The sequence below is a fragment of the Strigops habroptila genome, chromosome 4 (genome assembly GCF_004027225.2).
Source record: "Strigops habroptila isolate Jane chromosome 4, bStrHab1.2.pri, whole genome shotgun sequence".
Classification (NCBI taxonomy): domain Eukaryota; kingdom Metazoa; phylum Chordata; class Aves; order Psittaciformes; family Psittacidae; genus Strigops; species Strigops habroptila.
Window position 1 is genome coordinate 79500542 of NC_046358.1, and position 141333 is coordinate 79641874.

The 141333-nt window shown below is 41.9% G+C and overlaps 1 protein-coding gene across 1 annotated transcript; it reads left to right on the forward strand.

Moving 5' to 3' along the window:
* The first annotated feature begins 52926 nt into the window (after window positions 1-52926).
* FAM20C (FAM20C golgi associated secretory pathway kinase) lies at window positions 52927-113552 on the forward strand. Its single transcript, XM_030484021.1, has 10 exons — window positions 52927-54606; window positions 56453-56625; window positions 65561-65639; window positions 99041-99133; window positions 100919-101034; window positions 108922-109102; window positions 109712-109821; window positions 111360-111441; window positions 111525-111584; window positions 112403-113552. Exons 1-10 carry the CDS (start codon window positions 54089-54091, stop codon window positions 112653-112655), a joined length of 1665 nt encoding a protein of 554 aa, XP_030339881.1. The 5' UTR covers window positions 52927-54088; the 3' UTR covers window positions 112656-113552.
* Window positions 113553-141333: the final 27781 nt, after the last annotated feature.

The window sequence follows — 141333 nt, forward strand, 5'->3', positions numbered from 1 at the left end:
TGGGGTTTTTTTGGTTTGGATTTTTTTTTTCCCTGTGCTGTTTTTGGTATTGTTTTGTTTTTTAACCAACAACCACTTGTTGTGTTTTATAAATTGGAATGGAATTTGCCTTTTCCCACAGATGTGTTAACCTGCTAGCCAGATGTGTAGCTTGGCACACTGACTTAATGCTGGTTCTCTTATGTAAAGACCCACAAGACAGTTTGGGGCCTGATCTGTCTTATCTAGCAGGGCAAAATTCTTACAATATCAACCAGTCTCAGATAAAGGTTCCTTTCCTCCACATTTTTTTCAGAGCATTGAGAAAACCTGATAAACTCTAAACAATTCATGTGCAAGCACTGAAGTGCCTATTAAAGATGCTCAAGTAGGGAAATTTTCACTAGCATGAAGTAGCCAAAAAAAGAATTATCTGTTTCTCACTGATACTCAGAGATCTGCTACTTATTCACAAGACAATGAGATGATATGTCAGTGTTGTACCATTTGCCAGAACGTATGTGTGTGTTTATCAAGGCAACATGAGTCTATAATTCTCAAGGCAGGGTTTTGGTTTTTTTTTTCCAATTGAAAACTGCAAAAAGGCATCAATTCCTCCACTTTCAGAAATAGTATTTTCTTTTGAAAAAGCATTTTGATTGAAAATTCCTACTCAGCTCTTCTTTGCATAAATTCTTATAGGAGCAGAAAGAGTAGTGTAATTCTCTCATGCTTCCCAGTGGGCGATAGCATCCCTTGAGGGCAGAATCTCTTTCCAGCATTTCTTGTACAGAGCAACACTAGCCTCCAAGTACTGTGCACAGACATGTGTCATGGTCCTTGCAGGATCAAGGTCTTACCTGGTATTTTTGAATATTCATTTACATAATCATCTGTGAAGAAACATGCTCTAAGTATTTTGCTCCATTTAGGCCCATAATCTCAACTGAGGAAAGGGAAGAAGAGACAGAATTTACACCGAAACAGAAAGGAGCTATGCTTTATAAAAGCCTCTGTCCATTAACTTAAATTTGTCTTTTTGTTGCCTCCTATACTATCTCTTTGCATGGCAAACTCTTTAGGCAATACCTTCAGACTTTACGCTATTTGGGTGTAGTGAGCACTCTGCATTTTTACAGGGTGCTCCACCCCTTTCCTGGAGTCTCGCCATGGCTTTGGAAGTCGAAAGAGATGAGAATGAACCTGGGAATCAATCCAGCTGTGTATTTCACATCAGATAGTGCTGGAAAGATTTCATCCTGAGATTGTATTCCTCACTTGCTATGCTCAGGGAAGAGAGTATATGCTGCATCCATGGAGAGAAAATGCGTTATAAAGCAAGCTGGAGTGCAGAAAAAGATCCCTAAACCCCACCCATAACCCATCTTAAGAGAAATAGCACTCCACTAAACTACTCAAAGGTACCAAAGATCCTCAGGTTCATTTTCCAGAAGACATTTGCTTTGGTTGCTTTCAAATCCCACGGCTTGTTTTCTTTGCTATGTCTCACTCTCTTATTCTTTTAGTCGCTTAAACTGAGACAGAGTTTGAAGAAGCTTCTTGAATGATACCATCTAGAAAAGTCCATGTGCTGTCTTGATGCAGCTCGTTAGGAATTTATCCATCACTGATAGCAGAAATAGATACTTGGCATTCAATCCAAACATCTGACATTGCAGGAGAGAGCAATGGATGCCGAGTATTTGTATTTATAAGGAAAAGAAAATGGAGAAGAGCTGGGCTTTTGGCTTCTGTCCACTACTTTTCTTCGCTTTAAATGTTTGCCCAGGCTTTGCTGTATCTCTGCATATTGTATTAGCCGTAGACTTACATGGCTCTGTTTTTATTATTAACCTACAGAGGAATTACTGGATGTAATTTTGGTGTGTTATAAATCATATAAATCCTCAAAGGGCTGCTACGGCAATAGGCTGGACATCAGCATTCACTTTTTAATTCTCTAGGGAGTGGACTGATACTTCAGAGAGGCTAAATAAGTTGCCCGAAAGTAAGTTACTAAGAGCTCAATATAATTACATTTTTCCCTGCAGAGGTGGTAACAAGAGACTAAACTGTATTTTGGGCTTCACTTTCAGTAACATCCACTTTTCTGCAAAAAACAAAGTCAACTTCATTGTTTTTCCTCACTTAGGATTATGAGAGATGTTCGGGATCCTGTGCAAAATGATTAATGTCTTCAGCTGCCAGTGAGGCAAATGGGAGTTAAAGATGCTCAGGTTCTTACTTTACTTAAATGGATTTCTGCTTGGACACAGCCGCTGGACTGCAATATCTGCTCCTATGGGAATGCCAGTGGCTATGGTTGCTTTGCAAGTAAGGAAGAGCTCCTGAAAACAGCCAGGCTGCACCAGAACAACATCCCAGGACTACCTGTTTCCAGCAGTGCTCATCAGAAGATGCTCAGGAAAAGTGGCTAAAAATGAGGACCTGTGCAGACCCACCTTTCCCAGGTACACCCAGTTGTCATCGAGAGCTTTATTTCTGCTTTGTGAAAGTGATGCTATTCTTTCAATGTTTCCAGTCTGTTCCCTGTTCATGGGACAATGGCATCACCCTGCAGACAAAGCACAACATTCTCCATTTTGACTTGTCCCTCTAACCTGCACTGCACATTTGAACTTTGTCCCACGCACTCAAAAATCTGTTCCTAGCACCAGCAGCACAGATAAATAATACTTCCAGCCCACCAAGAAGAGAAAGGGAATGAAGGACAAAAATGTCACTTCATTTCTCTTTTGCATCCTGGGTTTTACTGCAGATTTATTAATGTCTGGGCCAAATCATTAGTATTCTTTAAAAAGTCTAACTCTCCAGCCAAAACTAAAATTAATTTGATAGATTCTCCTTGACTCACAGTTATTAGGTGAGTGCAGAAAATGTTCATAAACATGAGGGACCTTGACACTGCGATCTGAAAATTGCCCTCATAATAAATTAAAGATTTTTTAATATAATTTCTCATTGTACGTTTTGCCCTGCTCCTCTTCCAAAGAAGGTTTTTTGTATATATTTCAAGCTCCCCCACTTTTTCACAGTTGCAAGAACTTTTATGTGACTGAGCTGTGTATTTTGAAGTATTACCTTTGCCAAAGAGTTCTAACAGCAAACATGAAATAAAAATGTGAACAGTACTGTTCAGGATCACTTCAAGACTTCATAGAATGTTACAGTGTGGTTCAGATGTTCGCAAAGATATTCTAATTAAAATCCCAGTGGATTTGCTTTCTAAGAAAACTATCATTTACACAATAATGTTTTATGTCTCAGAAAGAAGCTGCAAATAGGCACTGAACTGAGAAACAAAATAAAAATGCTTGTGCTGCAAGGACATTTTTATATGAAAACTGGGTCAGAAATCACTTACCCAGATTACAGCTATCAGAAATATTGTGTTTTCAGCTTGAAATTTGGTTTATCAAACTGCTATTTAATTTTGATGATCTGATTGGAAATCTGACATTGTAACCTGTGTACGATATTCTTCAGCCCTCCCATTTCCATGTAAATGAGAAGAGAATTTAGCCCAATGATTTTGATGGGAGTTTACCTTAATAAGCAATGAAAGTTTGGGTCCAACATGGGACACAGATCTGAAGGGAGAAAAGCAGTATCGTGCTGAGCACAGGTATGAGATGCTGTCGCTAATATAATCCTGAGATATATTTTCCTGAATTTAAAACTCTAGAACCAAGTTGTACTGTGTAGCCACATACATTTTACTAGATTATTCCTAAGTCGCTGTGAGTGAAATTTATTTCTTTTTTCTCTCTCTTTACATTATCCTTGGTGACAGTATTCATGTCTCAAATGTAAGATAATTTTACAGACTCTATTTTGTCTTTTTATAAATATTTACATTTTCTCATAGTGCTGTTTCTTTCATATAAGTCACGCTGTCTCTGTCTTACTGCTGGTCACACACTTCCATTGCTTGTAAAACTGTACAACATTTTCACACATGGTGAAAGTGATAAAATTCCCCTTTTGCTGGTGTCAAGAGCACATCGAATTAATTTATTTCAAGATTCTTCTTGTTTTTTTCAGATTTTAACAGACAATTGCTATTTTGCTTTAGAGAAACTAAACATTTTACTTTCTCTGACAGTGTCAGAGGCTTAGTGCCAACCCTCATCACCACAAACCATTGGACATCTATAGACTTAGATAGAGCTACATCACTCTAACTACTGAAGATCTGGTCGCTAATGCGCTGTGACAATCAAGTTTTCCTGGAAGTGCAGTACAATGAACTTACAAGCTTGTCGTGGTTTGAGCCCAGCCGGTAACTCAGAACCACACAGCCGCTCGCTCGCTCTCCCCCTTCTTCCTCCCCCCGCTCCCGGAGGGATGGGGAGGAGAATCGGAAGAATGTAACTCCCACGGGTTGAGATAAGAGCAGTCCCGCAACTAAGGTATAATACAAAACCACTACTGCTACCACCAATGATAATAATGATTAGTGAAATAACAAGGGGAGAGGATACATTGCTCACCACCCGCCGACCGATACCCAGCCCGACGTGAGCAGTGATCTGGGCCTTCCGGGTAACTCCCCCCAGTTTATATACTGGGCATGACGTGCTGTGGTATGGAATACCCCTTTGGCCAGTTTGGGTCAGGTGTCCTGTCTGCTTCCTCCCGGCTTCCCCTCCTCCCTGGCAAAGCATGAGACTGAGAAAGTCCTTGGTTGGAATAAACATTACTTAGCAACAACTAAAACCATCGGTGTTATCAGCGTAGTTCCCAGGCTGAAAGTTAAAAAACACAGCACTGCACCAGCTACTAAGAAGGAGAAAAATGACTGCTATAGCTGAACCCAGGACAAAGCTGAATAAAGAAAATGTGATCTTTCACTGCCTTTTTTACTGCACTGGCCATTCATAAGGCACCCAGCATTATGGCAATCTACAACCTTTATGTAGCTGGTTTAGAAGAAGAAAAAGACACTCCAAGCAATAGGCTTTAACTTTCAACTTGGTCATACCCCAACCAGTTTCTCTACATTTTCAACAATTTTTTCCACAGTGAGGACTCAGACTACAATGCTTTTGACTTGTGGCGTTTTAGCACAAGCACTCTAAAACAAAATTGAAAAACCTATATAGAGAGAAGTTCAACCCATATATATATATATATATATATATATATGTATGTATGGGAAAGTTATTCTTTCTCCAGTCTCTGCAGTCTTCAAAGTGGCTGAACTAGTTTAGTTCAGGTTGCCAGAAATAGCCTTTTCAGGCACACAGACAACTTGTAAAATGATAGGTGAAGTTTTGAGTGATGGCAGCAGGGGACTGGGACAAAAGCTGTTAAGCCACCTTGGCTGTTTTGTGTGCTTGTGCTCCCACTGTGATTAACCAGTCAGCTGTACTGAGCTGGGATCCCAAACCCCACATCATCTCCTTTGCTCCAATGGTTCTTTAAAATCTGCAGAAGAACTTGGAAACAAAATAGAAAAATTAGTCTGGTGACTTGTTGTAGGTGGATGATTAATTGTTCTGAGATTGCAGTCATGATTACAGAGCTTTCATCTCAGGTGACACTAATTAGGTTTTTCATTCTTCTGCACGCATATGTTGTATCAGAGCAAAGTCACTGCAATGGAACTGGGGAGGACTCATGCAAAGCCCCTCTGTTTACCATCACCAACAAACAGCCTTAAAAAACCTACTAATCAAATAGATGGCTTACTGAAATGAGGCACTGTCTCAGTTTATGCAGTGTCTAAAGCCCAAGGCCTCTGCTCACGACAGTTTGCCACTTGGGTTTAGGAATATATTTTTACCAATCACCTATGGCAAAGCTGCGCCAAGGTATGCCAGTCCACCCTACAGCTACTCCTCCAACTGCAGAGCAGACAGACAGACAGACAGGAGATAAATCTGGTGTGTATTTATCACCAGATTTAGCCCAAAGTAAACACAAGCACTTTTCTCATCAGTATGTGGGTGAAGTTGAGGCAGAGCCAGAAGGCACAGGAGACATCCACTTCTCCCTGCTCCCAGTGAAGTGGAAGAGGATATGGGGATCCAGAAAAGCAGGCAACTAATTTTGAGGCTGAGATCCACCAGCCTCAAAATGCCTGGCAGTGGGTGAGTGTGCAGTCCCTGCTCCGGCTTGCAAATTCAAGTACAGTCAGAGGAAGCTGCAGAGGAGCCACATACCCTAACAGGGACTGGGATGAGTCTGCTCCCTGTCTGCACACCCAGAGGTCTGAAGAGCACAGAGAGTTAAACTGGTTACATCAGTGATGTGGAATCAGGCTGCTAATGCAGGAAAACAAGGAGGAGGGTGGAGGGCAAAGCAAAGCATGGGAAAGCACATGGGAAATTTGAGAGGGAAAAAAAAAAAACAGGCTATAACTGCTTAGTAAACATAATTTTTTCTCACCCCGGGAGAACCCTGCTTTTCTGAATGTATCCTACATCATAATGGCACATGGAACAAATTAACTTGCAGCCATGACCTACATTAGGATCAGAAAAAGACTGTTATAGCTAAAACAAAGTTGTGAGCTGATGTTGTCAAAATACTGAGCTGTTGTTTTCTTATAGCCCTTAGGATGATCCCCTGCAGCAAAAGGCTTCAATGTATTCAACAGCAAAACATGTCTGCTAATAGCTTTCAAGCATTTAAGTCCTCAAATCCCTGGGAAGCATGGCTATCCCTCAGTCATTAGCCTCATTTGATCTAATGGCACAAGCATAAACAAGAGCAAAACCAGGGAACTGAGGGAGTAGAAACAACATTTCCCAGAAACATCCAGTAGGTGTGAAATATCTGGAGTCCCCAGCATAACCACATCAAACTAGTGAGACATACATGTACTTGGCACATCCGTGCTGGTTTTGAAATTGCTTTAGCCCTTTTGGAGCATATCCAAAGTAGGAAAAAGCCAGTACGATGTCCTTTTCTGCAGAAGAGGTAAAGCAATATTTGTTTGTTCAATTGGCCAATGCCCACAAACGAGCAATGCACACACAACTTACTGACAGAATGGCTGGATCCTCTTTTTGAAGCCATATTTTTCACAACCTAAAGATGCAAACCTACGAAGGTAGAGATGGGTATTTAGTTGAGTTCCAAGCCCAGGAGCAAGTACAGAATTCCCTCTGTCTGGTTTTACTTTTGGTGCATTTTCAGCAGCCTGACTCCTGCATTCACTCACATTTCCCATGCTGCAAATTCATCCTATACCCTTTATGTGGAAACCAGCCTCTTGTGAAAGGATTTGCAGCACTCTCCCATAACAAAAAGCTCCACTGTGCTCTCCTTGTCACTCTATTCTCTGAGGCTGTTCAAGTGGATACACTAACCCATGAGCAAACAACCTTTGCCAATGAACTTAAATACCCAGTTGCAATTAGGAGGATGTGGTTGATGATGCATAACACAGAAAAGTATGACAAGACTGAAGGAGTGCCATAAAATGTCATCAGGCATTATCAACTGTCGTTGGGCCCGGAGCTTTCCTGGGGAAGCATGTCAAGGAGGCAAGAGAGTACAATGACTGCAACTCAATGGCAAGTAGTCTCAGACAGTGTAAGAGGCCCAGAGTTGTCATATATAAATCTCCAAAGGCTGGTGAAAACCAGCTAGTGAAAGCAAGTGAAGCAGCAGGGACAGAACTCAGGAGGCAAATGTTAGAGCATAACTGAACCATATGCAACCCTAACAAAGATAATGGCCTGAAATTACCTCTCACTTCCATTGGTTCATTAAGAATTTGATACAGCTGTACTGGTGCCACTGGAAGCCTGTTCAGAGAGCTAAGTGGACTCTGGATCAGGCCCTAGGACTGGAAAATATATTAAATCATGAAGTACACTATTACATATTTTATAAGGGAACAGCTATCAATGTCTGCTCCACCCGGAGAACATACAAAAAACAGCTGGAAATAAGAACAGCTGTGCATATCCCAGCCACTCTTTAGCTGCAGCTTCTTCCAGCTACTCCTGAGCTCATGTTAGACATTTCTATGGCTCCCTATTTGTAGAAGGAATCTTTAAACACTGAGAAAACAATTAGGTTCAGTGACATATGAGTAAAATAATTATAGCATAAATAAGATATACTTGACATTATTGTTAACTATTTGAGCTAACCTCTGGGTATGCAAATGTAGATGATAAGAGATGTGTTTGCAGGCACCTTTAGTAAGTGCTTCTTATGTCACAACTTTTCAGCCAAGATTTTGGTATTTGCTAGCCAGATTTAAAACTAGTATATGCATACAGGCCAAATAAGAGCATCCACTGCCTAAACATAAGGATTTTCTATTAAGATCTTCACAGAACAATGGTCAACAGAGATACATAGTGGCTGGAGGTATTGCTAATGAGACAACTACTTATTCCCAAGGCAGAAACTTTTAGACCTGTACCAAATGACCTGCCTCTTGGGCAAAATACTTCCCTTTTACTCACAGATGTGATTTTGATCACACATTGTGTGCTAGATCCATTTGCAAGTCTAACATAATGTTATCTGCACTTACAAGAGGGAAGAGACGTATTAATCTGCAGATAGATGGATGCCGTGTCTGGAAGTTGGACCCCAATGGTGTTCTTTTACCATGATTTTCCTTCTCCTTCAGCTATATAAACAAGAATATGTGTTGCATTGAACTGGCTGCTTGATCATTGAATCTAAATATCCAACAATTGATAAAGGCATTTTCTGGCATATTACAACCCTGGCTCCCTGGGAATAACAGACATGTATTTAACTGATAGAAGGAGTTGTTTGGTTTTTTTTTCTCCTAATGATAAAAAATACAGACTGCTGTATTTTGCAGAGTGCCCTTGTAAAAGAAAATGTATCTGAGTTGAAAACTTGCCCAGGGTTTTCCATAACACACCAAATTAAATATGAGCTCTGTTTGGAAAAGACTTCAAGTGTGCCTAAGGCTGTTTTTAATACCGCTAACATGGAAACGTCACACATTGCATGTCTCCATTGTAACCCACGCAAAACTGATATTGCTTCCCAGGAATGCAGTCTCACAGCCTGTGCTGGTGGAGTAATGTGTGTCAGTCTGCATGGATAATTGGGAGATTCCTGGGGTTTTAGCTCTCTCGAGTAATGCTAGCCTCAAGTTGCATATAGGACAGATTCCAGTAATTCTGTCTCTTTGACTATAGCAGAACTACAGAAGTCTATTCACAACAGATGACTTTTGGAGTCTGGTGTTGCTAATGCATATATATATACCACATATCTGTCCTGAAGTGTTATGTGAAATCCTTCTACCATCTGATATTATCTATAAGAAATAGAACTAAAACAGTTGTTCAATCATGACAGAAAAGCCCAAAGCTTACAATATCTGCCAATTGAATGTGAAAGTTGCCATGACATAGAGGAATTCGTGGGTGACACAGTGATGGCACACAGAGCTGTGATGGCAGCTCCCTTCCCAACACTTAATAGGAAAGCTATTGCCACTGAAGAGGAAGGGCACAGAGAATACCAGCGATGTCAAGTGCCTGTGCCACGAAGATCTAGCCTGTTGAAATTAGGTTTCAATAAATATGCTAAAACAGAGGAAATTCCTGAACACTGGACAACAGCTAGTGTGGTGCCAAGAGCCAAAAGTGGAGCTGAAGTGTGAGCCAGTTGGCCAGCAGCAATAGGAGGTAAGACAATGAAACACCAATAAAAAGTTCAATTAACAAAGATAATTAATTAAAATAATAAAGTATAAACATTTATTTTAAACTAGTAATCCTGGTTTTATGGAAAACAGGCCTCATCATATATACTGATGTTATTCCTTGATGAGATTACAAGTTTGGTTGGTAAAGATAACTGCATAGATGCAACAGAGAGTTTGATGAGTCACAGAACTCAGCAGAATACAACATGCTGGTTATAAAAACATTACAAAACATCTGTAGAAGAGAGGTTGTTTGTAGCATGTTATGGTTGCAGGCCAACCACAGTCAATGGTTGCAAAGCTTCAGCAATCTGACATGCAGGAATTAACATCAGAAAATAAGAGATTAATTATGGAGCTCAATGTGCATTATTTAGCAATTCTTGGCACTTAAAATCATTTTAATCTAGCCAAATGCAAAGTTTCACAGCTATCAATGAAGAATGTAGGCCGCACTTGCAGCAAGGAGCAAGGAAGACTACATGGAAATCGGTGAGTAGGGAAAGAGTTAAGCAGCTGAATACAAGGCCTTGTTCTAGGAAAAGAAAAAACCAAAACAAAACACAAAAGCAAATTTGACCTTTGGTTACACTAAAAGAAGAGAACTGGGGAGTGGATTTTTACCTCTGCACACAGCACCAGCAAAACTATCCTGGTTTAGCACTTGATTTTTAAGGCTGCTAAATTTTGGAGTAAAGAAGTCTAAAATACTTTAGCAAAATGTTTTACATATTATGTATGGAATTCAATCAGTTTAATTAACTAGCAAGACAATGGAAAGGTGACTTGATTGCAATGTGTTTGTACATACAAAAGAAGAAAATAGTGGGTATCAAAGGATCCTTTCACCTAAAGGAGCATAGCATAACAAGAAGCAAGATCTGAGATGTGAAGCCATACTATTTTAAGTAAGCAATTAAGAAGACATTTTAACAGGGAAAGTAGAAAATCATAGAAATTACTGACGAAATGGCAGTTTACAAATAAAAACTGGATGCTAGTTGCTTTTCTGGAAAAAAAATTAACCAAGTATAAGTTTTCAGGATAAATACAGGGGTAAATGGCCTTTATTAAATAAAATGTCAAAGTAAATGATCTAATAGCCCTTTCTGGTCTTAAACAAAATGAATCTCTGAAGAAACAGATACTGCTTTTTTCTCTAAAAAATTGCATGATGACTTTTAGTTTTCAGCCAGTTGAAAACATGCTTTAAATTTTCCAGAGTTTTGACTGTTTTTTCCATTCTGCCTTGAGTATTTGAAGCAGATCAGTATAAATATTGATAAAACATATTTCCCACCAAAAAGGAGATTGTTCAGTCAATAATTTCTATTGCCATTCATATATTTTTATATGTTGATGACTGGCTTTACAAAGAGCTGGATTCTTCTCAGCATTTCCTGGTGAAAACCAGAACACTTTGTCATTGAAATGCCCATACAATTTTGTTTTGTACTTTTTCTCACCTGAATTTAATATTTTGTGAGTAATCAATGAAGTGAATGAACCTGATATACGAAGTCATCGTTTATTCCTATCTGTGCAGCCAAAAAGAGTTACATCAGTGCCATCTGCTAAAGTTTTTCATTTCTGTAGCACATGATGGGATCATATTAATGTGGAGCAGTTTCTCAGTGCAGCACCATATGTGGTGTCACATTTTTTGCATACGTCCATTGCTACATGATACATCAGCTTAAAAAACAACTACGCAGATTTGTGCAAATTTTAGACCCAAAGCATATATAGAAAAAAAATACGGAGAAATTTAATTCACTTAATGGGACGGGACCTCCAGGACCAGTTTTTCCCAGCATTGCTTATGGCACATCTTAATCCTTCCCATCATTTTCCCAATACGATGGGAAGGCGCTGTGGTGCTGGACCATGTGGCGCTGATTCACGTGGTCTGCACTGCTTGACACAGCTCACACCCACGTAGCAAAAACGGAAAGAAACAACATCCTTTTGTTTCACCAGCAAGGTCAATGCTGTTTTTTCCTCTTTTAGTGATACAGCTAAATACGGGTTGGTTTATCTCACTGGGGAATTCCACTTTGGGAAAACAAAAGGATGAAGTGGTGTTTCCTAATGAAAAGCATACACTCTGCTGCAACCTACAGGCCATAGCTGGTATGCGTCTGCTAAGAAATGCCTTTTTTTTTCTCCTTGTGTTAAGAGTTTTTTCACTCGGTTTCTTCTCAGTGCTCTACTGATTGTAATGGAATTATTTCTGAATTGTTCAATATCAATGAAAGGAGAATTAGCTGCACTCTGTTTCCAAACTCTTCCCTAACAATTACCGACATGTTGTCCTCCATCCATCTTCCTCCCGCTTTGGGCATTTACAGATACTGTCTTTATTTTTCTAGCAGTATATTCACAAAGAAAAAATAAAAGAAAAATTCTGCTCCATACATTTGCTTAAGGTATATTTAAACAAATACAAGGCAGAGCCACAGTCAGAGCTGCATGCTTCATAGCAACCTTACTCCAAATGAAGTGAAGGACTCAGGGGAGGCAAATTACAGAGAGGTATCAGTTTGGAGTAACCTTAGACACCTTCACTAGATTTTCCCCCACCTACCAACTTTGAGAATACAATTTGTCAAATAGCCTAGTTTGTATTTCAACTCTTTTACTACAGACATCTGCTTATAATGCTTGGAAACACATCCGTCTCCACCCACAGGCAGCTCACATCCCCTTGGTTTTGCTGGTGACAGTCAAAACTCTTTCCACATTTCTGCTCAAAGCATCAGCTGTAATTATGGGAAAAATCAACCTGGGACCCCACGGAACAAGCCATAGGCTTTGCCCAGCAGGCAGTGGTCTGACTCACCATCTGTTCTTCCCTTTGCATTATTTTCCTGTTGGGGGATGGTCGCAACCATCAAATTACGAAGTAAAAAATAACGTGCCTGATTACACTCCACAAATAATAAACAACCAAATCACCTAGAAGACAGTACACACAAGATGTGGAAGCTGCACTTTTCCGGTTTTTCAATGCTCTTTTACCATTCACATATCCTTTGTGCTTTGGAGTATCTCCCTTTGTACATGAACACTTCATGTGCTGTCAATGATTTGCTTGAATCATACACATTTCCAAATAACTACATGGTCCAGCACCTAACAGTAAACTCTGAAACCAGAAGCAGTTTGTAAATCATTCACAGATCAAACAGAGAACAGAGCCTAGGAAAGTACTACTTGAACAGCTATAATATACTCAAAATATTGCAATAAAACATTGATTCCTGGAAATCAGTAGGGTCTGGCAGACTAAGTATAACTCTGCAGTCACAAACATGAGTTTAACTAACTTCAGAAATATTACCTAGGCTGGATGAAGATGAAAATTGGCCTTTTCCTTTATTGAGGGAAACAAAGGATTACCTGCACTGTGGTCATGTAGAGGTTTCACCTCCACGCTGCTGAGCCACTCTCCTGATAAGAAACTGTTTAATCTCCTTGACCCAGGGAACACTGATTCTGCTGATTCTCCAAAGGAAGTCATGACATGCAACACGCCTTCATCTCAAACATGTCCAGAGCCCTGAACAAAGCAGCATGAGAGAACACGCACCAGAGCTGCAGCGAGGCATGAGTCAGCCTCCTCTGGCCATAAATCTAAGTCATTGCAAAACTCCCATTTATTCCATCTGATCCTCTCCCCTGATTAATTTTGCAATGGTGTAATTTTAACAGCACAGTTATGCTCTCTGAAGGAGGTACAGGATCTCTCGGGGAGTCTTGGAACAGTGTTGCCAACTCACATGATTTTTATCTCGAGTCTTATGATTTTTCAGCGTTCTTCTGCTTTGGCTGCCAGAAGCGTGCAATGACATGAGAAACCCAGCTAGCTCTTCTCTTAATTTTTATTAATAGCAATTTTCTAGACTTTATGGCTGTACCCTAAAGACCCAGAAATCAGAATGCAAAAGAAAAAGGAGCCAATTTAGTCATTTCAACTGCAATTTTTAAGATTACTTGGTAATTCCTGAAACCCTGACTCAAGATATTTTTCTATTGAAGTTGGCAGCACTGTTTGCTTTTCATCCTCACTAAACTGCCCCTTAATATTATTCTGTCTAGATTATTAAAGAAATGGGCAGTACAAACTCTCTGTAACTGGAGGTAGAACAGTAACCCGAGTAATTTTTTTGAGGTGCTTGCAAAGGGCTTGTCTGTACTGGATGAGGAACAGGGCCATCGGCATAGTGGGAAGGAGAAGGGAAGGAGCTAGGTCCTAACTGGAAAGACAGAGAAGAGAAAAAGAAGATGAATTTGCTCTCCTTAAGGAAATGCCCCTCCATAGAGCTTCCTGGAGGAAGGATAGCATCTTTGAGTGGTTTTCTCCAGGAATGAGACAAGATGGGCTGGCAAAAACCAAAGGCTGTTTTCTTCAGGACTGCAACTAGAGCCAGCTAGTTGGCTAGATTCAAGGAAATACTGTTCTTGGGGCAAAGAGGAGTCTGTATTTAGCCTGCTTTGAACTCAGAGGGGCAAATTACACATATTCTTGCAGTTACCCAGCTTCCAAGCTGGGTTTCAACTTTGCCTTTCCAGGTGCCAGAGGCTGTGCACACACTGGGTGCATCCACAGTGTCACTACTCTTGAAAACATAAAGGTTTGCAAATAAACAGCAGGGGTTTAATTCTCTTCTCAGGCATTCAGAAAGGGTTTTGCTGAAGCGTATTGTGGCCAAACCATGCTACTGGCAGGGCCAAAATCTCTATGTTGTTAATATAGCAACCAAGCTCTCATAAAGGGAAGCTTTGTTACAGACAACCAGTTTTGACCCTGAAGAGACATATAACCATCAAAGCTGCTGTGTTTCTCAGACGTTGGCAGGAGGTTGTGCACAAGATGCCTTTTCCTCTTTAAGAGCTGCTTTAACATCAGTTAGGCAATGGGAACTGTTGCTCATAAAGGAAGTGCTTCTGCCCAAAAACTTTGTGGCAAAATATTCTGTGGGTGTATGTGCCCTCGCTGAGCTGTAGCATGGTCATGAGCTGGTGGCCACAACATGAGTCCTGTCATACTTGGCATCTTTCTGAAAGTGTTACCTACTGAAAGCATTTAATTAACTGATAATTTTAACCTTCAGAATGAAGAAAACAAAACACAACTATTTAGCTCTGATGACTTCGGAGAAAACCTCAAAAACATAACCTGGGCATCCCCTGTAGGCAACAAAGGCAAAGGTTTTGCCAGGTTTTGTATTTTGCTTTCAGATACTGTGGTTATAAAGTCATCTACTTTTAGAGGACCTGACATGATTTTTGCATGGGAGGAGCCATTAACATGGCCATTAACATGGGTGGTATATTTGAGAGAAAAATAATTTAGTAGATATTAACTATCTCTGGATAGTAATGGGCCAGTGAAGAAAAACCTGTTTTGCTGAAGTGTGCATTACCATTGCAAGTTTCACTTGCTTTAAAACATCTTGCATATTAAGTAGCAATAATGTAAGTCTCATTAGGGGCTGCCCATATGTCTGGCAGTGAAAGGATATACAGTTCTGGTACTGTGGAAAAAAATAGACTTGCACCAGTAAGCTCTTCCCAGCCTTTTCTACTGGCAATCTCATCCTGCCAAGTTCCTCATCCAGGTTAAGGCTCCCACTTCTGCTACTGACCTGCAGTCACTCCTTTTCTCCTTTATGAATAGCTACTCGCATATCTTTCCATCTGTCAAGTGGTATTTTACTCTGTAAGTGCACAATGGGTTACTGGTATGTCCATTACTAGATTGGAGTCACAGTGAAACAAAGTGATATTCAAGGAGGATGAGTAAATGCATCAAAATGCAGCACTGAGGAAGGATTCAGCCCACTACAAATGGAGAATTATGCTCAGCTGTATTGAGCTTTGCCCCAAAGAGGAGGAGAGAGACCTGGAGAGCTAAGCCTTATAGCTTAATATTATATACAATATTATTGGAAGAGAGGTTTTGACAAATTGAACAGGTTAAGTATGCAGATTTGCATTTGCAAATTTGCAAAGGTAAACTTGCATACAGAGATAGAGATGTCTAAGTGTGCTGAATATTCTGGGCATGTGGAATGTGCCTCTGAGTGGGAAAAAAAATATAATCAAAATTTGGTGTATTAATAGCCAGACCCAACCAATAATGAAAGTATTTCACCCAAAACTGTAAGATATGTTGTATTTTTCATGCCTCTAAGCAACGAATAATGGTATTTCCTGCAATCTATAATAAAAAATAACTTTAATTTCTTCCAAGTATGAAGTTTTTATGAAGTTAAAGGAATAAAAATTCTGACCTTGAAACACAGTCATACCAATAGTAATAAACTATAAAATATGGACAATCCGGTTTATCATTATGCCTCAGTTAGATGAGATTAGCTAATCATGCAGTTTATTTTCCAAACATCTATATGCTTCTATTGTTTGTTTGTTTGTAGTTCTCACAGACAAGCCTCAAAAGCATGAAAAACATGATTAAGGATTTATTTACATTTTCTTTAAACATCAGCAGCATTATAGTATGAACAACATTTTTAATCACCTACCCAATTCTGTGTTTATAATGCTGCCCATAAATTCTGAGCACTGATTTATTTTTTGAGAAAGCATTGCTGGTTTTATGTGCAAACCTACATAGCCTGATCTAACCCTCATTAGAGTCAAGAATCAATGGCTTTGACAGACATCTGGGCATTCAACCAGGTCCCATTGGTATCTTCTCAAATCACTGGCAATCACACAAGAGCAACAGAGAACTTGCAGCTTCATCTCAAAACCTCAAGTCATATTAAATCTACTGTTTTAAAGCCAGACCTTAAGAGGCAGAGGTGAATGCACCCTCTTACAAAGAGCAGACCTTCTCCTGTGGGTGGCTTTTAGCAGTAGCTCTAAAATAGGTGCACAGAGGAAGCACCTTTATCTCTAAATTTCAGATAGGCAAACTAAGCACGAAGTTACATGACAGACCTGAGTAGACCTATCAGATTAACATTACTAAATGCAGGAATCCCACTCCCTTTGCCATCACTGCTCCTTCCTTCCCTCACTCCTTGCTCCTGATGACACAGCTCCAGCCCCCTCTTTGCCCAGCCTGTCTCTCGTGAGACACTGAGACAGCTTATTCCACTAATCTGGCAGAAAACTATCCACTTTTTCCACTTGGTTAGCCAGTTTGCAGCGGTACCCTTCAACCCACACGTTTGCACCTGTAAAGCCAACTTATCACAGAGGACTGCCATGATACTATCACAACATTATGTAAAAGTATCAGCATCAAAAGCCTTGACCCTGGTTTTACCACCCCTCACACAAATCAAGAGGAACCACGCTACCACACAGAAGAGCCATAAGTGAGGGGAAACTCAAGGCTTCAATATCCCTGGGTATCCCAAATTGCTCCTGCCTTTGTGGGCTGCACACTGGCTGTCCACTCAGTACCTTGGATGCTGCCTCTGAGAGGGTGGAGAAAAATCTAAGGCCAAGAACAAAGAAGGTCATTGAGCTGCTGTTTCAATCTTATTTTTATTTTAACCATAGCCTCCAAGAGCTGGCAAGGCTTGTTAGGTCATCCTAGTCAACTGCCTGCCAAAGCGGGAATGCGCTCTGTAGTATTTTCTTGAGGGCTTTTATCCAGTTTATATTTAAATGATTCAAGTAATGGGGCTTCCATGATCAACCAAACTTTGCTGTTTGGAAAGACACACCAACAGCCAGCTTACATTTCCTTCTTTTCATTTTCATGCCATTCCTACTCACCGTGCCTCTTTCTAGCAACCCAATTTTTCCCACGCTTCTGAAGCAGCTTCCCTGCCATGGGGGGATGTTCCATCAGGACAGGATGGAGTGAGAGGAAATGTTGACTCATGTGAAGTGCAGCTTTAAGCACAAATTCATCTCCAAGATCTTGGGAATATTTGCACCTTGACTGCTGGCATAAAACACAGCAATCTTGGCAATGTCCTGAGAGGTTTATAGTGCAGGCTGGTGATCCTGACAAACTAGGCCCTGCCCTGCCGGGTGTCTCCAATGTCACTATGACAGCTGAATTATTCCCCTTCCTTCAGCTTTTATTTAAGCCATTCAGGCTACTTTTAAGCATCCCTCCATTTACAGCCCTCCCGCCCTAACTGACATCTTTCCAATCTGTCCAAGGGAGCCTTTGTTTCCCTGACCCACTCCAGAGAAACAAGGCCCTTTGCAAATTGCAGACCACCCTTTCAATTATATTTCTATAGTAATGCTGGCACATTAGTTCCACTTATCCTTGGTTAATAGTTCAGCTTATATTCAAACAGCCATTAACATAAAATCAACACAGCAATTTTGTATGAGTTCTCATATCATTAATCCATTTAAAGTGGATACACAATTCACACTCCAAATTCACTTAATTATTGACTTAATAACATTTAAAGAGGCCACGGTCTTTGGATCCATTGGAATGTTTTGGGGGTTGTTTTATTATTATTATTTTTTTCCTTCTCCCTACTTCTATAGGTTTTCTGAAGAAGTTAATTTTGCAAGGTTTGGGTAATACTCGGAGGTGTGTCACCTCTGTGAGAAACCCCCACCTAATCACAGGTTCAACCTCATGAGGAATAACTTTACAGAGCCCATTGTCTGGTTGGTTGGCTCAGTTGAGGGAAAGAGGGAAAGGTCCATGATGAGCTGCATAAAATGAACTCCATTTTTCCAAGCCCCTCTGCAGGAGGCAGCCCTGAGCATCCCAGCCTAGAGCATCCCCTTGCAGGCTCCGTTTGGCCTCCTCCATTGCCATGAGCTTCAGGAAGACCTCACGTTGTCCTGCTCTGGTGGCGGCCACAAGCCTTGCTGAGGAAGGGGAGATAATTACATCTTCCTCTGTATCTGATATAATTAGCTCTCTAGCTCTGGCACAGACAGTGGATATATCATGATTATTTCTAAGCACTACACACAAAATTAATAGATTCATCAAAAGTGTCTATGGAGAAGCTTGTTTGCCTCCATAATTTGATTCAACACTTCATTTTTCTCACTCCTTCCCCATCCCTCTCTTTTCTCTCCTTATCATCATCCATGGCAAACGATGTGTGCACTTCAGCTGCTGTTACAGGGCAAAAGCAATCAGCAAGCAGTGGGTCTTGCATTTCACTTTGAAAAATGGCAGGTTAGGACTCGTCTGAATCCTCACATAATTTGTGCCACAGTTGAAGGCCTTTCCCAGATACTCATCTTCCTCCAGTGGCTCCAGTGGGGTTTGGGAGCATGAATGAAGATCTGGGAAGGATCAGATAAACATCCAAGTGCCATGGGGAAATGTGTGCATGGCTATTAACCATTGTCCTTCCAGCCACCCCAAGTGGTCTGGGCACTTCCCTGAGGGTCCCAGTGGCAGCAGAGGAGGGTGCCCAGCACCACACAGTGCCCCGGGCTGGATTCTACCCTGTTGTCATGCAAGACAGGGCTATCAGACTCAAGCAATAGGTAAGTCCATGCTGGACATGCTGTTTGCCAGAAGTCCCTGAAAACTACTTTGTGCCATTCCTGTGATTATGGTGGCTCATTTCATTACCTTAAAGCCACTTCTGCTTGCCCTAACTACATAAGCAAGCCGCATCTCGCAGTACAGACATATCCTGAACACCCTTTCTCCTCTCCAAGATATTAGGGCAAGCTCAGCATCCCTGCTGCCTATGGTACATTCATAGAATGATATTGGCAGGAAACTTCACTATGATAGACACAAGTAGATACTAATTACATTAGGCTTTCTGCTAGAGAAGGTTCATTTTAGCATATGAGGTTACTTTGCTTTTCCCTGCCTTTCAGAAAGAAGTGAATGCTTGGAGGATCATATCAATAGAGAGGAGACAAATGTTATTAATGCATTCCTGCCACAGACATCAGCAAAAGCACAACCATATATGCACAGTGCTGCAGGTTATAAGCAAAGGTTTTAATTTGGATACTGTAGTAAAGAAAAGAGCAGAACATCCCAGGACAGACGATAACTGTAGCATATGGTTTCTTCTTCTCAGTTGGGCCTTAGGCTGTTTCCCACATCTTCACCACACTTAACACTGTTCCCTCTTAATTCAGGCACATGGGAATTCCCAGGTAGTGTTTGCTTCAGACTGCTTTTAAAAGAATAGATAGGTACTTGATAAAACCAGGTGCAACTTTGTGCCTATATTACTGCTTGCTTAGTTATTGCTCTGAGAATAAATGTTTTTTCCTATTTGAGTGTTATCCACACCTTTTACTGGTCCTTTTCTGCTTGTTGTATACTCATGCATCTACCTATTTTATAAGGTAATAGTGCTTTTACTATACAACACAACAAAAACATTGAAAGGAGTTGTAAAACTGCCCTAGAACATTGTGACATTTCACAAATACTGGCAAACATCTCCATGCTTTTCCTAAATTTGCCAGAGATTTTCTAAATATTGCATTTAGAAAACACGGTCCTCATGAAGAACAGCTTCTCTAAACAAGATCCAGAGGCTGGTTTCAAGCATCATGCAGATGAGCGCTCTCACTGCAGGCATTTGTGTTCCTTAGGACCATGGTTCCTCTTGCTGGGGAGATGAAGCAATTGAGCACTTGCCTGTCCCTACCTGAGCCTGTAGCAGTGATCATGGCTCTTGGCAATTTGAAGGGTATCGCAGGACAGGAGAAAGTCTACTGAAAAACACAGACTGCTCCTAAACAGCCAGATTCACATCAGGAGATTCATTATATCAGCCAGGTAGTGCACAGCATGCAGCACCCAGGACAGTGTGACTGTAGCAAGGGCTGGACCTTGCGGTGGCCTTACAGTACAGCCCTGCAGCTGAGCTTACTGCCCTATGACACAGCCACCACATGGGAGGCTTTAGAGCACGAGAGGCTTTGTAACTGGGACAGCTATATTTCTACTTTGCATTTTTAAGAGGAAAACACACTAAAACCAAACTCAAACTGTTGAGGTACAGCACATGAATAGATCAAGGTGCAGAGCACACACCCACAGTCTGCCGAAAGAAACTGCATTAGACAAATCCCCATGCAGTGACTCAGACAGCGCATCCCCTGAGCCACGAGTCGGTGCATGCACTCCTGCCACAGGCAAGCTTTCCAGGCAGGCAGCCCTGCCAGCACTAATGGTCTCACTGTGCTGCTGCTCATCCTCAAACGCCCAACCGGGGACATGTCCAGACAAACAGTGCTACTGAGTTCTAGCCTCGAGCCAGAACGGACTCAGCAGCAGGAGTGGAAAAATACCTCTTTCGCATGTGCATCCATTCACTCCTACGGGCTGCTGCTCCTACCTCCCCATTCCTCTCCATACTACACATGAGTTAATATAAACTAACTTGGAGGACTGCCCCGCTCTGGGGATTCAATTCATGCTTCCTTTGGGCCCCTTGCCATTCTTATAAGTATGTACTAAAATTATGGTCTATGTTCCCAGAATAGATCATGTCGTAATCAAATCTGGAATAATGTGGTTAAATATTTTCTCCATCTTACTGGGTCCAGCTATTTGTTGTGAAGAAACACCACTGGAGGAAACAATTTAAGGTTAAATGATCCCAAATTTACACACCCCTTTTGATGAAGATACTTAAGAAAAAGAAAGGAATTAAGACCATGATGGGCTCTTCTGCAGCATCTGCCAGTGATACTCAGCTGGAGGGGGGGGGGGCGGTGTGTGGATATAATGGATGCCCCAGATATAGCTAACTCCTGTACATAGCTTCCCCCTTCCAAGTTGCTGCCTGAGAGGAGCACAGAGATGCTCGGAAATACAATCTCTGAGATAATTTCCAGCAAGCCAGCAGTCTACATTCTCATTGACTTCAGTGGGATAAAGATTCGGAGTGTAGTTGTAGGCCTGGAGACCACAAGAAGGTCCAGTAATGTGCAGTTGTAAATCAGAACAAACTCTGAGGTCTGTCTATCACTGGAAGGTGGAAATTTCACAGATCCATTCATACACACCCTGTGGCGCTGGCACATAGCGGGTATTACAAAAAGGACGCTATAGCACAGTCTGCTTTGTCCTTCTTGCAGAAACAGAACAAAGAAGAGAAACATTTTAATTCCCATGTTTGTATGAAAACATAATCCTGGTTATTGTATATGCTTCTTGAATCGTAGAAGGACACATCTATGCTTACATCTTTTTATTAACAGAAATGAAAGAGGAAAATGAGAAAACATGTTCATACCAATCAACAAGACAGGATTTTCTGATGTATGTTTTAGACAGATGGGCCTTTCTTAATGCCTTGAATTTTCCCTCTCTCCATTTTTTGCAGTGAAGATGCCCAGCCAACTATTGAGCTTTTTTTCCTATCTGCACTGAACCATGCCTACTCCCAGAAAAAATCCCACCCAAACCTCTGTGTCCAGCCTTGTTTCACAGAACTGAGAATACTTTTTATAGAAGGGTGTCTCTGGTAATTTAGCTCTACCCGAAATCCTTAGATCCTCTCATGATTTTCATTTAGAGCTCTATGATCTTACATAGGCCTGATCATTCCCGCATAGATAAATGAGGAGCAGAAAGACTGAACCACTTGAATATAACATAAGAAAGTCTGTGTTAAGGAAAGGACTTAAAGCCATATCCACCAAAGCCTTGCTGGTGCTCAGACCACTGGAGCTTTATCTGTAAGAGCATTTTATTGGAGCCCTGGGTCACAACTGGACATCTGGCTTCATGGGGAATATATTCAGATGAAGTTCTCTTCCACATCAGAAAACACCAACATTTCAAAATTCCTTGCAATAGAAATTTTGAAGTAAATAGTTGCTTTAGATTTAAAGACATTTGGTTTCTGCATGAATTAGTTTCATTTTTGACAGTTTCTGACAGTTGTAAAAATATAATTTGAAATTCCCCAAGGGGGAAGTGAAGTTTTTTGTTTTACTACTGCAGACACAGACCATCCCAACACTGTAATTTTCTGGTCTTTTTCTCTTTTCCCTCTACTACACCACCACCACCACCACCACAAAAGACTAAACAACATGATTTTACAGTTTCGATTCTTGTGGAATTCAGTCCCCAATAGAAAGATACTCAATGAACATCCCTATAAACAGTTGTCTTGCTGTCAGAGGTATGATCAACTGAACGTCTGCAGCTGAACAAGCAGATTTTGCTCTGCCTTTTTTGTTTGCAGATGTGCATGTATTGCCCAAGCACAGGGCTGCTATAGTACCACTGCCTCTCCCCAACTTTATTTTCCTCCTTCCTTTCCTTCCTCAACACAACTTTTCTGCAGCAGACTGGGATGCAAGGCTTGAGTCAGTCAAGCTGTAGTTCACAGCAGGATCCTAGAAGTGCCAGGGTTCTCATTGTGAACAAGGATATCAAGCAGTATTTGCTGTAACACGAAGCAGACATTGGCTGTTGGAGATGAGTAGGAATTTCAGCTGCTCTTTAGGAAGAAAGGCCCATTACATTTTTACATCAGTTCTGCAGTGGTGTTTCACACTACGCCTGAACTACCTTGGGGGTTTGGGGAGATATTATTTACTGTGCATCAAGTATGCATGGCTGTCCATGTGGGATTTTGCTGTAGGCTGCCACATGTTTTGCTATTGTCTGTTCCTTCCCCCAAAGCCATTGAAAATTCCTCAGACTTATGTTTTATTCACAAGTTTTTGTGGGATTGTGTTTTATCAGTGTGACTGGGTGGGGGAAACTCAGTTTTATGGATTTTTTGCAGAAAAGTGAAGAATAGCTTCTCTCAATCTCAGTCATGATTTGCAATTTGTCAGGGACTATGCTGCTCTATGTAAGATAGAATATAGATTTCTCTGGTTTGGGTCCTGAACTGAAACAAGCTTTCCTCTGAGCAGGCTGCAATACCAAGTGCTCAAGTTTGAACACCAGACCAAAACAAAAAAAGCCAGTGTTGCAGTTCTGGTCACACAGTAATCTGTGGCTGTCAGCTTGTTTTCCACAGTTCTTTTTACTGTACTCACTGGATCAGGATAAAGCTCCTCCTGTGTTACTCAGGAGTCAAAGATGGGAAGCAGATTTCTACCCTCAGAGTATCAGGATCCAAGGAAAAAGCAAATGGAAAAAGACAACATGCAAGTAAAAAAATTGTATGTAAAGAGCTTAGAAAATATGTTTGTGTGCAGCACTGTTTCCTTCTGGGGTAAAGATTATACAATTATTTCCTTTGCTGTCCAATCTATTCAGCAGAGCCTATGGCTGCACCTTGGCATGTGGCGCATCGGGCGGCAAGTTGTACCAACACATCTGAGCGATTCTTCCAGGAATCCATGCACTGAACAGTCCTCTCCAGCCAACACACAGGAAAAACCAGATGTTTGACCCTTTGGGAGCTTGGAACAAACAGGACTGAGGACCAGAAACATTTGCCTCTTGGAGCTAGCAAGGGGAAGAGATCTGCGTGAAATGTTCTGTTTGTGCAGATGAAGAAAAGCCTCACTCTGAGAAGCCACCCATATTTTTTCAGCTGCATTCAGTACAATTTTATATTTGCATTTAAATCAGTACCCTTGGAACAGGGTGGAGTCCAGGTTTGAAAGCCAAGAGACATTTGAAAACATCTTTCTGTGCGAGCCAAACTTTTCTTCTTTGATACAGTTAGAAAGATGGGAAATGCTTTAATGAGACCTTAGAGAGATGCTCACTGTGAGGCATCCTTTGAGCCTGCATTCACACAACAGCTACACATTGCTCACAACACGCACTGCCTGGTATGGATGCCCTTAAACTAGCAGAAGAATGTCTGTCCCAGTGTAGCTCATTCCTCCAAGCCTAGGACTGGCTTGCATTAGGAAGGATGTGCTGGTACAACTTGACCCCACACACCCCTAAGGGAAATACAGCTCACAGCCATAAAAATTCATTCGTCAGGATAGCTTCAGCTATCTGAGCAACCAAGCTATTACAGCAAAAGGATGTTGTTGCTGTGTAAGTCTATTTCCATTAAGACTTTTCTCAAAGTATGAACAAAAAACATGTAGAAAACTATACTTCTGAGAAGTATTAAAGTGAGGATCAGCATTTGAGAAAAGATGATTTTTTAAGAAGGAAATATTTATAATCCTGATCATTTTCCACTTCACTGAAAGAAATCATGGGTGGATACTGTGATGAAACAGTTTTGAAGAGAGTTCACAAAATGGTGGTGGAAATTGGCTATTTAGAATTAGAGAGAAAAGGTCCTGTCTAAGTATGGTACAATTTTACTCAAGCAACTAAGATGGGTGATAAATAACTCATCATACTATTATTGTATTATTTATAATGCTTACTACAAACACAGGACAGATTTGAAATAGGAAGTCAAGCCAGGTTTTTAATTGCTAATGATAAAATGCTTTAAACTCGGCATTAGCTGCAACCAATATAGTGCCTTTGACTCCACTAATCGACCTTAATTGATTAAATGAATACACTTCATCTTTGGATTTTACTGCCAGCGTATTCTGCCACTTTCTATTACAATCCATTTTGGAAGATACCTGATGATCATAGCTGAATACTCTTCTATTTCCTTCTCACTTTCATCCTCTGATTAATTACCTGGTTTCAGCAAACCCAGAGCATGTGTGTGCCATTTCTCATAAAGAGATGGCCCCATTGGCTGCTAGCCAGCTGCTGACAACCCAGCTTTTTTACAGCAAGGGACTTCAGCAGACACATCTAAAGCATGGCACATCCAACCTGACCAAGAGCAAAAACCTTTTCTGCTCAAGCCTCCACCTCAGTCAAACGTTGCACTGCATAGAAGACCCCTTTGGTTCCTTTCCATTAAAGAATCTTCAGGCATTTTTTAATGACATCTCAATATGTGTTTCAATATTCAGCTCAAACCTAGTTAATATTAAGATTTGACATTTACTCTGGGTTTCAGGGTGCAATTCTTGTTCTCCAGAGAACCTGCAGAGTGCCTATATAAAGGGGAGGGTAGTGGAGAAAACACTAAGTTTGGATAATGTAAAAACTGCAACTGCATTATTCAAGCTAGAGACAAAAGAATTTATTCACCTAGAAAAGAAATATTCCCAGAGACAGCAACCAGTAGAACATCTAAATTATATTTTGCATAACATTAAAGTGTAGGTACTCAAGTACTCACATAACAAGCAGTGTATTAGAGTTACTAGAGGAATACAGGCCTGTATTTGGGTTATTTGTCCCTAGGCACTTCAGTCAGAGCTCATCATACAAACTCAGAATACAGTCTGACCCACATTGCATAGAGTATTGCATAGAACACTGACTGGATTTCTGAATGCAAGGGGAAAAAATGTGTTGGCACAATCCCTACAATCTATATTCATGAGAGCAAGTAACAGCTATTTGGAAAGACAAACACCATCACTCCAAACATCCCCATCTTCCTTCTTCCTCCAGCTTTATATGCTGAGCATGACATCATAGGGTACGGAATATTCCTAGGATCAGTTGGGATCAGCTGTCCTGGCTGTTTTCCCTCCCAGCTTCTTGTGCATCCCCAGCCTCCTCGCTGGTGGGGTGAGGAGCAGAAAAGGCCTTGACTCTGTGTAAGCACTGCTCAAGAATGACAAAAACATCTGTGTTAACAGTGTTTCAGCACAAATCCAAAACGTAGCCCCATCCCAGCTACTGTGAAGAAAGTATCCCAGCCAAAACCAGCACATACAAAGATAAGAAACAGAAAAAAAGTTCTGCAAGGGAGAAAAATGGACAATTTCTCTTGCTCTGTCACTGTTTGGAAAAGTTAGTGTTCCAAGAAAAGAGAACCCTCCTGCTTGGTTTTGAGATATCCTAACAACTGGGGATGCTGTCCTTACAGTGATTAGGTAAGGCTGATGAATCATAAACTTGTAAAAGGTGTTTGTCCTCACCACAAAACAGAAATTCAAGAAATACTCATACACCTAAGACACAAGCCTTGAAGCCTGCTAAGGTCAGCAATTTCTACAAATGATTGCCATGCATGTTAACATGGCATGAAGGATATCTCAGAGCAAACAACTAAACTTCCTCAGCCTCTAAAAGCTCCAGAGGGGAGAATTACAACCTGCAGATGATGCCTTTGTTACAATCCAGCCTCCAACAGGAAGTACATCTGGAGCCAGCAACTGGGATTTGCTTTTACTACCAGAACCATAATTTCTCTATAACACAGTATAAATCAATGTCTATTTTCTTTTACAAACTGATGCCTGCTAAGTTTTGTCTCCTAGAAAATGCCTCTTCCAAGTTCCTGCTGCACTTTAGTTTTATCTTATGCGTAGATCTTTATCTTATCTACTGCATGAGTCAAGTAGGGGAAGAGGCTTTATCTTTCTTAGCCAACAGGGAAGAGCCTAATGGAAAAAAAAAAACCTGTTGTTCTTCTGTAACAACCTGCTTGCAGCTCCCAGTGAGGCTCTGATACCCGATGGAGATACACTGATACCCATCACACCGCTACAAACCATTTCTGTAGATCCAAATCACACATCTGAGTTATTTCACAAGAGCCCAGGCAGCACTTTATTTAACTCCATCTTCCGGACTTCTGAGCACACAGGTATTACTGTACTGTAATCCTTAATATTAATGAAGAAACTTCCCAGCTAAAGATCATTAAGTGTGATAAAGTTAATTATGTTTACACACAAAAGGTGTTTCAGAGTAAGACAGCAGGCTTTATCCTGTCATGGCTGTTTCTCAATAACTCCTTGTGCAGACAGCTGTAATTCCATAACATCCTCTCCAGAGCAGACCTTTATTCAGGGCATTCATTGAACTCAGAAGTTAATACCTTCGCTGCCACAGTTTCAGGAGAACTGGAAGACAATTTAATCTTTCTAAAGAAATGCATTAACAAGTTTAACACCTAAAGGAGAGGCACCAAAAGACTATTCCTGATGAAGTGCTAGAAAGTATTTTGACTTTGCTAATTTATTCCTGCAAGGGAAGGCAAATAAGCTATCCAGCATATGTTAGCTTTTATGTTTTTAAAAGTTTCATACGGGATTTCATGCAGATGTAGTTTTTTCTTACTCTTTCTGAACTAGGGACACTAGAGACTCAATTCATCAGGTGTACCAATGGCCACAGCCCTGACTGACTTTGTTTTCCTTTATCAAAATGCAATTAAAATACAAATTCCATCTTCTTCTTGCATCAAAATCGTGAAAAGGAGCCATTTTCTTGCAATAAATTCATAAAGATTTCATGACATGAGCAGCAGAGCATAGTAGAAGTGCATAATAAATCAGTCCAAATTCTAGCTGTGTCTAAAGGGTTTATAGAAAGCTCTCTATCCGTTTTTTCACACTCCAAAATCTGAATTATAATTAATTTCAGGAATCAGCCAACCTACCCTTACTTTAAAAATGTCAAGCTGAGGAGCACATTATGTGAGATTACAATTAATCGGAAGTGCAGGCACACACACACATCTTCCCACTTAAATTCTTTGGCCCAAAAAAATATTACAGCAGCCTTGACAGGTACTAAATAATCTTTTCAAATAATATTCACTGGTAATAGATGTTACACTTTTGCAACCTCATGCTAATACAGAGCTTTTCAGCAGCAAACAGGCAACACTTGACAACTCCTGTGTTAACTCTAATGACATGCTGATGGCCACAACGCCTTTCTTTCTCCCTCTCCCATCTGGAAAGGGCTCCAAGAATAGAAGAACCCAGCATGCTAAATTATATAGAAAGAATTATCAACATTCACAAAACATTAATGAAACATTAAAGATAACTCTTTCTTAGGACAATGTTGTTGTTTATTCATTTTCTTGCACAGATTATAAGTTGCCATCTTGGGCCCCAGTGGTGCTTTGTAATCTATATTGCTCTGATGAAAGGGAATGGGGCTTTCTCTGCCTCTCTAAAATATGTGACTGCAACCCAGGCTACCCAAATGTCCTCACAAAAAGCAATTTCACTTTTAGAGCAGAGCATGATATGCTTTTACATATATGGCAGGAGTGAACACAAGACTCGGGACTCTGTGGGCACCCAGCTGGCACTGCCATCTCTGGGCAATGTCCTTTCCATGCCCTGTCTGCTCTCCATCTCTGCCTGCTCTTCAGTGGCTCACCAGCCCTACATATGGGGAGGGAGGAGATCCAGGTCACAGACACCTCGCATGGTTAAAGCAAACCAAAATATGAGTGATCATGAGCTTTCCCTCCCCTCCTCTGCAGCAATACCAGATCTTCCCCCCCCTCCCACCCAGGCACCTCCCCAAATCTTCCTGCCTGGTAATCATACTGAGGACAGGAGTTTACCCAGCCTCAGTCCCTGAGGTGCTAATAAAAAAACCTGGACAGTCTGTACAAAGCAATAGTCCTAGAAATATTTTGCTTCACTGTCACCTGCAAGGAGTGAGCAACAAAAATAACTGCTCCCTAATTTAATACGGACTTCAAATACAAGCACTTCCTCTTCCATTTATCTACCTGCAGAGATATTTTTGTCCAGTTCACTGGGAGAATTGCTACATTCCCTTGTGCCTAAAATATTCTGCTTCTTTAATCACTGCGCAGGGCTCCTACCTGGAGTAAATGAACTGAGCCGACAAGAGAAATTTATTACAGCCACCAACCAGAGACCAAATTCTTCTCTCATCAATTATTTGGGCCACTATTGTTTCTAGCAGCTTTTCCTCTTAATAAAACTGATCACAGCTGAGTGTTTGGCTGCTTCTGCAGGAAGTGCCAAGACTTGTTATTTCATTATACATGTATTCTCCTTCCTTATATATTCTCTGGAAGGGTTTTACATATAAGTGATGAGCATTGTCTGGTTGACAAAGTATGACTAAAGTACAAGTCGAAGAGCTGGAAGATAAATTCATCCTCTCAGTGATGCCACTGATTTTCTATGCAACAGTCAATAAAAAGCGCTTTTCTTTTACCCCTCTATCAGAGGCAGAGCTGGAAGTTTCATTTTTGGGGGAGAGGAAAAAGAATAAAGGAGGAAGTCTGGGAAAAGCCCATCCAGCTAATCCAGCATTAAAAAGAGGACAGAGCTGCTGTACAGCCATCCATGGAAGGTTTAATAGAGCACAGGATGGTCTTTTCCATAAGAGAGCTCTTCCATACGCTGGGAAACAAATGCAGAGATCAAGTGATATCGACTTAGAACATACATTACTTTTCCTTGTCTTGCAGGGCACAGTCGGAATGCCCTCTGCCAGAAAACAAAATCCCTTTGCAATTCCCACGCCACCTCTAGAGCAGCTCCAAAGGCCTGTGGATGGGAAAGCAGCCAGCCATAGCAGGGGCTAGGAGCAAAACAAGGGGAGAGCTGGGGGTGATACTGGTCTGGCAGAGAAAAATGCAACAGCACTGATTTGGGAAGGACTGAAAAGGAAACATGGGGGGGAGCTTCTCTCAACTCAGGAGGAGCAGAAAACCACATGAGGAGTCACAGCTCTGCAGTGACATGACCCATGTGAGCTGGGGATCAGGAAGCTGGAAGCAAATGCATCCCAGGCCCCTGCATAGGGGGCTCTGGCACAGGACATGAAGCAGAGAGGGACTTTGTCACCTCAAGAACTAGCCATCTTGTTTCCAAGACCTGCCACTTGCTGGAAAGTGAATCTGGATCTCAGGATTTATCACTGGAAACACAGATGATTTGCTGGAGGAGCCATACTGACAGCTTCACAGAAACAAGAGATCACAGTGGCATGCAGGGAGACAAGCAAGGTTTGCCTGCCACTGTGAACTTGGCACTGGTGGAAAGGCAGTAGCAAGGGAGCTGCTGGGATCAGGCCTATTTCCATATGTTTGTTTTTGAGCATGGCATTGCCTCAGGAGGGATTAGTGTGAGTAGTCAGGGCTCTTCTATAGGCTAACAGGAACTCAACATGCCGTAAAAGATAAACTGGCAGCTTCGGGGACCCTATGCATGCAGGTCTGAAGCAACATACTACACGAAAGACACTTCCTTATTCTTGAATGAAGGGCTTTAGCATATTGCATATTGCTGTGTACACAGGCAGGGTGCTCCTGTTGGAGGACTAAGAACCACGCTCTCGCCTCCACAGAATGAAAAGAGAAACCAAAGAGAAGGAACTAAGAGCCCATAAAAGCACTGAAATACAGAGCATATTCCTAAGGGTTATAAGCCTTCACTTTGGCAGAGGTACCATGAGTAATTCTTGCCAGGCATGGGCACAAAGCAAGCTAAAGCAGCATAGAAGTAGAGAGGCCTGATTGTATCTCAAGGACTTTCCTCATTCAGCCTAAAAGCAGCTATTACAGCAGCTTTCCTAATGGCATTAAGGCAAACATCTTACAGCTACTCTAGTTCAAACTTGCTTCACGTATTTTCCCTGAACTCTAGTTCAGCAGCTTTAACCAAAGATCACCTCAAAAGTCTCTAAAAGAACAAGTTTCCATAATTCATATTTTTCCAGCTCTTTCTACTGTCTCTACAACACTTACTCACAGGCAATTGAGAAATCACAGTAAAAAAAGCAGGTGCTATAAAACTTTACCCTGTGCTTGCAAGCCACATCACCCAAGCAGCCAGGTGTAAAGACTTCTGCTGTGAGAGACAAAGCAGACAAGGTGCTGAAGGCAATTACTCCAGCACCAGCAGGAAGATCCAGGGCTAACCCATTAGGGCACCTCTGTGCTACATTGCTCTGCCAGGGCATGTAAGCTCTCAGAAACACAGGATTCAAAAGCTAGGAGGTTTAACATCCCTCCCACTTAGTGAACTGAAATTTTATTCCCATAAGATGACTTTTGGGTCCCATTCATGTTTCTGAAGATATTTCCTGGCTGGAAGTGAAGCTCCTTTAACAGTATAGATGCAACCATGATAGTAAATGCCATTAAGTGACTTAACCTGGTAGCAAATTCACCCACTACCTAGTGTTACAGCACAAAATAGTCTTAGTTTTGGCTTCATGGATTGTAGGGCTCCACACCATGGAGAAAATATCTTATTTTAGACTTCTTGTAGAACTGGATTTCACATTTGCTTAGTGAAAAATTAAGCTAGAGAGACGGGTTTGTATGTATCCTCCATTGCTCTGAAGATATATGCACTGAGTCTCATTTGCCCCAATTCAGAAGACTAGCACCAAAACCACTGCAATGAATGGGGTCTTGCCATTCATGATGAGGACTTCTGGATTACTTCCTTGATCCTGCACAAGTTATTTCACCTCCATTTTGTTCACTTTATCACTTTGGAAAGTGAGAATAAAAGTATTCCTCTGCTTAACTGAATTACCTTTGAAATCTCCCGGTTTACCTTTGAGGTATCCCAGTGGAAATTGCCAGTCTGCATTATTACATTTAGATCAGTTTAAGACCAGCACTAGCAAAGCACATCAGTAAATCTCAACCTTGGAGGTCTAATCAGACCTCCAGGTTCTAGTGGGAACAGAGTGCTTAATCTAGAATATGAAGAAATTGTCTTGAATCTACTCTACAAATTGATTTAAGAGATAGATGAAAAATTAAATGGTATAATTACAAAGGTTAACAAACTCAAGGGAGTCATTAGACAAACTGTGAAAAGATCATCAGCTTAAAAAAAAAAAAGGAGCAGAATTAAAGATAATGGAATTCAACCGTTTAAACTCAGCCTTCCTCATTTTCCTCAGTTGAGAAAACATTGTAAGCCCACGTCAAACAAAAGTGTTAAATGGTAATTTCTACAACCTTTATCTTTGAGTATTAGGTTTAAGAGAGGCTTTATATGGTAAATGCAGGTGACTATTTAACCTGCTTCAGTGGAAAAGTATTTAAGATATTAAACATGATCTATAGCCCATCATTTCCTAATCCCTCAACTCTTTGGAAGGATTTAAATTATATAAACTTTAGCAAACAAATAAATATACCATATTGGAAACTAAAACCAAAACAGACTACCTGAGGAGGAAACATGCATATTGCAAGTAAGATTTAAGGGAGAGTTTTATGAAGTACCTCAATGAATTAAGAACCTAATTCTCATTTATGGGAACACTTAAGAGCTATTATAAAGGAAAGATTTTCTCCAGGAAAATTTTTAACTAAAATTATGTGACAGAAGTACTTATTTTATGATTTTTATGACAACAAAAATACACAGTGCAAAAAGGCTCCTGATCACTTTCATTTCATTTCTCACCACAAAAGTGAAACAAGAGAATGAAAGGAAGATTATATTGCCAGGTTTCTCATTATTAATGGTGAAGGAAATAGGTGCCTTAATGCATTTGATTATATCTTAATAATCACAGCCACTCAGTTCCTTTTTAAACATGCCAAATTCTGTAACAGAAAAATGTCTTTACACCGACCACAAACTGTTTAGTCCTGACCACTGACAAGTTGTGACAACTGCACCAAGCCTTCTGGGAGAGTGTAAATATAACTGGCTTTGCACCCACGTGAGTATCATCTGTCAAGATGAGAGCATTATCAAAGCTGCAAGGAAGGCAGGGCTGTGCATTGCAGAAGTTTCCTGAGGTGCTTCGGGAATAATAGAGAGCAGTGAACATGTATATATACGAAAAGGTTGCTCAGTAAAAGTGTGCAATGTAAGAGCTGTTCTCTGAATTCCCGATGTTCCCAGGCTTTCCTCAGGGGTATTCCTGTGAAAAAATAGAGGGTTTTAATACTGTAGAGTCAGTTGAGGAAAATTCTGCATCTAAAGTACGCCCAAATGCTGAGATAGGGCTATCAAGTGTGCCAAGCTGTCAAAAAAACCCTGATCTTTAATAGAAAGATCAATCGCTGGAATGTAACTGAAATATCCCAACCTAGAAATGGGCTTTCTTGGATTTTCGCTAAAGCAGTGCAGAGGACTTTTAGGAGCTGCTTCCCTTCTCTTTTTTGGTTTTATACCTCTCTCAAGCTTTTGGGTATCACTGAAGGGCTGACCAGCCAAGGCTTGTAGGAATTGCAGCGCAGCTTGTAAACTGCACCAGACTTAGCCTTTTGTTTGCTGCCCAACAGAACCAAATTTCAGCACCAGAACTGAGACTCCTTTGTGAGGAGGGAGTCAACAGTCACACAAAAAGAGCAAGCATGCCAATCTACCACCCAGCTTCCTGGGAAAACACAGACCTTTCAGCAGCAGCTGTGTCTGACCACTGCTTTGCCTCCTCTATCACTTACTGCTAAGAAATTAGAAGCTTGAGAATTAAATGTTAAAAAAAAGCCACTACCAAGTCAAACACATAGGCTTGCATACTGGCACTTGGCATTCTGATATTCTCTGACGTGATAAAGCAAGGCAGAGATGAAGAATTTCTTCTACATACCAGACTATCTTGTTGCCTAAATACCTAGGAACACAGTCTCAGCTCCCTTCTTAGTCCCTTACAGGTGGTTGTCCCGAGCAAGATCCTAGGTGGATGGAAATGAGAGAAGTGTGAAAATTTGCAGTAAGAGAGACACACATGGAGGAACAGTAGCTCAGCACTGCCCTGAGACTGCTGTAAAGGATGCTGCAGATGGGAAGGGAATAATCTATTCTTCATGTGCGTGGTAGGTTAGGTGAGAAATAGAGTGATAAAATTACAGCTAGGGAAATTCAGTTCAGACATCAGGAAATACTTTCTAATAGTAAAGACTGTTATGCCCTGGAACAGATAGCTTAGGGAGCCTAGGGAATATATGGTGCTGCTGGTTTAAAGAGACAGATGAACTAAATGATCTCCTGAGGCCCCTTCTAAGCCCACTTTCTTTAATTTAGAGTAAATAATTTCAAATTTCTCCATAGGCCCTTGCACCTGTATGACCTCTAACTTTCCAGACTTGGTGGATGTGCTTACTTCTGAATTAACAGTGCCTTTGGGATTTTTAAGAACAGTATAGAAACCAATCATAATTATAGTATTTTATGATACAGTTTTACCACAATTATACACAGACTGTAGCTCCACTTAATACAAGAATGGCTTTAGGCATCTGGCTATGCAGCCTTCATTAGGTCAAGAACATCAGCCATTTCAAGTCATATTCTTCAACTGCTCCCAAACAACATTCACAGGTTACACGGCATAAGACTCTGTATTTAACTGCCTCAGACACTTCACTGTTGTTAACTGGCATGGCTCAGTTTGGCATTACAGAACAGTTTGATAGTGTGCATTGTAAAAAGTCTGTGAGAGAAGCACTTTTGGGGGTGATTTATTTAGTATTGCCACTTCTTTTTCTCAAAATCACAACTTTGAGAGCAGACCTTAAGAGTCAGTAAGTGAAACCATACAGATCTCCTGCATGCAAAAACCAAAGCAAGACTCTGGTGATCACGACAAATCCAATCTTGCCACCCATTGCACACACTGGCATCAACCCAGCAAAGCACTTCAGTGCATGCTTAGTTTTAAGCATACAGGTAGTGCCATTTAAGCTAATGGAATCACTTAAGTGCTTTGTTGGATCAGGGCCAGTCTCCTCGGCATCTTTCAGTGTCAAGTACCTGGAGCAAGGGCTTCATCTAATTGCATCAGACTTTAATTGACAAAAATCAAAGTAATGCAGCATTCAGACTGAACCCATCTCTCTAAGGCAGCTATTATAATCACAGCGAGTAGGACAGGGTTTGTTTGTGCTGTCCCAGTGCCTGAAGTGTCCTGTTGGACTTGATCGATCATGCCTCATCTCTGTTATAAGTCTTCTCTCAGCAACTCTTGTCTAAGTTTTCCATCCAGCATGCTCTCATCAAAACAATTGACTTGTTCACCCACCCCAGATGATTACACTAACTTCTCAGATAATGTCTTTCATACCAAGTGTGTTCTACCATTTGCTGTTATCTGCTCTTGATGTATGCTCACACTGAAAGAATTTTTACTTGTGCTTTGAGACTTTTCATGCATCTGCGGAACTACAAAAACAAATCAGGAGAAATGCTATTGATGCTACAGCAACTGAAGACAGCAGATCACATAATGCACACGCCTAACATCTCCATAACTTTAAGAACAAAACTCCTTAGATATCTAACTTATTATTCAACTTCCAAGCAAAGGAATAATATGCATATAACCCATTAGCTTAGATAGGTTCACCTCTATATAAGCTCCTACAACAGCAACATTGCAGTTCTGGAACAGTCCATTTCAGTAAAGAAAACCCCAAACCCAAGGCAACTAATGCAGCACAGATGTAGAATTAACTTCTCACCACAGTGTATTCCTGTAAACAATTATGAAAAAGAAATAACATGTCTGGGAATTTGTCAGACTATTAAATTTAGTTAATGCAATTACTGAAAAAGGAGGGTTGAGACCTTTGTTAGTAGTGTGGGTAGAGCACAGTGACAGCAAAGTGCAAGTGTTCCTGCATCTGAACAACCCTACTCACATGAGCAAACCGCTTACTTTAATTGCTTTTACCCAAGCACGCATGAAGCAAGTGCAGGGCTAAGCCACAAGACAGATTCAAGGTACAGCAACCAAAACAGTAATTGGGAATGGAGGGTTTCCAGAAATACAAGGGGTATTTGTAGCATCTTTTGTCACTGCATTTTTCCATGGTCATAGTTAGAAAATAATCATCTTTCATCTACAGCTGCTGAATAAACCTATGACTGAAAGGCACATTTCCCTATCAAATAGGGAAATACCAAGAAGGAGGTGGGGAAGGTCATGTAGTTGGACTTTGCATTAGTAATATTTCTGTAGTAGCTCTCTGAAATGTAACTATGGCTTCAGAAACACAACCACATTTTCCTGTGCCTTCTGCAGGAAGTGGATTTATGCAGTTACAAGCTCAGGAAGCAGTTTTTCACAACACCTAGAAACAATATGCCACTGAACATTGACCATCCTTACAGCAGCTGAGGGAAGTGAAGTCCCTTAGGTCTGCAGCATCTCAACTCTCTGTGCTCTAGTAGAACCTGTGCTGCAAACATCCCGTGACACAGGAAGGGAGGCAGGAATAATTCAAACATAGATGTAACATTTAATATAAATGCATTTAAGTTAGCATGTTTGCAAACAGGATTTACCCTTCTGTGCAGTGTGAAGAAACTTAAGTCTCTCCTCTGTATTGAAGAAGTTGTGCTGAATTTCTAAGTTCTTTGCTACTCCAGACTCCTGTTGAAAGTCAGTCATGTGCAGCAATAGGGAATATAGGAAATTTCAAAGACAACTTGAAACAGCTTTTTCTGAAAGAAGACCTCACCTGTTAGCAACCTCATAAAGAATGTCTTTTGTAATAATCTTTTAGAGTTTGAGCACTTGTATGCACTTATGAAACAGATAAAATTGTGATCCTCAATGAACACAGTTAAATACATGTGAATTTGGATACAGTGGCAATTTTGAAACTCCAAGTGTACCTTCACATCTCACTGAAAATACAGAAAGTCATCACGACCCTTCTGAGATTGAGTTATTCATGGGGCCAGACCCTGAATGAATGCATGAACTCTCCAATTACCCTTTGCAACTACCTCATGTGTAAGAATCACTTTCTAAAACACACGGGCGAGACAAATATACAGTATAAAAATCAATTCAAGGAAAAACTATTTTTAAGATGTCAACAAGGTTCTCTCAGCATTTACTCAGATCTCATATCAAGTCTTACAACTCTAAAGTGGCTGCTTCTAGAGAGCTTTTTCCCCTAGAAACCACATGCTAGCTGCAAAAATAATCTGAACACATTTTTCTCTTTTGTGCCTGTCCCACAGAAAATGACTTCTAGTTATTAACTCAAAATTTAGCTTTTAATCATATCTGCTCAGAACAGAGTTGAAGCTGTGATGCAATTGCACAGTCTTCCTGCAAAGCATATGGTACTTGAAAAGCGACTAGAAGGGAAAAACAGCAGACAGGAAAAGGTTCAGACTCCTATAGCCTGGGTTTTGCACTGCAGGGTAATTACACTGAAGAATTCATGACTCACTTTGGTGCACTACTGTGCACCGCTAAATTAGAAGTCTGGCAAGGACACCAGACAAATGATGAAATATATAATATTGGTTTCCCTAGCGTAACTCATGGCTATAGTCTCATGGAGTTTCAAAGGTCTTTTTTTAGCGCTCTAAGAAAAGAAGATTTTTTTAAACAAGAGCAACATATTGAATCAAAAATGTACTATACAAAAGTTGACAGAAATAGGTAAAAATCCTCTTAAAAAAACAGCCTTGCAGGTAGTTTGGTTAACTGCTCCCTAAAACTTATTTCCGAGTCTACATGGAGTATCTTACATGGAGACTATTTAACACTGTTGTGCATTAAAACATAAGTGTGACGTGGAGATGAAGCTTTTCCACTATATAACATTCATAAAGGAAGAAAATGTTTTCTTTACAGCAGCTTACAAATGTGTATTGTCAAAATGATTTACATAAAAGCTCCCTAGTCATTTGACAGCTGCAATGAGGCCAAGCACACCAACAGATGTACACATTGGGACAGCACTTAAATTGACTGTTAAAGACAAATCCTTTTTCTCACAAGGATTGCAGTAAGTCTGGAGTTATGCAGCACATTGAATTAATACAGTTTTCCCAGATGCAACCAATCCTCTATGTAATGCTGAACTAGTTGTTCTGATTTGTAATGAGAAAGAATTGATACCAGTCATAAGAGGCACCAGCGTTAAAAGAAGTTTGCTGTGTGACCCAAAATTAACTTCTCAGTTTACCCAGATAAAAACCAAAACACCCAGCTCTCCAGTAGGGCAGGGATGAGAATTAACTTCTATTAAGCATTAGCACATCTTTTCACAAAAGTTACTGTAACATGCAAGTGGTCATAAAGATTTTCGCAGCTCTTAGCAGTCAGAGGGTTTGAACACAGAGTGTGCTTAAAATGTTAGCAGAAATCCTGTCTATGAAATTTGTCATTAACTTCAAGGCCCCGCTAAATAAGCCTGGCAAACTCTCAGAAATGGAGGCAATTAATGTTAAAGCCTCCATATGCTAAACCACCACTGCTCTGCATATTATGTATTTTGTTTAAAGCATAGAGATTGCAAACAGTTATTTTTAACTCTTTTCAGTATACATTACATCTGTTGTGGTTTTGGTTTCCATTAAAAATCAGAGTCATTTACTGATCTGGCTGTCATCCAGATTTCTACACAAAACACATGAACTAAGCCCCAAATAATGTTGTTTTATGTGCATGGATGCATGTATTGTATTTATTATCTGCTTCAACAATTAGAAACACAGTTAAAAATGATGATGGGGGGGGGGCTTTGAAGAAACAGACTATCATACTTAAATTCTCATTTCCTCGAAGTCCCTGGGCTTAAAACATTAAGAACAAGGCCATGAAAGCTTTCTTTATGTTTACATGCCGCTGCTGCGACACACAACCCCATTGACTCCACTTACTTGAGAAGGGGATCCTCAGGCTGGCTGTAAAAGGCACACAGATCAGGGTGTGCCAGATACCTTGAACATAGCTTTAAAGAACAGACATCAAGAAAAGCCTCCAACAGTAATGAGATACCAAAATACCTGCCAACATGGACCTCAGCCAGTAAGTCAAGCAAATTAAAAGCTGCAATCACTTCTCTGACAATTCTCCAGCAAAACTTGCCCTGAGTTTTGCTTGCCCTGAGTTTTGCTTCCCTGGTGAAAAACAGAAAATAATCAGCATGCACCAGAGGTCAGTAGGTTCAGACTATCCAAGACCAGCAAAGGGAGGTTCTGCAAGGGCACTGCAGAGTGCCTTGCCATCAGCTTTTTACAAGCTTGCTCCAAAGCCTGTTGAAGTCAACTTGATTCTTTCTGTAGCTGCCACCAGCTTCAGGTCACATCCTGGCTTGTTGCAGGGCTCCAGCATCCTCCTCTCTGCTGATTCCAGAGGTGGCAACGCAGTATTAGAGAAAAGGACTCTTTCAAATAAGAGCTGAATTAGGGCTAGAGAGGTCAACACATTAGAACACTGCTCTTACAGCAACTTTGAGTTGAGTAGAGAAAATATATTCACTTGAACTTGAAAACTAATTCCAAGGTCATTGTCTTGGCAACCTTTCAGCATTTGCCTCCTATGCTCGCATGCAGAGACCTATTTCTAAGCACAACCCTTATGAAATCAGCAGGCCTAAAACGTGAACAGCCAGATGTTCAGAAAAAGGTGAAATCCAAATTGTGTATTTGATTTCTGATGTGATTGCATAACTGTCCAGGAGAAGATGAGCCCATACCCTGTGGCTTATGCAAATCCAGATGGAGCTTTGCTCATAAGGCAATTCTGTTATTATTAGCAAAGGCACATCTGGCTGGCCAGGCCAACCCCAGCCACAGCCAGCCCCTAGTACATGTAGGTCACAGCCCACTACCATTACAAGACAGTCTTCAGCAGGGTGAGTTACAAAGCTTGTCTACCTTCTGTGGTAGATCATAATGCAGAGATGCTATTGGGTTCCCTCACCCCAAGCAGGGCAAGCGCTCACCATGTGCCCACTCAGCTACTGGACAAGTACAGTTGTTTCAGATGTGCACAGTCTCAAATTTTTCCCCTCTTTAAAGGACAATGTGATCTTCTCTCCTTATGATTTATCTCCTTGGCCTTTATATGCCTGCTGCATATGGTACTAATTTCACACCCTTTTTCAGATGATGCAATGAAATTAAATGACACGGCCATAGTCACACAGGGATGGCAGCACTAATGCTGACTCTGGGAAGAGCCCCTTGTTCTTTTGCTCTAAATATGGGTGTACCATTTCTTTCATATTGTGTTACCACTCTACAGCTGTCAGACTGACAATACCATCTTATGTTACAAAACCTGCAGTTCAGTTTAACTTTCCTTCAGAGGTTAAACTTCCATGGGAAATCATTGTTGGAGAAAGATGGCTTGCATATGTTTGTGCCAGAAAGCCATTTCTTCTGTTTTTCTCCACAACTGTGATTCCTGCATTTTTATTTTTTTTAATCATGACTCAGAAAGACTAAATAAAAGTTCAGCTTGGGTTTCAAGAATGAAAATGTGCATATTCAGCACCCAGGGCAAGCTTTCCCACTACTGGCATTAGCCTGCCCAATGAAAAGAATAGCACTTCTGGAGGATTGGGCTGGCAGTGATTGGAGTCTCTGCCTGCCTTTTGGACACTGGGGTCTGGAGAGCAAAGAAAAGGAGAAAATTCTCTACAGACCTTCTGCTAAAAGGCTTCAGAAGCAATTGCCACTGCTGTCTCTCTCACCTCTTTGAGCCTCAATCCTTTTTCTCCTCACACTCCTTGTGTGCCATCTGTCTCTCAGCCGTTCGGCTGTCAGGTACTAGTAAGCAAAGAACTAAGTTACTTTAGATGGCACTTACTGTGGGGTACAAACAAGAATGCGTTTGCAGTCTTTGCCCATTTCTTGCTGCCACTGCAATGGAGAAGCAGGTGAATTGCTGCATGAGAACACAGCTTCTATAAATTTAATGGCAGGAAGAGGCTACAGGGGCATATAAACTGCCAATATTTCCCTCTGCAGTAAGGCTGTGTGTTGGGTTTGCAAGGCAAGTTTGGTAGCAAAGAGCTACAGGGGTGGCTTCTGCAAGAAGCTGCTAGAAGCTTCCCCCATGTCCAACAAAGCCAATGCCAGCTGGCTCCAACACAGACACACTGCTGGCCAAAGCCGAGGCCATCAGCAATAGTGACAGCACCTCTGGGATAATGTATTTAAGAAGTAGGGGCAGGAAACTGCACAATCATAGCCAGAGAAAGGACTGAAAATAGGTGAGAATCAGCTCTGCAGACAGCAAGGAGAGTGAAGGAGGATGGAGGAGGTGATCCGGGTGCTGGCACAGAGATGCACCTGCAGCCCAAGGTGCAGACCATGGTAAGGCCAGCTGTGCCCCACAGCCGATGAAGGCCCACAGTGAAGCAGATATTTAGCTGCAGCCCAGGAAGGACCCCACACCACAGCAGAGGGATGCCCAAAGGAAGCTGTGACCCCATGGAAAGCTCATGCTGGAGCAGGCTCCTGCCAGGACCTCTGGCCCCATGGAGAGAGAAGCCCATGCTGGAGCAGGTTTGCTGCAAGACTTGAACTACAGCCCATGGGAAGGACTCACTTTAGAGAAGTTCATGGAGGACTGTCTCCTGTGGGATGGACCCCATGTTAGAGTAGGGAACAGCGTGAGAAGTCCTCCCGTGAGGAGGAAGGAGGAGCAGAGACAACATGTGATGAACTGACCGCAATCCCCATTCCCCATAACCCGTGCCACTGGGAAGGGAGGAGGTAGAAAAAATTGGGAGTGAAGTTGAGCCTGGGAAGAGGAGAGGGGGAGGGGAAGGTGTTTCTAAGATTTGGGTTTATTTCTCATTATCGTACTCAGATTTGGCAATAAGTTAAACTAATTTCCCCAAATCAAGCCTGTTTCGCCCACGATGGTAACTGGTGAGTGATCTCCCTGTCCTTACCTCAACCCATGAGCCTTTTGTTCTATTTTCTCTCCCCTGTCCAGCTGAGGAAAGAAGTGATAGAGCAGCTTTGGTGGGCACCCAGCATCCAGCCACAGTCAACTCATCAGAGGCTATTTGTACTTTGTGCCTTTCAGCATCTTTACCTCTCCTGACCTGTTTTGCAGCAATGCTGATACCTCCCTTCCGAGAATAAACCAAAACGCCAAACAAAGTATGGAGGGGGAGGTTCAACTAGTTTCTGTACGGTCCTTTACAAGGAAAACAGTTTGGGTCTGGCTGGAGTCATGAGATCCATTGGCCATTTCAGTCCCATTTTGCCATAGGTTTATAACACCAAAACAGGTGGAAAATATAGTGACTAAGCTCTGCGACTTCTGTGCGGCCTCTGTAACAGGTCCACCCTGGAGTGTGCTTGGGCATCTGTCACACTCTGTACATCCACAGCAAGCCTTACCCTTTAACCCAGTGCTGCTGTCAGTGTGTTCTAAGCATCAGAGCAGGGGGAGCACATTTGGAGCAGCTGCACAGCAGAACCTTTTGGCCCCAATTTATATGCTGGTCTCCATGAGTTTTCAAGTAACAGCTACATGCTAAGAGTCTAGGAAATTGCATCTTCCTTAGTGCATAAAGTAGCCCTATGGACTTTATTGGCAGTGGTACTTCCTATGTTCTTCTGCACCTCCATGCATCTGGCGGATGGGACAAGTCACACATTGTCAGACCTCCATCAAAGACTCCCTAGGGAAAGCAACCTCCTTCCTTTTCCCAGACAACCTTCACCCTGCCATTAAGCACACTCCTAAGTCCTACCCAAACTTAAGTACATTAGTGCTCTGCCCTTTGCCATCTGTAAGCTCCCTGACCACTTCTGCCACTATTAGTGGTACAAAACAAAGCACCCAAACAGACCTTGACAACTCACAGTGCTATCTGTGTTATCCCTAGCGACTAGAGGTAGAAGACACAGCTTACCTGTAATTATTAGTAGAAGGTACCTATAATTATCTTCTCTGGGTTAAGGAACAATAAGATATATGAAAGAATAAAATAGGAAAAATAAGGCAAGTTTTCACATGGGACTGAGAGCACCTACAAAAATAGCCCAAACCACTCCCATAACCCAAACTGCCCCCATAGCCCTTGATAGTCCCTTGTTTCATTATTTCCTCATGTACTTCATTTTCAGTCCTTCTGAACAAGACATTTTGTTCTCTTGCTTCATAATTTTGTTCTTTATTTGTCCCTATTTCCTTTTGTTCTTCCTTTGATGTTTATCCTTTTAATGTTTCTTTCCAAATGCCTTTTTTTTTTTAAACCCTCCCAGTTTCAATGTGCTGCCTTTGAAGCATTTTTTTTTTATTTGCTGCTACTTTGCTCTTCATGCAATTTTTATTTTTCTTGCTGGCTTATTTGTTATCTGTGGCACAGAAGCAATCAGATACCAGGAACTTTACTGCATCACTCCACATCTTAAAGGGAAAGTTAAGCTTAATATTTGCATTTAGTTGTTACCTCTAGCACTTGACTAACGTATTGCATTTCCATTTGTAGACTGGAATTCAAAAGCTGACCTTACGGATAACAAGCAAATAATCCGTGGCCTTACGTTCTATGAAGGTCTCCACTATCATGAATGTGCATCTTGCAGAACTTAGCCCAGCAAAGTGTTGACCATTAGCAAGTTGACTAGGACCTCTACTCACATCGATGGTGTTATGCACCAGGTCTCCACCATGAGCTAAGCAGGACCTCTACTCCTGACGAATGTATTATGTGCAAAGGCTTCACCAGCCTTTCAACTCAGTCTGTTCAGTCCTGGAATATCAAACTGCTGAGCTGAAGAGCCATGATCAGAGCTTCTCTTGATTTCAGTGAGCAAAGAGGCCAGCCAGGTTTTGCTGCCACCTCAAGCTCAGGGGAACTGATTCAACTGCAACAGCCTCTTCCCATCACATCAAGGCAAGGAGCTACACGGCTCCATGGCGCTATGCCTTTGAGGACCTCAGCATAAGCCCTTTTTCAGAGTTTTCTGGCTACAACAGTGCTGAAAGGAGTAACACCTATGTAAGAGGCACAGAGAAGTCCTGTCCCTGTGCCATGACTAACCTGACAGCAGGACATGATCTATATTTGAAGACAGCTGGAAAGGAGAGAGGGTGATGCATACCTTCAGGCAGCAAAATAAGAGCATAGCAGAGCTTTGCAGCCACTGTTACTACAAAACCCTTGTGCTCTTGAAGCTATTAGCTCCACTAGAAATAGCAGATACACCATTTGAAGGATTCATATTTATATGAGTCACCATATCAGCATTTGTATGTATGGCAGTCATGTTTAAAGGGTCCTAGGTGAGATCTGGCCCACATGAGCCCTGCTTTAGCTAGCTTTGAGTCTCTGAAATATTTTGCGAGACAACAGCTGCTATACTGACTTGTACCTATTCTGCATGTTTTTCTAAGAGGAAGGGTAGAAATCAGAGCAGCCAGCCATGTACAGAATGCTAATCTAAAAGATAACAGGAAAAGCTTTGCAAGGAGAGAATTCAACTCACTTTATAATAAGAAAACGTTCATTTCCCACAGTGACACCTGGCATGGTCAATGCTTGGGTCCTGCAGGCTCAGGTCTGTATACAAAGGTCATGATATTTTGTCAGCAAAGAAAACAAAGGTGCTGAGATGGACTAGCCAATAATTGACTGAGCCTTGTTACTCACTGCAATCTCTCATCTTGTCACCATGTTCCTGTCTCAAAGTTCCAGCTACAACTAGTGAATCACTTCACTGAAAAAGACTTCTTACCTTGAAAAAAAGAAATTGCCACCAGCGACAACAACAACAAAGACTTCCTATCTGGTTTTGTCAAAGGTCACTCAGCAGTTAGGTCCATTTACACTGTGACTTCTATCAGGTGTGAAGAATACAGAACAAAGCACCCACTAATATTCACTCCTTTGGCTTCAAAAATTTCCATGGAAACCTTCTTTTTCATTTTAAGTTACCTCAATCTTCAAAGAGCCAGAGAAGGAAAAAGGCTGCACTTGAAACCACTTTCACTTTGCATGTCTGACATTCCTGTTTGCAGCCCACCTGAGAGTTATAACCTTGACATATCTCTTGGCAACTGCCCAAAGTTTTATCTTCCAGCAGAGAAGGTAAGTGAGCAACTGCTTTCACTACTAGATTACAGGCACTGTACATATATATTATCCCCATCCTTCTTCTAACCTGTATTCCACCCGAGGACGCTGTTCTCTTGCTGTAGGCACTGTACAAACAGGAAAAAAAGGATGGGCCCTGCCTCAAAGCATTCCCACTCTGACGAAATTAAGCAGACAAGTCTTATTACTCCAGCCTATATATGGAGCTCTGTATTGGCATCTCCCAACTAAATGACAACCCTAAAGGCAATTAGGTCTGACTTACAAGAGAGACTATAGTAATTACGCTTCTAGCTCAGGCACCTAAGCTGTCTCAAGTATTTGAACACGTCCCTTGGAGAAGCCCAAGACCTGACAGAAAGTAAGAGAGCCAGAAAACAAACCTGCTCCTAGCACCCTGACACATTCCCATACTCATAGATCATCCCTCTCTCGTAACAGCACAGCTGCTTTACCATGAGGTCTACACACATCCTCCCACCTCCAACAGCAAATGCAAAATAACCATATTTCATTACTAGAGTTTACTATTGCAGCATATCAATAGGACAACCCAAGGAAGTGAGACGGTGTGAAAAAGCCCTTAGGGAAGCAGACAAACTTAGGACTCAAAAAGTGGAAATGACTGACAACAAAATTCTTCCAGGAAACCCCATCCTGCTGATGGGAAAAGAGGGAGACACCAGCGACGCTCATCACCTCCCTTAGCAAGCCAACAGCAGACTCCCTCCTTCATTAAGGGAAAGAAAAGCCAGCTCTGGGCCTACCTAACTCAGGCTAGAGCAGTTAAATTCAGATCAAGGGTGCATAGCAGGAATTGTCACCATTACAGCTGCTGCCTTGGCAGGGTGCCAGCAGCATGGGGATGCCCTGGCAGAATTGGAGAATTGAGCAAGGAGAGGCTTGAACCACAGGGCAAGTGGCAATTCATTAGAAAGGAATATTGGACCAAGCTAATAAATTAAGAAAAAATTGTTAGGGACTAGGAACATACAAAGTATATTTTTTAATTTAAATTTTTACAAAACTATGCTTTCACTATGAAACCTACTAACTAACAATGCATAAGGTGAGAAAGAAAAAGGGCTGCTGGAAACTGAAGTACCCCTTCAAGCACCTGCCTTTTGCATGTGTTTCTCTAAGCTTGCAGTGGGTTGTACGGCAGGGTTTGATCAGACAAATATCATCAACTGGTGGGAAAAGAGGGAACATTCCTTAATTTTTTTATTTTTTAAGTGATACCTATTACACAGGAATCTTCCATGGTCAAAGTTTTCAGTGTCTTTAATATCAAATCATCAAAACCAGATTTGTGATTGTGTTTGAACAGTGTTCAGGAAAACACTTTCAGGACAGGATGCAAGAAAAACATGGGATAGCAGGAAAACAGAGGGGACTGTGGGAAAGAGGTGGTGCAAGGGGGTTCTCACAAGCTCGTCTATCATTAGAGAGACTCACTGTGCTTTGCACTTCCAGTCACATCACGCTGTTCTTCGGGATACACAATAGGTTATATACACATAAGGACACTACTAAGTTTAAGGGGTTTCATGACTCAAGGACTCACCAGAAGTCCCAGTGTTTCAGGCCTTCCTATATACAATATTCTTAAGAGTTTCAGTTTCTTGTGGGGTTAAAGTCAGGAGTATGAATTACTTTCTAAAGAAGTGAGACTCCAGATATCGTAACTGTCTCTCTCCTATAGTGGCTTTTATTAATAGATCTCAAAATGCTCCATGGTATCCTTCCTATCACATGAGGAAACAGAACTGAAGCAACTTTTCAGCATCACATTTAGCCAGGGAGCATCCAAGCTGGAGAATAGTCCTGGTGTCTCCTGGGGGCAGAGGAATTCATAGCCTGTTAGGTTACACTGCCTAGTTGTAAGACTCTCCCATGAGGGTTTTTTATTAGTATTTTAATTTCTATTTCAGGATGTGGCACGCTTAAAATTTCTTTGTGGTTTGCTCTCTTACTTCAAGTTTTTAAAGTTATCCAATTGAAAATTTAGCCAACCAACAGGAGGAAAAAGGCTCAATTTAAGAAGTCAAAACATCCATACAAATCAAAATTTGACAGCAAGAAAAAAAGAATCCCCAGAACAACTTCCTAAGTATACTATTAAATTGTTCATGTGTGCATGCATTTATGTCTTCATACGCACTCAAATGGGTCTGTGTGTGACTGCACACTGCAGCATGCAGAAGCTCCCTCTGTTCATGTGTAACTACATCTTGTTTTAGCATCAGGGCACATTTTCTCCAGGCATAAATCATGCAGCTCCATCAGTTTCAATGAATCTGCAAAATGATTGTGTAATTTAGCAAGCCATCTTTTATACACTTTGAGAAGATTCATGCACTATTACCTGAACTCAGAAAGTCCACAAGTAATACAGTTACTTGAAAACAGTAAACAGTTGTTACAGGAAAATGAAGTTATGATAACTCAAGTAGTGCACGCTCTTATGTCATGCACATCAAATGATTTGTTTTGACTTAGTTTAAATAATAATTTAGATAAGAACACAACTTCTTAACAGCTGATTTTCTTTACAACATCCTACCACTTCAGAAGGCAATTTTTCACCTGCATAATGGCCTCTCCATAATGCAGCTATAAGCAAGACTACTACTCCACTTAATGACTAGAGCAAATGTGATCCCTCCACAGGCCAATCACATTGCTTTAGCAACAACAATAACAGGTTTTGTCCTTGCATTGCCAGGCAGCTCTTTGTTCCAGGCAATGGAATAATTAAGCATTGTGGACCAGATCCTCAGCTGATATAATTAGATGGCATTTCATTGAAATCAAGGCCAGCTGACACCAGCTGAGGAGCTAACCCTTGATCTACAGCAGCAACAGCTGAGGAGTTACAAACAGGCAGGGATAAGCCTTCTGTTTCATTACCTTAATATAATCATGAGTTCTCTGCTTTCAACAGGTTTATCAAGCAATCAATGGGGTTTTGGATCACTTAGAATATTGGATCCCAAATTAAAGAATGGGAACACTCCAAGCAAAAGACTGAAGCTGGAAGCTTTGGCTTTGTGAAATCAGTTGGGGCTGGCAACACATTTCTAGGATGAGCTACCCAGCACTGATGATCTGACAGCACCAGCCAACTCAGCACCAGCCAGCTCTGCTGGTAACAGGGGAAGCCAATCACACATCCCTGCTTTCATCACTATTTAGCTCAAGCCTGCAGCTCAATGCCCCTCCAGTCAACCTTAGCAAAACCATTACAGGAAGAAATGCTGGCCATACTGCCTGGTTGATCTCGGGGAGGAGATTTGACCAAGACTCGTTAAAAAACATCATATAGCTAACAAAATCCTGGGCTGGAAGGCAATATTAGTTTGCCGTTTCCCCCCCCCCCCCCCCCAATATATTAGCACGCCACTTCAAACAGGTCTCACTGATCCTTCATGCACCAACAAGAAGTTGACTATGAAATAATCAAGCTTATGGAATTTCCTTCTGTTCAGTACCAAGCATATTCCTTAGCAATAAAGGTGATTTCACAGTGTGGGAGGTTAATATACAGTACCCATTAGATTACCAGTGTGATTTGTGTTTACAAGGCAAAGCACCAATAAAGTGGGTCAGCACATGAATCTTCAGAGGGAGAGCAGAAAGAGCACCCTAGGCAGCATCACCACAGGGGCCAAGAAAGGCACATGATGCCCTTGGGACTTCCAGCATCATGGATAGATGTTTTCAGAATGGAAAAATCCATTTTTCCATTAGAAGTAACAATAGAAATATTACCTTGATTGAGAATGTGCAATCAGGCCTGACTTACAGTTAGCCCTGCTGCATTCAAGCTTCACATCCAAAGGCTGTAAACCGTTATAAAAGAAAATAGCTGGTATGTTTACTCACCCAAAACCATGCTTTATTTATTCACCTGAATACATTATCACATACACTCACCATTGTTGCTGCTCAGTGAGGCAAACAGACAAAAATGGGGAAAATAAACATCTACACAGATTTCACCAGCAGATAAGCTGCACAAAAACAATGAAGAAATGCCAGGATATACGACACTAACCACTCCTGAATTCTTGATTGTATCATTAAATAAAAGCAAAGGTACAATATGCAAAAAAAAAAAAAAAAAAAAAAAAAAGAGCTTAATGTTAATTTGTAATATCAAATTAAAAAGCCTATTAGATCCAAAGCAATTTTGGCTTGTGATTGTGGTAATGCAATGTGAAATTTCCAGTAACATTCAAATACTTCCAAGAAAACAGAGGAAAGACATTTTAATTCAATGGCCAAAAAAAGAAAATGAAGAGTTGATGTAAACGACTTGATATCATTGAAGTTATTGAAATCAGATGTATGTAATAACTTATTAATGTCAAAATATTCCATTAAGAACTTATTATTTCCTTGTTTACATAATGCTAGCAATTATAGGGGTAATGCTGGTCCAACACACAGCACAGCAGAAATGAAAAGCTGTTTGCCATGTACTGGAATTCAATATGAAAGCACAGTTTAGATAAGGAGCAATATTTACATTTTTCTTACTGAGCTCAAGACCTCAGAAAGTAAAATAATAAACAACTAACTTCTGAAACTACCCAAATCAGGCTTTATTACAAAGACCCCATAGCTCTACGCACACAAGCTCTGTGGTTAAAAGCTTGTTTGAAGAAAAGGCTGAACAACAGTCAGCAGTTACCAAGAATTTTTGTTTTCCCATCAACTCCAAGTCTTGAAGGCAAATGTTTGAAACCAGGAGGAGGTAACTCACCTGCAAACACTGCACTTGCACTGAAAAGGGATGGGCCAGGGCATCAAGGTACATAAGCAGTGAGATAGAGCTGAAATCCAACCAGCTGGACGCAAATCCCCATTTCGTTCCTTACAGCAGGAAAAAGGCACCATTCTTTTCTAGGGGTGGCCCACACACAACCCAGATGACAGCACAAGCACAAAGCTCTCCTGCGCCAAACTCGCACTTGCCCAGAGTAAGCAACAAGATTGTCCTGGGAAGCTTTACCAGCCTTGGTAGCCCTCAAACCTGGTCCCTGAGCCTTCCTGCCCTGCCTGCTCCTCATCTTATACCTGCTGCACAATTTCCAGGCTATCCTGACCTGCAGCCCAGCTCCTCTCTTAACTCAGTAGCTTCCTGATCACAAGCCATCTCAACCCTCCCAACCCAGCAGATATTCAGGTTCCCATCTCCAACCTGACCCTAACACCAGGCTCTCTGACAGCCCACAGGGCTACCAACAGGAATGCAAACATGAGATTGTCACTTACTCTGTATCCCCAAACAGATTATTAGAGAGGCAGGAGGATCCCCTTCACTCACACCCAAGGCACATGGCTCCAAATCAAGATCAGGGTTGTATTCTTGCACGGGAAAGATCAATGGGAAAGCATGGAGGTATCCTCCTTGTGTTGAGATGTGCTAAAGATGCTTCTCCCACTCCAATGTGGGCTCCTAGATGTATCATGGCTTCATGCCCTTGTTTTATCAGTCGGCAGATCTTAGAGGCACAGTGGGGCTGTAATACACTACTGGTGCTGATCATTAACAGGCAGGCTCCAGGATGGAGGAGGAAAGGCTTGGGAAATGGAGAATCACATGTTGCCCCATAGCCCAAAGCAAAGCCACAAGCTTGCTCTCTGCTGGTGTTGGCCAACTAGCCAGTGCATCTTATTTAGCAGGTGACCACATCAATGGGTAAAGGCATTGAGAAACAAAGAATTATCTAATGTTATTTTACTTTAAAGCTTGCTTTATCACACTGAATGAAGAGACAAAAGAAAAATCTGATTCAGGTAACAGCACCTGCTTATGCCTGCCAGGAAAGACTGAAACCTGAAAGATAGCAGGCAATTTAAGGAAAAACATACCTGCAGACTGTCAACAGGAACACAAAGCTTCACACTTAAGGCAGCCTCAGTTAACCAGTTTGTAAGATAATTCCAAGACCACTCACTCCTTCTGAAGCACTGACTTCAGCTACCCCCCTCCATCACTCCACTCCCCAAGGCACAGACTCTAGCTTCCACCTGCCTCCTTTTGTCTCCTTGGGCTTGATTGGTAACCCAGCTCAGCTGAGTTCCCTAAGAGACAGCACCAGAAGCTCAGCAGGAGAAAGGCTGCAGCCACAGGCAGGCAAAAAAAAAAGAACAACAAAAAAATGAAAACAGATAGTCTTCTACATGCTATTCATGCTGTACCCTCATCAGGTATCATATCCCTTTCCAGCAGCGGTGGGTTCCTCAGTTGAACCAAAACTGAAAGACTCTTCCTGATGCTCCTAAAATGCCAACTTGCTAAACTAGGTTAAAATAAGCTGAACTTTAGCTCACTGCTTAGAGAGGTAGTTAACTTATGAACTCAACTCGATTTCCCAAGCAGAACCATACAGACTTGCTATTGAACAGTGGTGGGAGGCAATGGCACACAAGGAACCAGTGTTGCTGTCCTCATGGTCAATTGACCAGATGCCCTTTGACTGAACTGATCTTGGTGAAAAAGTGGAGAGATGGAAAGCCTTGCCTTTGGCTCCATAGCAAAATGGTTTGCTATGATGAAGTACACCACTACTTGAAGGATCCAGGGTGAAGGAATGGCTTCCAAGGGAATCAAAGTGCTGCACCTAAAGTGAGCTGTACCTCTGAACCCCAGTACTACAAGGTCCCCCTAGGACAGCACATCTTGTTCCTCCATAAAGTTACAGAGCAGTCCATGGGATCACGGCCCTGTCAGCTCTTTTTGTTCATCAATCTTTTTCCCTTTGAGAAAAGCAGTGACTTCCCTTGTGAAAAACATGGTGACACTGTAACAGTGCATGGATGTGCTTCAGGGGAGCGGAGAGCATAAAGCTCTACAGAAACACCCAGAGAGGGAATAGTGCTTGATGGCGGTGGAGGGATACTTTTTTGGGGGGAAGGAAAGACTCTAATGTTGCTTAATCCAGGAAAAAATGGGCCAGCATGATCGGTGTTGAGATGACCCTGTGGATATGTGGTGGTGGGTAGGCAGAAGCACACTGCCACTCTCATTCCTACTGCAGCCACGTTGACATTGTTTGATCCCTGCTAAGGACCATAAAACCCATGGGACCCCCTGCCCAAAGTCAGAATCAGCAGCCCAGAGCATCCTTGCCTCCCCATCTGAAGACCATTGGAGTGCCTTGTCCCTTCCTCAGACTTGGACAACCACCAACAGCATTCCTTGGGCTCCGAAGGCTGCCCTGGTCCCAGCACCACCAGCTCCATGAGCCATAAGACCACCTAGTCACTGAGCCAACTGCGCAGCTAACAGCAGCGGGAGAGAGGGCAGATTACCCTGCAGCACACTCACGGATTATGACAGCCCATAGGATCTTGGATTAAAAATAAAGGCTGCTTCTCAGAAGCAGCAAAGCACATGGCTTTCCTTGATGACCTTGCTCCGGTGAGGGGCTGGGGGCGAGGGCGAGCCGGACAATGCCGGAGCAGAATCGCAGCTCCCAGCTTGGGCACAGACCTCGCTGATACTTTGCAATGCCACCGGTGCAGATTCCTCTCTCCGCTACCACTCTCTTTTTTTCCTTCCTTTTTTATTTTTTTGCAAACCTTTGTGGAACAGACGCCCTCTCCTTGTCCCAGTTGGAGCTGCAGTAGAAAGAAAAGGGGGGTGGGAAGGAGGGAGGAGAGAAAAAAAACCCGCTTTTGGTTGAGGTTTTCCTGTTACTATCACTGTAGCGTTTATTTAGCCAATCTCCTAACTATGACGTGAGGAAGGCAGGAATCATGGCTCGCTCATAATATTTAACACACCCACTGAAAGCTGGAGCTGCAGAGCTACTAGTCTAACCAGTCTCCAGAATTCAGTGTAGCTGAAAGAGGTTTTCACTCTGCACCTGCCAAAGATCTCTCTCCCCCTCTTCCCTTCTCTCCCCCTTTCTCTCTTCCTTTCTCTCTCTCTCTCTAAAAGGCAGATCTGTAAGACCCAGCAGAGATCAAAGACGGGACCTCTTTGCTTAAAAGAACCTCTACTGATTTATATTAGTTTCTTTCCTCTAATCCTTCCTCTCCCCCCCCCCCCCTTTTTTTTTCTGTGCCATATTTAACCTTTATATTGCAGTTGTGCCATCAGACAGTTTTGCGGCCAAAAAAACCCAACCCAAGCCAAAGCAAAAGCCCAGCTTGGATACAGCAGCCACCCAGACTTGATCTCAGTTGAACATACTAATCTCTCCCAAGCACTGGACGCGATGGATGAAGAAACTGGAACCGCTCAAAGAAAATGATTTTCCAGCCAATGTTCTTAAACAGTCTCAGAGAAGAGAGGGAGCGAGCGGGAGAGCGCTTCTGCTGCATCACTGGGCACATTCAAAGGAAGGGAGTCAGCGTTTCCAGCACAGCCAAATATTATGGATGATTTTTTTTCTTCTGTCGCCTTTCCGCACAGGTTTTCTTAATATTATTCTCCCCTCCACCTCCACCCCGTCTTTTTTTAGTTTTTTACGTTTTATTTAATCAGAGCTAGTGTCTGATGCCGGTTTCTCTTCAAGAACCAGTTTTCCCTATTTGTTGTGATCCCTGTAATAAAAAGAGAGAGAAATCGTGAGCAGATGGCTTTATACATTGCAATGCCGCCGGCATTGTTTTCCTCTTGATTTTAAAGGCTCGGTCCGGTGCTCCTTTATTTTTTTTCCTTTTATTTTTTTTCTTTCCTTCCCCCTCCTAAGTTCTTGATGATACTGAGACATGAGGACCTATTGTTTTTAGCCTGTTTATTTCTCGGCGCCTATGGAGATAACTTTATTGACTTGATCGCTCGCTTCCCGATCCGAAGGGAGACAGCCGAAGCCCCGGGGGGGGGGCTGGAAGACCCACGCCTGCCCGGGCTTTCTCCGCCAAAGCGCTCCAGACCGACCCCGCCGCTTCCCCTCCCTCCCCCGGTAATTTATTAGCCGCCCCGGCCATGAAAATGCTCCTGGTCCGCAAGTTCCGGGTGCTGATCCTCATGGTGTTCCTCGTCGCCTGCACCATGCACATCATGATCGACCTGCTGCCGCGGCTGGAGCGGCGGGGGACCGAGGGCCGCCCCGGCTGCTCCTGCCCGCCGCCCGCCGCCGCGCCGCCCCGCGCCGCCCCGCGCTGGCCCAGCAAGCACACGCTGCGGATCCTGCAGGACTTCAGCGCCGAGCCGGGCTCCAACCTCTCCTCGCAGTCGCGGGAAGCGGCGGAGCGGGCGGCGGGCGGCGGCGGCGGCGGCGGCACGGGAGGCGGGGGGGGCACGGCGGCGGCGCGGACGCGGAGACTGATCGGCCCCGGGGCGCCGCGCCCGCCACCCCCCGCCGCCGCCGCCGCCCCGCTGGCCGCCCTCTTCCAGCACCCGCTGTACCGCGCCGCCCTGCCCCCGCTCGCCGACGGCGACCTCCTCTTCAATGTCAACAGCGACATCAGGTTCAACCCGCGGGCGGCCGAGCACACCGAGTGGTGAGTACGGCGGGGCACGGGGACCTGGTTTGGCTCGGATCGGGGCGGCGGGGCTCAGTTTGCCGGGGTAGGGGTATCCCCCGGGCCGGGGGGGAGTGAAGGGGGAGGCAGCGGGGTGCTGGGCGGTCGGTGTGGAAACGTGGCGCGGCGCTTCCCTGGGTCGCTGCCTTCCCGTTTATAACGTAGGGTTTCACTGGGCGGTCAGAAGAATGGATATAATGGCTGGTTTGGAGTAAGCAGAGGGTTTAACTGAACGATTCGGTGTCACCGGGTAAAAAGAGAGATCGTACACAGGCGTGACTGGTTGTGCTTCTTGGAAAAAAAAACCCCAACAAAGCCCAAAAGCCATGAAATACAGAATAATCACAGGAGCACGGCAGGCTGGAGTGCCAAGGCCAAAGGGTCTGTATGCCCCAATATCCCATCTCCAGCTGTAGCCAGAGGCAGATGTTATCAGAAAAAGGTAGAAAGAGGATGAGTGCAGAGTGAGCCTCCTCTCCAGCACCTTTCTGGCCTCCCAATCCTAGGAGCTCAGGAGTGAGACCAGGCAGTAACACATGAACTGTCTTAAAAGCAAGGTCTGGTATCACAAAGGCATTCATCCTGACAGGTATTTCTGCCTTCAGGATCTGATTTGTGCTCCAGTTTTCATCCTCAATTAATTCCCAGAGTCCTAGCACCTCTGCTGCGCTCCAGCCTTCAAAGCAGTTGGTTGCCTCTGTGAATCCTATGCCCTGGTGGCTTGTAAGAAATGCTGAGAAATTTCAATGACTGAAAAATCAAAAGGATTGTCTAATACAACAGCACCCTCTTCCAAACACACTGACACTGTAATGTTTAAACAGCTGCATTGTACCGTGCAAAAGCTCTGTCAAGCCGCAGAGCAGCCAACATGAGAGGAGAAGTATTTCTGATTTCCGTCCCATGAGCATGTGAATTGTCCAGGCCCCTTCCATCTAATAATCAAAACTGTCTGTGAAGTGAAATAGCCTGAAAAAGTTCTGGTTTATCTGAGAGGGAAAAAAAAAAGTCACAAATGTATGAACATACGGAGATGACTAAAACCATGGAGGACTTCTGGATTGAAGATATGTGATGGTTTATGCAGTAGGTGAAGAGTGAAACTATCATTGATGTCCACAATGCAGCTGCCTCTTCTGTATATTTTCATTAGTGGCTGCAGCCAGAGTTCACAGAACTAACATGAAATTTAGGAGTTAAAAGCCATTTTAACAGTCATTTTCTGTAACAGTATCCTACTGCTAGGGAAGGGGCAAAACCATCCAGAGTTATTCTTTAGCAACCAGTTTGGAGTAATCCAGTTTCTTCTCATTCTCTCTGTTTAAAAAAAGGGGAGAGAATGAGAGCATTTGGTATAACAGGTCAGGTTACTGCTGCACTCTCAGTTTCCAGACCCAGGTCCTCATTAAATAAAGGTTCAGGATGATGCTGTCCTTTGGGTCAAACTTGTAAAAGATACGTGCAACATAATACAACCTAAAACTTGCAGCGCTGTGTTTCTGCTATATAAGGGCCTCTGCTAATGCTCAGTGATGTCACTCCGAGTTTAGCTCTTGACTTTCATGGGCTTTAAATCAGGCATGATGAGTGGAGGTGAAAACCCATCTCCCACTTAGCCCCAGGTGAGAGCAGGCTCCTGGTGTGCAGCCAGCACAGGGACATCCCGGGGGCTTCTCCCCCTGATGTAGTGCTTTGCCTTTCCAGGTTGTCACATTTTGAAGCCCTGTTTCTTGATGCCTGTTACAAACTGTAACATTATTTCTTTCTCCTCATTTTTGGGTTTTTGTTGTGTTGTTCTTTATTATTTTTTTTTTTTTGGTGGTAGGCAAAATGAAGATAATGAAGAATTTTTGCCAACTGGAGAAACCTCCATAGACTCCTACCCAAACTGGTTAAAATTCCACATTGGCATTAATCGGTACGAGTTGTATTCCAGACATAATCCTGCAATTGAGGCTTTACTGCAAGACATGGTCTCCCAAAAGATAACCAGTGTTGGTACGTTCAGATATATATATAATTTTTTACCATTATTTGCTCATTATTCAGGATCTCATTGCTGTTTGAATATTAATATTTTGCATGGCTTCTCTCTGGCGTGCCTACAACATTGCTTCCCGACTTCTGCACTCATTTTCCCTGTTAAACATAAAGAGATATTGCCAGCTCTATATTACCTGAATAATTGCGAAGTCTGCTAGCAAGGCAAACCCCATTCATTTCACAGATATTTTAGACACGATCATGCTGAAAATGCCTTGTTTGGTTATTTAAAATAAATAGAGTAATAAAAAAAAGATGGCAAAAAGCAGGTAGCATCTTGCAGGAGCTAGATTGGTATTATTAGCTGATTATTATTTAAAAGGTTGTGTCTGGCAGCACTGCTCTTCCCGAGGAAGGAGCAAGGCAGCTGACCTACAGCCCTGCAGCGATGGCTGCGGGAGCATCCGGCACCGCGGGGCTCTGCGGCTCAGCAGGGCTGCAGCTTCCCCAGGCATTGTGCAGGGAGCTCCAGCCTCCCGCTGAGCAGAGTTCAGCTCTGTTTATTCTGCTTGTAAATCCACAACGGGGATGTGCCCATGTCAACCCTTGGCTCTGGTTAAACAAGGTGACACAGTTCAGGGCTTTTCTCCAGGGCTGGTTAATGACAACCTGTCTTTCGTTGAATTTAGCTGTGTAGATGCGCTGGGAAAAAATGACCCCAACCCCAAATGAAAGTGCTGGGACACTAAACAAATGCATGGCCCGTGGTTTCCAGAGGTGGAGAGCTGTAGCACATGCAGTGGTTTCCGCTGGCCGTGCAGAAAAATGAAGTTACTTACGCTGACCACAAAGTCCGTTTCAGAGAGATGAAATAGCAGGAGCTCTGTAGAAGTGCTGATGGTGTGTTGGCACCGTGGGATGAGGTCAGCAGGTCTTTAACCCTGCAAGGCAAAAATTCCCCTGGCTTCAGCAGGAAATGGCCTGGGCAAGAATAGCATGAGCAGCCCTAAGGTTTACATTTTCTTTTGTGTGAATCACAGCAGCTGCTGAGCAGGAATAAGGGAGATCCTTGGTCATCAAGAGTGGGCTCGTTTAGCTGATCCGGATGGAGTAGGTGTGAAAGGCAGGATGCCACGGGAGAGCTTTGCCCCCATGAACCAAGCTGCCAGGTGGCTGTACTCAGCACGCAGCTCTCCTCTGAGCTCTGCTGGGGCAGGATTTGGAATAAAGCAGTTTGTGGTACCCATCTCACATGTTGGATTCAAGGGTCCAGTGGACACATAGTTCATGAAAGATGACAAACACAGGCTCATTTATTAACCTGTGATGGGTTTTCTGTCCTCAAAACTCTGGATTGGAGTGATTCATTAAGGAGCTCAGGTTTGACAATTAAGCCATGTATTTCCCTTCTCTAGCTCAGATGTGACACTGCAGGTAGCGGCAGACTCTGCCCATGCTCCTCTGGTCTGTGCTGGAGGATAACAAGGGCACTGGTGATTTTCTCCTTGACATAGCCCTCACCTTTCTTGACCTCTCCCATCAATGCCAACTGATTTCTCGAACATTAGTGACACATGCGAATGGGGATTGAGCCAGCACTTGGTAACACGTGTGTTAACATTGGTCTTCAAGCACATCCATGGAGGAGGAAAAGATGCAGGTTGTGCCCTTACCCACTCCCCGCAGGGAGCAGCAGTGTCCCAGGCAGTGACCAGCCTGTCCCCAGCTCTGGGCAGAGGTGGTGCTCAGCCAAACCACCTCCTGGCTCATCTGTTGAGATTTACACAAAATGCATTGGCCGTAGTGGTGTTTTGTACTGCATGGCTGCTAAGAGTATAGATCTCTATTTACCTCTTCAACACTTCAGAGTTCAGCTGTGTTGTCTATGCAGGAGGAGAGCAGTGTTTGTAGCACACTTGGCAGTGTTTGAGCCATGAAGTCTGTCACTTCTGCAGAGCAGTGGGATGCTAAGGTTATGTAGGGACATAGAAGCTGGTGACAGAAAAAGGGAGGTAGGAATGAGAAATAATAGTTTAGCACTCACTCTTCACTTATGCTTCCAGGCATGTTGCTTAACCTCTGTATGCTTCAGTTAACCTAGCAGCAGAATGGTTATAAAAAAAATAGGAGTGAAGTCCTGACCCTGGTGACGTAAGTGGAAGTTTTGCCATTTACTTCCCTGGGGCCATGATTTCACCTAATATGTCGTATAGATGTGTCATGAGGTTTCCATTAATTATGATTTTGATAGAGCTTTCAGATCAGTGGGGTGAAAGGGCTCTGGGACCACAGAGGAAGATTTATGATTGGTTTTAGTGATTTCCTGTGGGATTGTCTCTCTGTTAATGTTTGAAGAAGGCTCTTCGGAACATGATAGGGCCTCTTATGCCCGTAAGAAAAACTCAGAGCCATGGTTTCTATCAGTGATTCAGTATAATTTCCATAAACTAAAACATGAGGTACATTTGGTATTGGTATTGGTCGCTGTGGGAACTGACAGGGAATGATTCCTACACATAAATCGCAGTCTAAAATCAAGTGCATGGACATGGAAGGGGACTTTTGCCAATACAGAGATGCCAGGATCTGAATTTTACTGAATTAGCAGTAATGCTTGCCCCGGTGGGGATTTAGGAGCTTTGTCAGGTTGCAAAGCAAAAAAGAGCATTTTGTTAATATACTATACTTCTTTTTGTTTGTTTTTATTACACAGTGCAGCATCTTTTATGTGGCACATTCTTTGGGTGTTTAAAAATACACGTTTTAAAATAATACTGGCCAGTTTTCAGCTTTACTGCAGAGCAGCAGCAGGGATTCAAAAGTGTGTAAGCTGATTAATGAAGAGTAATATGTTTGACCAAAGGACATTTATAGGGCTGTTATGTTCTTTTGCATAGTCCCGCATATTTTTTAATTTGTCTTTTTTTTTTTTTTTCCCCCTCCTTATGGTCAATTTTTGTAGTTTTGCTATTTTTATTTTTTAAGGCAGCTGCAAAGGTGCCAGGTTAGAAGTATAAAATAAATGGAAACCTTCATAATGCCCAATCTTTAGGCTTCTTTTTGCAAGCAGGGCAATTAAATATACAGATTTACATGCATTAGATGAAGTAGGATATTGCTTTATCCAGTTTCTTCCCAGTGTCCAGATTTGCTTTGGCTCTAATAGAATTAGGTAGTTTGCTGTGTGAGTTCTTGATACCTACAGTAATTAGATCCAATCTGCAGCTAAACAGATTTCTTAGCCACATTGTCATTTCTCTGCTCAGCTTGCATTATTTATGGAGAAGAGTGGTGACCAGTTGATCCCCCGCCATCTATTAGAACTGCTCACACAACTCTGTAACGTGCAGTGTTATTTTAAAATGAAAACGGTGACAGAAGCAATTCCCAAGAGTAGGGAGCACCAAGGTGACATTTTCTTGATGTTAAAGTTTAAATGGAACAAATCCATGGGTGGGAGGGAGCATCACATTCAGCTCCCACAGTGACACCTAGAGCTGGCCTTGAAAAAGACAGGGTTACCCAGAGCTTTCAAGCTGAAGATTTATTCTGTGCCCTGCATCGATATATATATTTCATATTAATTTTGTTCAGCATAAAGGGACAGCTCTTAATTTGATTTAATTCACTGAAAATTTCCTCTTGCCAGAAATAGAAGCCTAGTGAGAATTGGTTTTCCATTGAGCACTGAAACAGTTTTCAGAAGCACATGGACAGGCAATTACATATTTCCTTTGCCTTTCATAACTGTTTATTGCATGCATAAATAACCATAGTTAGATATTTTCTTGCATATTTACAAGATGTCTGTGCATAATTGTGGTAGCACTGTCAGCAGTTTAACAACAAATATGGCATGGTGCATTGTAGAGGCAGTGTGGTCTTGATCTTGACTGTAGTAGTGTCCAGAGGAGCTGTGTGGTGGGATTGCCTGTGAGCAGAATAGGTTTTTGTAATTCCTGTGTTTAGTTGGGTTTTACTTTTTGATTCTTTAAATTCACTGGTTGGAAAGGTTTGGAAACATTACCTGACTGAGTTAATTTCTGAACCTGTAATGCCTTCAGTTTGTACAGGCAGTGATTAGAAAGCAAGCATGCAAGATTACTCACAGAGTGAATAAATGCTGCAATTAACTCAGGTGGACTCTGCTTCAAGTCAGGGGAAAAAAAAAAAGACAAGATGCTTAATATTGAATGTAAATTCTGGTGCTAAAGGAAATTATTAAAATCTCATCCAAAAGAAGGGGAAAAATGCTGTTGAGAACATGTGAAAAACATTATTAAATGGAGCGCCATTGATTATAAGAAAACAATGAATCTGCCAAGAGTTAACAGATTGATTTAATGTACAATTCCAGATGAAAGGAGGGGTCTTAACATGTACAACAAAGCCTTTGAAGGATTTCACAGGTCTCTTCCCCTCCACAAGTCTTTTACTCTCTTGACTAAACCAAGAAAGGCTTTTAAAAACAAGTTAGCAGAATTGGCTCAGCAAGAACAAATTAAGAGATGATGAGGGATTGAATTTGTTCTGAAATATGTTCTTTACCGCGTGTACAGGGCCATGTCTCTAGCCTGGGGCAGAGTATTACTCTTTAAAGCCAACCAGCACATTTATAGTAAATTTAAGCTTAATCTATAAATAGGAATCCAAAATGGATCTGAATGTCCTCTGTTCCAGATGTTAACTGCATTCCAGGCTTTGACTGGATCTCACTTCTCAGGCATTAGCATTGCATAATTAAATACATTTTAAAAAGGTCATGGATCCTGACCAGGTTCAGAGGTCCTGTTGGGCCTCTTACTCTCCATCAGAAGACCATACGGTCTGGACAGGCCAGTAGGATGAGGGCTATCATGCAAAACAGAGGAGCTTGAAAGCGAGACCAATTTAAACTCCAAATCCTTTTGAGTCAAATCCCTTTGGGCAACATTGTGCCTCTACTAGGAGTTAGTACCAGACGCTAGCCAGAAACACTAGCACACGGTTATAAAAAGATGATTTGGAAATGATAGATTGTGCATGTTTTATATTGGATGGTGTCTGTGGATAAGGAAGGGAATTTGGGTCTTGTATGGGTAAGGAGACAAGATGGGGAAGTAGCAGACATGGCATGTGGACATGAGAACTGGTTCATAGATGTAAATGGAGTGGGGATTTTTGGAGGCTTAATTCAGAGTCTGTCAGAGAAAACAGAAGGAATCCCACCAATTTCACTAGTCTTGTACTCAAGCAAAAAAGATATCTCAGAATATTTTGCAAAGCCTCCTAAAATTAGGAAGATTTCTCATCATATCTGAAAGCCCTTGCAGTGGGTTAACAGGAAGGGTTAATGCTGCTTTCCATTTCCTTCTACTTTGGGGGGAAAAGAGAGACTTTGAGTTGCCTGAAGATAAAAAACGATGATGGTATTGGGATTTGTTTTTAACACTGTGCCAGTATGTCCAGGAGCTGTATGAGACTTGATTTGAGGTCCCTGCTGTAAGCCACCAGATTTTTAAAAAGTCTTTTACTTTTGGGAACTGTTTTTGACCTGTGATGTTAGAGTATATTCAGAAACCTTAAACAAAGGTGAATTCAGAGTGTGACTAGTGGTTCCCTTGGAGTCAGTATGGCTTCCCATTGCAAGGCCTTCTTAAAAATACCTAAGCCTGCTGATCATAAATGTGACATTTCTCGGAAAATTGTATATGCTGCTTCTGGGTTTTATAAATTCTTCAGAAATGTTCCTATGGGCAGTAGGTGAAGGCAGAGGGGCATCTCTAGGTGAGCGAACTGTTTGGGATAAGCTTCTGGAAGATGATGGGGCTCCCACTGGTTGGCCATCATGGTGTAACTGAGGTCTGAGAAGGAAGGGGAGTTATTGAAGGAATAATACAGCTTAGAAAATGAGAGGGAAGTCAATATGCAGATGTAACACTAAGTTAGGACAAGGGAAGTAATCTGACGTAGAGGTCTGAGCAAATCATCTCCAATGAGGTCTGCTCTTTTCTGACATTGCCACCCCCAAGATTTGGGTAATCTGGACTGCTCCCAAGTTCAGTTTAGAGGTGCATGAAGGGTTGTGTTGAGCTCAATAGGACAGTCTAGGATGAGGTGTTTTCCTCTTTGCAGGGATTACAATGTTAGGTTGTAACTAGTCTGGACTTGGAGGGTGGCTTTGAACCATCTCCAGCCTGGCCAGCACACCTGTGGCGCTGAGCGAGCAGCCAGAGTGGGAATATCTGCATGTGAATCCAGATGATGTGGGGAGAAGCCAACATGGAGCTCTGGCACGGGTTGTTGTCCACGATGCCTGCCGTAAGGCATGATGAGACACCATTCCCACCAGTGTCACCCTCTGTTTTGAGGAGGTCCAAAGTTCAGTCATAGCAGCAGCGGAGGGACAACATGCCAGCAAAACTTGTGTTTGGTCAAGGCTACTATTGCAACCAATTAAGGCAATAATACAGTAAAATGGATCTGAAGAGACCATGCTTTTTAGATGCTTTTGTCTTACTTCAGCATAATTCCTTCTGTCAGGAAACCAGGCCTTTGTGAAGAATTATTCTGAATTGTTAATCTTCATACATTTCTCTGCTTGGTGATGACACACTGGTGGTTGAGTTCGTCTGCTAACAAAATCATCTGTTGAGTGGCTTCAGTTTTCTGAGAAACAAGTCGTCTTAGTGTATCTGAAACTTTGTGCTTTCAAAAAGGCATGCTGGAACATCCTTTCTTCTTGGCTGTGAAATCTTGCTGTGATTTCCCAAAAGCTTAGCTTCCCAGCCATACCTCAAAATAGGCTCTATCTTTGGCTTTCCTCTGATGGGCTTACAGGATCTCTGGTGTATTTTGGACATACACGTCTCTCAGACGAGATGGAGCCAATCTCCAGGCCCTGAGCTCCTCAGAATTGAATAAAAAAGCATAAAGTGCATCAATTTTGGAGAAAAAAGAGTCTTCAGTTGGTGTGAGCAGTCTGCAAGCAGCTGTGTTGAGGTTGATGGGCTCGAGAGAGTTATATCTGACAGAGAGGAGGCAGTTCTGCCCTTTGGTTCTGAGGCTGGTATTACTGACCTATTTGGAGATAGCCCATGCAAACAGCAGTGCATGGCTATGCCTTAAAGAGTTGGGCAAATCCCGTGGCTTTGGCAGCGGCTGGGCTGGGAAGGTCGTGGGGGAGCTCCTGGGCAGGACCATGTGTCTGTGCAGGCATGAGGTAAGGGAAGCTCCAGCTCCTTGTTTGCTGTCCAGACTAACCAGGAGTGTGTCCAGGGTGCATAGCTGGGCTGTGATGGTCAATGTGTAGGTTTGTGGGTGGAGGATTGCTGCTTCTCAATGCCTTCAGGCTCTGGGCTGAAGGCCTATGCTCCTTCTTCCCTCAGGTGCAGATCAACTGACCTGTTCTGCACAAGAGAGGGAGTTTAATATGTGAAAGCCGTGTTCTTCTGCTTTACCTGTTCAGTGCAAACTTTAATGCCCTTTAATTTCTAATTATGTATTTGTTCCTTTGGGATAAAGTAGAAATGCAAGAGAAGGCTGGGATCAGCAAAACAGCAAGGCAGGAGGGATTTTATTCTAGGAAAAGTATAATTACACTCACCAGATTTGCATAGCATTTTCTTGCAAAAATATAGATTACAAGTGCTGAAAGGGAGCTGATGACCTATCACTAATAAGGCACAGAGATGAGTAATTAAAAGGATATGCAGCTAATAGCATTGGTTAGAGACAAAAATGTACAAGCTATATAGGTGTAACAAGGGCAGCTTTAAGATAAAACTTGCAGAGCAAGGTAACTTGACATTTATGTTATTCTCCAGTTGACATGGGTTTTGTCAGAACTGTAAAGAAAAGGCTTAATTATCTGATCATTCTTAGGAAGCATTTTTAAAGGACTAACTCATCCACACAGACACAACTGCCATGACCCGCCTCTCTGAACACAGAGGTGAATAAAGGAGACAGGGTATAGGTCATTTCATTTATTCAGAGTGTTTTTGTTTGAGATGGTAAAAAAGCTTTGACTGGTTTGCCAAAGTATGTAGGTATCCTTTTTAAGTAGCCTTATAATTAAGTAAAATGCATTTTTATGAATTCTTATATAAAAAAACCCCTTGCTCTGACTTTAGAAGCACCATGATCTATCTGTTAATGTGATATTGTCCAAATTGTTCAGACTGATTTGAATAAATGTCAGTCTTAAATTCCCATTAGCTCTCAGCTGGGAAGTGAGTGTATTTAATGTTTGAGCAAAGATGGCCCTTGGTGTGCAGTGTGGACCTCAGTCCTTGCTGCCTCCACATGTCCTCTCCTACCCTCCCAGCAGAGCCAGCAACCTGCTGTGCACAGCTCTACTTTCATGTATGAACTACCTTGGGATCCCTTGAAGTTACTGGATGAGCTTGGATACATATCCATTGTGCATAGAGGAGATGAATTTACATATCTCTACTACTCAGCAGCAGTTATTAAAATCACAGCAGAGATCAGAGATTGCTATAGTATCTGCTCATACTGTTAATTAAGGAGATGCCTGCTGTGCATTGGACTCTACATCCCAGCTGCATTTGTCTTCGATAGCTCCCCATCTCCTTTCCCAATGTGTGTCCGTTGTTAAAAGGAACTCCAAAAGCGATTGAAGATGGAGAAAAGACTCCAATAGCTGTTCCTGTGCATGCTGTTCAATTAAGGTGCTTACCAAGCCCATAGTGGCCAATTGAAGAAGACAAAGACATGTTGGGGAGTACAATCCATTTTTAGTCCTGGTTGGCAGCTCAGAGCCCTCCCCTGTACTCTGCCCCTGCTGAATAATCTGTTGCCCGATTAGGATTACCCTGCTTGGTGCTCAGATACTGCAGTGCTGAATCTAATACAGAGCAAAAGAGACATGATTTTATTTCAAGGAAGCTGAATGTAAGTAGATCCACATGTAGCATTTTAAAGCGGTTTTGTTTTTTTCCTACAGCAATGAAATCAGGAGGCACCCAGCTGAAGCTGATCATGACGTTCCAGAACTATGGACAAGCATTGTTCAAACCAATGAAGTAAGTAAAAAAAGTCTGTTTTGTAAAGTGAAATGGTGTTGGAATAGGCCGTTGCTGTTTTCTAAGCCGTTAAAAGTTTGCCGTAGTGTCTGTCAAGGTTAATGTGTTGAGTTCCCTAGGCTTGCTGCTAAGTGCAGAGCTTCAGGGTCCGTTGAAACCTTGCCCTGCTAGACTCGTCTTTGGAAGAGATACTGAGAAGGCTTCAGATATGTTACAGTCTCCTCTGGAATGTTATTCACTCTGATCTCTGTCAAATCTCCCATCATAAGTACAGGATGTTTTCAGCATTTCTTTCTTATATAAACTTACTCCACAGATCTGAGCTTTATCTAGTGTCAGTGCTCCTCTGGAATATGGCCAGATGAGAGAGATGGTTCAGAGCAGCTTTAGGAGAGCTAAATAGTATTTGTCTGATAAATTATAGTTTAATCCGTTGATTTATTGTTGTTTGTATTAAGGGATTGTATTAGTCATTTGGCTGTGGCTATGCTGACTCTGTGAAAATGAGTTTATCTGAGAGTGGTACAGCAAGGTAATGAATCTAGAGAGAAAGGGAAGGACTAGGGTGATACAGCCTTGATTTGTGCCTGCCTGGATCCCATTGAGATGAGGGAAGTTATTGAGATACAAAGCAGATGTAAATGAGTTCTGAATCCTGACCTGTGTGTTTGTGTTGTAATAAGGAAAATGACTCTGTGCTTATTGTAGAGGGTTTAGCAAAGACACTCGGGGCTGCAAAATGTTTAATGAAGCTACTCACTATCTGTGTTGAGGGTACCACTGGAATAATAAATTAATTTCCTTCCTTTGTTCCCACTGTAGGGAAGTTCAGTTAATTTCCTCTAAGATGGTCCGTGAAAGACTAAAGTAACTGAGAACAAGTGGTTTGGAATATGTGTTAGCATTGTGTTACAGCTATAGAGAGGGGAGCACAGCTGCTGGCTGGAGACTTAGAAATTCCCTGTTTCACTATAGATTTAGCTATAGACTGACCTCAGACAAGTACAGATTTGCCTTGAACTTATTTGACTGCCAAAAGTGCCAAAGAATTGGTCTCACTTTCCTTCAACCCAAGTTTGACCAGGACCCCTCTCTATGTGCATTCATCCTGGGAATAGCAAGGAAATCCTATGAACTTCCAGGCAGCACAAGGCATTTTTGCAAAGGCCAAATGCCTCTGTGCTATATCCCAAATTGCACACAAATTTCTCCATGTTTCTGGTGGATTAGTGATTGTCTGGGAGAGGTCAGAGGAAGCACAGATAATACAGATAATACAGATGAGTCAGGAAGGAGGTATCAGAGCACCTACTCCAACATCTTCCCTTCCTCTCTCTGCCCTCTCGCCGAATGAACTGAGGTTCATCAGATCACCAGTGTATGAGTCCATCCCCTATATCTGCAAGTTTGATGTGTATAGGCACAATTCTTAGTTGTGTCTTGTCCCACATGCATAATCAAGAACCAGGTGGGTTCAAGCAGCCTTTAAGTATTTGGCAGAATTGTGGTTGCGCTGTTGTCTTTTTACATAGTGTGTGATTTGTTTCTTCTCCCTTTGCTGAGATGCAGATAACCTCAATCTTTGTCATTGGTATGACACTGTAATTCTGGGAATGCTAATGAGGTCAAATAAAAAGTTTACCATTTCTACTGTGCTATACACAGCCTTAGCAAGATGATGGATGATGATAGAAGTATAGCCACGTTCCTGTGTAGAAGCAGTTACTACCATCTGTTAAAACAATAACAGAAAATGATGATGTCTTAATCATTCCCTTTGCTTGATTTGAAGGGCAGCAACACTGTATTTTCTCACTGCTCTTTGCATTAAATATACCACTGGAAAAAGCAGCATTAGAGGACCCAGCAGCTCTGTTCCCAGGCACCACACTTTACAGTAGCAATGCTGCTGCGTTTGTTTGGAGCATCCCTGAACACATTAGTGATTTTGAATAAGGATGTTTGCAAGCACTTGTCTTCGTTCTGATAACAGTGAACAAGGAGCCAGATGCTTGGCTAGCATAAATCTTTCTAGCTCCTTTGGCATATGGTCCCATTGGCCTCTTTCACCAGCTTATGGACTGTTGTTGATGAAGTTCTTTAAGAGGCTTGCAGTATCATTTCTTTGTACAGAAATAAACAGCCTAGAAATAAAATAAAAAAATAAAATCAGGTTTTAAAGCTATGAGACTTCTTCTTGTAGGACCTTCTTCAGACCCTAGATATCTTCCAGGCTGTTTCTGGTGCTCCCTCTTTACTGCAGGGTATCCTTCTGATCCAGGCTTCACAAAACTGGGTGTGCCTTCCCGGGACAGGGGGCTATAGGGAGCTCACAGAGAAGGGACAGCCATCTCTTGCAGTGTCAAGGACATTTTTTTCTACATAGCTTAGTTTGAGGAACATAAAATATCCTGATGGCTGCTTCTGAGGTCAGCTCATTGAATGAAGCTCTTCGTGGATAATCAGGATGTCTCCATGTGATGTATCCTATGTATTCCATATGTGTTACTGTGTTATCAGCTCCATGGCTTTTCAAAGCAGCAGAAATAATGCTTTTCTGAGTTGATAAGCCTCATCATACAAGCAACCTTCTTCATGAACTCCAGGTAATGCAACCATTAAATAGTACCGAATGTCCATCTGCGAATAAAAAGTGGGGCCTCAGTTTACCTCTTAATGATGGAGGAGGCATCTCTAGGTTAAACCAAGCCACTGTGTTTTTAGAGAATATTGTTGGCATCAGTAGGATTTCAGGCCTGATCCTAAGGGAAATTGATAACTAGAGTTTCCTCCCCGGTCTGGAATGTGAAGTTCCGAAAGCTGAATGTTGCGAGGTACTTAGAGAGTAATATATAGACATGAGGCCAGTCTCTGCCTGGTTTTGATTCATTTGCACTACCTGGAAAGCTGTTTTTGCTATAGATAGCCTGTACTCAGCATATTCTAAACTGAATTAATACCCATTTGAGCAGGATTGTGGCAGATAGGGAAGACAATGCAAACCGTTCCCTGATACAGCTGGGCATCTGCTGGTGGAAGGGCAGGTCTCCAGACCTTTGGCAGTGACTTCTACAGGGGAGTCATAACAAAACGTACTCCTTGGCAAATAGCTCGAAACCGTGCAGAACTCATCTTACTTGCTCTGCCCTTTCCCAGCCTCCCAGTTCCACATCGAATTTATCCAGGGAGCAAGCCAGCTCCACAAAGGCCCAGGCAGGATTTGGAAATGGCGAAACCAGAATCTGCATTTGGCACATTTTGTGCTCAGTGTTTGACATTAACTGACAACTCTTTATCTGGTCATTGATTCAGGCTAGTGGAGTAAATGAAAGGAGGGATGCTTAACAGTCAGGGAAATGTGATAGTGGTAAATAAAGCCTGATCAGCTGCAATTATTTTATTTATTTGTGGCTCTGCATCTTCATTTCTGAAATAATTGCCCATAAAGTATTGCAGAGGAAGCCAAATCTATTTATAAAGCCTATGGCCCAGTGTAGATTCCTTTGCTAATTCCAAATGCATCATAGAAAAAGTGAATATTTGCTGAAACTCCAGGGAAGATTTAATGTACTTGCAATGTATCTTACAGTTAATGTGTAGTTTTATTTAGCTCATAACAGTTCAATCATACAAAATTATTGCCATATGGGACAGAAAAAAAATAGCAACCTCCCCTTCTTCCATGATTAGTGTGTCTAACTGTACTAATATTGTACAGCATAATAAAATTTATTTACATGATCACTGATAGCTGCAGCTTTCTATATGACTTATCAGGTAGGGATAGCATAGAGCCATAAATTCCAAACGGTTTTGGCTTATTTGTCCGAAAGGAACATGTGCTGTATAGTTTTATTTGGTTTCCCTTTGTTTCTGCTAGCTGGTGGAGTTAAACAGCTGGCTCAGCAACAAAACCAACACACTGTTTTTTTTCCTCCCAAGGCTTTATTCTTGAAGGGGGAGATTCTGCTCCAGCAGAGTCAGTGTTAGAATTCCTATTGCATACACTGGTGCCAGGATTTTGAGAGAGGTTTTTACAGTTCCTTATGGAAAAACCAAATAGGATCGAATAGAAAATGATACCTTGCTATTGGAGTTGTGAGAAAAGTGTCCTGTGGTCTGTGTTTAAGAATGACATCTCTCATTCCCAGTTTTATAGACTGCCTTGTAGAAATGTGTAGAAAGGGTATCCATTATAAAATCTTTGAGGTTTATTTGTTCCATTCAAAGAAATAATACTGTATCCAGTGAACTCACTTTGGACTGAAAGAGGTAAAAGCCAGTTCTGTTCCAGCTTTAGATTTTGCTTGATATTTTTAACATCGCTTTTCTTTTCTTCTGCTTTTACAAGTCACACTGCAGGATTGCTAAGAGCCACATGGCTGTTTCTTTCAGTAGTTGAAGTTTGTGGTCTTAATTAGCAGCAGAGTGGTATCAGGCCAGAAGAGACTTTTGGGGTCATGAAATCTAGTCTCCTTGAATCACAGCCAATCATCCCATGAAATCCCAGTGCCAGCCACAAAATAAGCTGGTAGTCATGGTCTAGTGCAGAGCTAATGCTCTACAGAAGTAAACCAAGCACACTCACCTTTCAGCTTCTGTAATATTCCTGCAACATATGTTTTGGCTGAAGACATAGGTGCTGTTAGCTGGACTGAAATCTAGCCCAGACAAGGTCATGGGGAAGATAATATTTTTGTTTCGATTGGCAAAGCACAGCTCTTTACTGGCTTTTAAATGTCATACTTGTAGCGACAAAGGATTAGCAACATTCTTTAAGTTTCTTTTTTATTTCCTTTTAGAATTGCTCAACAAATAATGCACTTTTTGATAGGGACATTAAATAGGCCAAACAGTCCCTGTAATACAAACAACTGTTAATCGCTTTCATTTCCTACAGTTATATTCCCTTTCCGAAGCTGCGATGTGACTGTTGTACCTGTGAAATGCAGCCTCCAGGCTTGATTATCATATCAATTAGGTTGATGTAATTCTTCCGAATTGGTAGCAATGCTTCCAAGTCAGAGGAGTTGAAATGAATTTCAGAATCAGGGCCACCGAAAGATTGCTTTCCTTATTACATTGCATGTCATGCTGTTTTGAGGAAATACATTTTTTCAAACCTGTTGCATTTCAGCTGGCAGGCATCCAGTATAAACATACTGTTATAAGTCAACATAGCAATTAAATCAAATTGCAATGTTTTCTCTGAGCAGCTAGAGAAGCAATATGCATCCAGTAGCTGCTATGCTAGAAGCCTTCCAGGATTAACACTTCAGCACGCTGGAATGTGTCGTGCGAGACCTTACTGAGCAGTGGCTGGTCAAAGTACAAACCCAGCCACTATGTTTTGTCATTTGGTTAAGCCATGCTACTGTACCAGTCACTGGAGAATGCTGGTTATTAACAAGGTGTGTTACTGGAGACCTGAGGTTGAGACCTCATAGCAACCTTCCAGTATCTGAAGGAGCCCTACAAGGATGCTGGAGAGGGACTCTTCATCAGAGACTGTAGCAATAGGACAAGGGGTGATGGGTTCAGACTTAAACAGGGGAAGTTCAGGTTAGATATAAGTAAGAAGTTCTTTACTGTGAGGGTGGTGAGGTGCTGGAACAGGTTGCCCAAAGAAGTAGTGAATGCTCCATCGCTGGCACTGTTCAAGGCCAGGCTGGACGGAGTCTTGAATGACATGGTCTAATATGTGGTGTCCCTGCCCATGGTGGGGGGGTTGGAACTAGATGATTTTACGGTCCTTTCCAACCCTAACTATTCTATGATTCTATGAATAAACTGATAGGAAAGGTTGAAGCTGCTAATCCCAGCATTCAGTTTATATAGGGGCATTTTAAAATTGCAAGGAGTCCTGTCTTCTTACATCTTGAAGAAGAGATGCGTTCTTTGCTGCTGAAACTAATAATCAGTAATCAGATATTCTGTGGACCTCACCCCTGAGAATTTGGGCTTTTTAAGGGCATTCAAATCCTTACCTACCAAATCCCTGCTGAAATGTTTACCTGAGTGAAACTGACAGGCAGATTTGATTGTACTTACATCGGGAATAAATCTGGAGTAAACTGGATGAATTATATCACTTGATATTTAAAGTACATGAGACCTGAATGTGCTCCTAAATAAGGACAGTAGAGGTTGCCATGTAGTATTTTAGCTCTTTAATTTTTGGTATATTATACATGAACTGTTTTTCTACTAATCTTGTTCATCAGATCAGACTTCTTCAGTATTTCAATCCCAATTGTGTTTTAAGAGTCAGCAGTGCCTCTGGTCCAAATCTCATTTATGCAGATTGGAAAATTTGCAGTAACTTCAAGGAGAGCTGGATCAGGATTGAGGCTGACTGATGGCTCTGGACAGCAATGAAACCCAGTCTGTCTGTCACCGTGCACTGTATTTCCCCTTGCCACAGCTCAGCGACTGCTGCCTAAAATACTGATCAATCCCATCCAGCCCAGGAGCAATTTGTTCTCAAATTCTGTGAGCATGTTTATGAAATGACCTGGGAGTCAAAGTCTGCAAAGTCCAGGTAGCTCAAAGGTTGTCCATTTAGATTAGGATCTGTAGGGATCTGTGATAGCAGTGTTTCACTATGCTAGCAGCCAGGACAGGCAAAACAAACCTCTTTTCCACTCTTTTAGTACCAGCTCTGTTGTGCAGTCTGGGTTATCCCCTCCTGGAGCTGCACAGGAGCTGCTTGGAGCCAGGACAGGACAAAATGAGTCCCAGAGGTGGGAGAGAGCAGACCTTCCTTCAGCAAACCAGGGCTGTTTTGCTGGATTATCACCATATCCATGGGGTTCAGCGCGATCCTACTTCCCGTCACTGGAAGCTGCCATCCACAACTGCTGGTGAATTCTCCCCAAGATCCCTCTCCCCTGACTTCCCCATGGCATCTTCAGCTCCTGACAGGAGATGACTTCACTCTGCAGCTCACAGAAATGCCAGCCCCATGGTCTCTGTGACTTTTCCACAAATAATTCAAGCCTTGCATTTCTCTTCAACTGATTTCTCTTCAACTGAGGTTTCTCCAGCAGATGATAACGCAATGCTCAATATCTGCTTTTGTTCTTGTCTTACACAGACACAAGTAGCCACAGATACTGATGGCACCTGCCCCTTGTAACCATTTTAAGGGAGAGCTGAGTGGACAGTCATATTTTACAGTAGTGAAGTGTCTCTGCTTGATTAGCTGCCTTTTATCTAAGTGCTTATGGAATCTTGCTAATTAGTCTTTAGGAACAAAGACATGCTGGTGTTTATTCTTTTTTCTTTAAGCTAGTTATTGCAGCAGCTAACAGGTTTTTTTTACATGTTACCACAGTGTGTTAGGAAAGAAGCTTCTTCGGTGTCTGATTTTAATCAAGCTACTTCTTCATTTTAATTGTCTATGTACCAAGAAATGCAGTCCTGTGGCTTTATCTTTTACTCAGAGACCCACTTTCAGTTCCTCAGTTTCTTATTTCACACGTTTTACCGTGCATTGGCAGTGCAGAAAAGCAGCAAACGTTATCAAGGGAAGACCTGGCATGAAATGCATAACATGTAATTTAGTTCTAAGCAACAGGGCTTGGCGCACGGGGGTTCTTAGTGTAGCAGTGAGGTAAGATGTCCTTAGTAAATCTAAGCAAAAAAATATGCCCAAAATGTTTTCAGTGGGATATGCAGACACCACTACCCTGAAATATTTCATGGCAATTTGCCTCCATTTCTCTACAATTTATAATCCTTAAACTAGGCTCAAGAGACTGAAATTCAGGGAGGGAAAATGATTTGTGCAAGACTCGTGGCGTAAACCAGAGGCTGAAGCTGTTTTCTCTCTGGAGCAGCACGTATGGTTTTATCCTGGAGAAGAGTTCCACTGTGCTCATCTCCCCCCTTGGGAGCGGTTATTTTTAGATGTTTTATGGAGCTAAATTGCTCCCTCTCTGCTCCTGGTTTTATCTGACACAGGGATAGCTCTGGGGATCCCCACCGCTTTGGAGGAGGCAGATGGGGATTTGGCCACTTGCGCTGAGATTTGTTTGAAGTTTGTTTGCTCTTGTTGTGAGAGCTTATTAAAGCTCTCAACATTTCTACAGGTTTCTTGAGTTAGGGCAGCTGGCTGTCGGAAAGGGCAGGAGATAAGCACCAGTGAAATGGATCTGATGAAATAGCTAGGACCCACATCCAACTTTGCTGGAGGTCACTGGTTCAGGCGACACAGTTCTGTGGTCAGTGGCAATGCAAAAGCTGGGTGGCATTTGGGAGAGACCCACAACCAAAGTAAGAGCATCTTACAGGTTGAGACAGGAAGGTTTTGGCAAAGCTGAGAGGCTTAAGAGAGTGCACACAGCGCACGTCCAAATTATGCCCTTGGCACAGTGCTATTGGTGACTCACTCCTGTAAACAAGCAAAAAAAGTGTGTTTAAAATGGGCATAATACCTGTTAATAACACAGCTCTAGGACGCACTGGACATCTCTTTTTCATTTACAGTGTCTGGTTCAATAGTGTTAGTACTTTTCTTGTTAAATTTTTCCACCCTTCTATAACATTCTGCATGTGGGTAAATACAAGTGAGAAAGCCTGGAAGACTCATTTGCATGTGAAGAAGTAGCAGAAACCCAGAGTAAATAGCATCTGCAAATGTGTGGGAGCTGGAGAGTAGGGGGGGACAGCAAAACTGTTGTAAATAGAAGCAGTTTAAAGTGCTGGATTATGCGCTGTGGATAATAAAACACCCCAAGCCAGCATGTAAGCCAGATACTGTTCTCAGATGCAGAATCCAACTGATCCTGTTAGCACTTCAAGCCCCTTTCGTAAACCTTGCTAATCAGGCGTCCAAATTCATATAGGGCTGGTCACCTGGCCAGAGAGTAAGTAATGCTATGGCTGTGCATGGAGACCTGTAATAGCAGAAATATTGCACACAGACTTCAGATACATGCAGTCTGTATATGGATTATGTAACTACTTTGATTAGCTGGCATGAAGCAGAAAAAGAAATGAAGGTGTTAAATTAATCTGTAGATTTAAGGGGAAATCTAGCAATGATTGGTATTATTTTCTTTAGTTTTCAGCACGACTGGCTCGTATTTTGTTTGATTCTACTTCATGAAACAAAAGAAGAAAATTTTGACCAGGTGTATTTGTGTTTCCTTCTATTTTGTGCCTGTTTGAATCACCACGATATGATAATCTGTCCAAAATTTTCAAGCCAACCTCTTTTGCATCTGATTCTTTAGGGGTTTATTAAGCAGAAAATCTGATTCCTAGGGCATAAAACCCAGAGGTTTTTCAGCCTTTCGTGTTGCAAGCCCAGGTTTTGTGTCAGGGCCCTGAGGGAGCCTCAGCCAGGAGGAGGGGAGAGCGATGCTGTGATTCGATCACCAGCTCTGCCTCTTAGGGCTGAAGATGGCAGAGACAATTTAAAGCATAATCCTGCTTTTCTCCATAAGATTGAAATGTGGGGCTGGGGCTGCCTGCCAGCAGAAGGACAGGGTGCAGCAAGGAGGGTTTGTGCCAGCCTTGGGCAAAGTGGGGACAGCATCTGTCCCCTTCAGCATGGACTCAGTGCCACCACAAGCCTCCAGGTCTCCCCCCATTCACAGCAGCAGTGAACTTGACATCTCAGGGCTCTGACACCAGCAAAACAGGGTGCCTGAAGAGGGGAGAGCCTGCTGTCGCCATTGCCTGCTTAATTTTTAATTTTTAGTTTTTAATTTTTTAATTGCTTTTCCTATTCCCGAAGCCAGCTCCAAGTTGAAACCGTCTTTTTCTGCAGCCTCCTGACCCCAGGTACAAGAGCTGGGTAACTAGGAATTTAGCCCAAAACATGCCCTTTTTTGCTTTGCCTGACCTACTTGTCACTGCCCATGGGGAGCCGCGGGGTTTCTGCTGTTTTCTCATGCCTTCGCTTTGGAGAGTCAGGCTTTTGTGCTGCTGATTGTATGACGGTACCTTGAAGTTATCTTGGTGTGCACTGGATATTTTGGTGCAGAAGCTGCTTTTTATGGGCTTCTGTAGCACTCAGGGCACTAATGCTTCACCTGAAGCAGCAGCGCAGCCTCCTCTTTGGTGCTGCGGTACTGCGGGGCAGTGCCAATCCGGCGCGAGTCCATGATGCTTCAGGAGGCATGAGGCACAGCCAGGTCCTGCTCTGTTAGCAGTCGGCAAGGCCATGCAGAAGAGATGGGTTTTGCAGCATATCCAGGCCACCTATTCAAGTCCAGGCTCTTCTGACACCCGTGAAATTGTCTGACAACTTGTGGACAGGCACCATGCCATGCAAGCAGATGGGCATAAATGTTCTGGCAGCCAACAGCCTGGGATGTTCATATGACAGAGAGGAGGGAGAGCAGGGCTCCTCAGTGTTCATGTCCAAATGCCTGTCCCTCCTGAAGTTAACCATGGGAAGAGCGGGCATGGCAATGGGATGTCTAGTTTAGGCATGGGATGTTTCACAGCAGAGATGATACCCCCACATTCTCCCTCTGGCTGCTGCTACTCCATTGCTGAGGACAAGGTAGTTTCTGAGCTGCTTTCAGCCCAAGCTTCCCATTTAGTTGGGGATAGCCAGCTCTCAGCACTTTCCTATGCCCTCCAGAGACTCACCTTGAAGGAAACAGCACAGTAATTTCTTTTTTTACTGCCTCTGCTAGGTGGTTTCCTGTGAGAGCCTGGCTCTTGCCAGAAGTGAATCCTGAGATAAAAGGATTAAAAAAGGCTTCACAGAAATTGTCACAAGAGCTTTCTTTAAAACATAACTCCAGGGAAGGCCTTAATGCTTCTTGCCCTGAGGGGCAGCTTTTCTCACACAGGCAGGCGTTTCATGATGATTGACACATCATTAATTAACTGTTATTAATTAACCCCATAATCTGAGGGGATGGGGGAGGAATTCCTTGCAGGCCTGGATCCCGTCATTTCTTTGAACGCAAGTCCTCTGTTCTGCTGCACTCCCAAACCCATCTGTCTTTGGGACTGAAGAAGCTCATAAAGAAGACAGAACTAATGAACAACCTTTTATAGCCCCCCTTCAACCGCCTTCATTTCCTGACAGCCGCAGTTCGAACATGATTTGCAGGAGCAAGACTATTTTATCTATTACTTTAGAGGAAGAGAAACGTGAAAAAAAATCAGTTGTTGCCTTTCAGCCTCTCCTTGTTCCCTGCTGTGTGGGATATGATGCTGTGAAGGATATGGGATCCATCTGTAACACAACGCTGGCTCTGTGTGTGGATGGTCACATACCTCCTTGTAGGCTTGTTGTGCTATGAAAGCTCAAAGTTAAGACAGAAAAGCACTCGTGCCTCTCTGTTTTAGCCATGCTAAAGTGCTGAGCTGCACCCCCCAACAGCAGCAGAAGGGACAAATTCTTCCCGTGCTGACTTCAGCTGGGCTTTGCCAGTGTCCTTGAAGACTTTATTTTGCTCGAATCATTTTGAGCCAGCCCATATCTTCTGCCAGTTCTGCCTGGTGGCCTCTAACAATCTCCTATGTCAGGCAGCAGAGTGATTACATCTTTATTTAACTTACTTTGTCTGCATTTGCCTTTCAAGGAGCAACAATGCAGCAATTCTGTAGAGTAAATGTGGCCTTAGAAAAGAAATTTCCTGTTTATCCACAAACACCAGATTCTTGGGATGATGCCAGTCTTGGTAAGACATCAGTGGTGCTGATAAGCCAATAGTCATAATCATTGATAAGTGTTTTGCTGATGTTTTGGCAAGGTTTTGTGTCCAATATTGTTGACCCTATGCTTCTCCTATTATGTACTGCATCCTTTGGCAAGAGAAGGACCTTCTCAGGGATCAGAATGGTACCTATATTGCAGGAGGTGCCTAAAACCCATTATGTTTGGCATAGCTTGTTCCTTTTATTCGGAGTTGTGTATCAGGGTTCATCCGTCCCATGCAATTTCAGCCACAGCAGTATTAATCCTGCCGTTTCGCATCACTGCAATTGGAAACGGCCTCACATTGCTGACATCTGAATTACATTTTTAACAGCAATTTCCTTTGTTATACAAAATGAAGCCAAAGCAAACACTGGCATTGGAGGCTCACTTTCTGATTTAAATAACACGGACCTTTAAATGGATGAGGGCTATGAATCATTTTTGTGTAGTTTTTGGGTTGTTTACTTGCTTGTTTGTGAAGGAGTTTGTTGCCTTTTTGTTGTTTTGGTTTTTTTTTTTTTTTTCCTGGCAATGTAAGTCTGTCACTCTTGATGCAGTAGGACAGTTTGGAAAAGCTCCCTGGTCCCTCTTTGTCTAACGGTACTGTTATTAGATTGTTGGATTCTCTCTTCTCTCCCTTCCCCTAAAAATTCCCTCACTAAAAGAGTGAAATTGCAGTGTATTGAATTGCCTAATATTGCACCAGTTCTTTATTGCAACATCTTCTAGATTTTAATAGCTACAGGCTTTGAAACTATTCGGTGTTACCAGAGACATTTAATATCTGTGAACTTACAGAAGGTATTTTCTAGCAGTCAGCAATGACTCCAAAGCCCCAAAGAATTACACTGAACAACCCTGAATTTCAAAGCCTGACATCATTGAGAGCAAGGAATACAAATCCATCAACAGGAACAGGATTTTAATTGTTTTTTGAATGATTCTATAGAAATCTAAAATTGCTTTGTGGAATGAAAAAAAAAATCCCCACTTTTATCTGTGGAGAGGTTTTAATTCTGGCGAATAAAATAAGTGGCTGCTGTAATAATACAAGATCTTTTCCCTCTGACTGTGTAGCTGTTCCTTCAGCCCCTGCCTGCTGGGATTTTATCCTTGAGCGGTGAGACATTGGAGTTCATCAGATATTATACATGGCAATTGCCAAACCAGGAGAGGCTCTTTGGTGGCTGGAAGATTTGTGTTTCTATTATGTTAGCTGTTAAAAAATGAGACCACCTGCATTCTTTTGCAATGTGACCTTGTCTAGCTGGTCATATGCTGTGTTTTCTCTGTGATCTGATCTGATTTTAAGGGTAATCAAAAGGCCAACAGTGCTTTAAAACCCAATAATACCTGGACTGTTGCTTTACAGGGTTTTTTTCCCCCCCTTTTTTTTTTTATGAAAGGAACTAAAACCTCTGCAGACGTTTCTACATCTGGCTTAGCTTCTGGTTAAACACATCCTCAGGGAGTGCTGGAAAATATTACTTCTGTTTAGAAGAGAAGTAAATGAGTCATATTTTCCAAAATAGTTTTCAAGGAAAGGGATATCAGAAGTTGTTTGTATTTTCCTGTTTAATGGATCTGGTGAATACTTAAACATGATCTGCATCACAGGAGAAACACCACCAGAGTGTGACTATTTCCATTGCCTTGGCGAATGGCAAATGCCTTTACAGCTGGCGTGTATCAAGGAAGCGCGTATCACTGAGCCTGCCCCAGGGAGGGTACAGGTTGTAATGATCCCTTCCCTGTCTCACCTCTCTGTCCTGTGTGTAGTCAAATAATGTGGCTGCACCTTGGACTGATGTGGGGACAGAGCCAGGCATCGTCCTGGTGTGACAGGTGGAGGAGAGCAGCATATCTCCGACGCTGGGCAGGTTTGCAGGCGGAGCAGAAGGCCTTTTCCTGCTCCTTCACCGTTTTGGTGGACTGTAAGAGGGGTCAAACCTAAACAGGGGAAGTTTAGATTAGATATAAGGAAGAAGTTCTTTACTGTGAGGGTGGTGAGGCACTGCAATGGGTTGCCCAAGGAAGTTGTGAATGCTCCATCCCTGGCAGTGTTCAAGGCCAGGTTGGACAGAGCCTTGGGCGACATGGTTTAGTGCGAGGTGTCCTTGCCCATGGCAGGGGGGTTGGAACTTGATGATCTTAAGGTCCTTTCCAACCCTAACTATTCTATGATTCTATGATTCTATGATTCATGTCAGTCTTCAGGGGTTTGGGGCTATCATGTCTCTGCAGGTGAAGAGGAAGGTCTCTCCTGAGTTTCAGAGGGAACTAGATCTGGCCTCTTGTCTTACCTCAGCATTTCTGTTTGTGAATCAGCTGGAGGAATCCCCTTCCCCTGATGTGAAATATTCGGGATGCCCAAGGGAGGAATCACAGAAGGGGAGATATTCAGGGCCCCCAAACTGGAGACCATAGTGTAGGTGGGGACCCATATCCTGCCTCTCCACTTGGCTTCTTGCTAGAGAATCCCTTTCTGAAACCACGAACAAGCTTTATCCCAGGCCAGGGCATGAAAAAGGCATTGTATCCCCCATCTTTACCCAAACCAACATCACCAATGTAGCTAAACCTTTGCAAAGGCTCTCAAGGACATGAGCAGGCATCTCTCAAGTGGAGCCATAATAGCATCTAATACTGGTCAGCAATAACATTTCCTTATCCAGGTATCAAAATTATTATTGAGCTGGCTTTAGAAAATAAAAGACAAACTAGTATTTTGTATTTTAATTAGCATTAAACCCACAAATAGGTGATTGGTTGCAGAATCTGAAATTCTGCACTGGTATTTTTCCTGTCATTTGAAGCATGTTGATATTGACATGGATTGAAGTACATAAAACCTTCCTATTGAGGGCTTTAAAATATTTTTAATTGTTTTTAGACATAAACCTAGCCATTAATGTATTTTTGAAGGGCAGTTATTTTGTCCTTTCTTGCATAACTACACGTTTAAAAATACATTTTAAAATAATTATTTTTAAATGGTTTTTTTCTTCAAATTGACCATAACAAACCAGATACATCTCTTCAGGATTAATTTTCCACCTAGCTGAAGAAATTAGCTACTGCATTCTTCCTCCCACCTTGAAGCCGTGCTACAATGGTTACCTGGATACCCTGCCTATAAAGGATGTATGTGCTGAAGTAATTTAAATAGCCTGATTTGTCATCTAACTGCAGACATCATTAGCAAAGCATTATTTGGCTTGAACATTGTAGGCTGAACATGGATAACTCCTCCATGTTGAGGAGAGGTTCAATTTAACCACCTTGTGACCAAATATTGCCTCCTCAGTGTGGAGCTGCAGCAAGTCTAGTGTGAAAAATACAAGCATTGTCTGCATGGAAAATTGTTTTCCTGTGGTGTATAGCTATTGGAAATGTATTCTGCATCAGGATGAAAAGAGGGTCTTTCAAATATGTTGTTTCAGAATCTACTGATTTGTTTATTTGGGGATAAGGAGGTAATTTCATATGATGGAGAAGAGGGAAGGGAAGCCTGGCTTTAGCTTTTTCCCCTGTAACTTTTCTCCTTGTCACATTCCCACTTTCAGTTTATTCCTCTGGTTATGATCTCTCCTTTCAAAATGGCAATTCTATCAGGATGGAAGAACCCTTACAAGCAGGATTTTAAAAACAAGACAGTGAAATTACAATGATGACTTGAAATTAATTTTACTTCATATGATAGTGTGTAAAGTAGAAAATAGTGGCCTCCCCTGATAAATCCCGCATGTCAGAAGGCAAAAATAGTCATTTCCCTGGAATCTGACTGTTGAGCATGGTCAAGGAGGTAGTTTGTGCATAACAATTAAGAAACATGTAAAAACAAATCTGAGCTTTAAAAAGAGCATTTTGTTAGTTCTCAGGTCACTTTTTAGGTCTGGAATGAACTGAACATGCTATTTTAAGGCTTTAACTTAGATCAAGTTATTTATTAATGATTCCAATATGATTTGGAAAACTTATCTGGAGTCTGGAGATTTGTCAGGTCAATAGACCTGCATCCTCCCATCTAAGCTAATTCTGCAGCTACAGCTGAATTGCAGGAGCACCACAATTGCATTGCTGCCAATTACTTATTCCTGAACATCCTTCTTGGCAAATCAACTCTCAAATCATGTTCAGGAATCATAGTCTTAAATGAAGCACGGCTGCAAAATATTCTGCTGATCTGTGGTGCAAGTCCTTTTCCTTTAGTCATAATTGATGTTACAAAATATTTTATGGCTTCTGTCATTAGTATTCCCAATTGGCTCAATCTACAATTTATTTCATGCTGTAAAAACGCTAAGAATTTTCTACTGATGAGCAGCAACAGCAGGGCATGTTTCTAGATTTATAGACATGGGATATTTTTGGGTGGGTGATGAGTCTTTTGTCTTTGAATTAAAATGTGTCTAGACACTCTTTTTTGTTACAGATCTAGCAAAATGAAGATACTTTTGAAGTAGCAATTAAATTCTTTCAGTGACATCCAGTCTACTATGCACAAGGCTTCAGTATAATTTCCATGAAATCTACAGTATTTTCCTTGCCATTTGTAGGACTCAGCATATAAATAATGCAGTCCATGCTGTGCTGCTTTTCAGTTCATCCCAGGAAATTATGACATTAAAAATGCCATAGTTCTTTCAGGCACACACAGACACAGCAGGTAAAGAGACTATTCATGAGATGAACAGTGACAAAAGAAACATCAGCTAAAACCTAACCCTGCAAAGCACACCTCAGACCATTAAATTGTTTGCAGTAATTACAGTGTAGAACGAGACTGTTGTTTAACTTAACACTGTGGCAGTCTAACTATGATCCATCAAAATGGGCTCTGAATTTGTAACCTAGGGTTAGGACTTGGTGGTGCAAAATCAGGTGAAGTGAAATGATGAGCTCTGGAGCCTCTCCTGCCACCCCAAACACGCACAGTCGATAAGTGTATTGAAAATGAAACTTCATTTGGGCAGTTGTGGAAATAAAAGGTCCCCATAAATTCCTCACAGGCTTGCTTTTGTATGTAAGCACATGTTACTTTTGTAATCACATTTGAAATCTTCAATTCAGTTGTTAAAAAAATCTTCACAAAAATAGTGGTCGTTCCGGCAGTGTTCAGATAGCAAAGATCATCAAGTGTATAAAAAGCAAAGTCATGCCCCTTTGCTCAGTAAGGTAAGAGTGTTCTGTATGTTTAAGAAGGAAAATTTACCATCTACCATTTCATAGGCATTACTTATGCATAAGCAGAGCTTTAGTACGTGTTGCAAATGGAAATCAAGTACATGATGTGCCTGGAAGGAGTTTATCTAACTATTTATGGGCTGATCACATTTTGAGCTAGAACTGACTTGGTTATTTTTGGTTAAATAACATTACAGTTGTAGTTGCACTTATAAAGAACCAAGAAAATTCTCCTGCAATTCACAGACCTTTCTTGCTGCGTCTCATTTCAAACCTTAATGGCCCCATGCTCTCCTCTTTCTCAAAGGAGAAGCTGAATCCCTAATGGCATGGGACTGCCTGTCTAATTGCAGACCAATGAGTTGCATCTCAGAGACAGACTTTAAACACCCACAAAGCAGCTTTATGTGTCTTTGTGCCTTTCCTTCTTCCTGCGCGCAAAGCACTCAAATCGGTTTTGCCAACTTGGAGCCACCCGCTCTGGTTTGGAAGTGGACCATGTCTGCTCTCTGGCAACCCAGGTTAGGTTCTCCCATCCCTCAAAGGTGGTACCCACGTGGAGTGCATGTGTTTGCCCGGTGGTTTTGGAAAAGATTAGTTTTCAGAGTTGGAGTTAGGTGTAACTCGTACAAAGGGACTTTGTACAGAAGTGGATTCAGCTGAGCATGAGATTCATGTGTGAAAAGTTTTTGCTGGATCTCCCAGAACAGTTCAAAAAGCCAAAAAGTCTCACTGTCTCTGAAAAAAAGCCTCAGTCTGCTCTCTCATCTTTATTTTCATGATAAAAATCAACAATTTCAGGCAGTTGCTCTTTGATATGCCTTTAGAAAGGCGTTCAAATAACTTTAAAGTTGAAGATATAAAACATAGCTACAGCACATCATTAGCATAAATGACTATTCCTTTTTTTCTAGTAAAAAAGGAATAGAAAACCATTAAAACTCACAAAATAATAAGGCAGAAGCATGTAATTTAATATGGTCATCTATTTAGAAATGCACATTGTGCATAAATAATCAGATGTATCAGCAGGGGATCCATAGCCGTCTAACAAGTAAGTTGTTTTGCAATTGCCATCTGACCTGTAGATAAGTGGAAACAATGTCTTCATTAAACTTACAGAGCTGAATATTAATCATTAGCAAAACCAGCACTGCAAGATGCAAGGGAAGTCTTGCTATGTCCCTGGGAGCTGTGCGCGTGTACCTAATGGCAGGATTTAACTATTAAGGTCATATCAAAAATAGATCTGCTGTTTGTCTACAGTGCTTACTGGACTGCTACAAAGGCAATCGGATTTAAGTTGTAGTTTAAAGACTTACTGTATGTTGGGGGAGGAAAAGGTGTATCTAGAAGTATGTCCTAAAAGACTTGACCTCACAGGCGGTGTCCAATAAAGAGTCTTTACTGGGGATGAACTGGGTTTTTAGTGGGGGTGAACGTTGCACTTTCTTAGGGACTGACTCACTCCATCGCTCCAGCAAGCAATGAAACAACTTGTACTAGTGCAGAGCTTTTGGAAAGCGTTTTCTCCAACCCTGTCTGAGACTGCTTTAGTCTGGTCTAGTCTATACAGGTTTCTCCAGTGCCTTCCAATAGCACTGAGCTGGGAGACTAGTACCTGCAAGGTGTGGTTTGTCCTCTTTTCCCCTTATTTTCTCCTCTGGGTGTAAAAGATTAAGAACAATTGAGTGTTTAATTTTTATAGGACTGTACAGAAGGTGGTGTTTTGTTTCCAATGTTTGCACTGCTCTGTCCTCTGCTCCCTGTTGGCAGAGGTAGCCCAGAGCTGGGTGGTGAGAGCAGGAGGTAGCAATGCCCAAGATTCCAGGGGCAGTCCATATCTCACTTTCAGACTGTGTAGTAGTTATGTAGGTGAAATCCCTAATTTAAAGAATGTGATTGATGTGATAGTGTGGCACCAGTGTATGCAGTGCTGGAAAATCAAAGAATGAAGCTAATATTTTTAAAGATCTAGACATGTGTAGAAAATGGAATGGCAAATTTAATCCTGCTTTGCACTTTTCGGTCATTTTGTAGGTATTCTTGTAGGTGAGCAATTTATTTTGTTTCTTTTGTTTTCCTCTTCTACCTGTTTCAACCAATAAGCTGATTCAGTCAGAACGTAGACTGTATGTAACTAATCCCATAATACTTTCTTGACATTCATATTGCTGTGGAGCATTTCTGTCAAAACAGTCATTGCTTGTGAGCGGCATGGAAAACAGTGCCCAGGAAAAAAAAAATAATGCAGGTTTCATTCTTACCAATATTTGCAATAAAATGAAGATCTTCTCTCAACTTTATTGGAATTTACTCAGGCATTTAGTAATAGCAGCCTGGTGGAGACTGCTAAGGAGGGAACTCAAGGGACCTGATAAAACACGAGAAGGTGGCTTGTGTATTCTTTTTATCCAAGGTCTCAGCCCTGAAAGTGTCAGACACAGCGTGCTTTGGGCAGAGTTGAAATGTTGAAATTCCAATATTAAGACTCTTCTACTCTTGCACTTGCTTAATCCTGCAATATCCACCTTGATATTAGCAAGAGCTGTGGAAGATGTCATGAGTGTGCTTAAACTAAACACTAAACAGAGGTTGTATCGTCTGTCCTCCACATCCAGGCATGGACAAGAACAAGGTGTTTGTTGTCACAGACGGCATGTTTAGTTATTCACTTTAATCTGCATTTGCTCCACCCTGCAGTGAAGTCAGTCGGAGGCTTTTCCCGTGGCTTGGCTGGCCTTTAAATTTGAGTACAGGCAGGCTGGGTCCCAGTTTATGAACTGGCTTTGTCCTCCCTTATCCAGTTCACCTTGAAATCAGTGGGAAACCTTGCACAGAGTAGAAGGAAAGTTGGATTAGACTCAGGGAAAAACAGTAAGTGCTGAAGCAATGAGACGATGAAGTCCAGTGATTAAATCATGCGACCATTTTGCTCCTCCATATACTTATCCTCACAGTTCATATTAAAAGGTAGGATATATATATAATACAATTGTCCTTGGCTTTAGGAAAAACACAGTCCTTTCTTTGAAACCAGTCTCCCACAAAACTCCCGTGGGCCATGCACACACATATTTATCGCATTGTACAGTAGATAAGCTTCATACTTCATAGACATTTAAACGCAGCTAAAAATTCAAGGAAGGTAACCAGACATGCACTGTTAAATAAAAGCAGCTGCATGTCATAAATCAGCTCCATAAAAAAGTTTTGGCAACAGTGTCATTTCACTAAAGGTTTTACTGCACATCTTTTGCAGATTTTTCTTCCCTTCTCGTGTCCTCTAGTCTTGTCTCTTTTTCCTTGTGCTGTTTCTTTTAAGCTCTGCTTTTATTATCAACCCTCTCATACTTTATTGTAATCTCCCCTTATCTTACCAAGTGACTTCAGCATAGGTAGGCTTTTAAGTTTAAACTAGTTTCTAACTCTTGTGAATGGGAGCACACCAGATTCACATTGAACAATAGCTCAGCTGGGTCTGGCCAGCAAAAAGTGTTTCCCTCTGTCTGCCTGCACACACACACATGTACCCTTCTTTATCCTCACTCCAGGTTTGAGTGGATGCATTTTTACGATCCACCAAGCATGAACATTTCTCTGCACCTTAAGCACGGGAGTTCACCGAACGCATTGCACTTGATGGGAGATGTTTATATAAAACAGCAATCTCCCTGAACAGCCAAGCCAGCAAGAGTCTTTCTTCCGTTGTAGTTCCATGGAGCAGTTCCCCTAACATCCTTCTGCTGTTTATTTTTATATATGGGATATTTTTCAGAGATTTCAACAGGTCCTTTTGTTAACTTAAGAGGAGACGGTTAGGCCAATATTGAGCCCTTTCAAAGTCCTGTATCTACTGTCTTTTTAAGTGTTGCTCCTTAAAACCGCCTACTGTATTATTTTTTTCCTAAAATGCTGTGTCTGTAACTAGGATTAAAGGAGGAGAGGGATAATTCTCTGTGGAGAGCGGGGACTGCACTTGCAGCTTCCAGCAGTGGGGCCCATGTGGAGGCCGGGAGGTTAAAAACCTCCTTCTCTGTGGAGAAGCAGAAGAGGGAAGAGATGCTAATGCAGCTTGATTTTTCCCCTGGAGTAACACAGTGGCTCCCTGTGGGCTGTGGAGCATTAACCCACCCTTTATCCAGACGTTTGCAAGCTAAAAGGACCCTGATGTGTAATTTCTGATGTAAATTGTAACTCATGTGGTTCCCTTAATATAAAGCGTGGATTAGCAGAGGGGGTTTCCACCTGGAAGAGGAGAAGTTTAGAGGGAAAGCAAAGTTTTTTATAGTTTTGTAAAGCAGCATGGTTAATCTGTGAAAAGGCTACAAAAAAGGGCTCCCAACCCAGTACATTCTTATGCAATAAATGAACAACCAAGGTTGAGAAAGCTACAGTTGGTTAATTCAAATTTAGCCAGGGAGTGGAACATTTGGGTTGATGCTAAGATGGTCCATGGATTCTTTCTTCTTGAAAAGTTATGGCATCCTCTGAGGCTGAGAAACACTATTATCAAGTACTGGAGAGGTTTAGGAGCACTCTGGAGTATTTGAACTTGTAAATCACCTTGGCAGCCGCTGGTCAGAAAGTAACTATCTGAGAAATGCTCAAAATGGTGAAGTGGTGGTGTCAGCACATTCCCAACGATGCAGATGGAAGTAACCACATGGGACGCCTTGGTCAAGGGAAATGGGCTTCAGAGATGTGTTGCCAGCCACTGGTGTTGGCAGCGGGATGGGGCCAGTGCCAGTGGGGGAATGGTGAGCAACAGATGTTGTTCTGTATTCCCTGTTTAGGCAAAATTGTGGTTGGGAAGAAAACACATGAAAAAATGGAGGTTTACCTACGAACTGCAGAACCAACTTAGGGCAAAGAGTAAGTTAGACACCCTTCACAGAGATTGTGTTTGCTGACAGAAGCAGTAATGAGACACAAGTAAAAATAAAATAAATAAGAGGTTACATAGTTTGCTTTATTAGAGCAATGAAATACCACACCATATCAAAGCAATTCCCATTTCTTTTATAACCACAAAGTAGTCTGAAACAGGCAATTATACCTCCTTTCCAGCTCAGAGAGGCACATCACCCTTTGCCACACGTTAAGGAATGTTAATAGCAGCAGTAAGGCGAGTTCAGGGGTGGGTGTGCTTTGTTGGGAAATCACACCTCCGAGGAATTAGAAACACTCAGCCCTGGGGAGCGATTATCTAGCAGTAACCACATGCCTGCTGTCCTCAGTGGCATAATTATGGAAGATTCTCAGAATTTGGGATTAAAACAAGCTTGAAAAGCAAAACTTGCAGTTCTTCCCGTCTGGCCAGCAGAAAGACTGGGCACCAGCACATCCTCGTGTGTGTGGCACCCATGGTGGAGGATCGATGTATAGTGGCTTGGGCTGAGCTGCCTGCTGGCACTTGGAAGATCTGGGTTTTGCAGGAGGAAATTGCACAAGAAGCTTGGTTGTTCTGATCCCCTGTTTCTCATTTTGTACTGGATGTGAGAACAGCATCCAGACTTTGAGATCCGTAGCTGATAAAAGCAGCTCACTGTATAAACGATAATTTCATGTCTTTTTTTATGTATTGGTCTACACATACACACCATGTAGGCTCTGTCCTATTAATGATTTTGACAGTAATTATTTATCTGCAAAATCTTGGGCATTTAACTCAGTTAACTCCAGTGCAATTCAGTATCCAGTAGCTCTTGAATGGCAAATTGCAAATAAAAAACCCAAAGTGTTTGACTTCTGCATGGGTAGGTGGGAAGGGAGGAAGGAGCATTCCATAAGTTAGCATGGTTACTCCTTTGGAGGCCTTGGGAAAGTGGAGCTCCCTTGTACAAATGCAGACGTATAGGTCACCCATGACAGAAAACTGAAATTTTAAAGGATTTTTCACTGGAACCTCAGCGTCTTTTTATTTATTCTTCCAACCTACAATAAAATGACAGCCTCATTATATGGCTAATAGAGAGGTGTGATTATATTAGGTTTTGTCCTTATTATATGATCTTAAGAACTGCAAACATTTCATCTGAGAGAGAGGGGAGAAAACTACAAAGAGGGAACCTGTACCAAATGGGCTGAATACAGAGTGCAAGCACTGTGGTGCTTGTAGTGGTGTTAATCTTCAGTCCAAGCAACTTCTTCCACTTGGGCTGGAGAGGAAAACATAGGGTCTGTATTGCTCAGATGTACTGCCTGTGACCCTTCAGCCCATTCCTGTACCTGGCACAGCTCACATGGTGTTTCCGGAACACAAGAGCTCATAAAACTTGTCTGAGCTTTTCTAGACCTACTTTTATTTCCCTGTGTGAGGCAGAAGACACATTGAAAACCAGGATTTGAGTCTTATTTCTGGCTAATCTGACAGTAAGAGTAAGAAAAGCATTTTCTTGTTTAGAGGAGGTGCAGTGCTTTTTGTGGGTACAGAGTCTTGAGCAAACCTGGGGCCTGCAGACCTCGGAGTCCACCTGAAACATGACATCTGGGATCTAGTGAAGCCCCTGGCCAAACCGACTGTTACTGTTGGCAGAGTGACGCTTTTTTTCCCTGAAGTAGTTATTGTCATGGGTGAAGAAGAAAAAAACAACTGTGAGACTGGAAGTGGATGGGGTGAGGAGCTAGAGCTGCTGCAGGGATCTGGCACTTATCACTGACTTGTTCTTGCAAAGTGCTGAGCACAAAAGAGCTCCAAGGAAGTATTAAGTCTATGCTGGACTGTCAAGGACACACATAGTTCACTGGCTATATGTGTGCCCAAAGTTAAGCATGTGCTTAATGAGGCTAGAGCACTTCGCTTACGGCAGAGCTGAATCCTTAATAGCTCCATGTTTTGCAGCTTTTACTGAAAAACGGAGCTAATATTTTCCCGCTTTTTGGGAGATTTTGAGGACAAGCTTACTTGCGTTCATGGTTCTTGTAATGATGGCAAGGAAACATGAATAAAAAGGAAGAAGTTATGTATCAGATTCACAGTAATTACTTTTTCCAACCTATTTTGAACTGGAACCTATTGTGAACTCTGGAATTTCAATGGCACAGATATCATGTTCAGGGAAAAGAAAAAATCCATCAAGCTGAAAGAAATTTGAGCTCTGCTATGCTTCTAATACGTTTAATGTTATTGTTCCGTTAAATCCCTACCCTTAATGACCCCAGACATATTAAATAACATTCTCAGGGCTGAAGAAATGCTTCAGCCTTCTAATTTTACACATATTTTTCCTCTTGCACTCTCAGAGCTCTACAAATATTATATATTGAAAAACCTCTGTAGAAAATACTCTGCAGTCTTCTTCCTGAGGAAGGGCTGAAGGTACCTGGGAACTCTGTTTGCACTGCCTGCTTTTCAAAAATAGGCTTTGTAGCTGTATTATCTTTCATGTTTGCAATTTATGGCTAGCAGACAATATACAATAGAGCCTCAAAGGGATAAATCGAGGGGAAAGATGACAGGTATCATGGGCTTGGCATGCTGAAAATGCTCATGCCACTTTTTAAGAGCGCAAAGGAATCCTAGCCATACAGGGGCAGAAAATACTGATAGTGATACAGTTTCTTAATTAATATAACTTAAAGAAAGGTACAAAATATCATTGTAGCACCTCATTAATTAAGTCTCCTGCTTATTTAATTGCTGTGAGGCTTTTTTCTCTTTGCTGTGTCAACAGCATTAACCATGTTAACACTGGCACTGGGAACTCTTGTTGTGATGTCAAGTACCTCTTAATTTTTCAATTCCTGCATGTCAAGTCAGGTTTCTATCTCAGAGATGAACCAAACCTTATTTCTGGGTTAAGAATTCTTTTATCTGCAAACTAAATTAGTGACAGCAGAATATCCAGCAGAGGCACATATTGTCATTTCAATGATAGCGATAAAACAGGCCAAACATCCTTTCTGGAGCTTCCCAGACCTTGCCTTTCTCTTCATACCATGACTCATTTGTTTTTCGGTACAAGCCCTGCTTTTTCTGGATGATAGAAAAACATTTCTAGCCAACAGGCACTGCCACTTAGCCAGCCATGGCATCAGTGTTCATCTATTCTTTGTCCCACATCCCCTCTTCCCACCAGCATCCCAAAAAAGGGAGACAATGAATTTGTAGCAAGACCCACACCTTTGCACACCTGCAATTTCTCCATGAGTGTGCTGCCTCTTATGTAATCCGCATACACAGTATGGATTATATACCTCCCACCAAGCTCCCTGTGCAGAGCGTAGGCTTCTTTAAATTAAGGTATGAAGACCTGAGCTTCTAATTTTGGAAATACACACTTCAGTCCCCACTACTGGCCAAAAAGCAGTTGTGCGTGTCATTACTTACAACAGAAGTAGCCCTGTACATGGCTTACAGAAGTGGCTGTGAAAAGCATCTTTATTGCACTTACCCCAGCATTTTGGTAATAACCAAGATCAGCCCTTAGCCCATAGTGTTGGAAAAACTCATCTTAACTGAAATATTTTAAACTTGCATGCTTTCTAACACTGTGCCTGCCTCTTAAATTTGAGATGTCGGTGAGGTGTGGGAGAAATACAGGCAAATGTTATAAAGAATGATCCTATTTGTCTGTTCACATCATGTCCAGTTCCACAGCAGGCGGTATGAGATATTGTTTTAAGTAAGGGTTGGATTATACATTAAGTGCACCTGCATACATCAGTCTAGAGTCTGGTAGCACTGGAGCTTATCTATCTATCTGGTTTTGTTTGGCTTACCTGCTTTGTAAGAGCATTTAATTTTGCTTTCTTTTCAGCCAGTTTCTAAATAATAATAATAATAATACCCATAAACAACTGTGAATCTGAGATCTGACCAGGCTGAGAGTGCAATCCCCAGCACGGGGGCCCCCTCTCTTTAGCCATGTTCCCTGGGAGCAGGAAGGGGACTGCTGGCTGTCACGCTGAAAAGCACGGGTGAGGAAGACATCCTGATAAATGTGCTTACACTGATATTTTTTTCCTATTTGTTTTTCCTATGGTGACAGGCAGCTACTTACTGGGCAGAGCTGGAAGTAATATTCTGAATTGCTGAAGGAAATTTTCCCAGTTGATCAAACTCTTTATGTGGTTTGTGCTGATCAAAGATTCTCTTCATGTCTTATGTATCTGAAAGCACAAAAGAGTGAATGGAAAAAAAAGCTATTCTTCTGTGCTGGTAGACAATGAAATGATGATTGGCGAGATTATGCCTTGACTTTACTGTCAGCACAATGTCAGTGAAGGCAATGGTATAGAAAGGGTACATTTTGCAATATTAATACCAAATCCAGATCACTAGAAGGAACAGAAAAACCCCAAAGAGGAGGAAAATGTCTGGTTTTATTATTATTTTTATATTTTAGTGCAGAATAAAATGAAAATTTCATATTCTTGGAGCATATTAGTTACCCTGATTATTCATCCCTTCGTGTCATATCTGCTTGTGTAGTCAGGAGTGGTAACTCATGTTTTGCTCAGGTGAAAATCTGGTTTTAAATATATATATACACATACACATACACACACACATACACACGCATATAGATCTGTGTGTGAGATGGCAGGAACCTTTCCCTGTTGCTCCTCTAAGCAAGGGACTGGTTTTGCACAACCTTTTTGCAAATACCCTAATCTATGTGCAGAAATCAGAGGTTGCTTCGTTGTCTTCTCAAAACAGTGCTGGTTTTAAGGGGAAAGCCTAAAGGAGGCTTTCAAAGCTTTGGGTTGGTTGGGTTTTTAATGAATTAAAAATAAATGAATTGTCCATACTAAAGAAGGGGCCTCTGAGCTGAAGAATCTGCAGTCTAAAGGTATTAAGGCTTAATTCCCAGGTCTTGGCTTGGAGATGCTCATTGTCAGGAATGGGAATCAGTTGTTCTGGCATGTCTATTGCATGCATTCCTTCCTCTGAAAGGCACTCAAATCAACTGCAGCAGGTCTTACGGTCATGGTTTTGCTTTGATCGTGGAGTGAGGAGGAAAATTGAGACTGGAAATTAGCAGAAGAGTAAGGCCAGCACATGGGGACAAGGAGGAGAAGGCTGTAGCCATGGGATTGTGAAGAACATTTTGAAGATCACGTTATAACAACATCTGTCAAGAATGGTTTAGGTCTAGCTGATCCTGCCCTGGGGCCAGGGAATGGGTTAGATGACCTCCTGCGCCTTTTTTTCTTTGACTCCTAAATGGAAAGAAAACCACCTTAATAAACTGCTTCCCTGTGGGTTTTCTCTCCCTTTTCCCCTCACTATCCTCCTGTGCCAGGTAACAAGATACTTCCATATAAAAATGCTCTTTTGGAAGCTTATTGTCATTCTCTTCATCAGAAGTTTTATGATTTATATTAAGCTAACTGGTCCTTGAGCATGTGCTGTTGTCAAGCTCTCTTCATCTGCTCGGGAGAAGAGCACTCCGGGGCTGGCGTGCAACAGCATGATCTTGGTATTTATCCTTTTGGCAGTTTGCTAATTATTCCTATTGCTATCACATCCCCATGCGAATTTCTATCTTTCTGCCACTGTAAATATTCTCTCATTTTTTCTAGCTGCAGAACTGCTACTTAAGTGGGAGAAGCTGGAATCCAGCAGAGGCACATATTGTCATTTCAATGATAGCGATAAAACAGGCCAAACATCCTTTCTGTACCACTTAAATTGCATGTCTTTGCATTCATGGATTGGCCACTCATCTGCTGGCCTGTCTTCTGCTCTTGTAAACAGCTCGTATCGTTCCTGGGAGTGCTCTTTGTAGCAGAATGCTTTGATAAAGCCAAAACCATCAGCTGCCAAGACTCCTTATGGAGTCAGAAATAGGCACCAGATATCCTTGCTACTGTAGTTGTAGCTGCATTAGCAATATCATTTATCTTCCTAAGGACTTACTAAGCCACTAAAACATACTATAAAATTAAGTGACATTTTTTTCCACCTGTTCTAGCTGGTGGGAAACTCATAGAAAGCCCTCCTGGATGGTACAGCTCTGCATGCAGAATTTGAGCACCCTCCTAAAGACTGCAGCTGCCTCAGAGACATTGTTTTATTTTCCACGGGCTGCCTCCTTCACTTAGAATAATAAGCTTTAGATTATCTCAGGGCATTCTAGATCCCTCTGCTGCACAATCCAACTTGACATAAGTGTTGGGGGGGAGCAGAAAATCTTGCAAGCAGACACTGGACTTTCAGTCTGAGTTTTCCAGTAGTACAAAGAAAAAGTTCATAGGCAAGGGTTGGGGAGATTTCATGCCTGTTCAAAGAAAGGCTCTCCGAACTTGATGGAGCATCTGTGCTTCAGTTGTTTGCCAGAGCAAGGGGCTGCCTACAAAGCTCTATCAGGGTGCTTCCAAATGTGAGAAGTCCCCAAGTCCCCACAGAGTAATTGAAACAGCAGCCCGCTGCTGAGTGACAGCCTTTTAGTATTGTATTAACTATGCTTTAGCATTTAGGTAACACTAATATTAACTGTTGAGCCTGCAATTCAACTCCAGAACAGGTATTTAAACGCCTTAAATACTCCATGGGGAGAGAGGAAAGCTGCTTTCAAAGGAGAAGAATAACAGCCTATAGCTGTGGGTAGACTCAGGTAATCTCCAGAACAGTTATCTGTTCTGGTAGCCACATTACACTCTTACCAATGTTGGTCCTGTCCCTGTCGATGCAATTACCATTCCTTATTGTTACGTCTCTTAGTGATTTTTCTGCTGCCAAATTGCCCTGGCCAGAGAGGGTCAGGGTATCTGCCTGCAAAATTGTCTAACCCAAGTGAACCCACTCCCTGCTGCAGAAAAAGCTTGTTGTTGTGATCCATAATCATCCCTAATCCCTGTGGCTGATTCCCCTGATAATGTGTCAGAACAGGAGCGCAACCTATTTAAAAGGAGCTGTTTTCAAATCAGCAGCACCTCCGTTCATTAGTTAAGGTACCCGTGTTTGACACAAAAGGTGTCTCTGAAATGTCTCTGGATTGCAGCATAGGAAGACAGCATGTGTCTGTCAGGATAACACTTAACTCAGATTGGGCTGTTTGCCCTATTTTCTAGCGATTTGGATGCTGTACAGATAATAGGACCCCTCTGGAGCAGAGGAAGTCTGGCAGTGAGGCAGGATTCTTTCGAGTAATACGTGGCCCTAGTGGGTGTTCATCCTGGTAATTTAGGCAGGTGTATGCAAGTGATCCTGGAAACTAAATATAGATTTATGTTAAAGGTTTAGTTTCTATAATGGTGTTTCCTGAAGTGCCAGAGAGCCTACAGAGCGTGCAGTTTCATCCTGGTGATAAGGTTCATAAATGGCGGAAAAAAACCCCAAAGCAAACTAAATCCCAATAAATTATTAATGTTGCCTTTGGGTGATGAAGTAATTGGCAAAAAAAGAAATGTTTGCAGAAACATTTAAGAAAAGCTTGAGGCTTTGCAATTATTTCTGCACACAAATCACCACATTGGTTTATCCAAATACTACTGAACACCAAAACATGTCCCAGCCATAGCTAGAATGGAGCTGACTCACCAGATTTATTCATGACTGTTTATTTATCAGAGTAGCTTTATTTCTTCTACTTGTAAGCATGAGTCGCTTTTGTAGCCACAACATAAGATCACAGTTGCATCTCGTCTTGTGTCAATGCAAACGTGTCTATGTCCTGTTTAAAGTCATTCTTTACTTCCTGTGTTTTCTCTAAGTTGTGCCATGGTGGGGAAATTTTTAAGGGGTTTGATTCCCCATAGTTCTTATTTCTTCTCTACTAGTGTTACCATGCTGATTTGTCTTTTCCTCATGCTGTAATTGGTCTGGTGCCACTGTGTAATTTTTAACTGTGTGCAGTATCAACAGACCTCCATCTGTCTCTCCTCCAGAGCTTCCCAGCCTGCCATTATAAATATCTGCCAAATCCTTCTCCAAAGAAAGGATCAGCAGATTCCGACTGTTTGCAAAATAAGAGCCACTGCCAGCCTCTCCCACCGTCTGCAACCTGTGCAGAACCTGTGTCCTGCATGTTGTGAGATGTTACTGCTGGCACTGAGGAGCTTTTGACCATTGCTTTCATTTATTGTCCCTCAGAAGCGTACACTTCTGCAGAGGGTTTAGCATATTGGTCTGTTTGCTCAAATACCTCATTATGCATGGCATTTTATTAGAAAATAACCTTCAATAGCCATCAGGTAGTACGACCAAAATATCCTGAAGGTGAAGGGGGTTTTTTCCCATTTAAAATGCAATGCTGATTTAAAACATCAGATCCGGTATTGTTTTATAAGATGCTTTACTTGACCTGGAAGGGACTCAGAGTGCATGCCCCATTCCCAGCCTGTCACTTAGAGACTAAGGACCAGTTACCATGATCTAAGGCTGGAGTAACTGGTAGGACATGCTGACTGTACATCCGCGTTGCTGAGAGCAGAATTTGGTCTTCCACCTGTCTATACATATGCATCAGAATAGATCATTAGAAGAATTAGCACCAAACCACACAATGCATTGATTAGATTGCACACAGTAAAAAATAGCGACTTTTTTAACATGGACGAAATAACATCATGGATAAACATATTTGGATAAAGTAAAAAATACAGATGATGATGTAGGTGCCCTTTTAACACTGTTAAAGGCATTCTCATAACAGTCCATTTGGATTCCATTGAGTCAAAGCTGTGTTAGGCTCATCTGCCTTTTTAAATTCAATGTGTACCTTAGGCTGTAATCATCACACGTGTTAGTGTTTGCTGGTAGTATCACAGCTTACTGTAGCTGAGGAATTACCAATGAATCTCTTTAGGTGCTGTTGCAGACAACAATTAACAATAAATGTATGTTTGGATAAAACTCTTACCAGCTAAAGTCAGATCCAGGCAACAAGGTTCCTGTTCCATGTATGTGGAATAAGTCAGCAGAAAGGGGTTTTCAAGATTATTTCAGGAGATTTCGTGTTTGGGTCTGCTACATCTTCGTTCTGCAGAGCTTTGCAAAGGAACATAAAGAATGTAAAGCAGTTTGGGAGTTTGATAAATCTTCCTTCCCGACTACATTCAGAATAACCCAGTATTTCCAAGACATGGAAAAGTGGGTACCATGCTGGTTTGCTGTGAGTATTGACCATGGGGACTGGGTAAGTAGAGGCAAACACCTGAAGCACCAGAGAAACTTGGGAGTCTGTTTCATGGTGTATAGTCAGGTTCCAAATATACTGCAGTTTCCATTGTCTGGATTGCACTGTGGATCTGGTGTTCATTTCTCATGGTTTTAGGACAATCAAGTTCATGATTTTCTAGGAGAGTGTGCTACGACTTAATAATACATTATGACAGCAGAGAAATATGTACAAACAAGTGTAAGCCTGCAGGACAGCTATACTTGCTCCCAAATGAATAAAATCTTTGGCCATTGCTGCGGGTGGCAGGGACGAAATAGAAAAGTGAAATTAGAGAGACTGGACTATCCCGGAGGTGATGTACTGGCTGCCCAGTATGTCAAGTTTGCAGCTCAAAGGAGCTGGGCTGGGGCTATAGCCGTGCTTGCAAGACTGAGATCTAGCCCTTATTTAAGTCTGATTTTCTGGAGCAAGATTTTCTTGTAAAGGAACAGCGTCATTTGTTTAAAGTCTTTGGGAGATAAAAAGCAGATGGCATCGATTAACTAATCATTAGTATTTTCTGCAACTTACTAGCTGTGCTGATGTGCATAAAGTTTGCAAAAGCTTGGTATGAATCTTTCTCTCTTTGATTTGTTCAAGTAATTGAATATTTTAAAATCTGGAGGGGAGGGAAAGTTACATACAAATGTGTAATTTTCTGCCCAACAGAAATATGTTAAGATTTTCCTTTGAATTTATGTTCAGGGCTTGTTTCTTCATTTTTGAAGGGGATATTCATAACAACGTTACAGCTCTCCTAACTCTTGTCTTGGTTGCATGGTGTGTTGTGTAATGTGCCGTCGGTTTCTGCCTTTCCCCTATTCCTCTTTATGGGTGTGCTCGTTCCATTTTTGCATTTATTATGAAGACAAAGCAAAATATTTTTTATTTTATGCCAGGCTCACTTTTGGCTTGTCTCCTTGTGAACTCTTTGCAGCCACAGCAGAGTCCTAGTGGGACTTCTGCCAAGTGTTGACCCCCTCTGTGACCACTACTATGGCAGTGGTCAGTGCTGTTTTGGCTAGAGCATCACTGGGGTATTGGAGGCCCCGCTGACCTTGAATTACGTTGGATGCAAGTCAAGTACCTTGATGTTGTTTCTATGATAGCACTTATTCATCATTTAGGGTGAGATAGAATACCTTGCCAAGATACTAATGTAAAGACGAATGTCTGAGAAAGGATGGCAGCCTTTCAAACCCTGATGATTGCATAGCAAAGTCTTCATATAGCCAAAACACACAAGATTTACCAGTTCCTCCAGCAATGTGGATACAGAGGGGCTCCTGGGCAGATACCAGTCCTGGTAGTCGTGGTGGTGAGTGGACACAGCTTCGGGTTCCCAACAAGCCCCATAATTAGGACTAAGAGCAAACTCTCTGAAGGTTTGGGCTCTGAACCAGCAAGTTCTGAACAAGCCTAAAGCCTTCCATGTGACAAGGTTCCGCTGCAGAAGCTCTTTTAATTTCTGTATTTCAAGTGTATAGCATGGGTGACGCACAAGCTGTTGGCTGGCCACCTGTGACAGTGGGGAGTGAGAAGGAGCTTCGTTTTCCTCTTCTGGGAACTGTCCTCCCTTGCAGATGCTCTGCAGAACAGCTTTGCAGTGCTTATCTCCCATTTAAGATTTCAAAATAGCGCATGATGCAGGTTGAGGTGGGGCGCAGACGTTGTACTGGTCAACTTCCTGAGTTGTGCTCCATTCAAAAGCCATCAGAACTGGAAATTACCTGAAGTGAGACAGATTTGCTCCTCTGTTATGCAGAGCTTTCTATTTTCCATGGAGTTCAGTATTGTAGCCTTAGCCTTCCTATTTCCATCAGAATGACATATTGTATTGGTTCTCAAACTGAAGAAACAACAAATTCTGCGTCCTCTCTGGAGCATGGTCTTGTTAATGTTCTTCAAAACATGACATGTGTCGTGGCCGTCAAACTGCAATGATCCCATTTCTTCTGAAATGAGAAAAACATGTCACTTTTGGCTCTCCTAATACAAAGGGAGAGTCATATTTTAGATAAGAGCTGCATAGCTGCCAAAGATGAAAGAAAAATGTTATTACTTTTGGAAAATTTCGTAATTACAGTTAATGATAATTTAATGAAATGACATTGTCTTCACCGCTATCACTAATGAAATGTTTGAGAGTGATAAAGCAGATCTTGTTAAATACAGCAAAGAGTCTTGAGTGGAATAGCTTTGTGACAGCGGCCTGTGTGCACAAGTCTTGAATTCCTATTTTTTGTTACAGTAGTTTAAAAAAGAGGATAAAATGAAGGCTACATGGCAAATAATGCACATATGAAGTATTTAAAGGCCTTCCACTAAGCAAACAATACTGAACTCCTGAATAACATGCTGATGACTGAGTACTGCTCCTTAGAAATGCTAACCCTTCATTAAAACACTTTCCTTGTTTTTCTTTGCAGACAAACCAGAGAACAAGAAACCCCACCAGACTTTTTTTATTTCTCAGACTATGAAAGACATAATGCAGAAATAGCAGCATTTCATTTGGACAGGCAAGTAAAATGGGTTTGCATTAAAAGAAAAAGTGAAAATATTGTGATAAGTTTCTGCACTTGGCCAGCCCTGTAACTGAGTTACTTTTAAAAGAGGGGGAAATGAAACAAAGGTGGGCAAATGCCATGAATAAGTGAAATGGCAGTTGGTGAAAGGGTAGATTAATAATTAGGAAGTGTGACTTGCTTTGGGAATGAGAAACCTGGCAATAAGTAGTTCTGAAAAAGAAAGAGAAATTACATTGAAGGGAAGCTAAGAAATTAATTTCCCCTGTGATCTTGAAGTGCATATGGAGAGGGCCCATCTCCCGGGGAATATGTCACATAAGTGTGACGGGAGCCTGGCTCACCCCAATTAGCTCCAGGGCATGTAAATCCAAGCAAGACATGGGGAATGGTGTGAGTATTCTGAGAGGAATAATTGACGTAGGGAGGCAGGTCTGGTTTCACAGCAAAAAGCTACGGCTGTCCCATATCAGGAGCAGGCCACAAGATAGTGGGAAAGAAAGGCCAATGGTAGTCATCCCATGCTCCCGTTAGCTGAAAATGTCCCCTTGGGCAGAGGTAGTGCAGGGTATAGTGGATACCCCAAGACTGGCAAGAGACTGCAGCCCCCTCAGCCTGCCTGGATTAGGAATGGAAATTAATAATTAGTGATGAAGCATTAACAGTATGGCTAGAAACCATGGCATTTCACAAGCTGAGTTAGAACTGAAGCATCTTTCACACCCTGAAGTGCCAAGAAATATGCTTTCAAAAGCTTGAAGCTTTGGGGCCACAAATTATCTGGGGGGTTGTATTGCTGCCTTCTGGGTTGATGGTTAGGGTAAGGAAACCTATTAGGAGGTGGCTCAGGGTAGATTCGCCATTAAGAGCCATCCTGGTCTGATTCTTCGAGGGTCTTCCATATTTTATTGTTGTCTACCTTGGTGTTGATCCCTTCTGCTTAATATTTTATATTGCCATTTTAAGCAGATGGTGCTGTAGGAAAAAAACCATTAACGGAGTTCCTACAGGAAGGAATGTTAAATATCCCCACACTAAGCAGAAAAAGCAGTTGCTACCCAATGTAGAAAATCTTACCAGCAGACAGTGGACATAAAAATACCACCTATGGCGAAGCTTTTCATGGGGACTTTTCTCTTTTACTGTAGCTAATACCAATGCTTTGTAGGGAGTTTTTAAGCTTCTACTAAGGCAGGGAAGTTTGGGGTAGAGAAAGGCTCTTCACCCAGCCTTTGCCAGCGGGAAAATCTTTAGTCTCAGGGAGATTGTTTAGGTTGGTATAAGGGTATTAAAACAGAGAGGAGCAGAAGCAAATAAATCAAACAAATACTAAGACTGTCAGGGAAAAAAAAGTACTATTAGATGGTGTTTATGGAAGAAAGAGGCTGAAATCCCATTCCTCAAGTCACTTAAAAATTGGTGAGCAAAGTGCATGTTATAACAATCCTAAAGTAGCAAAAAGTCAAAAATAAGTTTCTACTGTCTCTTATTTCTGGAATTTTATGTATCTTAATCTTTTTCATGGAACAATGTGTCCTCGTACTCTTCTGTGTTTTGCATCTTCTCCATACTATGTAGGCAAGTCAGAGCTAATCATATTCAGGACATATTTCGTAATATATTATACAAAGGATTACCTAGTTTAAAGCTGATGGGCTTTTTACTCCTTGAAGACCACAGATAAATGTGCCTTCAGAGTGTAATGAGCCTTCCTAAAAACTATCACTGTCATTATAGTTTAATCCTTCACATAAACTATCTCTTTTCTTTCTCTTCCAGGATCCTGGATTTCCGTCGCGTGCCACCAGTTGCAGGTAGACTGGTTAACATGACGAGAGAAATACGAGATGTTACTCGTGACAAGAAGCTGTGGAGAACATTTTTCATCTCACCAGGTAGTCTTCAAAATAACACTGTATTCTTTCTATCCCGCTGAACACGTACTTAAGGGAACGATCTGTAGATTGCTTAATTGCTCAGATATTTCTAATAGAACTGTCTTCTAGACCTTTGAATAAGAATAAATGTGGAGACACAGCCTACAAAGAAGACTTTATTGTTTTGAATTGAATGCCTTTTCCCCTTGACAAATTATCCACAGAGACAGGCTTTTATGTTCACAAAAGCAATGTATTCAACAAATGTTTTATGTAGAGCAATTTCTAAAGCAATTTCTTCTGTTACTCTCAGTTTACCCCAAACCTTATTACTTAGCCCATTAGTTATTTGAACTTTTTTTCTACTGCAATGTGATCCATCACTTCTGTTGGTCAGATGCATTTATTTCTTGGTTTTGACTGAAGGACCAAAACCTAATTTTCTCAGAGTCATGTACTTCAGTTTTTATTACAAAGGAGTTTGAAAAAAAACCCCAAGCAAATAAATGTGTAACATATCCTGCTTCCACCTCAAATTCTCCACTGGGTAGAGGCCAGAGTAGGAATGACCTGAATTGTTCCCAGTCCTCGTTTTGAGGGCTGACCCCAGGAACCAACACCACTCTCTATTATTATTCATTCTTTCACAACATCTAGTAGCCCCAGCCAAGGATGTAGCTCCTACAAAACAGGATTTTACAAACACAGGGTAAAACCATGCCCTGCTCACCAGAGTATGCAGCTGGAATAGGAAAAGATGGGCGAAGGTGGGAGAAAGTGGTATCATCTCTGTTTAGCAGCTGGGATGCAGAGGTGGAGAAATTAAGGGTCTGAGTTAAGGCACAAAAATACATGCTCAAGTATCTTCTTAGAGAAAGCATATATAGGGAAACGTTCAATTTAAAGCATGTAGCTCTGTTCCAGTGAGTTTAACTCATATTATTTCAGCTGTGTGCAAATGTGCTTTGCTGAACTCAGGCTGTGACTTGTGTAATGGGCAATCTGGAGCAGAAATCTCTGGAGATCTCTCCCTCGCACTGTGTGTGATTGGCCAGAAGCTGTTTATCCCAGATCCCTAAGTCAAGGTCCAAAGACTTAATTACAGTTTCTCCTGACGTAACTGTAATTTATTGCTGTTAGCTAGAAACCAGAACCCTGTCATTGCAGAGCTTTCACTCTAAAAATGTGTATCACACTTTTGTGATCACCAATAAAGTCATTATTGTGGCTGTTGCTTTTAGCTTCATATTGATGTTCAGCTGTGTGGGACACAGTTGAGCAGGCAGTTATTTATTCCAGTAACTTCACTTGTAAAATACATTACGTAATTACAAAAGGCTTCATCTTACCCTGTGTTATGAGTGCTCCAATTTTACACGTACAGTTGTGGTGACAGTACGTGATGAAGGCGTTTGCTTGGGGTTTTGTAGGCAAACAATCACACACAAAACAAGGGAAAAAAAATCTTGTAACTTTATGCGCACAAGGTACTTTGGCTCATTTGAAATATAAGCCACTTTATTTCTGTTTTAGCAAATAAGACGTGGATTAGTAGGTTTGCTTGCTTTTTAGTCTTCCCAGGTTGTATATCAAGGCTTAGGGGTGAAGTTGAATGATTTCTGAGAAGTACAAAACTGTACTCAAGTACTGAGCAGCTTACAGCAGCCAGAGCAATGCAGAGTTAAGGCTGCCGGTTTGAATGAAGATCTTTATCTTGTAATTATGAAATTCCAGACATCCAGGGGATGATCCAAGCATAATCCTTTATTCAAATTTATTTAGAGGCCTCAGATAAATTCAATTAAAATATTTGATTAGCTACAAATCAGGCTTTTCTGGAGAATAAAACACTTAAGCAATTAATTTTTCTTTCAATTTTACATTTCCTAAATCAATATAGTCTGCTTAAATCATGTTGGTTACTTGTCAGAGTTCTTTTTTACAAGTCCCTAGTTTAATTAGTCGGATTCTCATTAACATATGCCCAACCTCTGTCTTGTATTTCATACTGACCTTAAAAGGCAGGCATTAATTAATGTTAATGAAGAAGTAATACAGTTCCTGAATTAAGCATTTAGAAACAAATTCATAAACCTAGCAGGCAGCTCAAGCAGCAGATTGAGGGTAGAAAAGGGAAGAGGAGCATGCTAGGATGAGCCCTGTGGCCTGGGAAGGTGAGGATGGAGAGGGAGCAGGGAGCGGGGGAAAGACTGGAAGAGGCTGACTTGTTCCCGCTGGCAGATGAGGGGCAGCAAATTCAGTTGGTTTTGAGGGAGAACTGGTTACAAAGCTGAGAAATTGAGGTGTGACATAGAACTAGTCTGTGCACCCACATTAAGTTATCAAGGCCCCTCTGGGATTTTCAGGTGGGATCCATCTGGGATTCATTCAAGTGGCTGTGTCTCTGCATCTCCATCCCCAGAGGTGCTTAGTGACAATTAATGGTCATGGGGACACATGGGGCCTGCTGACAATGCATCCCTCTCTATGCACCCATATACATTTCTTAAGATTAAGTGAGCACTACGTGTAATGGATTTTATAGAAAGCTCTTCCCATTGGGCTAGAGACCATTGCTCGCAGTGGAAACCCTCAGAAGGTAAATATTGATGATGCTCATCAGTACACTGTGTTACTCCCTGGACCAGCATGGCAACGCATTGGAAAAATCCTCACTGAATTTCCACACCTGGGCCAGCTCACTTGTACCATCGGGAATGGAAATCAGGGCCAGGAAGCTGCAGGCAGTTGTAGCTTCAAAGCATGCTGCAGAGCAGCATCCCTTCTTCCACTGGAAACTGGAAATGGCTGTGAGCGGGCAGGTCAGTTGATGCATTAGGCTGCAATCAGAGAGAAAGCAGATTGCAGAAAAGTGCACTTCTAGTCAGTTTGGACTAAACATGAGAAATGGAATTAGGTCAGTAATTATTTAAATTAATCTTACATCCTTTGCAGCAGGGCAGACTGCAGTAGCCCTGCTACTCTTGCAAATGAATGGTAATTTGCAAGGAAAAAAAGAGACATATTAATCATGTCAGCCTTCGTTATGGAAGTAATTGAGGCAGCAGCTTAAAGAAATCAATGTTACATAGCTAGTAAGCACTATGTTTTTGTTCATATTAACCAATTCCAAGGGATTACGGATTTTTTTTTTCCCTCTCAGCAAACAATAGCGATTCTGAATTACCTATTATTTTGAGCAGGTAAAAGAAAAATTTTTTCATGCATTGCTTTAGTAAATATTCAGGATTCTTTCCAGTACTCCAATTGCACAGGCTTGCTAAATGTCCTCTGTTAACAGTCATGCAAATCTCAATAAAAGAATTGCTCTGCCAAGCAATTTGCTTTAAGGTATCATCTCCACTTGTTCCTTTTCTTCCTAAGAAGAATTATTGTTCAGCTATCAGAATGACGCACAGAAAATGTGCAGATGAGTACACAGGCACTCTGGTTTTTAATTGTTGTAATTAGTTGGAGTTTCGATCACCAGACCATGATTTTTGCATGGGTTTCATTATGAATTGCATCCGTTCATCCTCGGATAATGAAAATCAGACATTTGAAACACTGCTTGGGATTCTCTTGTCTCTCTAGTGCTTTTGGGAAACAGTTTCATTTTTGATGAAGCAGGAGTTTGCACGCTGCAAATTTGCACATTTCAGCATGTATGAACATCCCTTCCTTTCTGGTTTGCCAGCACTGCTGCTGTTGCTGTTTCTACCCACTCTGCAAGAACACAAATTCCTGGTGGTTGTTGCTTCTTCTGCAGATGTACTGAGGGAGAGGAATCTGTACAGAAACACCTCTATCAGATGAGAGAAGAACATACGGGCTGGCCAATTTTAATGGGAGGAGAAAGACCACACTCCAATAGAACTTATTTCCCCTTTCCCTCTTATTTTTGCCTTCAAAAGGACAAACCCTGCTCTCAGCATGGGTTTGCTGGTGCAGCACTGGGCTTGTGTCTCTAGCTGTAATTTCACCCTCAGCCTGCTGTGCAGAATGTGGGTCACCTACTTAGGTTTCAAAGAGACTTGCTACCGCACCTTGAAGTCTTAAATGGGAACTGTGCTTCTCTATATTTGGTACCCTTTTTTTTTCCTGGCTTTTTGAGAAACCTTAAAAATGAATGTTTCCCCAGAGAATTCAGGCTACTTCTGTACTTGCCTCTATAGAAGAACTAGGATAGACATATCAAGATGCCTATTCTGTATCAATCAAAGCAATTCATTTCTTTAATAGAAACTTGAGATACAGCATCCTTTCACCTCCACTACCCCAAGTAATTGGATGGGAGCAATGGAGAGTAAGTACCACAGGTCTGGGCCCACAGGGAGCATAACAGCTGGCAGAAAAAGCTTTGCCATTGAAAGTAACTTGTCACCAAAAATACATTTGTGGTTTTACAGCAAGTTTGCTGTCTTAATGACAGGATACATTCTGCCATCTCTTGGACGACTGGACTTCCATTGCAGGCAATGGGGGCTCTGTGGGAAAATCAATAGCTGGAGGAGCTCAGCAGGAGCGGGGATGAACGGCATGGTGCAGGCAGCACACGTGCTGGCTGTGTCACTGCAGCAGCAAATGCCATCACTGCCATAGCCCCCGAGCCTTCCTGAGGATTTATCTGGATACAAATGTGTGATTACTGTCAAACGATTAGTCCCAGTTACTTTTATTGACAATATGGAGCAGGGCTTTGTTGTTCGTGAAGTTAAATTTGGAAGCAAACTATTAAACACAGTATTTATCTTCCCACTGTGCAAAATGCTGTGTTTAATATAATTCCTTTTTTTTTTTGAAAGGTCAGATTTACATAGTGAGCAGCAGAGGCTCCGACAGCACGCGAGGGGCATTGCTGGTTACGGTGGCAGATAACCCAGCATTGGCTTCCAGCTGCCAGGTGGAAGCCAGGTCATAGAAACCTGGGAAAAGAAATTGTCTCAGGCGATGAAGATAACTCTGCGTGGGTTCCCTCCCTCCACAGATGAGCGGGTGATGCTGACACAGCTGAACTGAAGCACAAGCAGCTTCAATTCACTGGAAGCATAAACCCTCACTGCAGTGCAGGGGAGAGCCCTTCCCACCAACGTAGCAGGTGCCTGGGAAATAAGGGCTCTCTATATCTCCTAACTCTTAGTGCTAACCTGCCGCAAGCAGCATTTGTATGTGATTTCTTGTAAATCATCCTTTGTGGCAGCCTGGCACCCCTTGAAATATTTTGTCTGTAATAATTTCTTTTAAGAGTATAAATCACAGATGGTTTTCCCCTGTTTTTACGGGCTGAGAATATCTCAACCTTCCTGAAGGCCCAGTATGATCCTCCCATTTGTGGGCCATCTGCAGCTGGCAGTGCTGCCCACAGTGCTTGGACAACTCTTCACTTTCATCACGAATTATGGAAAAGGTTCAGAGGAGACTTGAAGCCCTCCTGGTTTTGCCAGGATGATCAAAGGAGAAGTTGAGGCACCTGTATTAGCCCTGCAAAAGCTGTGCCAAGTCCATGCTGTGATAGCATTTTTGAAAAGGAAACTGTGAGAGTTTATAAAGTGCAGGGCAGCGCGCCCAGGGCTTGCGTTAGGTTGGATTTGTCTAGATGTTGACTTTACACTTGATTTTAAAATGAGCGAGTCTGAAGAAGAGCCACTGAGATGGTCCTGGAGCTGGTGCATCTGGTGTACAAGTTAAAACTGAAGGTTTCAGGTGGTTTTTAACCTGGAGAAGCTGTCCTGAAGCTGTAGCTTGGACCAGAGGCCTCCAGAATCTCTTCCAGCCCAAGTTTCCCTAACTCTGATTGCTTTTTTTCCCCATGCAATTTGTAAAAAGTTCTCAAAACTTCACTTTCAGAGATACGTATTACTGAGTTGCTTAAAAGGAAAAATGAGTGGAATTTCTGTTTAGACATTCATACGTGTATCATGTGATGGGCAGCAACAAGACTTGTGCTGGGGGGTTCACAGGAAATAGCCAAGGACGTGATCACTTCTTCGCTCATGGGAAGTCTCAAACTACTGTTCTTTTAATTAAAATGTTAAGGGACTAAGTATGCCTTGTATGTAATGAAAAGCTTTTAAAAGAATTTTTAAGAAAGGATATTCTGCATGCTAAAACACTTTAAATTACAAAATTAGAAGTACAGTTATGCTGAATGGTCCCTTCCTTCCTTTTGTAATTTCTGTTCTTCATTTTCTTTCCTGAAATACTTTTCTTTTAGTAATTGTCAACAAGGTTTTTGACCACAGGGTAAATATTTCTGGACTGAGTCAGGATATATTTAACTGGTATGAGCCAACCCTGTGAATGTAAATATACGGTTTGGGTTGGAATTGTTCCTGAGCACAGATAGATGGGTGGTCCTTACGAGTCAGTCACAGCAAAGGGATTTGAAAAGGCTGTCTCCACAGTAAAGCAATCGCAGCTTAATGGACAAATCTGATAGCCATCAATAGAGGCTTGGAAATGAAGAGCTGAGACAAACTGTCAAGTAGTAACACATCAGTCTTATAGTCCAATTATAGTAATTCTATGCTCAGCAGTCAGTCCCAGATAATGCAGCTAATTAATATAATCAAAAACATCACAAGACCTTATAGTTCTTCTATGTTCTCCTGCTCCTCCTTCCCCAGTTGCAGCTGTTTTCTGTGTTTCTCCTTCCCTTCTGCGATCTCCAGAGCACTGGGGCCAGGCTTGCTCCCTGTCTTCTTGGCTTATTGTCTCCCTTGCGTTGCCCATCAGCAATGTACCATCTCCACCAGGCGCTTTGCTGGCCATAGGTCAGGTCTGGACTGGGGGGACATCACAATGATGTACAGGGTGATGTGCTGCAGGGCATTACTGTGATGAAAACCCACCAGCTTACCTATCCAAGCCATGGGGTCTCCTGTGCAGGCAGAAAATTCACCAGCCCTTCCTGTCTCATTTATATGGAGCCTGCCCAAAGGGAGATCAGCTCAGCAGCAGTATTTGAATTTAGAGGCCTTGTGGGGAATTGGGAAGCAATGTGACTTCTCAGCTTCATGCATAACCATAAGGAAGGGGCACAGTCTTCCTCTAATGACATTTTATGTGCATAAAGCAATGCCGAAAGAGTTGTAGCACACTGACAAGATCAGCGGTGTGCTCCTATTCTTGTTCATAGACCAACGCTGAGGTTGGGGGATGAGCTGGTTTCTCCCACCACCAGTGAATTCACATGGGAAGGGGGTTCTTGTAAAGAAGTGGCTGTTCCTGTTGGTACAGAAACATGTGGTGGTAGCCTTGGGGAGGTTTTAAAGTAACACATGCTCCAAAACCTGCTGCAAGTTCTTTTTGTGTGGTTGTTGGAGTAATGTGATGTGAGGAGGAAGAAATTTGTGTTTGGGATGCGTGCTGACAGAATTACATCTGTGCTATTTCCACCTTCCACACACACCCCCATGTGAGCCTTCATGGTAAATAATTCTCCTTAGTAAAACTGCCAGTTCTTCTCAAACCAGCAAGTAAATGAATGAAACGTTGTTGTCTGTTCTGAAGGAGCCAAGGTTTTGAAAGGTGACTCAATTTTGGGCACGTGCCACTTGTTCAGCTGTGGGATTTAGGGTTCCAGCCTGGCGTAAGAAATATTCCCAAAGGATGTATCAGTCTGGGAAAATGAAACGAGAAGGGAAAGGATAAAAAAACCCCAAACCCTTAAATTTGTTTTTTTGGAATATAAATAGACTGGAAATAGTCAGAGCTCAACGTAGAGTGTGATCCCAGCCACTGAAATGAATGTCTTTCTAGTGGTTTCAGTGGAAGAAAACTATGTGTGGTAACGCGGTTTTGGGTCTGAGATTTATTTCTGCTCATACAAACATCAGTGCTTTTATGAATTCTTGAACACTAACGTAAAAGTAGGTTTTAAAACTCTCTTCTTTTATTTCCCAGCCAACAACATCTGCTTCTATGGGGAATGCTCCTACTACTGCTCAACAGAGCATGCCCTGTGTGGAAAACCAGATCAGATTGAAGGGTCTCTGGCTGCTTTCCTACCTGATTTGTCTTTAGCTAAAAGGAAAACCTGGAGAAACCCTTGGAGACGTTCCTACCACAAGCGCAAGAAAGCAGAGTGAGTAGCGGTGAGCAAAGCGTTTGCCAGCTGCAAAGGGCAACAGGGAAATAAAACAGTGCTGCAGTTCCTGCCCTTGCCTGATGTAAAGCATTGAGGCTTAGTAGAGCATCTGCATTTCTTCTCTGGGTCCAGCTCCTGGAAAGGGACAGAGTAGTTAGACTCACAAGGAGCTCCAGCTTATAGTCCTGAACCTGAAAGGACCTTCAATGACATAATTCCCTCATGGGACAGATACCACCAGTGGCTTTGACAGGATGCAACAGGACCTGCCCAAGTCCTATCAGAGGGAGAAAGATTCAGTGCTATCAGCAACCCTAAATAAGTCTCAGATGTTTTCATCATATGACTGATGGTGCAGCTGGTCTCCTAAATCTCGAAGCTATTAGCCAGATAGTTTTCAGTCTTGTGATTTGCTTCCTTTTTCATCAGTCACAATCTTCATCAGTTGCCTGCATTACTGGAAGCAGCCTTAAGAATTTGCTACTTCTACTTGACCCTGCCCTCAATCGAATGTGATACAAGTAGATGTTTGCAAAATAACATTTTTTTTTAATACTCAGTGAGTTTTGTATGTCACATAAAATATCAAAACATTGGCTTTTCCAGATGGGAAGTTGATCCAGACTACTGTGAAGAGGTTAAACAAACACCCCCGTATGACAGTGGGACCAGAATTCTGGATATAATGGATATGACAGTTTTTGATTTCCTAATGGGTATGTTTCATCTCTTTCAAAAATTAAATGCAACATTTAATTAGAATAAGAACTATTTCTTTCTACAGCGCTCTGCATAGCTCAGCAGTTTGCTAAAGCATGGTTGAAGCTGCATTTACTGTATGTGCTGTTCTAGGTGATTATGAGAAAATGCAGATTTACATGGTTATGTATTCCCATCAGTGCAGATTAAAGGAAGAGAGATGTTTCAAAATGCAGTGATGATGAAGGGAGGTCAGGCTAGTCTCCTTCACAACAGTTAAGGGCTTCTGCTTTCGTGAGTGCTTTACCATTGTAGTGTATAGCTCCTGGATGAATATGGAAAACCTGTTCATTATTGGTATATTGTTTTCAGCCTGCAGTAGTATTCACTGCTGCTTGCTCTATAAACTGTCAGAGGGGAAAAAAAATACAAGAGGTGTTGCTTTGTCACAAGGGCAACTCTGGTATGTATCAGGAAGGTTTTTTTTCTGTTTATGTAACCTGATTGGAATAAAATATATTATTAACAAGCAGGTAATAGTGACCTAACCTACTCAGTGGTTAACACCAGGACATTTTAATGCTCAACCTGTTCTGCTGCAGCTAATATAACCTGTAAGATGCCAACATACATACTTGATCCTTGGACACACGCCAGCATGGACGTATCCTCAGCCATTGCCACTACTGAGATTTCTGCAATAGCCTGCAGCAGGAGAGGCCAAATCACAGCTCAGGAGCCATATGCGGCATCTATAAGTGCTTCAAGACCCCCACCATTCATAGCTTGGCACCAGTAGTCTGCACATTGACATTAAAAAGCAGATCACCTGTCTGCCTATCATGGGTGCCCAAAGAGAGCTGTTCAGCTCTACCACTGTAGTAGCCTCCTGATCTGTATGTTAGAACCATAATATTTTTTTGGCTTTCCAGGCAGCCAGAACTTTGGACAAAGTTCTTATTAGAGGAAAACCAGGATGTTTAGGTGTGGTTCAAAAAGTTTAATACAGTATTAGCAAGGTCATATGGATTAACATCCCTGCTTGAAGGATGCATTTTCCCCTCTCTAAGCTAAGCCTCACACCTGGTATGTGCTTTCCGCACCATACTGTCTCAGAGCTGGAGTAGCAGGGCTCATGTTCACCAATGAAGCTCTCCTGGCTTAGAACACGGCTACCTCACGGCTCCCCAAACAGTTGAGATGCCATCGTACTTGAAGAGGGATTTCCTTGGAGTACCCCAGGAGGGGTTGCTGGAGGATGGGAAGGTTGGCTTCGTCTTCTGATAAGTCCTCTAGACCTTAAGTGTAAAAGCTACAGAGAGCTTGAAAAACTTCCAGAGGCATAACAGCCCATCTTCCACTATCAAACACTTAGGAGTTTCCACAGTAGAAGCAAATGAGTCTGGTAGATCCATTGCTTTCTCTGCCTTACAGAGCCATCGTGTTTGTGGAGTGCTGGGCTTCTTGCTGAACCATGGCTTTTGTATTGCCCCGAGCTGTAGGCTCAGCAGCAAGCCAGAGTGAAAAAGGTCTTTTTTTTCTCTTTATTCCGTAGGTAACATGGATCGACATCACTATGAAACCTTTGAGAAGTTTGGAAATGACACATTTATTATCCACTTAGATAATGGAAGAGGGTAAATACCTTTAATAATCTTTCTGGGAGGAAAAATGTCTTTAAAACAGCCTTTGTCATGTTCTTGCTCTTATCTTTGAATAGGTTTGGAAAATATTCCCATGATGAACTTTCCATATTGGTGCCTTTAAACCAGTGCTGCAGGTATGCCTCAACTCTGGAGTTGTTTCCCATTTTATACGTTTGTTCCCATTGATAGGACTGAAATGTTCAAGTGAATCTTTCATTGCATACCATGGAGAGGCAGAGATGTTATGATCCAGTCCAGGGACCCTGTCCCAAGCTGGCCCTGAGTGTTGGCACTAACAGGTTAAGTGCTTTGTTGAGATCAGGACCTTGCCAGGAGCATGGCTGTGAGGTGCTGTGAGAGAGGCTTTAAGACAAAATACATGTCCCATGGAACCCAAGTGGCAAAGCTTAGTTCAGCTTGTTCGAGTGCTTCACAACAGCTTTCCTTAGTGCGCATTGCCAGGATTTCAGACAGGACAGGTGACATTAGAGTTTAAACTTAGCACAACTAGGACAGAGGGTGAGCTCTGTGTCTGCAGGGACTCTGGGTGTCTCTACAGGGTGAGCTAGCAGGATCCGCCGTTGCCATCTCTCATACCCCAGCTCAATGGCACATGTGTCACATGTGTCATTGCCAAGATGGACATGATCATATGAATGCTGCACTGGATCCAGTTGGTGCCGTACCCAGCCGAGGAACAAGAATGCTGTCTGCACTTGGTTCTAGAGCTGTGCTCCAAAACCTCTCCACCTCAAAGGGTTCCCAAAGATCACTGACTGGGTGACAATGCCAGCTGCTCATTCGGACTGTGTCAGTGCCTGGTTCTCATCATTTCAGATCACATAATGTTTTTACACTATTACTGCTATGCTGACGATAAGCCTTTTAGCCCTGTCAAGATCAATAGTGCTGAAAATACTAATTTGCATTTTTTTTCTCCTTTTTCTCTTAGAATAAGGAAGTCTACCTATCTGCGATTACAGTTGTTAGCCAAGGAGGAATACAAACTCAGTCTCTTGATGAAGGAATCTTTACTAAAAGATAAAATAGCTCCCATTCTCTACCAGCCTCACTTGGAGGCAATGGACAGGCGGCTGCGTATTGTCCTCAAGGCTGTTAGTGACTGTATAGAAAAGGATGGTTATGACAATGTGGTTGAAAATGACTTTAACACTGATGTTAACACTGTTACGACTGAGAGGTAGTGAAATGGCAAGACTACATTTTTACCAGTCAAGTAAAGAAGATTCAAAGAGGAAAAAGAAAAAAAAGTCTTGCAAAAGACTGTGTATGCCATTTTGTGAATTCAGTGAATTCAGAAATGAGATATAATTGTTCCCAAAGTAGGTAAAGTGTAGACTCTGCAAAGGATTAGTTCATTAAGAAAAATAAGTCTAATGTGATGCTTTTCATTAGTTCCTAAAGAGAGATTATGGAAAGATTCAGAAAATACTCAGATCATTGACAGACAACAGTCTGATAGCAAAACACCTCCTGTCCTTTTTTGTATAGAAAGGAGGCCTTTACTTAATATTTTGTATTTATATATGGTACATCTATGAAACCCCAGACCTACCTACCAAATTTAACTAAGAGGGATGGCATAGTTTTGTGACTCACACTTGATTTGTGGTGACAGTCCACTTAGTATTTTGTGTTAACCCTTTAAGTGCTCTAATCCACTTTATCTTCTTTGAATTGAATGCTTTTTTTCTCCAGCTACTCAGCATTTAAAGGGTTAAGGCACTATGAACTTTTAAAGGTAAAAAAATAATAATTATAATAATAATAATAAATACAGTGGTTACCAGAAGGGAATTTCACTAATTGTGCATTGACAGGAATACTTGAATGTTGGTTTTACAAAGTGATGTAAAATGACAAGTTGTACTATTTGTCCATAAGGAGGTGGCATCTTTTATCTTTCTAGACTATCATAGCTGAGCTGCTACTTTTCAACTTTGCTTTTGATAGTTTTGTGTAAATATATACATATATGGGTAAAAAGCTGCTTTCGGCAGCTCTAGGCTTACTTTTGCAGCATTTTTGTGGAATTGTTTGCAACGTGGTAAAAGTGCAATAAAGGTATGGCAAAATGTGTAGCCATTGTGTCTAGATGGATTAATTTTTCGCTGGAAGTCTTGTTCAGAGCAATGCTGTGCACACCAGCCACGTATTCCAGAAGTGGTAGTTTAAATTGTCATTCTGTTTTGTAGCAACAGCAAATGGAGCTAAAGTATTAATGATTAATATTCATTGGTATTCATTAATATATATTAACATATGATTAATATACATTACAACTCCGATAAGGACTATGGTGTTGAAAATGGCTAATCTTTCTTATGAAAGCATTGTTTTGACTATCACTTCAGCATCCCTTCCTCTTGCAATTATAGCTGTAGAAACAAGCTGCAGAGCAACACCTTGAAAAGATTATGGCTTGACACGCTGCCCAGAGAATTTAGATACATCAGTGCCTGTTGGCACTGATAAATCAGTACCCTGACTTGGGTAGCAAATCCCTTGTGCTACCCAGAAAATCTCAGCCTAAATTATCTAGAAACATGGTGTTCTTAACCAAATAGTTTCGAATCACATTGAGCAGAGTTCATGTGATACATGTGGAGACTTTCAGCCCAAAAGCAAGCTATAAATTGAAAAGTGGCTGCGTTTGACTTGTGAAAACGTGGTGTGGTACAGAAGGAATCCCTCATTGCTCTTTGGGGTGAGGAGAGAATTTGTTATGACAATATTCATTACAACTGTAATTCAAAACTGTCATTTGTTTCACCTTATGTCTTTCTTCTCAAGGATTTATAAACATATACTTTAAAACTTGTAGCCAGATAGACTAAAATGTAGACATTTCAGCATGTTAAAATCGTGAATGAGAGAACAAGCTGCTATATCATCTCATTTACTTCTTAGGTTGATATATTATCACTAAAAAAAATATGTCTTTTAGTATTTTACTGCCCATTTCAAATTCCCATGGCTCACATATATAGCACACAAAGACAACAGAACATCTCAGATTATACAACTGTCCATGAACTTGGAAAATTTCTGTTATCTTGTGGCTTTTTTTCACTTTTTCAAGACCCACCTGTTGTAGCAATGATGTTCTCTGTAATGCAGCACTTGCACTGCGGCTCTCTCTTTCATTAGCCAAAAAAAATCCAAACCACAGGACTGTCAAAAGGTGACATGGGTGACATTATCCTTGCTTTATCCTCAATGCCTGGCAGTGGTTTTCCTGCAGGTGTAGCTTTTTCTCGCTGTGAGATTGTGCCAGGACAGCAGATGAGGGCTATAAAATCACCTTCCAGTGCAGCTCTGCTTTCTGCTTGTAGGGTCGGATCAGCCACAGGCTCTGGGTCTGCAAACCAGGTTTTCTTACGGAAAGCAGCGCTTGGCAGCCTCTTAGCTCAGAGAGGAGCAGATATAGACAATGGCAGCGGGTACAGTTAGAGGGTGGCTTTGCACAGGAGCAGCTTGTTCTTGGGGGTCCTTGTAGGGAGGGCACAGCGGGTTTGGTGTGCAGAGGTTGTGCACTTCGGCATGCACGTGTGACAGCAGATTACTGCAGTGCAAGACGATGGCTCTGAAAGGGCTGTCACTGTGCATTAGGTCAGTAATCCATGAGGTAAGGAGGATTAGCATGATGCGGTGTAACATCTCTTTACGAGTCCTACATATTTACCAGACAAAAAGATTCGTTCTAAGAAGATAAATAAATGTCAGAATCCAATTGGTTTGCCTCCAGATCTTGAAAACGGGTGTAGCAACAGCACCTAGACAATAACCTACCAAGAAATCTGCAGTAGTCTATTGGGGCATAATATGTTCAGCACAATAAATACAGTATGTGCAATAAATAACAGATAAAAATAGATAATATACTTCTAAAAGCACCTAATTCCAACCGTATCTGACAGCCTAGAATAGCTTACTGTATTCTCCTGAGTAATTCAGATGAAAGCCTCATTTTGTTTTGGTGTTTTTCTGTTCTTTAAGTATCAAAGGAAATTCACACAAATTAAAGGAAAAAAAGCTCTCATTGCTTGAATTAGATATCCTTGTTGTGATCAGCAGTACTGGGCAGAGCCCATAATGTATATACAAGTTAGGAGCCTGAAGGAGATGCAATGTAAGCAACAGCAAGAAGTGGTGTGTAGGAGGGAACCTGGGATTTCAACCTGGCTGTTGCCTTTGGGTGCTGAACTGAAAATGAACTTGGCTTATGTGGCTGTTAAAGGGAGGAGTATCCAAAGGCCTTTCCAGTTCCTGCTAGTGAGTCTGTGTATGATACCTATAGATCTGAGGGGGAATGTTCTGCTCCCTTCCATTGCAATGGCATTGTCCCCTTAACACACCCAAACTCCAGCTGAAGACTGTCCTTATATTCAAGGCTTTTGTGGCCCTAGCTTAAGAGTGCTGAGTTTTGAGCTGGACATATACTAGAGCCTTGATAATTTGCATCCTGATGGAGCAAACTTTCCCCTAGTACTGAATGTATGACCACAAAATTAATTTCCCAGAAATTATTCCAGATATCAGTTCTTTCTGTGGACTTTCCTGTGGTAGTTATTTACTAAAATATTCAGGGCTCAGTATGTAGAAATGAACATGCACAAGAAAGATTCTTTTTAAACTGTAAATTGAGTGTTTAAGGGAAATGGTGAGTTGCCTGGGACAAGTTTTCACATGGAATTTCAAGTTATTACTAGTTAGAAGTTGCTGGATTTCTTGAGACTATTTTTTCATGTTAGAACTGATTAATAGGTAGCCTCTGGCTGTAACTCGGTCTGTGACCAGAGTAAACTGAATTATCTGCTTGTTTCTACATTTGCATCAGTAACGTACCAATCCAATCATAGAATCATAGAATCATAGAATAGTAAGAGTTGGAAAGGACCTTAAGATCATCTAGTTCCAACCCCCTTGCCATGGGCAGGGACACCTCGCACTAAAAGTGCTTGTGGGGGCTATCTGGAGAAAAAAATTAAAAGCAATTCAATTTGGTGGGTCAAGAGACCTAAGAATTCAGGTCAGACCAGCTCTGGTTATGGGTGAAAATGAAGCATAAGCAAAAGGGAGCTACTGATTTGGCAGTACCAGTACCTCTTCCTCTAATGCAAGGTGAGAGCAGATGTTTGTCTAGAGGTTGTCTCCAAGATGCTGCCCCATCTTTTTAAAGTCATTAAACACTTTCCAAAGTTTTAAATTTATGCAACTTTGATGTAGTTAACTTGAAGAAGTAAAGGGCTTTTGGGCAGGATTTGGGCAATGCCCACATTTGTATCCAAGCCAGTACATGAAGACTGATGTACTGAGGGACCAGCTCCTCTCTTTCAAATGACCTTCATATGCAATCAGCCCCTGTCCCGTCAGAATGTGTTATGCCTCGAATCTTGCTCAGGTATGGGCCCAACTCCAGCAGTTTGCAGATGGAATTGACAGCTGGAACTGAAGCAGAATGTCTCAGAATTGTAGGTTTTAGATCAGAGCACTCACAATTTCTATAAATGTGGGAATCTGGGTCACGTTGTGCTTTGGCCTAATGAATGGCATTAGGATCCCTACATAAATTCCTCTGCCACTTCTTGAAAGGTGCTCACTGATTGACAGATGTACAAAACCACCTACATACTTTAGTTGACCCTGACATAACTTCAGAATATATCCCAGGGTGGCTTAAGATAGATCCTACCCAAAAGACAGACAATTTAAAATCTCATCCCTCCAACTGCTGGTGCTGTATTAACACCAGCCACGTGTCACTCCAGAGGTGGCTGCTGGAGTCTGCTGAAATACAGTGATCTCTGTACATCCCAGTTGCTTGCTGGAGCACCTGGACGCCTGCAGAAGGTGCCATAAATCAAGCAAGGACTACAGTCTGCGTGCATCTTCTGAATCTTCGTGCACAGCTAAATGACAAATGAAAGTTAAAGCTGTCAGCAAATTGTAAGCAATTCAGCTGAGGAAACCGAAGACAAACCCAAAATGACAAAGGCAAGTTGGTGGTCAAATCCTTTCTTGCAGACACTGCAGACAAGCCAGGAGCAGCACTTACTGCTCTGATCTCAGGCTGAGCTTTGGAAATAGAGGACAAATCCTCTTCTGATTCGTAAACTAAGCAAATCAGGCTATCCAAAATTGCAAGCAGATTTCCTTCTAGCGTATCCTACTTAGTCCTTCACCGTAACAATTTGTGCAACCTCTTAGACTAGCACCAGGAGTCTTTGCCGCAGGCAGCACATTACAAATAATGATGCTAAAAGGCTTTTCTGGTTAGTCCATTGAGTGAAGTTTGCATTGTTTTCCAGATCAAATCAGAACCCTTTCTGCTGATTTTTAAGCAACTCCTGCCTAATCAGTGAAGTCAGCAAGAGTTTTACAGAAGCAGAATTTAGACTCATCTTCTTTCACTGCCCCATTTACAGATGAATAGTCCCTCTTTCTCATGGCTTTCTTAGCTATAAGCTTAAATAATTTATTATTATTATCTTTCCTCTATGTTTCTAGCTGTTTGCTTCACTGATTTGCACTGGATTTCCATTTTTAATGGATGCAGTTTTTGCCTGAATAAAGTCCAATAGTCATCATTTATAAATTGAGACATCTATAGCCAAGTCTTTGCATTGTAATTGGAGCTTTCTTTAAATTCTGGCAGTGGCCTTTAGACTCAGGTGTTTGTAGCAAGAGTCCTTACGTTGGTCATGCACACAGAGCCCTCAGTTTTTGACACATCTAGTAGACTTCTACAGGAGCTTGTGTGATAAGTGAAATCACTTATTCCTCCAAAGCCCATTTGTGAAAGCCTGACCAAGTGCTTTATCCTCATTGGCCATCTGAGGGCTGTATTAGAGAACATCACCCGTGCTATTTGTCCCTGCACAGATGAAGACCCTGCCTCTGTAAGAGTAGAAAAGCCTTGCTGAATTTCGTTCCTTAAACTCAGTATAGCAAACCCCTTATTTTCTTCCTTGGGAGAGACTGCAAGTGTTGAAGGCACAAGAAACCCACTTGTCTGGTCGTCCTGGCTCCAGTTGTTATCCTGAAAGTTGCACTGAAACTGGTGTTTTGGTCCTTCAGCACTGCTCTAACTACAAAGAGTTTGGAGGGTGTTTCTGCCATGGCAGCTGTTCTGCCTTTGTGTCTTGGCAACAGATAAAGTAAAAATAGTAACTAGAAGTTCAGGTGAGTCCCCCTGGTTCCTTGCTGTCCTAAAGGCTCTTGACAGCAGTGTTCAAGGCCAGGTTGGACAGAGTCTTGGGTGGCATGGTTTAGTGCGTGGCATCCCTGCCCATGGCAGTGGATTGAAACTAGATGATCTTAAGGTCTTTTCCAATCCAAACCATTCTATGATTCTATATGACAGCTGTAGTAAAAGGAGTCTGTTGGCTGTCTTCGGATTTGATGCAGGAAATGGAAGGAAGTTCTTATCTCTGAAGAAGCCAAGAAAAGGTTAGAAAACCTGTGTTATGACTCACGTTCGAATGAGAGCTCAAGTGAAAAAATAGGGTTTGTAGTGTTCAGGATGTATAGTCCCCACAGTGGATTTTTCCACCTTTAAATAGGCAATGGCAGAGCCATCCCACGAAGCCTGATATGATGGATGTTTTCCTGTTAGAGGGCCTAACCTAGCTAAGTTAATGGAAACCTTCCCAGTGGTTTCAAGCTCTTTGGGTCCAGCCCAGAGCAGCTGCAGATGACCAGTGGTACAGAGCTGCTTGCCTGAGCTTCTGAGAAACACCCTGGAAATAAGGATGTTAAAAATTAAAAGAGATTAATGGTTGTACAAGTGCTTTATTTGACCTTGTGATGCTATATGTGGTTCCTGGTTAAAGAGTAAGCCCTTAGCTGTTTACATGGGGCTCAGTTTTGCAACAGGTGAAAATAAATATTGGGTACCAAGGAGGGAGGCTAAAAAATGAGAAGAAAAATACATGGACTATACAGTCCTGTGTAGTCTGCAAAGAGATACAAAGCAGCTGGCAGATTGCTGCATATTTAGAGAGCATCTTACACATCCTCACTCTTATTAGAGCATCCTATCTCAAGCCTGTCATGCTTGATTAGCACTTTAACAGGTTCAGGCACTTACTTAACCAGGTCTCCGCACTTTGCACCCCAGACTGAATGATTCAGATGTTGAGTGCTGGTGACTCGTGAGTATGTTGCCTGTCTAATAGCATCCCACAGCAGCCTGAGAGCCCACTCCTTATACATTCACCTGTGTTGCTAGAAACTGTGGTGAACTAACTGGTTAGGCATCACTTCAGCCAGGCAACAAGCTTCTCGTTGCTTCATCAGCCTTCAAACTCCTTTGTAGAAATTCACCTAAACCTGCACAACACGGAATTGTGGGTTGTCTGTGCTATTTGGCCATTTGAGGCCCATTCATATGTTCAGTTTTCAGCCTTCAGTGCAAAGCTGCAGAGGTACCAGGAATAGTGGTCTCTCACTGCAACAAAGACCGTTGTAGTTGTCCAGATTGAGTCAGAACCCAAATAAGTTTTAAAAGTTATGTAAAATAAGTAAACATGATTAAATAGGACCACTATTTAAATAAAGCAAAGAGGTAAGCATGCACCAGTATCAATTTTAAAGAGCAGCTCCTACTTCCACAGCTTCTGTGGTGCATATGCACAATCTGCATGCCCTGTTCCCCTATTGCCAGACACAAGTGAGTGTCTAGCTTTTGCTGTAAGTGTAGTCATTAAGAGGACTGCAACAATCACCCTGGTTGTGAGCCACATCCACTTACAAACATCACCTGAAGGAAAATATTGGCTGTAGCAATCTGTTAGCAAGTGGGGAGTTTGGTGGTACCAAACATTTCAAAACCTATGAGCTGGTGATATTTCCCTGGAAAACTGTCCTCATTTCAGAGTTCAGACATGTTGGTGCACATCGTGCAGTTGTGGAGCAGGTTTTGGCAGACTGTGGAAGTAACATGCATCGTGCTGCAGATACACACCCTATAGGTGCTCTCCTGATGGCTTTGTAGCATCTGAATTACTGCAGAAAGTAATATATTTTTAGAACTATCCTCTGAGTCATTGAAGGGGGAAATAAAAGCTCATGATTTAGTTCACTTGAGTAAGAAAAGTTGCTTTCCTTTTTGGGAAGGATCATGTCTGAGTTCTGGATACTTGGGTGGAGGCTGATGTTATGTTGCCTATGCTGCTTTGGACTTTGCTCAGTATATGAGACCATGATGTGGCAAAATGCATTTAGAAGTGCAGCTAGCAGCTCCTTGTCTTCCTGCAGCGTGGATCTGGGGGAGGCTGGATAATCTCCCTCCCCTGCATTTCTCAAGGCAACTGTCCAAAAGCATATTTTTCTTTCTCTCTTTCAGTGAATGTACTATTAGGAGCTGCATTTTCTTCTTTTTCTGCAATATGTCCTAATTTATAGGATGAGATTTGTGATAATTGAGTTCAGAGCTGAATGCTGAGCCTTCTCCATATCCCCTGGGGTTTTCCCGGGAACAAGATGGATTGCCCAGTATGCTTCAGGCAAAAAATAATGAATGAATAAATAAATACATGAATAACAGCATGCCTCATTTTGCCTATCTCAGAGAGAGAGGAAGCTAATTCTTTAAGGATCAGGAATGTGTTCATTATGCAAAATGGCAGAGCAGATGCACATGTTCATAATAAGTATCTTAAAAATCTCATTTTAGCTCCTAGAGGACAAGTGCAAGTGCAAAATAAGGTGTAATTATATTTATCTTCCCACCTATGGTGTGTTCTCATTTGAATGTGTATTTGTTTGAGCTGGTTGCATCTAGAAACATGGAGTTTGCTGTGATTGAAGAAACAAATTATTGTGACTACCAGCCTATGATACTTCTTATCAAAGGCTGGATCCAAGGTCCCTGAAGTTACTAAAAAGGCCCTTTTGAGTCCAGCTGGCTTTGCACTCAGGCAAGCACTGGTCTCTTGCATAGGCAGTGCTAAGTTTGTGCTAACAGCAACACAAAAGAGCAGAGGACACAATACAAGGGAGGCTCTTCATCATAACTATCTTTAATCAAATGAAAATGATGAACTGATAATTGGATGTCCTTGCAACTACTGCACAGAGCCATAGCCGTGGGTAGGGTCTCTTTCATATACAGAAATAAATCAGATAAGTAGTCTGCTGTGGGCAGAGATTAATCTTTGGCATGAGCATGAACAATAGTGGAAATAAGTGTTGCTTATGAGACCATCAGTCTGTGCCTGACTGCAGTAGTATGCTTGTTACTTGCAAATGAAAGATGCTCTTTCCTACCCTTCAAGTAGCATTAAAAACTGTTGAAGTTCTACATGCCCAGTTTATTAAAAGGCTGTAATGGTGAAAACCTGACTAAGCCTAAAGTGTCTACTTCAACAGAGATTTTATATGCTTTCACTTCAGCAACATATAATAAAGGTGGAGATACAAGACTAAACCCAAACAAGGACAGGGACAATGGGAAGAGACCTGGAGAATAGTCCCACCCAGGCAAGGAAGATGGACAGTCTTCCACCAGAAATTCAGCAACAGGTGTATCCTAAAATATATTCAACATTCTTTCTAATTAACAGTAAAAGTGGGATTTGTGTTCTCCAGAAATCCCAATCCCTGCACCATCTGGGAAAGTGTTACCATTTTTTGAGAAATTAAACAAAGTAGTTATGAAAAATAACACTGCAAAGACCAAAAGTCAAATGAATAGTAGGGAAGGAGTTTTTCTTTCAGAGGGGAAAAATTAACAAGAAGAAAATGCTCAAAAAGTTCATAAACACAACCATTTCCTAAAAAGTGGCTTTACAACATATTAACTGGAAACTTATTCTCTGTTCTTGCTTATTCCTGCCGAGCCAGGTTGGCTGTAAGGCTGCAGTAATGATACTCTTAGAATATTTGGGCAGTTTCTAGTACTGCCCTGTGTGATGGGCATCTGTCACAGGTCATTTTATTCAGCCAGGGCAGTATGCACGTAGCAAAATTCGTATTTTTTCTGGAGAATTTTTTACTCTTTTAACTGATCCCATTACTCTGATTCCACTGAAGAAGGCAAAGCCTAAGAAACAGCACTTCCATATCAAGATCAAAGCAGCAAGCAGCAGGGTTTCCACAGCCCCTTTCTTCTGCAGGAGCACAGCGCGTAACCTTGGAGAAAGCTCTGTCTCCTACACAGATGAATTCTTCCTTTACAGACAACTATTTTGCCAGACGAATGGATCCACTGCCTGCCTATTCCAGGGTACTATGTAATATATGTCAGCTGAAAATCTGCTTTTCAAGCTTTGGCGAGCTGGGATTAATTGCAAACAGTTTGGCACTGCAGGTTCCCACTTGGCTGCGTTTCTTCAGTCACATATTACATGTAATTTGAAGCCAGTGCTTTTTCCATATTTCTTTTGCAGAAGCAACAATAATTCTTTTACTTTTTCCCTCTCTCTTTCAAGCAAACAAGCTAATAACTACATTTGCTGTTCCATTATCCCTAAAATAAGTGCAAGTCCATAATTTGAGAGTTGGGATGCCTTCAATTTCCTAAGAAGTGCAGAGTTACAGGATAAAAGCAGACAAAACAAAATTTAGCATTGTGAATAGTGTAAAATTCAGCATCTGTGCCTCTAATTTTATTTCTTAAACGAGTGTTGAAACAAGGGTGATGGGCACTAATAAGACACTACAGCAAGAGTGCCAGTTAATTATGTGAAGAGAAAAATCTCTGTTCAGTCATTCTGGGGTTATTGTAAACATATCCAGAAATAACATAAGGCAATACTAGTTGCAGTTGTTAGCAGAGCAACCTGTGTGGAATAGGAAGGAAAAAAATGCTGTGCTTCTTGGACTATTTTTATTTCTATAAAGATAACTTTTCATCCTCTTCAACATACCAGAGGAAAGGTTATCTGCTTTCCAAGATTTAATGAGCAACACTTTTGAATACTGCTCTGGACTTAGAGGCAGTTTAATGAATATGGTGCCAGTGGAAAGTCACCGTTGCCCAAACTGAAATAAAATACGGCTTAAATAACAGAAAATCTAATGTTTAAGACTGTGACTGAGGAATTCAAAAGCTGAGTCTTGTCTCAGGACTATGATGCTGACACAGAATGGCACCTTTAAGGTACTTAATTGGGTCTAGTTCTGCCATTTAAGGTGCGTAACGATTTGGGTCAAGCCCTGTGTATGGTTCCTGTTAGGTCTGTTGGGCCCCATCCTGATCTCCCTTGCTTTGCACACTGGCATAAAACCAGTCAGGATTTGTCAGAAGGGAGAGGTCAGGATGGCAGACATCTGAAACAGCCTGCTGTCCTTTAGAAAAGGTGAAAGGAGGAGAGGAGAGCAGAGCTGAATGCAGTTTCCTAAAAGAAAAAGAAACAAGATGTATTTCTTTTTGCAATCTATTTTTGATTTCCTCACTTAGACGGAAACAAAGGCAACAACACAAATAGAGTGTGTGACATTTAGCTAAACAAAAAGCAAGGTGAACTAAGCTGCTAATTATACCTCCTGTATAATGACAAAAGACATTTTCCGAAATAACTAAATATTGTACATTTATCCATAATTAGGAGAGGATATTGCCAGAGAGAAACATGAAGGTAAGAAGACAAAGACAGGGAAGGAGGTTTTTTTATAGCTAGGGTTTTTTAAACTCATTAAAATTGTCACCAGAAATATGCTGGAAAAGACAAGTTTGTGGGCAGAAGCACCACAGAATGAGAAAGAAATGCCACAGGAAGGAAGAAGAGTAATTCTAGGAGTAAACAGCTACTTTTAGAACATACCATCTGTCCTGAATATGAGTTTGCCATATATTGTGACTCAAAAGTCTTTTTCTATTGAATTCCCAGCCTGGGTTTCTTAAAAGTCAAAAACCTTAACCTGACTCAGATAAGGTCATGTCCCATGATTAATATATACCTTCATCTGGAGCCAGAAGTTACTGGCTAGGAGAATCTCCAGTTCCAGAATTCATCTCAATTTCCCCTGTGATCTCATGACATCTGCATTTTTTCACCACAATTTCTCCATCTATGGAAACTCACAAAATCCATCTGCCTTGGGAAGTTTGTGGGTTAACCTGTTCTCACTTGCTAATGCATGTGAAAGATAGAACAGTAGGTAAACGCCAGGAGTCATCATCGCAGTAGATGCTAAAAATTTGATATTGCTTAAAATCACAGTTGGCAGGACATGAACAACAGGCAGAGAGGGGGTCACCTCTGCCTTTTGCATGGGAAAGAGCCCGGGATGTCTAAAATGCACAGAGAAATGAACAATTTTAGGTCATGGAAGGAAAAATATATTAATAAGCAGCTTTGCAAACCATTTATGCTCAGTCTTCTAGTTATTCACAAACATTGGAGGTGGGAAGTTGTCTTCTGAAATATGTTATTCTCCATCAAAGATTGTTTTCTTCAGGGCTTTCTGTGATATCAGTAGGAAATCAGAAAATAAGAGGGAAAACAATTAATAGATATAACATCAATCAGACTGGAAAACAGGCCAAAGGATTTGATCCTTTGAGGGAATGAGGCAGGCTTTCATCACTAAGTCTTAGGCAACTCCTAAAGAATGAAGAACTGAGCAGAGAAGAAAAAAAAAGATCCAGTTGAGGATTACATAGGAACAAGCTTAGGCAGAGACTGTCCTCAAATGGCCTTGTTAGGGAGAGAGGCTTTTTTCCTTACGTTTTCCCCAGAAAGACTTCCCTTTGATTAATAAAACTGTGCTGGGGACAAAACCAAGCAGGAGATCCAACACAGAGTTGTCGTGAGTCCAACCAGCGACGATTCCCCAGCCCTTCCAGATGCAACAGAGGGGACCGTCACTGTCCCATCCACCTTTGTACAAAGGAGCCCAGACTGCTAATGCCTCTCTTCACCCACCTGAGCCAGCAACAAAGAGGAAGGATTAGAGTGCCTAAGAGGGGTATGTCATGTCAAATGTCTCTCGGAGTTAATTCTGACAGCATAGTTTTTAATAGCACCCTTTGCACATGATCGTGATGGGGGGGAATACATCCATTAGCAGAAAATTAAAATGAGGATGAAAATGCTGATTTTGGCAAGGAAATAAAGCAGGTGTTGCTTCATAGTGTTCGAGGTAGCAGTGACCTTGTCTGGAGGTTCCTGAGTGTGGTGTAGCACATCTGGGACACGGGCCTGATTCCTCTTATTCTGGTTTCACTGTGCTGCAACTCCAGTGCGTTCTATGAATGTTCCACCTGATTTGTCCAGCCATACATAAGATTACAATTTTTTCTCCATTTCTCTATGTAGTAGTCTCAGCTAGTTCTGCTTTGGAGCTCTGCTAGTGAGCAGCACTTTCACTCACAAGTGGCTCTCTGACTTTAAGAGGATTACAAGTGCAAAGAAAGTCTTCCTTATGTTGAAGTACTGGATATTGCAACACGATCTTGCATTAAGGGAACAAGTTGAGCATGCTGAGACTTCTGGCGCCAGATAGAAACACTTTTTATGCTGGTGCTGCTTTGGTGAGGTGGTGGCCACTGATTTACACAAAGTCAGATGTCCATGGAAATTCTCCAATTACTTCCTATCAGTCACCCACTCTTACCCCTTCCTGCAGAACTGGAATATGAGCACACAGGCTCCACACTATTGCATAGATGTGGACAGAGGCATGTAGGACACACACACTTTATATTGTATAAACACTGCTTATCCCCTCCTCTAACCCCCTGCACAGTAGAAGTGTAAAACCACAACCTGCCACAACCTCCTCTCAAACACCAGCGTACAGAACAAATTATATGTATCAGCATGGGTAAAAAGAGGGAGGGGAACTTCAGGGAGTCACACTGCTCTCAATTAGCAGTTATCTCCAGCAGCTTTATCTCCAGTCCGATTAATCACTGCACCTCATACTGTGCCTATATGATAGGTGGAGGGAAGGTGCTTTAAAAGTGCATTGCTCCTAATTACTGTGGAGACTGAAATGGTGGGTATCATCTCTTGTTAGAGTAAACATCTTCTCTGTCCTTCCCCCAGCTCAGATCTATGCAAGTGCCAGTGCAGGGCCTGCACAAGATACAAGGTGGGAGTGTAGCAGGTACCAGTTGGCCAGTGCCAGCACGAGCTTAAGCATGATGGACTTGAGTAATGTGCTTCCATCAGCACTAAGCATCCTCACTTCAGGGGACTCACACCCTGCACCAGAGTCATTCCGCCTTCTGCTGGACCAAAGTCCAGCTCTTTTGGAGCTGATCCCCAAGGTACAACAGCACTGACCTATCACGCCAAAGACAAGCCTTCCCAAAGCCAGAGAGCTGCTACATGTTGGTGCTTAAGCATTAGCAGTTATGGCATAACACGTCAGACCCAACTCGTGGCTGAACTGTAGTCCCATTCCCTTTTCTGCTACAGACAATGACTTTGGACAAATGAATTTATTATGTCTTTGAAGAAAGGCTGAATCAAGTATGCACATACTTGTGTCTCAGGGTAGCTTAGCTGAAGTGTGAACAGCCATATTGCACAACTGGACCTAAACTGCTGTGACTTGATGTCTGCCCCAACTTCTCAAAAGCTTGTCCACCTAGCTTCTGGCTTATGGTGACCTGCAATGTGCTGTAACCCTTTCCCAGTAAGTTACAGGAAAACCTGCTGAGAAAAGGCTCTTATACTCAGTGGACAATTTGTTCTGTGCCAAGTCTAGTTTAACATTTACAGACCTGTCTCGTATACCTACATATCAACAGGTCTTTGGGTTTGTTTTAGGTATTAGGGAGTGCTGGTGTGAATTCCAGGCCAGACCAGTCTACTAAACTGGTTTCAGCAATGTGGGGCTCTGGCACATCAGGGAGAGGTGAGAATGACATCCTCACCAAGGAGCTTCTTTGCTTTGGACATAAAGGTGCAGATAATAATAGTCACCAGTCAAGAATGTGGAGATCTTTTCAGAAAAGTCACTCTACCAGCACCAAACCCATGGCTGTACTATGAACAGGAATGCAACAACATTTCCCAATCACAGCTGAATTACATTAAAATTACAATCAATTCACAGCTATCTGGGCGACCCTATTCTAAACCTTGCTTCCCTCTCTTCCTTTTCAGTAAGTTCACTTAATTGCACATTCACTGCAAAGTAAAGAAAGGTTTTAAAGTACATTTACCTTGTAAAAATATCAAATCTTCTTTAGAAATGAGTACTTGTGAATTATGAATGAAGGCATGCAGTGCTGAAAGTCCCTGCTTATACATTTTTAAATGTAGCCTTTCACTTCTGATAATACTTTTAAAAACCCACTGGACTGGAGCTTACAGTCTGTTGCAAAAACCAGCCATTCTATGCCACCACGTTCCCTGATCTGAAGAAGTCCCGGCTGCTCCAGTCATGCTGTCTCCCTTGCAACCTGGAGAAGAGGCCAACAGCTCTGAGCAAAGGTCACTTTAAAGGGCAGGAGAGGAAAAATTCATTGTAAATAGCAATTATACATGGAGAAGAAAATATAAAGATTAAACAATAAAAAGATAAAAAAACCCACAAAAAATTCATTCAGAGAAATTTCCAGCCCCAAAGCTCTTACTTTGATGCTTTGCTGGGCAGCATGGTTGCTGGTGTGGACATGTGCAACCCCACTGAAGGATATTCACAGGCAAGTGGTTTGTCCAGCTCCCCAGACCTGGGCACAGACTTAGATTTGATGCCTCCATGCCCAGCAGTGGCACATTGACCTGTCAGGTATTGGAGAGGACATGTTACCTTGAAGGACACAGTGAATTGCTGAACCGTACTGGAACAAGTCTTTCAGTGCAGCTTCTGAGCTCAGGTGTAAGGTTGTGCCAACACAGCTGTATTGCACCCGGGCGGCAGCTGGGTCAGAGCCAGTGATGGATGTCCTCAAATCCTCACAGGTGCTGAATGTCCTTAAAAAACTCTCAAGGCTCTCCTTTGCAAACTTAATTTTATTCTGCAGAGTACGAGACCTACCAAGCTCTAGTTGCAAGAAACAACTAAATTCAAGTTACATGAACAAGGGGGAAGAAAATCCCCAGCTTACCCTTTCCTCTCACACACTGTCTCTATCAATCTTTCTTCAGAGACAATTTTCATTACTTCGGACTTAAAAGCCAGGAAGGGACCTTAGACCAGATCTAGACCTGATCTCTTCTTTATGTCAGCATTTCAGCAGGTATCCCTGGACTGAGCCCTGTAATTATCTGGCCAAAGCAGTTACCTGAAAGGCAGCTACACAAGTTGATTTGAAGCCACAAGGAAATGGCAGTGACCTGTTTCCTTTGGCAGCTTCTCCTGACACCCTCTATTTAACATGGGTGCCTTCTCTCAGCCTGAATGTGTCACTTTTTTGCTGTGTCCTTTTTCACCAGGTTATGTATATCCTGCAGTCTCGTTCCCTTGCAGGTTTCCTTTCAGCTAAGCTCCTTCAATTTGGCAGTGCCAGTCTTTCCTGAGCTTCCATCAGCACACCCAGACCCTTCAACATGTGAACAGTCTGTTGATCAGCAGCAAAATGACCTCCTCCTACCTACCTACTCTCCAGCCCAGAACATCAGAGCACATCTAGGCAATTACCAGCTTTGTAAACTTAGGCCTTATCTAGAAAATATGTTTTCTTAATTATAGTCCATGCATTTTATCTTCCTAGGATTCACCATCCACCTCTTGGATGACTGACATAGTAATAGCATCATTCTAATCCTGGACTTTGCTGCATTCAAGCTACCCAAAACTAAATTCTCATGGGCCAGAGGCTTCCCTGGACGATTCTTCTGAGATGCTTAGTAGCAAGAATGTAGCTAGATGATACCTAACATTCTCCTAGCTGGATGGACCAGGAGGTACCAGCCAAGCCCATGTGAGAAGAGAGCTGCTTTCCAAATATAGAAGGTATCTGTTGGATACCTCTCCCTTTCTCATGGCTGTATCAGCTTCAGTATCTCCACCTAATATTAGGTATGTGATGTTGCTAGGATATGTTTTTGCTTAAAAACAAATCTCTTTTTTCCTTAACCCTTTCTGCTCTGGATTTTTGGATATATATATCTCCCCCTCATATTAATTTTCTGAACCAAATGATCTCCAGTTTGTGTTGGCTGCTGCTGCTCTATACACACTTTCTTGTGTCATGTATGTTGCTTTTTTCACTCTAAATTGTGCATTTATTTCATCAGTGAATTGAAGGTAGGCTTCCACTTCAAGTTGCTGTCTTTTGTCTCAAGTGGAGCTTTTGCATTTTAAGAATTGGCATGGGCTTATTCCCATTTTCTTTCCTCCTTCTTTTATTCTTCCAATCCATTTGACAGTGATCAGCTTTGTAAAATATCTCCTTTGCATAACACTAACAGTTTTGTTCACTAAAATTTGCAGTCAGAAACCTGTGGTTCTGCACTATACATACCCAAAAGTGTTAAACCAGGTCTCTTACTCAGCTCTGATATTTCCCTGTCTGACCTCTGAGACTCTGTGCATTTCCTGATACAGACTCCTGGGTTAAATAAATACATAAATAGAATAGACTGGTTTAGGTAGAAACTTAACGTGCAAAATATCTCAAGGTACAATACAGTACAGTGCACCAGGTTTTACAAAATCCTTATATACCATATGGATCTGGCTGTCATCCCAACACTTAAGGGAATTACCAGCAGTGCGGTGTTCCAGTTCTCGGTCATTGGCAATATGCTCTCCTGTAAATGCGATTAAAAAATCTCTGCCCAGAAAAAGAGACACCAATCAAGACACATTAGTCTTTTCTCAAATTTTTTATCGGACTGCACCATCTAGAGGGCGACAGCAGCATCACCCAGCACCAGCTCTGAACTGCTCCTGGAGGGATACCAGCGCTGCAAAGATATTCCTCCATCCCACTGTATAGAAAATATTCCTATAACCCCACTGCCTCCCTGCTGTAGTCGGCGCAGCTCTGCAGCAACTTATGCTATTGAAAAGGTTTTCCTGGCTGTGTGCAAGCTTCTGTCAAGGTGCAAAAAGGAAAGGGGCTGTGAGTGCCACAGCAGGATAAAAAACTTCAAGGACATAAACCGGACTGTAGTAACTCTTCCCTGACCTCATTAGCATCAGACTCTTCCTTTAACCCTTTGTTATTATGGTCAACCTCCAATCAGTAAGAAACCTTAATACAATATGATGTACACGGACCTCTTTCCTTTCTTCTGCCTTTTTTTTTTTTTAATACAAATCCTCACCATCTCTTCATGAAAGTTCACTGTGATCAAACATGTCCTGTAGTAAAGCAGACCACCATCTGCACCCAGCAGTTGCATGTATGCCCTTATTAAATTCACATTAAGCTTGACGGTGATGTCTTATTTGGCAAGGGAAGTATTTCCTGGTTTCCTCTGTAACAATCAAAACACTGATCAGTTTATTATTAGATTACTAGCAGGTACTATTATATTTAAGTGCTGGGTCCTGCACTTGGGTCACAACAACACCCCATGCAACACTACAGGCTGGGGGAAGAGTGGCTGAAAGCTGCTCGGCAGAAAAGGACCTGTGGATGTTGGTCAACAGCAGCTGAGTATGAGACAGCTTCTGCCCAGGTGGCCAAGAAAGCCTGACTTGTATTGGAAATAGCGTGGTCCGGCAGGACCAGGGCAGTGTTAGTCCCCCTGTACTCAGCACTGGTGAGGCCGCACCTCAAATCCTGTGTTCAGTTCTGGGCCCCTCACTACAAGAGAGACATTGAGGTGCTGGAGCGGGTCCAGAGAAAGGCAATGAAGCTGGTGCAGGGCCTGGAGCACAAGTGTGATGAGGAACAGCTGAGCGACCTGGGGGTGTTTAGTCTGGAGAAGAGAAGGCTCAGGTGGGACCTTATCACTCTCTACAACTACCTGAAAGGAGGATGGAGTGCGGTGGAGGTTGGCCTCTTCTCACAAGTAACAAGTGATAGGACAAGAGGAAACAGCCTCAAGCTGTACCAGGCGAGGTTTAGAATGGATATTAGGAAAAATTTCTTCTCCAAAAGGATTGTCAAGCACTGAAACAGGCTGCCCAGGGAAGTGGTGGAGTCACCATCCCTGGAGGGATTTAAAAGACATCTAAGTGTGGTACCTAGTGACATGATTTAGTGGTGGACTTGGCAGTGCTGGGTTAACAGTTGGACTTGATGATCTTAAAGGTCTTTTTCCAACCTAAATGATTCTATGGTTCTACTGCACTAATCCATGTGAAAGTTTTTGACAGGTTATATAGTGATCCATTAAATCTTAGCTAGAACTGAGGTCACCTGTGAAGTTAGTTATTTCTTCTGAATAGCAAGCATTTTCAGCCCTTTTAAGTCATGTTAAATAACTCCTGAATGGATAATCATAGAATGGGGAAATTCAGGGGTTTCCCAATCTATCCCTCCTCTAAAAACACATTGACAAACTGAGAGATGGATGCACTTGTAAGACTCAGATTGCTCAAACAGATTTACACTGTCCTAAGGAAAACTGGGGACATCCCTTGAAATTTGTGAAATGAACAGTTGCTGTTTGCTTCCAAATAAAGATGAAGTTCTAAATTGCCCAAATCAGATATGGATACACTGGGGCTGGAGCCAGATGACAAGCTTCAGATCCAGACTCCAGCAACCAAAAATAACCTTGGGAAACAATCTTCTAAACTACAAGTTTTAATTAAGAACATGTCCATCCCCATCCGTATTCCAGCGGAATGAATCTAAATACATCTCTGGCTTTCTGCTTGATGCTGTTCAACCCCATACCAAAGAAACAAACATAAATAGTTGCAATGCCTTTTTTTAGAATAAGTTTTCCCCACAAAAGCTAGCAAGAGATATATAGGCCCTTAACCACAAAAAGACTAACATAAATTTTGCACGCTCCAAATTTAGTTACTGGGATCCAAGACTTCCACTGAGTTTTATTTCCAAATGCGAGTAAGAGTTCATGATTCAGACAGCCCTTCCATGATCTTCTCATCCTGGTGTCTGGTTTTTACTTATTAGAAAAAATGAACAAAAGGAAGTGTTCTCTCCCAAGCTTAGTTATAGCAGAATAGCTCGAAAGTACATTGTACGGCCTGTAAAACTCCCATGTTCCAGTTTTCTCAACTGCCACGCACAGGGATGCACTGCCAGCAGATCTCTCTGCAGTATGTGCCAGAATAGGATTGTCTGTTTATTTTAAGTGATAATTTGGCTGCTTTGCATCCTGCTTCCTAGAAATCCTAATTCTACCCCAATACCCTTTGTCAATACCAATACATCTCTTCACATCTGAGCCATTTTCAAGATTGTTTCTGTTCATAGGCTGCTTCTGCAGTATAAATTGCCTTCAGCAGCCCAGAGCCCCATGTCAGGTGAGATGCTGCTTCAAGTCTTTCCTAAGTATGCTGAATAAATAGCGCCAAGCACCACCAAGCCCAACTAAGTCAGCAAAGAACTGTACTTATTCTGCTGTTGGACATTGCATTGGAAAAGGCAGCTCGCATAGAGAGGTTACTCCTACAGCAGGTCACTGCTGCTCATTTTAGCATGGGCACAGTGTTGTTTGGTTGGGAAAAAACTGGAGACATGAAACAAAATATCAAGGAGCATCTTGTATCATTGCATCCTTTCAGATCAGTGCTGTGTGTTGTGCAGTAAGAGTATGTGTTTCGGAGGGTCAGCACATGCCTCATTAGTCTCAGAGCATTTAAAATTCCTTTTTGTGACTATCTTTTTTCCAAATTGACTGGTATTGAAGAAAAAAAAAGAAAAGAGGCAGCAATTTGTCAAGACTCCCAAGCAGCTACAAAGATGGTTGAAATCATCCCTGTGTCTCACCTCCACCCACTGATCACCCCTTCATGGACCTGTCTACGAATGGTAACACTGAACTTCCAACTTAGAGTATCGTTAACAACAGGATCTGCAATTGAATATAGACACATTTCTTGTTTCCTGGGTCATGTCACTACCTTTGTCACCACCCACATAACTCCTCCTTCTCTGCTCCCGGTCACCCCAAGCAGCTGCTGTGGTGTCGATTGATACAAGTCCTTTGCTTGTGGCTCTACAAGCACAATGTTGGGCTCCCTGGGTGTCCTTGGAGTTGTGGCTGCAGACTGTTGTGTGGGCAGCAAACAGGGCACAAACCTAGCTTTGTTGCTTGTGAAGCTTCATGCTGCAAGATACCTCGTATAATACCATTTTCACCATAGAACTGGGTTGCAGCTCAAAGGAGAGATGTGCTTTGTTCACGTTGGGGAATATTCATCAGTGTTAGAGCAAATCAGCACATAAGCAGTTGGATTTAGGAATATCTTCTGCATGGTAAAAGTGCTGACTTTGCTCCTCTGTAATTTCTGAGATCCTATTTGTTAGCTTTTGAGCATATAGCCAAACAGAGTGTCCCTAAATCCTTGGAGTTTTGCAAATTGTTTGCCTAGAAATTCACCCCACCAGTTAAATATACAAATCATCTTATATTATTTTCCCAAAAGTGTTTTACCCAGAGCTCAAGAATTAGGACCAGTATTTCTAAACTCTGAAATCCAGAGAAATATTTGTAGGAATTGAGGAACAACTTAGAAAATAAGGAAGATACTAAGGAAAAATAAGCTACTCTCACAAATACTGATTAACTGAGAGGAATGCTTGTAAATAACCACCCCTTTGCTCACACACCTGGTCTAACATACTACTGCAAAAATAGATTAGTCAAAAAATACAGAGGATTTGACTCTCAAATAAGGAAATCTTCAACTCTTAATCAAGATAAGCAGTTTTCTGAGAACTTATATATACACCTGAAAGCACCACACACCCCAGATGAATGAGAAGATCCATTAAAATACTCAGCTTCTTAAAGGTTTCATTTTGTTAAACTCAGCTGTCTAAAGGAAGGCAGCTGCGTGCTGAGCATAAGGAACATGAGAAACTTTTGGTGTTCCAGGTTGGCTTCAGACACTTTTAAATCCCAAAGATATTTCAAACAGATCAAACTGAAATGATGATGAAGTAATCCAAGGTCAAAACTTAATGAGAAGAAGCAAAACCAAAGCTAGTTTATCTTTATATATATATTCTTTTTATCACACTTACCCAGTTCAAACATAAAATATGACTTTGCAAATAGACACACAGCAAAACTCCCCTGCTTCCTAAAGACAGCAGAACTGAGGACTAGCATTATACAACAAATATTTTCACCTGAAACTACTAATGGTGAGAATGCACTTCAGGTGGCAGATCAAAGCTTATTTCTCTTTAGACTCTGCCTTGTGCATTGGAAAGCCTCTCATAAGATGAAAAGGATGGAAAAGCAAGAAGGGAGCTTACACCTCTTTAAGGAGCTATCAGCAGAAACCTCAAAATACAATGTTAGATGACAGTTCTTTGCTGAAAGTTGCTTTCATGTGGTAGATAGCCAAACACTTGAAGGATGATAAATGATGAACTGTGAATGATTATTCTAATTCAGAGGAAGAGAAAAAGGCTTATGTCTGGCATCGAGGAAAATGTAATCAGACGTCCCTGACACATTAACCATCAAAAATTTATCCTGGAATGAAGTAGTTTAACTTGTATTATCAAAACATGAATTTTTTTTCAGAATGAATAAAAGCCTTGGGAATTGAACTTACTTACAGGGAGAAATAGGTCAAAATCTAAGAGTTAGGAGGAGTGGGTTAGGCAGAAAAGAAATCATACTAGTAATGGGGGAATATTATTACCCCTTGGTAACTAAGAAGTGGGAAACATCTTACAAAGTGTGATCCTATTGCAGAATGGGTATTGTAGAAAACTGGAATATTCTAGGAGCTTTATGCAGCAACAAGTTGCACTTTATTGAGAAATTAGAACTGATTATGCCTGAACGAAAACCGTTAGATGAAGAATCTGGAGAGAGGTACTCCTGCAGTTCAGTGATGAATGAAGATGGAGCCCTGATTACCATCCCCTTCTTCAGTAACAGCACTCAGGGGCCAGTTTCCAGTTACTTTTGTCCTGCCAGTTTGATCTGTGTTGTTTTGGAATTGTTCATGCAGCTCCTAGAAAACTTCTGCGTGGGTGAGAGTTATGAGTAAGTGAACTGGAATGAATTACTACTTTCATATGAAAATAAAATCAGCAAAACATAACAGTGCTGCCTCTCCCTATCCCTTCTATTCCTCAAGGTCCAGGATTTGTAATGCTAAATGTACCAACAGGGTACAGAAAGAGGCAGTAAACTACCTGCTCAGCCTGCCTGTGCCCTACAGCTGTGGGTCCTGGCTTAATACACCATCCAACCTCACAGGCTTGTCCAAGGATGAAATCAAGAGTCAGAGGAGTCTTGATTCAAACGGCCCCTTGATTCAGACTTGATTCAGAGTCCCTGGAGTGTCACAGCATTTCACAGTGAGACACAGCCAACACAGACAAGCTGTGCATGTGCTACAGCAGTTCAGAGACCATTAAGAAGCTGGTCATCTGCATCACCACAGGGTGGTTACCTTTGCACTTGCAGGACCATGTATGTTCAGTCCGCTTGGGCAAAGCTTGCTTGCACCTTGTATTTGCTTGCCTTGTATTTGTCCATTTTGTAATTTCATAGAATAAAACGTCCCTGATTCACTGACTCTGAGCTATGTGCAAGGCAGATGGGAGAGAGAGGTTTGAAGTAATTCGAATTTGCAGTGTCATGTCCATGTGTGTGTGACCCCTCCAAGTGCTTGTGTGACCCCCCAAAAATCCCTTAAACCAAGGAACATGTGGTAGAGAGCAGACAAAGCACTATAGGACACTGGCTAGGCCCTCCAGCCCCTGAGTAGTTACCAAACTCCTAAATATTGCAATTTGTGACTGGGTAATATGAGGCTGTTCCGTCATTTAGCTTTACGGCAGTGAGAGCCACATTGCCTATGGGATATTTGATAGGCATCTCTGAACCCTGTTGCTGCCACAACAGTAGACCTCAGCTCAGTTGGGAATTAGCTTCTTTGCTTCAGCGTTGCTCCTCCACGCCTGGCTGACTGTTGTCCTTTCTCCTCTGTAATAATTATGATGACTGAAAATAAATGTGTGGGACAACTTGTGCCAGTATCCACAATTTAACAGCACATGGACATTTGTGTGAAAGTGTGAGCCAGGATGTTTGTGTTCATTCTCTTAATTCTCTCAACAAAATGCTTTTATAAATAATCAGGCCTTAATTGTGTGATTCCAGTTAATGCAGAGGGAGCTAATTAACATCTGGAACAAGTTTCCTGGCCCGAGTTATTAGCTGTGTCTGGTGCAGAATTCAAACTATGTATGAAGTGAGGCCTATAGCCAAATGGTTTTGTACATAGCTGAAATGAGAAATGGCTGAAGATGGATGAGGTATGGCAGCTGCACTGAGATAATGTCCGTTTTTGGTAAACAAGTGTAGACTGAGTCAAGGCATGATTGTTGTGCCAGTCCAAGAGGTGCACTATGTGGCAAAGACTAGGCATCACCTCTCAATTTATCCCTTCTTCAAACCCTCCAGCTCTTCCTATTTGTCTCCAAAACCCACAGGGATCAGTGATTCTGGAGACTTTCACAGCTGGGGAAGAACAAACCCACCAATATAAACGCCAGGGCTCCTCTGCAACCTTGCACATCCCTATTGAGTTTTATCTCATCTATCTGTGATGCCAAAGAGAAGGATTTAATTTCATATAATATATTGGAGTGCTAATTTTTGTAATACCATTTGCAGTCAACCCTAAATGTCAGCATGAGCAGCTCCACCAAGAAACTCAATGCTCCTAGGAGCTGGTCTCACAGACCTGCAGGCTTTCTCCACAGCTCCTGGCTTCTCACCCACTTGGTGGTTGTCCCTTCACTTGTTTGAGAGTTTCTTGCAAGAAAAGGATTTGCTACTCTCTGGGAAAGGCAGATAATGGTAGAAAAACAAACAGTCCATAGCACTGGAGAGTGATGGAGCAAACAGACAAGAAAGTGCAATCTAAACTCCCTGGCCCAAAGGGGAACCCAAACAAACAAAAAAATCCCACCAAATACAAGTTTTTTGACCAATAGTCACAACCCAGGAGTAGGTAGGAGAAATGGCTTTTTACCCTTTTTATTACCTTTTTACTCTCTTTTTCCTACTTTTCACTATGAAAACAAACTGAGCATCTTCAGAACTGGATTTTCACATATGACTTGTGAATCTCCATATCTATCTAGGGCAGGGATAATATGTCTGAGCTAATTTATACAGTGGCTCTCTTATTTATCATCACCTCTAATGTGATGAATTGTTATTGAAGGTTTCTTATCCATGTTCCTGTTTTGGTACAAACAGGGGCTGTTTTACACTGCTGCAGCTCGAAGGCATGCAGATGAGGAATGCCTCTCCAAATAACCCCCTAGCTAGGAATATAAACAATTCCCACTGAGCTCCAGCAGAAAACCACAGATTGTGGCGCAAATTGTATTTCCATGTACTTCTAAGTAAGAACGCAAAAGAGAAGAAGAAGGGAAAGCAATTCAACCAATGGACATGAGTAAAGGAGAGAGCAATTTAGGATGAAATGCAGGTGGACAATGTGGCAAGACTCATCACTTTCCTAGAAATGAGGGTCACTGAGTTGAATGTCAGAAGATCCCTGATATGGGGCATCTGGTACCATTGCAGCCAATTACCCAGCCAAGTCTGGGGAACATTTCTTCTCCTTATCCCATATCAAAGCAACTGTGAGTAAGTACCACCACCTTCATTTCCACATCCTATTCTTTGCTTGCAAGAGCTACACACCTTGTACTAAAAAGAAAGAAGTTTACTGGTGGCGTAGACTACCATTGGGTGATCCAAAGCCTGCTGATGGCCACTACTTGTTTCCACTGATTTAAACAAAAAAAGGGTAGATTTAGGTTGAATGTAAGGAAGAAATTCTTTACTGTGAAGGTGGTGAAACACTGGAACAGGTTGCCCAAAAGTTGTGGATGCCCTATTCCTGGAAATGTTCAAGGTTAGGTTCAATGGGGTTCAACGACCACCCAGAGGGCCCTTGGAGAACCCCAGCTCTGGAAGTGCACATATGCTCACTAAACTATGCCCATCATTATCATAGTAACACCTCTCTACATTTCATATGCAAATTATGGATAACACCCCAAAAGAACATGAACAGAAAAGTGAAGGGCTCAGGTCAGAGCGAGAGCTCCCACTACCGACAACACCCTGGGTGAAGAGGACCAATAAGACGTCACTGGATCCACGGGTTGTGATACTTCTCTATCTCTTTCTCTGCCTTTCTTTCTCTCTCTCTTCTCCTCTCCTCTCTTTTTCATTGACTACATCTAAGTAAAAACGCGCAGCATGGGACTTGCTGATCCAGTTAAAGCAATCATTGTTGAGTAATTGTATCTAGGCACATGCCTTGTATTTTGTATTAATATATATTTTATTAATAGATATTATATAATATATAATATAATTATATATAATCTATAATATTATAATAATATTTACTAATATATAAAAATTTCTTTTATTTCTAACCAATCATAAAACTGGTTAGTTGGTGGTGTTTCACCTTAAATCAGTACCAGGTTATCATGAACTTGGTTGTTGGTCCCAAGGGACGTAATCCAAAACAACTCCTTTCGAGCTGCGATAATAAGTTAAACTGCTGCACAGATGCTAGGAAAAAGCTATTGTACATGTTTTGCCACCCTAACATAACACCTGCTAGCTCCACCATGGTACATAGGAAAGCATGTTAGCCTTTCTTTCTGAATATTGCTTTCAAGGATTATAATTGGATCATAAACTTGGGGATAAAATATCTGTATGCAGGCTTTAAAAATTACCTCGAGAAATACACATCTAGTTTTGCATATCTGGATTTCAGAACTAAGTTTATGAGAGATAATATAATTTGTTTCTGATTGTGTAGGGCTCAAAAGTGTTCCACATTCTTCTTATGGTCTACATGAATTTGCAGCAGATGATATTTACATTTAGTGATATTTACAAAGCCAGAAACTAAATCCTCCAGCCCACTGCTAGCTATCAGGAAATAATAATATTTATCCACAGAGCATATTTCACAAATAGCAATGGCAGGCGTTTCCTGTCTATCTTGTCAATCTGCCCCTGCACCCACCCATGGTCTCACTCCTGGGGTGCTGCTCAAGGGCACCAGCACTGGTTGTTATGACCCACCTCCATTTGCCAAATTTAGTCTCACAAACCAGCCACTGCGACAGAAATTTAATTAAACTGTTATTTTCCACTGAAATGGGTGAGGAGTACAGTGGCCATGAACTCTTGAAGAGAGTAGAGCTAATCATCAGCTGTAATGCACTTATATATGTGCTAGACATGGGTGAGCTGATTACACTCACCACAGCAAGAAAATACAGAATTGGGGTAAATAATGTTACTAAATGTATACCATTTTCTCTAATTCCTGTTACAGAAAACTTTACCTATGGTATACTGTCTGTAAATATGTGAGGATTTTGGTCAAAGTGTGTTGTCTGACTTTTTTAGCAAGACAGTTTTCATAAATAGAATAGGAAGATCTGTCAGAAGGGTGCTAACAGGTTGTGTAAAATCAGAGTCAACCAACCTAGTTCTGCTTTTTATAAAATATTACAAATCAGAAGCAAGAATGTTTGAATCACTGGAATTTCAGTGAGGTAAAACATCTCCAAAGTGAAGAACCACTGCTGAAAATCATGTGGACATTTACTTCTATCTCAAGGATTGCAGTTTTTGGTGAGGGAGAACCTTCCCAACCCTGTGGTCCAGCTTCTTCTTTACTTTAAGCTCTCTATGCCTGCTGGACAGAGTATGAAGATCAGACATATATTTCGTTCTCCACCACTGAATCTGCTCTAACTTACTCAATATTAAAGCCCTGCTAATGCCTTAGGCAGCAGTAGCTGACCCTTTGTATTAAGCCCTCCTCTGCAGTGGATGCCTCATGCATATGCCTGTTGATGTATTTTAGAGTGGAGATAATTTTTTATTTTGGGATCTGCTCTTGCTTCAGATTCCAAAAAAACCACCTCTTGGATCTATTTTTCCATGCCATGAATTTCCCCCTACTCCATGCTACAACGTATTGCTCTATTCCCCAGAAAAAGCCTTCATATGACCATTTTTGTCAAAACTTTAGGAGCCACTTAAGCATCACTTTAAAGGGCTCTTTGTCACTCAGATGAATTTTCCCCTAATTGTATCCTTTAATTCCAAAAGGGGGTTGGGGACATACTTTGTATGAAAGATACTGTAGAAAACAAAAGTTTCATTGCTAGTGGTTCTGCTTTTATATTTCCATCCAGGTAACCCTCTGCACACCAATTTGCTTTCTCTTTTCCAATACCCGTTTCCTCCTGGGGCTAGTTCCTGGGACAGAGCTGTCTTCAAATAATTTAATTATCCTGTGGCACACACCTTTTTAGTCCCCCCTGAAATGGTGTGTGATGCCTTTGGTTTACATCACTTGTTGAAAAGCTCTCCAAAGCATTGAAAAACTATTAAATTGTTACAGTATTGGATGCCAACACACAGGGCTATTAGTCTAATTCATCCTTCAGATCAAAGCCCACACAGGCAGCTCTCCTGCCTACAGCTATTTTCCTTTTACTTTCCTGCTTGACAGTAGTCCCTCATATCCCTCTGTTCTACTTTCTTTGAACATACACATTTTCCTTTAGTCATGGAAATATAATTTATGTCTATTATACTGTATTATAGATTGCAGATCAGGACAAGCGTGCATTACTGCCTGGAACGTCTGTTTATTGTACGTCAGGTTTCTAAAAATAAATAAATAAGAAAGCCACCCTGCTTTGCTGGGGGGAGAAAAATAGGAAGGGGGAGGTCTTGGGGGCTGGGAGGATCTGCACTCTGTTCTCAAAGTTTAATTTCCAAGTAGAGACCTTGAAGCATGATTTATTAACATCAT

What these genes read in the sequence shown, in the direction of transcription:
- FAM20C (XM_030484021.1), top strand. Translation starts at nt 54,089, where the DNA reads ATGAAAATGCTCCTGGTCCGCAAGTTCCGGGTGCTGATCCTCATGGTG. An exon ending in GCAGCATTTCATTTGGACAG is followed by an intron (nt 99,134 to 100,918) that starts GCAAGTAAAATG and finishes TTTCTCTTCCAG; the next exon opens with GATCCTGGATTTCCGTCGCG. An exon ending in CACTTAGATAATGGAAGAGG is followed by an intron (nt 111,442 to 111,524) that starts GTAAATACCTTT and finishes ATCTTTGAATAG; the next exon opens with GTTTGGAAAATATTCCCATG.